At 40.3% G+C, this 144,179-nt stretch overlaps 2 protein-coding genes and 1 long non-coding RNA gene across 8 annotated transcripts; all 3 read right to left on the bottom strand.

The window, feature by feature from the left end:
- Positions 1-4,480: 4,480 nt before the first annotated feature.
- Positions 4,481-48,374, bottom strand: LOC137109125 (uncharacterized). 2 transcript variants are annotated; one of them, XR_010912272.1, is made up of 4 exons: positions 47,808-48,374; positions 19,122-19,182; positions 5,573-5,608; positions 4,481-5,064 (listed from the first exon to the last, which is right to left on the bottom strand). It is a non-coding gene; the product is annotated as an uncharacterized lncRNA (long non-coding RNA). The 2 variants fall into 2 exon arrangements; XR_010912271.1 differs by having other exon boundaries at positions 4,481-5,608; positions 47,808-48,369.
- Positions 48,375-64,033: 15,659 nt separating this feature from the next.
- usp25 (ubiquitin specific peptidase 25) lies at positions 64,034-136,871 on the bottom strand. Of its 5 annotated transcripts, none has more exons than XM_067493986.1 (26): positions 136,672-136,871; positions 87,116-87,193; positions 86,303-86,447; positions 85,876-85,999; positions 84,951-85,113; positions 83,655-83,741; positions 81,454-81,591; positions 80,151-80,227; positions 79,928-80,001; positions 79,060-79,211; positions 78,173-78,300; positions 77,967-78,062; positions 77,428-77,592; positions 76,966-77,204; positions 76,796-76,866; positions 76,459-76,687; positions 75,436-75,696; positions 74,549-74,688; positions 72,746-72,919; positions 71,875-71,970; positions 69,333-69,511; positions 68,624-68,702; positions 68,442-68,521; positions 67,993-68,116; positions 65,594-65,786; positions 64,034-64,905 (listed from the first exon to the last, which is right to left on the bottom strand). In XM_067493986.1, exons 7-26 carry the CDS (start codon positions 81,568-81,570, stop codon positions 64,733-64,735), a joined length of 2,847 nt encoding a protein of 948 aa, XP_067350087.1. In that variant the 5' UTR covers positions 81,571-81,591; positions 83,655-83,741; positions 84,951-85,113; positions 85,876-85,999; positions 86,303-86,447; positions 87,116-87,193; positions 136,672-136,871; the 3' UTR covers positions 64,034-64,732. The 5 variants fall into 5 exon arrangements, with proteins under 5 accessions (XP_067350087.1, XP_067350083.1, XP_067350084.1 ...); XM_067493982.1 differs by lacking the exon at positions 136,672-136,871 and adding an exon at positions 91,416-91,642; XM_067493984.1 differs by lacking the exons at positions 64,034-64,905; positions 136,672-136,871 and adding exons at positions 67,111-67,190; positions 91,416-91,643 and having other exon boundaries at positions 65,611-65,786.
- On the bottom strand, positions 101,711-114,243 carry nrip1b (nuclear receptor interacting protein 1b). Its single transcript, XM_067493981.1, has 2 exons — positions 112,256-114,243; positions 101,711-108,071 (listed from the first exon to the last, which is right to left on the bottom strand). The coding sequence occupies exon 2, from the start codon at positions 107,613-107,615 to the stop codon at positions 103,995-103,997; it is 3,621 nt and encodes a 1,206-aa protein (XP_067350082.1). The 5' UTR covers positions 107,616-108,071; positions 112,256-114,243; the 3' UTR covers positions 101,711-103,994.
- Positions 136,872-144,179: the final 7,308 nt, after the last annotated feature.

Raw genomic sequence — 144,179 nt, 5'->3', positions numbered from 1 at the left:
TGGCTGCACTCAGTCTTCTGCTGTCCTGGCATCAGCATGCCAACAGGGATACAGTGGTAATACTAACATGCTGATGCTGAGCATGCATAGTGCTGACCATGTTCATTAATGTCTTTAAAAATATTAGCATGCAAACATTGGCAAACTAGTACTAAATGCAAGGTACAGCTGATACTGACAGGAATGTACAGTTAGAGTGATCCAGAAATTATAATTTTTCCTGAAGGGACGTGGATGTCTGAGCAACAATCCACCCAGTAGTTGTTAAGATATTTAACTAAAAACCAGTGTGTCAAACCTTATGATGGCACTAGATGAACCCCGACAGTCATTAGGGTCCATTCTATGGACATCATAAATGTTTGGACACCATTTCATGACATTGTCTCCTCTGTGTTTGTTGAAATTTTTCATTCTGGACCACAGTGATGGATTAATCTTCTGTCAACATATTGCAAGTATAGAGCCATAGCATGTATTACTTTATCACTAACATGTGTTGTAGCCTCCCAAAAACTTTTGTTTTTGATGTTTAGCTTTTTTTTTTGTATTAGTTCCACATAAAGACTGTGATCTATACAGTAATTGTTTTTCTTAAAAAACTTGATGAAAAGAAGATGTAGATTTCTAGTATTAGAATTTGTGATGGGGATCATTTTGGTGTGAAGTCATAATAATAAAAGTATTAATTAAAAAATTAGGAATTGTTATAAAAATGACATTGAAATGATTTGGAACACACTACATTGTGATAGTTTATGATAAATCATTTTTATTTTGGATGTGGACCCTAAAATGGATAAAAAGTGCAAAGTGCACTGCTGAAACAACACGGCTACATTAATTTGTGTGCTGAAAATGACACACATGTGCACATGCACATACACACACTTTTAGCCATACTCTGTGGTGGCTGAATTTGTGTTTTCAAGCCCCATTTGCAACATTTGAGAAGCTTGTTTTTTTTTTTCTCTCTTCCTCCACAGTGTGAGTTTCCCGCAGGCCACTTACACAGTCAGCAAATTCTGATAACATGTACAAGCATGATGTGTATTTTACTCATCACAAATCAAAATGGTCTTTGTGCTGAGCAAGGGTTGGACTCCCAGGCTTCAGAGAGGTTTCTCTGAGCTCACCGTAGCGTTTCCAAGCTGAGGCTGAATCACACTCACAGGGATTTCGAAACAGCTGGAAAGCTCCATCCCAGAGCCTCACACACAGTGCTGCAGTGAGACACATGCAGGTCTGGGGAGGTAAACTGCAGTGACTGCAGTTGTATATTAAGTAAAAAAGAGCACATACAAAGAACTATATTTATCGTTTTCTCTGTTTCTTTTATTTACACACTGATACAAAAAAAATTGTAAATAAATGTTTGCGTGTGGGAGTAATTGAGGAAAAAACTTCTCGAGACAAAGAAGTGGAAGTGTTCGTATTTGATGCACTTTGAAGCAGTAATGACACACTGATTGCAGCAGCCTGTAGAGTTTAGTTTCTCCACATAAGCTTTTTCACATGTGCACTTGGTTATGGAGTTCATGTTTTTGGCGAGCCAAACATAGAAATGCAAACCACAAATGATTAATGCGGCAAGTTGTATGCTCGTGTGGTATTTTTACATGTTAGGGGAAAAAAAAGGAAGAGTCGGGTCATGCAGTTCTTCTAGTTTACTTAAAGGTGAATTCTGTTAGTCTTCCCTTGCTAGTGACACCAGGAATGAGGAAGTAAATCAATGTGCATCACTGAATCTGATTTGTCAATCCAAAAATGATCAGCTGACTGATATTTTCTACAACTATAAGAAGCTTTTATTTACTATCTAACCAATATGACATGAATGCAGCTTCCCTGCAATTTCTAATCTACTTGTCTTTTAGCCAATGACCCTCTTAAAAGCAACATGGCAACAAAATGTAATTTTACTTCAATCCCTTATTTAGCATTTGTAGACAACATATTAGCAAATAAGTAACTGTTTAGAAATAACTGATTTATTTGTAAGAATAATGTATTTGTTGAGCTTGAATGTCCAGTTTGAACTCCAAAGACGCTTACTTGGTTTCTTCTTATGCTTACAGCAGCATGTGGTAGTTTTTATCAGCAGTTTGCCAAGATGTCACGAATAAGTCTGTTTTAGAAACCATCTATTAACCTGGTAAATAAATGAAATATTATCAATTATTACTTGAAATAACTAAATATATGTTATATTAGATTTAATAATAATTCAGTTATAAATCTGTATATAAGTATGCTGAAGTGTGTAATTCCTCGATGTAAGATCCATTACCTGCCACCCAAAATGTCGATTTATTGCTCAGTGCTGAGTGTGTTTGATCCAGCCACTGTGTCCTACTGATTTCTTAACAATGATCAAAGATCTGAAGCAGGCCCAGTCTACGCAGCTTTGATCATAAATTCATGGGTTTTAAAGCCCTGGCAGCAATTGTTCCCCTATCAGCCCCAATCTGGGACAAAATTAAACTCCCATTGTAAAGACTGTCTGAATAAAAAGTGCTGATCTGTGTCACTTTACTATCACACTGTTACAATATACAATGTAGCCCTACCAAGATTCATCACTTCAAGGAGATTTGCATTCCACAAAACATAAATTGACATGTATGTTAGTTCTATTACATAGTAATTCATAATTTAATTAATTCAATCTTTGGCTTGGTATTTGTGCATAATTCTATTTCTATCAGCTCAATGTGCAAATGTGGGAAATTGATATGTAAAACTTTACATTGGTTAAAGTTAAATAATTCGTTTCTTTAAATGATCAGTAGATATTTGTCAAGTATTATTTAAAGATTGGATTTTTAAAAACTAGTAAAAGTAGATTATAGTTTCAATATTTCAATGTGAAACTTTGTTTTTATTTTCACAACAATAAAATCAATCAAATATGTATAGGCTTAGACGGTTGGTTGGACAAAAAGAAGCATTGACACTGTCACAGGAACATTTATAAAATATAGATATTGCAAAAACCAAATAGTTTATTGTATAAACTATTTGAGAACATAATCAGCACATAAAAATATTAGTTAAAATGCAGTTTTAACATCTGTAATAAAAAATGATCTTTTTTGTACTTTGACAAGTTACCAGCTCATATTCAGTTTTAAATATTTATTCTATATTTACATGTGCAATTATATATTATGCATCTTTTAATTATAGAATTTCTCTTTTATGCCTTATTTAATATAAAAATCTTCTCACAAAACTATGAGACTTGCAAAAAATTAAAATAAAATAAAAACTTGATCCCAAACCTTTGTGAATTCTTGTGGATTTAATAATTTTTTTTTAATGATTTTTAATTTTCCTAGTACAAAACTCAGATAACAACAAATGGTACTAATTTAATGCTGCCGATGTTTATGTGACGCCTGGGACCAGAGATGAGAAACGGACACACTGGCAGAAATGCATGGGAGATCAAAAGTGCCTGTGCATACAACAAAAGCTATAGAATGTGTGACAACAGCTTTATAACACAATTAGCCGTGGCTAACCAGACAGCATGTAATCCACTTATAACAGCTACTGCCAGAAGGTGTTTTATTTCTATAAAAAAAGACACTTCACAAATGAAATCACCGCAGTTTCATCGAGTATCAGTCAGTAAGATGACCTCCTAATTAGATCAAATTTAACAAAGGCTCTTTTGTGGTGTTTCCTATGTGTTCAGCTTTCCCACTGCAGTCCACGAGGTGCTATGCATGTTTTATAAAGTGGAGTTGATGCAAAGCGTTGCTCCTCAGAGTCACGGCTGGTGGATGACGGGAGCTGATATGACTTGCAACCAGTGGTGGCCTGAGCTGAGCTCCGTGCTTTGTTCCCGGATCGTGGGGTTAATGGTTTGCCGTACTGGGTGGTGAGGGAGGAGCGGTGCAGGTTTTTCGAGCATTCTGTGTCAGAAAATTAGGATGCAGCCGCTGTTGTCAGAGCTGGCGAGCTGTCTGCCACTTTCCCAGCAGCCCTTGGGCCAGTGACAGGGAGATGGATGATATCTGCAGCCTGGCCGCACTGCTCCCCCAAAGCACACAAACTTAAACACACACACACACACACAAATACAGTCTGTCTTTAGTTCTATTTCTTTCTCTCTCTCTCTCTCACACACACACACATCCACAGTAAACAAAAACACACCTACACACTTATTCTTCCTGTTCTCTTCTCCTCATATTCTCTTTTACTCTGACACACACACAGGCATACACAAACACACACACACAAACACACACACACACTCTGTCTCTAAAAGACAGTATGGGTATTTGTCTAATAACAGTCTCTCTTTGTTGCCTTTGGCAACAAAACCAATATCCTACACATCAAGGGGAATGAAAACCTCACAAATGAAAACAATGAAAACTTTGCAGGGAAACTGCAGGATTCCTTCACTGTTTGCTCACATGGAATAAAACACTATATTTCTGAATAACCAAACATACCCAAAATATTCAACAGTGGCATTTATTGAAATCATCATTTACAATATGAAAAGTGTAAGATCTACAGTTATTACATTTTCCATTAGGACATACACAACAGGAACGAATATTTCTGGATTACGTAATGCATTTGGTAAAGTACACTATGTAAAATTCAGAAAACTGCACAAAGATAGATATTTTTCGCTACAGTTAATCAAGTAGCACATCTCAGGGTGCAGTGATTAAATAAAACACATACTTTGGATGGAGGCTGAACCTTAACCTGAAAATATGTGTAAATGCTTAGCAACAGTGTAAAGTGTACAGGCTTTGTATGTATAGTGGGTGTTTAGTCCTTAAAGAAGTCTGTCATCTGGCCTCCCGCCTCCATTTCTCTCCTTCTTCGCCTCCTGTTCTTATTGTCCTTACCTGCTATTCCCCTCTCTGCCACACTGCTGATCCTCCTGCAGTCGGGACCAAGTCCAGCAGCCATGTATACCTCCCCTCTGCACAGTGATGGCAGGAAACCCCTCCCCCTCTTTACCTCAACATCCCTGACCCCACCCCAGCCCACCACACCCACCCAGGTTTCTTCTTCCTCCTCCTCGCTCTGTAAGAAAAGACCGAATGTAAGGTTGAAAAAAATGAGGAGGGACAAATAAGGTGAGAGTGGTGTTAGAGCAATGCAGAGAGGAGGAAAAGGGGGAAAATGGTAAGATTAAAGGGAGGGAGGGTGATGAGCAAAGGAGAACGAATGCTGGTGGGGAGCAGGGTGTTGAGGGAAGCATCCATCACTGTTTTAAGTGACTGCAGTGGGACAGAGCTGAGTAAAAGGTCGTCTGCTCTCTCTCTGTGCACAGTGGGTACCTGGGCCGAGCTGAGCGGCTTCCAAATGACTCCAGGGTAATTATCTCGCACAGGCCGTCTGTTACGGCAGTCTGACACTTTTACTGACTCACTCATCTATTGCAAGGGTGCAAGCAAAACAAGGGCTGTCATACACCCAAGCACTATCCTCCACGCGACTGTTGACAAAATGGATCCCACAGAAAAAGACCAGAAAGTAAGGTTTTGGATTCTGTAGTTGTGTTGCAAATGCAATTGGGGATTCGTCTTACCTGAGAGCTTGGAGAAAGAGACAATTGCCAGGGCTCCTAAACAAAAAAAAGATAATGATAGCAATTTAGCATAAGTGTGGGAAAATAGAAAATACAGAAGGGCTGACCGTTTTCTTGGTCTTCACAATGATGAGAAAACCCTCACAAAAACCTGAAACCAAATGTAGCAGAATTTATCTCTGGAACATTGGCTCTTTTGTGGTGGAATATCAAAGGTGATCTCTGTAAAAGCAGCGTAAACACTGTGATTATCCAAGTGTCCACCTGCCCAGTGGCTGAGCAGATACACTCGAGGACACACTAGGAATCTGTGCTCATGAAGCGTTTCAGCAGGGACATAAAGCAAACCACTAGTATGTGACTAGGCTAGCTGACCGTGATTGTGTGCGTAGGTGCATGGATGTGTGATGTGAGAAATTTAACCACAAGTAAACTCATTTCGATTTCTAGTTAAAAGTGTAAAGCACTGCAACATCAGCGGATGAAAATGCATCACTGCTGAAGTCACAAAGGTCCAACAGTCCGGTAGTAGAGGGGTAAAAGGTTTCGCTTGTGGCAACAATGGCAGGCCAGCTATAGGTCACAGTCAAGTCCCAGCCACTGGACAGCCAACCCGCAAGACAGAGCATAATTATCTGAGCTAGTTACAGTTCAATAACTCCCATCAAGCTGCTAGCCAGATACCAGGTTTCCCTGGCAACGCCTCCGAAGTGAATCACAGATCAGAAAGGAGAGGGGAGATAACATGGGACCTGAGGAGGGAAGCGGGGCCAGGAGGACTGAGTGGGGATACACCCTGAAATGCTATGGACATACACTCACTCACACACACACACACGTACACACCAAGGCACACAACAGTCAACTGTGCTGAGATCCCAGGCCTGCCCAGGCCATCAGTCTGCTCCCTTTGAGAGTTGATGTTTGGTTTTCAATCATCAGCCCCACTTTTCTGGACTCTTGCTCTGTGCCCACCAGCATGCTGTAAAAATCCTCAAGTCTCAGGGCAACTCCACTGTCCTTTCAACAGCCCCCCCCCAGCACTTACTGTAATCTGAAAAAGGTAATGAAGTTTATCTCTCATTCCTGTCGTCCCGAGAATAATAAAGAAACTTTTTGTGCTTTCGATGCACAGGGACAATTACATTAGGATTTTTTTGATTGAATTAAAAAAAAATTGAATTAGCTTTAGTGCAGGCTTTAAGGGGTATTTATAAAATCTGTGTCTGCATGTTTTTGCACAGGTGCATGTCTGTGGTGTCATCGCCACACTTTATCGTGTGCGTGCTCAGGTGACTGTCTGGCCTCCTGCCGCAGTGTCTGGAAACTCAGACGAACCCCCACCCCCCATTCCACTCTGCTCCACTATCAGACATACCTGATGCCCACCCCCACCCCCACCCCCCACCTGCACTGCTTTCCCCACCACGCTGCAATAAGAACACTGAAGACTAAGCTGCTTCACTAGACAACACTACCTGACAATCAATGGCAAAAAACAAGCCCTCTAATTCTCTAAATCCAGTCCAAATCCAAATGTTGTGGGTAAAATTTAATCTGTCCTTATTACTTGTATCGCAGAGCATTGTGACAGCGCAGTGTGTTACATGACCACCTCTGAACAATGGAGCGTAATCTCTTACACACACACTTGGGTGCATCGGCGGAAGTCTTTGGTTTATCTACACCTATTCAAGGTCTGAATTAATCTAAATCTGAAGACTAGCTGACCATAAAAAGCACATTGTGAACACTGTTAATTTAGAACAAGTAATGTTGAAAGTGAATGACACCACATTTGTATTCTGCATTGTTCTGAGACACCACTTTCAGCGCTTGTGCACAAAATGAGGCAAAAGCTGACTTTCTGCTTTTGTATCAGTTTCCTGAATTCAGCTGTGAGCCAGTGATTTCTTCATTTTGTCTAAATAATCCCGGATTTATCAATTTTATTTCAGCAAAATAGAATGGCCAAAACAGTCAAGAGACGCTTTTCATAAAAGAAAAAATCGCTTATATTGCACCCTGTTTTTGTGTAAATTAATCTCAACAACCATTTTCAAAGTTACTATGACTACATGTTATTATATTGGAATTTAATTTTAAAATAAGCATTTTCACAAACAAAAATAATTATAAGTGTGTCCCCTAAATAAAGTTAAAATTTATATTTCATATGCTTCAGTGATTGCTAGCCGACTGACATTAACAAAATAACTTCTGCATTAATATTTCTAAAATATTAATTATGAATGTAGTAGGAAAGCAAAGAAAAACCCTAACATCAACATGTTTCATAAACATTATACTCAAAAAGTCAGAAATGAAACATGAACTCATTTGCCCTTTTCCCAGTTAATATGTGTTTTTACCGAAAAAGAGAGTTTCTCTTTTCCCCTGCTCTGCCAGATGCAGGCTAACATTCAAATGGCACAGCAGAGATCAACTTAGCAGTTACGCATTGAGAACTTGTTTGACTTTGAACAAAGTTTGTATTCCCCATTCAGTGGAGTTACAAACTAGCTGGGAGCAGATTTTTACGGGGTGATATTTATTGGATCCTTGGCGGATTGCTCTGAGCATGCTGCTTTGTTACTGTTGGGGGAGCAGTGAGGATTTCATCAGTGAGCTCGGGTGCTGCCAGACTTTGCTGCGTGTCAGACAGACCCTAATAAAACTGTCTGGCTGTTTTGTGGGCACCAGCTCTGCTCTGGCTGTGCTGCGTCTGACTGCTCAGCACTTGTCGCACTGTGCCTGGCTGTTTGGTATTCATGGGGCATGGCACGCCTTCATCTGTTGCTGGGGGCTCTGTGGCACAGGCACAGACTGATTAGTTGGCATCGGCATTGTTCACTATGAAACCAAATGGGGAGAGGGGAAGAAGAAAAAAAAAACATAATTAGGGAGAGAGAGACTGGAGACTAGGAAGAAGATGGAGAGGAGGGTATTATAGAGAAAATCAATTGTTTTGAACTGCATTCCTAATATGGGTAATTTAGCAGAAATTAGGTTTTCAGAAAAGCAAGCTGCCTTGGGAAAACTGAAAGTTTAAAAACCAGGTCAAGCTGTAACACTGAATGAATTCATACCTTTCAATAGCATAAAAGAAATTAACACATTTGAGCAGGCCTAATTTATTGATATTGCACTTCTTTAGTCATGTTCTTAAGAGACCAGTCCAGTGTTTTCCTTCTCTAGTCAATGTCTTCTTACACTGTAGAGTAAAACCCTTTCATTATTGATTTAGACCATTAAAGAATTTGGTTCTGACATCTCGTGTGGCAAAATTTGACTTATTAAACATGTGTTCACTGATTTTTGGTACTGTAACTCTCTCTGTTTATCTGATTTGTCAGTCACAGTGAGCAACTTTATGGATTGGATATTTCACTTTCTGTCAAGATCCTTGTCTTGACATAATGCATCTGAAAGTATAAGGTCCTTTAAAAAGGAATATATAAAGGTATATATTTAACAGTAATTGCAGTTAACTGAAAAACAAAGTATTTGGCATATGTATCTGGGGGTATGCACATTTTCTATAAATTAAAGAGTAAAAACTTTTAAACTTGTTTAATTCAAAATTAGGAAACTATATTCCGAAGTTGTACATAAGTTGTACAATTGAAATTGCAAATCAGGAATGTCTGTATAAAAGAAATTAGTTAGCTGTTAATATGGGATTTAGTTGGCGGTTTGCTCAAACTAAAACTATCAAACGGGTGTATTGGAAGCAGAAAGCACTGGGAGATGTGACATTATTATCAGACTGTGTCTTAATGAAGCTGGATTGATCAAATTCAGAGCGACTGTCTTGGTAATGGAGGATCAAATACATTTGCTGGGACTCTCCGATACTGTCCTGCAGTGGTGACAGGGGTTAATCAACACAAGTCTGGGGTGTGGTGGCGTAGAGTGGTTGGTGTTCTGTCACTATTAATCAGATTGTGTATTACTCAAATGGTATTCAAACAAAGATGTTGACACAAAGACAGATTAAAATGTTGGATAGCACAACGCGGCTTTGATGGGGATTTCGGGTTTTACTGCAACGAGTTTGCTACTAATACGAAAAACGCTATTAATTCATTTTGAAAACATTTTTTGCAGTATCAAATATACACATTGCTGCATACATAGTCCCACGCTGTAGTCCCAAATTAGTAGTTTGGTTACCACTTGAATAAAGAGACGGAGGGAACAACACTCCTACAGACATTTGCTCTTTATTGCACCCAGCTACTTTTTTTAATGTGTAAATCGCATTTCGTTTCTCTCTGTTGTCCCTACCATGTACACATTTTTAAAAGAAAATTAGTTGCTGTTTCATTCCGACTCCACCCATGGAACATTCGGTAGAAAGTCGATTGTGCCCTCCGCCCGCGTCCCAAGAGCCTAACCCGTGATTTTTTTATCAAGAGAGCTCACAAGTTAGGGTCTCAGGGAGCAGGTGAAGTACGACAGAGTCTACTGAGGAGCCGCAGTCAGCTGCAGGGCACCGAGTGGCACTGACACACACACACACACACACACACACACGGTATTCCTCAACCACTGTTAAAAGTGCACCTGCAGTAACAAAGTGTCTACCTTTTGTAAGGCATGAGCTGCAATTAAAAAACAACACAGCTCTGTGCCCAGACACAGAAAAAGGCGCCAATGGTCATCCTTTTCTCCACTGCAGACAACTTATTTTGTTTAGCTCATTCTGCTAAGCAGGATTCCTGTGCAAAAAAAAACATGCAAAGGCAGAAATAATTTTAGAATTTTTTTTGCATGCACTAAATACCATGAGGCACCAGATAAAATCACCTACAGCAAAAGAGAAAAGAAATGACAAAAGACAAAGCAGTAAATTTATCGGCGACTAAAATTATTTTCATTGCATCGATCAGACAGAAGCACGAGCAGAGGCTCAGACAAATAGACAAGCTTGCACTGCCTTCTCTCTGCTAACTAGCCTTTGTGCTGAAAAAGGAAAAGCCCCTCAGCCAAGCAGTCAGGCTCACTTCTTTGTCCTAAAGTGCGTCGGCTGCTCATCAGTCTACATGTCTCTCTTTCAGGATGGCATGATCCAGACCTGTCTGTAACACCATCCATCCTGACTGACAGAGGCAGAGAGCCACCTAGCAGCACCAGTCTTTGGTTTTCTTCCATGGGACAAGCAAAGATACCATTCAGTCAGAGAAAAAAGAGAGCAGAGCCAAGGCTCTGCTCTGCTTCCGCCACTACTGACAATGTAGGCAAAATTCTACTTTTTACAAAAGCAGCATCAGAATAGAGCTGGCTTGTCTCCAGCACAGGGACACATTTGCAAGCTGCCCCCAACTCCTAACCCCCCCCAACTTTCCAAAAACGACTGCAACAGACCTTACCACCCACCCGCCAAACTCTGCCATGGCGGCAAGCCTGGCAAGCAATGAGTTGTCAATGTCAAAGGCAACAAGCTTCAGTCAGACATAAAACAGCTTCTGTTAAACTGAGAAAAAGCTTCAGTCACAGATGGAGCCAAAGAATCCAGACGTGATTTGCCATAAAATGCCAAACTGCAGCAAATATTAACTAAGTAATACTGAAAACATTCCCATGTAATTTTTGCCTGTCATGTACCCAAACTCACCACTGACTGCCCCCACCACCCCCATGTGCCCCCATCCCGACACCCACCGCACAACTCCTCCCCCTCAGACTACAAAAAAAAAAAAAAAAAAAAAAAAGAAAGAAAGAAATACAAAAAATAAAAAGATAGATGTCTCTGGCTGTCTCCTCTCTGGGGAATGCCAGGCAAAGTGGAGGCTTCCGGAAATGAATGCTCCGCACCACCCAACGCGTTGCCTCGCACGCTCAGTCCTCTGTCTGCCACCGACTATGCCTTTTGTTATCCGCCTCTGAGCTGAGGATGAGGAAGAACAGAGAGAAAAAAGGGGGTGAAAGGAAGAAAGAGATAGATGGGGGGTGGGGGGTGGGGTTGTAGTGGTGTTGAAGCTGAAGTGTCCACGGGAAGCTGCACCCAGACGCAGGTCAGTGAGGTGGGACGCCTCTTCTACCCCCCTCCCCCTTCCTCACCCCTCAACACAGAGTGCTGCTCCATCCCAGCGCTTGCATTGTCAGCTCCATCTCAGCATCTTAACCCCCCCACACACACATGCGCGCACACACACCACACCGTCGGCACTCTTCCTCCTTCTACCCCCACCTACAGACACTGGAACATCATCCATGTCGTCACACTGTCATCTATACCCGTTACTTTTATTTTTCCACCTCTCCCTCTTTCCTCTGTCGTCACAGGTCCAACACAATGGGCTGCAATCCCCGAAAAAAAAAAAGAAAAAAAGGCAAAAACATTTGCTTCCTCCAGTTGCTACTACCACTGCAACTCGCTACCTTGCACTCAGCCACCCCCCATTTGACCCATCCATCCCCCAAGCCCTGCCTCTCAAGCATTTACTGCCCTCTACCTCCACACACCCAATCTCCGCCCGCCCACCCCTCCCATGACGCCAGGTCTGTACCTGTCTGCATGTCCCGCTTGTCTGTTACTCCCTGTCTGCAGATGCTTGCCCAAAGTGAGATACTGCAGCAGGAGTCTGCAGCGACAGCCCTTGCTCTTTCTCTCCCTTTCTCTCTCTCTCTCTCTCTCTCACACACCCTCCATCCAGCCTTTGCTGGTGAACACGTTCCTCCCTGTGCTGATCAATTTCTTCTTTTTTCGAGCAGCACACAGACAGACACACACACACTGCAGTGAACTGGTTGGCCACGGAGGAAGATGTACTGAAGCAATCCCAATGTTTTGGACTGCAAAATGATTGCAGCTTGCAGTCTCAGATTCTAACACAAACAAAAAAAAAATAACATTAATCAACAGATTTAGCTGCTGATACAAAACTGAATGCATTTTACACAGACAACACACAAACAGGGACCTATCAGAGACCAAAATGGCAGCACATGCACAGGCAACAGCAAACAAACTAACAAACTAACCCATAAAAAAAGACCCAATGCTAATGGCAAGACAAGACGCAGGACACAGAGTGACACTACAGAGGTTCTGCTCAGCTAACACGCTCAAACTGTCACATAAACAGCGATGTGGTCAGTGCAAGCATGAACACAAACAGTCTCTGTCACAACATTGTGACCGAGACTTGAAAGCAGCACGCTGAGGCAATAGGCAAGCAGCTGCCCGAAAATCCCTTAATCATTAGAAGCTTGGCTTGAATTATTATTTGTATGCCATCTTACCCTGTCTTCATACTGCTGCTGTAGATAACTACCTACATATAAACTAATACCTTTGCCATATGTTTATCTCACAGCTTGGAACCCCAGAAACACACAGAGGGCACCATATTGTTGACTGCAAACTGAATAAAGATTTTTTTGGTCAGAAAGAAAAGTTAAATATCATTATCACATTTTGATTGTCATTTTTTTCAGTCAAAAATGTTTGAGATGAACATCCTCAGCAGGAAAATCATTATAGGATTTTAACATTTAACAAATGCTTTGCTAAGAGAAAACAACAAATAGCCATTATTTTCACATATATATTTTATATAAGGAATGCTGTAAGGGGGCAAAGTGATAGAAAAAAGGATAAAAAAAAAGGCTTTTTTTGCCCTTGACAGCTTGTTCTAATCTCAGAGTTTAATCACCTTCAACACCCTGGATAGATTAGGGTTATGACCCTGTATGACATAGAGGGGGCAGGGAGAGAGATCTGCAAATGTTATCAATGATTGATTATGCCCTTTAATTCAAATGGAAAACAAGAGCTTTTTAAATCTGCTGCGACGCAGAAAAAGGCTGAGCTGCAAAATGCCACTTCGTCAAAGATGGGCGATCGTGGCACTACCTTTCTATCCTACATAAACATACAGATGTACAGAGAGCCAAGAACAGAAGAAGAGTCAAAGTAATTTCTGCAGCCAATGTCAAAACCGTGGCCAGGTTGAAGTCTATGGGGGATGGTTGGTCTGCTCGATTGGCTTGGTGATGGCGGTGGTGACGCAGAGACGGGGGGTTGGGAGCGTGATGTATGCTAAAGCCAGCGAGGCTAGCAGGCGGCCATAAAGGTGATCAATCAGCTCGATTACAGCCGTGTCAGTGGAGAGTCTGCTGTCGCCGTATCCCACCCATCACCCCTCTACACACAAACACACACACACGACTAATAATACTGGAAATGGAAGCTATTGGTTTGATAAAACTAGTTCACAAGTGAAAACTGCATACAATGGTCAATGCACTAGTCTAGTTAGTGTTACTGTATGTAGCAATGATACATTTTTAGAGAAGCTATGCGCACAATATCTTATTAGGGTGGATTTGCCACTGATCAGAGAATACAGAACCTAGTTGTTTGACAGTGTTGAAACTGATACTAATTCGCTCCTTTTGAACTGTATAAAGACAGAGCTTTTCAAAGCACCCAAAAATAGGACCGGCTCCATTGTAAGTGGTAAATAGAATGAGACATTACCACTTGTTTTTTCTACAATAAGCTCAAAATATCCCCACACAGCCTTGAGATGCATATTTGTGGCATAGATGCCAGGCAAGCATCAGACAGGTATCCAAACAATGGACTTATCAGTGCAAGCAGCACAGACTGGTAACATGAAGCAGAAAAAGCGGGGGGGTGGGGGGTTGGGGGGTTAAGGAGGGAAGTCGAGCGGAGGGGGCGGACAAGGAGGAGAGAAGGAGGCAGGAAATATGTGAGGCACAGCGCCTTGCCAACCAGCCAGCCAGCGGGACATTAATGACGATCATGTCTTGTCACACTAGCTGCCAGGCCAGTCAGCAGATCCTGCCCCTGTCCCTGCCCTTCTCCAATCAATGGCATTGATCGGTCCCCGGGGTCAAGGGGCAAGAGCGTATCAATAGGAGGAGAGTAGCTGATGCAGCAGGCGGAGAGGGGCTGACTCCAGACAGATCAATGACACCCCTGTCTGCCATTGGTGTGTTATGATTATTCATTTGCCATTAACCCAACCACATTAAAGCAATATGTTTCCATGGGAGAAAATAGAAAGAGGCTGCTCGCTTTTATAGGGAAGTTAGTTTTTATGAGTTAGGGAGCTAAAGTACTGGTGTGCTCAGAACTGACAGTATTCTTGTCTCAGACGATTTGTTACTAAGGTCTACGCCCGTCTGTGACGTCAAGAGCAAGAAACCAATCACTGTTCTCACAGCAGTTACAGACACAAGCAGCAATTGGCTGATTCTTACCATTATTCAGTTCCTGAATGTCACTCCTTGTGATAGATTAGGGTGACTCTCGAAAACTTGAGGAAATGAAAGTAACAAAGTATATTGCCCCAGTACGCTGGGTCGATTGCAGTGTATACACCGTTTCCCAAAGTATAATGTGATCACAATGTATACAATGGATGCACTCCAGCAAGAATGTAATAAATTCACTTTAGTGACTGTGTGGTTTTGCTTTTCTAATTCAGTGGGACTGATCTTTATCAAATAAAATAAAGAGCTCTAACACTCACAAACTTTGTCTATCTTTCCTTAGTTTAGCTGTACCCATGACAGGAGCCAGTCAACTTTTATGACTCATTTTGTAAAAGACGCCAGTCAATAAAGTTCAAGGCAGAGTAATGCATATTGAACTGGCCAAAGACGAAAAATTTTAAATGATTGATTCAGGGCTTTTTTGTTATTAAGAAGAGTTTTTTAAAAGGTGGCAAATGTGAAATAGGGAAGATACAGTATGACAACTCTGTCCTATAGATGCTAACATTACTTCTTCTCCAAAATAGCTATATGACGTTTTGATTTCTTATTAGGTGTAAAGGTGACACTGAGTCATTCTTGAGCTACACGAACTGCCAGCCTACTGCAGATAATTGGAACTGCAGTGTACCAAATTGAATAAGAAGAATGTTCATTTTATTAATTTTAAAGTCAGCAGAAGAACCTTGAGGCTCCTGGCCAACTGACTTCTAAAAGGGGCTGTTGAAGCATTTGGGACTGGGAAAAAAAATTCAGTGGCCTGAACTGCCCATATCTAATCCCATAATTTATTTGTTCAACCAACCCATAAATGAAGGCCCAGCTGGAACCAATGACTTTTAGCTGGGCTGCTGGGGCAGCTGGACATGGGAGTGCTGAGGCAGCACAATTCTCAACAGAGATGCTTTCCTCTACACATCTGGTGGAATGATTGGGTTTCAGAGGTGAGGAAAGATGAAAAAAATATCAGTTCTTAAAATAAACTCAAGCGAGGCAAATCTTGACTTTCTGTGCTCTGTTAAATTTGTGAAGGCTAAAGAAGAGGAAAGATTTTTCTTTAACTAAACTGTAAAACAAAGTATGTGTTTCTGATAAAATAAATCATGTAGATTTCATCCTCCTACAATAATTCTCAATTTCAAGCCAACTAGCATGATATCCCCTCTGCACAATGTCCACTTTTCAGCAGATATTCTGATTATTTTTCCAGTAGTGGGTCAGAGCAGCAGTGATGTGAACCCTGTTAATGTCTGGTAGAGTGAGGAGGCGTGATCTTCCTGACAGCTGGGTTGCAAAGTAGGAGATTAAAGGAGTTCTTGGGTTTCCAGGGATTTACCAGGATCATATTCTCTTACAGAAATTTGTTTGATGACAATCACTCTGTAGGTGATGCAAAGCTGAACAGGATCTTTAGGTTTCAATGGAGATGTTAGTATCACTAACTCTAGTATCACTAGATTTAAATACTGAAGATCTAAAAATGGCATTTTCCAATTAACCCCATTCAATAGAGAGAAACAGGGCCTGGTGCAGATGGCAGCGGGTTCAAATCCCAACGCGCCAGGTTTGGCTCCACCCAGCCACCAAGGGTGGCCACCTTGGTGCCGGTCCCGAGCCCAAATAAAATGGTAAGGGAATCCGGTGTAAAAAAACACATGCCAAATCAACATGCGGATCACGTTCCGCTGTGGTGACCCCTGAAGGGACAAGCCGAAGGCCGTTGACTGTCTACACAGAGAGAGAAAAAGTAAGGGTTTTCCTGGGTTGTCTACATATTTGACTGCTCTGTTTATTAAGATAGCCCCTTTGTACAACTTTGGGACTGTGGTTAAAATGAACAATTTCAGCTAAATGAAAAAGCTCATTTGGTTATATACAATCCTTCAACTGAAGGGAATATAAAGAGCAAATACAACCTTTAGAGATGACTGAAAATGACTACAAGTTGGAAATTTCAAAGTATAACCACACATCTGGATTATTATGAGGCCAGTTCTGTGGAAACTCTGAGCATCAAACAGCATGACAAAAGATGCAATCTCAACCACTTGAAACTAAAAAGCTAATTGGATAAATTACAAAGGTTGCAGAAAGGTGGTCCACTCAAGCCTGGCCTTAAACACAGCAAAAGCAGTGTCATCCTTCAAACAGAAAAAACACTGTCATAATGATAAAGAACTACAGCAGAAATTACACTCCCTCCTCAAGCTGCATTTCAAATCAAGTGGTCTTAGAGAGTAACAAACTGTGGTAAATCTTGCGCTGATCTGCCAGGCCATTTTTCTCCCGTGTGGTGCTTTGGAGTCATTTTACAAGCTGTGGCTTAGTGCCAGACAGAGATGAAGTCAGATGCATTTAGCTTGGTGGACAAGCCTACAGTAAACAGGGACTTTAGTGTCACCGAGGCAAGCTTCAACCTGAAACTAGAGCTCATATCACAAATGCTCATTGTATGGAACCTGAACGATATATCACAAAGTGCTGAAAGAACATATAAACATTAAGCTTTTACCACACTGGGGAAGCTGGAATAATAGTGAGGTCTGCTGAGGCAGCTTGGGGCAAACAGCTTTAAATAGTGGTAGGTGTGATAATCAAACATCTAAATCCCTGAGAAATATTAGCTGCAGAGAAAGATTAAAATCTAATTTGCAAAAGGAAGTGCTGTAAAACCACAGGACACCACCATTGAGAATCTGTTAGAAAGAGTCAGAATTATTATGATTACTATATTTCATATGTTGTGTTTATATCAAACCATCTGTGCATCATAATGTTTGGCACACAGCTCATATGAAACTGACTCAAAAGCCCCACACTGACTAAACAGACTAAGGTGTAATACTGGGCCACAAAGATGGATCAACAGTTTTAAAAGTGAAGCCATCACAGTGTGAAATAGGTTCTATTGCACAATGACACCTACTACACCTAATTGCAAATAATAAAATAAATAAAGCATAACAACATTTTAACAACATATTTACAATTATGGCACAACAATGTTTTTTTTCTCAAATTGCAGAGTTGGCGTGACAATTTAAGATGTCATTTGGTGAAGGTAGTAGCATAAAACTACACTTATTCTTAGGATTTATCATGAACAGGAACTGAAATAGCAGAACTTAGAGACAGAGGAGACAGTGGACTGTTCATTTGTTTGTTCTGTGTATTTGGCAGTTAAAAGGTACAATATTGCAAACGAAGCAATGTGGTTACCTTGACTAACCACAATGCATTATGTCTAAAAATACAGCATACGTCCAGCTAACACTAATTGAAGGTTTTGAGCCGCAGCAGGCAGGCTGACCATAGCTAAAGGTCAGCTGTGAAATGAGAACCTCAGGTGGGCAAAAATTACATTAATATGAAACCCATTAACACTATGTAGAGGCATTATAAAATGGAAAGCCACAGTAAAAATTCCATCATGTGGGTTGCCCTACAAGCAAAGCAGTTTTCTGCACAAACTGATGTCATACGTGTACTCCAAGGAAAGCTAGAAGGTTGTACAGTTAACTCCCAGGGTGTAATTCTAAACCATACAACCTACTACCTCAACCCGGATGCACACATTTTCAATTAGTGGGTCCTTGTCTCTGTTTATTAAATACATTCTATCATCCTCAAGCCCAAATGAATCATTGTCCTTTTTTGTTAACACAGATTATCATCACCATCATCACATTTGAGGTTTCAGCTAAATTAAGGTTTTGCAACACACAGAGAAGTTGTGAACTGTGAGTTTTTTCTATGTGACTATTACCTACAGATGTCATCTATATACCTGTAGACATTAAACAAACAAATAAAAAAGTAAAAATGCGACGTTCACACCATAATGACAAAGACCCACAGAAGCGAGCTTGTGCAGTCAGATTTGCCACAAGATCGGATCTACGGGTTTGTGCCAAATGGTTATAGCCAAAGTAGCAAAATAACTGAATAAAGTACTGAAATACTGCATAAAACCCGAGTGCTGTCATGCCACAAAGAACTGCACAAGTGTGTGGGATATGTCCGAGGGAAGCCACTTATAGTGAGATGTCAATCGAAAAGCTGTACTTGGCCTTAAAATCTTTCTTGCTTTGTGTAGTGAACCTTAGTTTACAGTGTCTTCAGTGTTCATATAGAGCATGACAGTGACAGAAAACTGAACGTCTGGAGCACTACGCGAGTGCAGTTGAGCTGGAATTTAGAGAAACTGCAGGCGAACTGCAGAGCCTTTGTTAGGATTCACCTCTAAAATGAAAGTTCATCAAACAGATGGTGAGAGGATTGTGATTTAACTTACTCTTTATGGATGTGTTTTCTCAGTGGAGTTGCTGCCCAGGGTCAGTTTTTAGTTTGCCTCTCTGAAAACAGGAAGAAGAGAGATGTTATTAAATACCACAGAATAATATGGAAGAATCTTTTTAAAGGCCAGTTACTGCATATTTACTCTACTAACACGAGATTAACAATTACAGTGCTTTATGAAACACTAGCAAAACGAAACTGTATTAGAAGCCAAAAAGTGGTGTAAGGATAAAAAATGGAGAGAAAAAAGTAATAGATGCCAGTAGCTGTTCTGACATCATTAGATCAACATGGGGAAAAAAAATAAAAAATTACAAAATAAATTACTTCACATTCTCATGTTGCTGTGCCTTGGTTTGGGAGCATCCCTTGCCTCAGCAGTTCCCAGATATGAAATTAAGTGCACAATAAGAGTCAAAACTCTGTTGTGGATTGCTGTCCCAAACTAGTCTTCAAAATTGCCAAAGCAGTCTTGTTCCTGGCCAGCAGCAATGTGGCTGTGGTGAGAGGTTAGCTCAACTTAGCCAAGACCGCAGATAGCAGAAAGCAGAGCCGGAGAGGGATGCCAGAGTAATCAAGCATGCCATGGTCAGCTACCATTAATTGTGCCACTGCCAGAGAGCCACAAACAACAGAATATTCCTTCAGCTGCAGTGCGACAAAGGAAAGTCTGAAGTGAGAAGAGAATGAAATGCCACTTACCCAGTGCTGCCCTGTCTGATTCATCATCTCTATCCTTTTATATCCACAATTTCTACCTGGGTGTAAGCAATAACCAGTGAGTTTCAATCTTTTTTTTTTTTGGTAATGAGAAATGATAAAAACACAGAAGGACATTTCTAAACTGAGCCCACTGACAAGCTACGGGTTCAGTTCAGCGATGCGCTGTCCGCCATTTTCTCCGAAACAAACAAGAACAAGAGAGGAAAGAACACGACAAAAACGATTTGCTGGCATCATTATTTAAAGTTTCCCCCTTTTTCTCCCTCTGTGTTGTCTTTCTCTCTTGCTCTCGCTTGGCACCATTACAAAATCTTGGCTGGAAAGATCACATGATTTCCTACCAGAAAGCCACAGCATTCCCAGTAAGTATTCTGCTGACATTGTGAAGACATCTTTTGTCTAAATCAAAACGTTAGCCTGGCCGGCCCCCCTCCCAAAATCTGGCACCTTCTAGGGGGGCAGGCAATGCAAAGGGTGGTGTTAGGAGTCATGGCAACCTCTACCTGGCAGGCTGCCCAGCACCCTGAGGTGGGGAGAAGTAGGGTCTAATGTGGTGTCGAGCAGGAATGCTCAGTGCCTTCCAAAGTCAACTATATGGGCGTGCTGGTTGCTTAAGATTTCAGCTCAGATGCCAGAATTTTTCTGACAGAGTAAATACAAAAGAATAGATGCACAACCAACTTGTACTTTGTCTAGTGTTTCAAATATGACTGAAACAATGTTCTTTGTGAGAAATGGTGTACGAAGAATAGAATTGTATCGGCTGTTATTGTAATTCCCCTTTTCCATAAAGTGCATTTAAATTTCTATTTGTGACAGAGAGGTTTTCAAGTGGACAACCTAAGACTTTAAACTAAACACAAAAAAAAAAAAAAAAAAAACGAAACCTGAATTTGAGCATGAGCCTTACACGTATCACCAACAGATAGTTGTTGTGTTTTCCTATCTTTTTGCAGTTTAGCCAGAACAGTAGCCAAACCCATTCATCGGTTCATTGCAATAACACAAGCATATGTCATGTACAGTACCATTGACTAACTTAAGAGCAGAGTATCCACCAGAGATTAAAGCTCTGCCCCAAAAGCCACTCTTACTATATGTTACGCTTTCACCCATTTACCTCCAAACTGAGCACCAGCCACATTTGCTAGGCTCTGTTCATAATGAAAGAAAAAGCTCAGTTTGGGGGTGAAGCAGGGAAACCAGGGAGATGGCTGTTCAATAGTTGTGTTACTTTTGTGTTTTTCTTTTCAGTGTGTTTTATTAACTCTGAATATTTGTGTTGAAATGTTGCTAGGTACTTTCACCATGTATGACCAAATTACAAGTGCTGAATATAGCAATATAGCAAACAAACAAAAAGAAAAAACAACAAAACAGAGAAATGTATTATTCTGATTAGACTATAAAATATCACCAATCAAGAGCAAAAACTATAGCATATGCATCCATAACCAACTGTGCCCAATACATTGTATGGCTGATGCTGTTGACCACAGATTGGTGGTCACATATTACAAACAGCAGACACATTTAGATTGGCAGTAAAGATACAAGCATAATGGGATTACTATTCCACCAAAACAATCCAGACCGGTCTCAAGATTAATAGCTGATTCTTACAGTTATCTGACACTAGCGACTGATTTAAACAAAACGTTCACCTTCAGTTGATTAAATTCAGCTGTAAGCAGAAGGGCAGACTCATTTCACACCCATGCCCTCTAAATCATAACTTTTATACCAAATCACAATGCATTCACACTAAAGAATCCAGTGCAGGTACAATGAAAAAATCATACGATCAGCACCTTGCTGCTACAAAGTAACATCTATGCTATGCTACACAACAAACTGGTCAGTTATGACCTGTACTCTTACTTACTGCCAATCAGCGGGTGAAGTACACTGCCCCTCGGCACCTAACCGACAACAAAATTATCTTAACTTAGAGAAACAACTCTGTATTCTGACCATTTGTTTATTAAACATAAGTTGAGGGCTATGAATATCGGAGAAGATGATGATATATTGCCACACCCTCTTTATATGCCATGTCACACAACCCTTTTGCATGTAGCAGACTATACAAATGAAAATAAAGTACAATTGCATGCGTCCCCATTGTGTACGCATACAGTATGATTAAGTACTTTGTGCTAGTGTGTGAAATTGCAGAGAAAATTAGAGCCCTTAGACCTCTTAACAAAATGGCCATGCAGCCATCTGAGCTCCTCATCTGCTCGAGCCTACATTAAACAGAGTCAGCTAAAACAGTTCCAAAACATTCCCCCACTGAGAGGGTCATTTCATATCCTGAAAGGCAGGAGGCCAGGGTCAAAGTTCAAATGAGAATGGGTGAGGCAGGGGGAGACTTCCCTTGGGGATGGGATATACCATTGTGAGCCAGACAGGGTGTTAAAATCAGACAGACCTCTAAACCTGATAATATATATGATGTGATAAATGTATAGTATATAGATATATAGAATGATAAAGGTGTGTAAACAAAAATAACCTAGGCTTGCACAAAAAGCCCTGTTAATAGACTCAGAAAATAAAATGCATCTGAGTAGAAATACATTAATAATGATAAACTGATGAGATAAGAAAAATAAAATAAAATTATTCTTATGGCATATAACTGCATCCTTATATCCTTATAAAATGAAATGTATTATGCACAGTTTTAGGCACTGATTTACTATATTAATCAGGAGTTGTTAATTTTTAACAGTCCAACACATTTCAATTATCTTTATGAAACCCTATATACTGGCAGCAAAAACTCTGAAGAAAGATCATCTGTGCTATTTTTTTCCTCCACTGGAACACCAGAGACAGGGTGTTATTTTTGGCTCAAAGCTCCTATATCCATTAATTTAGTGTTGCCTCAAGCCATGACAGAAAAACAGTCAACAGGTTAATGCAGACAGAAGTTTATACAGTTCAATCTAATGACCTACTCATCCAGCCATTCTGCAGAGTGTGCGCATGTGACTTGACTTGGCAGAGATATAATAACACTATAAAAAAATCCTACATGTTGAAATATGACATTCTGCAGAGAATTTTCTGAATACCTCTATTTCCTGAGTTATTGTGCATATACTGGAAAGAAACTGTAGGCTATGATTGGCAGTGCAAGAGCATTGAGGTTGCACACAGGATTTAGTCTGTTTCCCCTGTAGAGAGGCCTGTGCACTAGTCTGGCCCTTTTTCCTCAGTGATCAGCCACTTCACAAAGGAAAACATTTTACGTTCGAACTTGTTGACACGAAATGTTTTTCGTACAAACTAGAAAGAAGAAACGAGATGATTTGAAATATTAATTGAGATACATTCTGTGGTTGTAAATTGACATTTTCATTCATTTCTAAAATCTGCTTGTGAGTTGTGTGCCGCCCACAAAGTAGTGTGACAGTCATACAAGGTTCTATGTATAACCAGTACAGTAAAATACAGTTTAATCTGGTAATAATCACAGCAATGCCAACGTATTTTTGTTGGAGCGTTTGACAGTAATACTTCTCAGTATTCTGAATATAGGAGACAGTTGCAAATATTACTTGCAAATATTGACGATAAAGTAAATGACATAAATAATATTTTGTGACTGCTAAACCAGGCTTTATTGTTGTTTTAAAGGCTAAAAGAGCGTTGCTGTGCAGCAAGCTAGGGCGACGACTTTGCCTGACGCACCTGTCTGTTGATCCTGCTGCCTAGCACCAGACTAAACACTGAGATTTTCAGCCAGACTTATTGGCTGCAGCTTAAAAATGGACATCCAATCACCGCAGAGGGAGGGATGGACGGAGGGCAAGAGTGTGACTATGAGAGTGGAAGGAAGAAGAGGAGGCTGTGTAGAGACAACCAAACCTCATACGAACTCCGGAGAGGAAAGGACACCAAGACAAGAACTGCAAATACCCAACACGATGAGTTCTGTCAATTCAAACAATTTATTTTTGAGTAAACAGAAAATCTTAATTCAAAGTCATTGGCGATAGAGACATAAGCATTTTTTGCTGGGATATCAAATGTTGATGAATAACAATAACAGAGTAAAAGGGCATCTGTTTCTGAATGGCACTGAATTGATTAACTGGCTTCAGACAAGCCTGCTATCAGACTTTGCTTTTACCGTGGCTAAAAGAGATCAATACCTAATGAATTCCAAACGGCGGAGTTTCAGGAACATAAACGTATCCTACACATGAGTGCATAAAGTAACCTCTGCGGATCAATGAATATGACATTACACACAGCTAGAGGCATGCATCTTCTTAATTGACCTGAGCATTTTCAATTAATTAAAACAACAATTAAAATGGATTGGACTGTGTGGCACCTACGTCCAGGAATCTCGGAGCGCTTTTTATTATGTGCGTTCTGCTCACCTTCTGACCTGGCCTTGTTTTTTAATTACCTCTCTCTTCTATCAGGCAGCTTTGGATATACAACAATACAGATGGAGAAATGGAAAGCTTAGCTTAGCATTTACACGATGATAGAAATAGCACTAAACAGAGATAAGGTTAGCATTGTCATCAAATTAAATGTAATTAAAAAGTAAACAGCAGCTTCACACAGCACACAAACCAGTAATAAATCTTGATCAAACATTTTGTGTCATCTATTACAGATGTTTATGTGTTGTTTTATAATGGCTGAAAATAAAAGATTTAAAAAAATATAAATAACAGTTAAATAAAAATAGCATAAAACATTTGTGCAGGTGAGCTGAAATTTAAGGGGCTCACTCAAAACAAGAAGACACAATAGGTTATGCCATTATTCAGTATAGAATTCATATTCATTTCATCTTTACTAGAAGTTGAAACTATTATTTAGACAAGCTTGTGCTACAAAAATGCAGACGACAAAAAAAAAATGTTCAAGAGATTCTTCAGTTTGAATCTGGTTTTTGAAGGAAATCAGTCCACATTCAATACTATGCTGTCTAGTTCTACCCAACTGAAGTAATGGTGTCAAACTAAAAGACAGTTTTCTGCTTCTTTCCTCAATAAGATCTAGGTGAAAGGTGTGTAAATTTCGAAGAAACTCAACATTATACGGCACAAATAATTTTCCAGAGGCCATCTCCAGAGAAGCGGGCCATAATCGACTACATTAAGGATGGCTTCTCATTTAGGAGGCAGAGAACGCAGTTATCATAATGATACCTTTTCTCTGCGTGTCCTTACCAAATGCTTTCCCAAAGATTATGCCTCTGCACAACCACTCATTATCAAAGCAATCGCCTGACAATGGAAAGAGGAACAGTGGAAATTATGTGAATTAGTGTAAGACTATGGAAAAATGACTGCCGATTCAAGACTTTAATTAGGCTCTTGCAAAACAATCAGACACAATTAGGAGGTACCAGTCAATAAGCTAAAACTTAATATTTGATGGTCTTTAAATGACTATTTCAGCTCACAAGCCGTTTGCTCGCAGTTGGGTTCCAGATACTGGAAAGTCTGCACAGCTTTTATTGTGGCTAATAAAGCAGGTCACTTGCAGGTAAATCAGCAGGTGAATCAGCACTACCTTCCAATGAAGCGGCCATTACACTGTAATTGACTTCCTAAGCACCATCTGAGTGGGTATAAAAACATATTCTGAATCTTTAACACGTCCATAGTACATAATATTAGTGCGGTCAAACAACAACTTTCAGCAAAAAACATCTAACAGAACTTCTAACCAAACACAGTAATCTATCTGAACATCCATTCACTTTTGAGTTGGATAATTCCAAAATGAGACACCATTACAAGCTGAATTGTTTGATAATGAGGATTAATATTTAAACACTTTTACGGTTTTAACTACACATGTGCACAAGAAAAGCAACCAATAAGTAAACTATTTCCTGCCTTTCTCAAAGCAGCTCTAAATTTTATGTTCCTATCTTTGTACATTCAGAAATGGTGATGATCCATAACCACATATATACATTGTAGAACTGGAAAATGAAAAACTTAAATCTGGCAGTGCAAATCTCACAGACAACCTTGAAGCACTGTTGATACATTTAGTTCAATTACAAACAAAGTATGCATGGTATATGCATGAAGTCTATAGTAAAATGGTATTTAGAAAGATATTATGCCCATTTTTGGATGTAACAACTGCACTGCACTCAGAAAGAACCACATAGTTCCATTCAAAAAGGGGATAAGTGTGGAACTAGAAGATAAATAACTAGAATTTATCTTAAGTCTTAAAACATCTGTTTGTGGTAATGTTAGGATGGCCTTCCTACAATTATCAGTAACTTATATTTTATGTGCTGAGTTTTCAAAAAATGTTTTTAAATTAAAGGAATCATTTGAGGAAATAAGAAAAAGCTTGCTTCAATATTACAAATACGACGTCAGATTTACATAACAAAGAAAGTAATACAAAGTAAAGCCGGATTGTGACTGGCCAACTACACCACAGACTAAAGCTGTGCTGTAAACATCAAAGGAACTGACAACTGTGCTACTCAACTGTGTGTAGTGGATTTATTCTGTGAGGCCTTCATGATATCCAATGTATTCCCCATTCCATGATACATGTAGACCTGTATGATACAGTTAAATGTGTTAAATGTGAGATATGTACTTTTAGGTATGAAATCAGGTACAGCTGGACAACACAGTTAGCTAAAGTAAAGTGTTTGTGTCCATGCATGTGACATTCAATCATTTTTTTAGCGAGCTTGTAAAAAAGCCTTAAATTATCTTGCATGGTCTGGAGGTGTATTTGTGTGTGCGTGTGTGTGTATGAGCTCCTAGATGCAATTCTGCAGAGATGCGCTCCAGTTTGAAACATGTGGTTCTTCTCACCCCACAGCCATGTAGCCTCGCAGGGCACATGTCAGTCAGCCGTGATTGCAGGCAGAGCAATCGGAATAGGACAGAGCAGGGATTATAAGGCAGCCTGGTGCTTCCACTGGGGTCTCCCCTGCTGGGCTACATGGTCCCAGCTCCCTTTGTCTGTTGTTAACCCGTTAAATCCCACGGAAGAGCCCATTCAGAATTATGTCACACAACCTGGGGGTGCATTTTGTGGGGAATAATCATCTTAAAGAGGTTACACAGCATCGCCACTTGGTGATTCCTACTCCCCCACTCGTCACACCGACTTGCATACACATTCATTCGTTTCCTGGGGTGTTTGCTGTTTCAGTTATTGTCAGGTCTTAAGTTCTTGCAATCTCAAACAACACTCTTGAAGAAAGATGTCCCAGCGTAGTCAATCAACATGTTGGTACAACTCTTTCAGTTATTTTTTACACAAAACTCTTTGCATTTTATAAGAACATTAGGGCTCTCTGAATACACACTGGACTGTAGAATTTGACCAATATAGGAAAGGCACTTCTGTTGTCTCCTGTGCAGAGGATACTTTGCAGCTGAGTAAATCCCTGTGTGTGTATTTATGTTATAGAGAGAGATAGAGACTGCACATGCGGGAAATGTTGCGGGTTCACTGCGAGAAAGTGTAATTATACTGCAGTAATGCCCTCCATGATTAATGATGTGGGCCTCTGAAACCAAACCATCGGGCCAATGGCAAATTACCGCTATAAAAATAAACCATGATGTGAACAGGTCAGTGAGCCCAGAGCACAAAATGTCTCTTAGTGTGTATTTATACACGGTGTATGAGTGATTGGGGAACTAGCTCTAGTAACCCAATTAGTGTTTGTCCACTGTCCAGTACCAGCTCCATCTACTTCAATGTTACAAAGATCTGCAACCATACAAAAAACATCAAACTTAGAACATTAAAATCAAACAAAAAGCCTGTTGACAATATAACACCACTGCTCATGTTGGGAATGTGCAGCAAATGAATTTTAAATGTGCAGTAATAGCCGTATCAATTTTATCTAACTTTGGCTAAATCTGAAAAGCACAATGAACCTACAACTAACCTGTTTCCTGAACAGTCTCTTAAACACTGCAAAGTCAAGTTCACATTTCTTGTCCAACACTGACTACACTGCTCTTCGCGTAACCACATTTGATTAGTTCTCCACAGCCCCTCATCCAAACAACACACACACACACCCTGGAGAGCACTTGACTCATACCCAAATTGAACTCTTATGCACTCTACTTGTATGAAAGATAATGTCTTTTTGTAGCCAAACTGCAATGGAGTATTTTATGGAGAGCACAGGACCCAAAGAAGCAGCAATCAGGGATTCTTGTGGGTATGAATCAACATTTGGAAACGCCTGGGCTGCTGTCATAAACATTACAACTATGCAATTATTTGCCACTACACACATTTATTTGGCAAATTGTTGTTTTCTATATTTTATACCAAATCTCTGCCAGAGCTAGACCAGAAAGAGTAAACTCACACAATGGTAACAATGGCAAAAGTATTTTTTTCCTTGAATATGTAATAGATCATAAAGTGAGTCCAAATGAACGGTGTAATTGCATCAGTAACTAATCTTAAGCATGCACCCAACACATGAACTGTTAAAAGTGAGCCTGCTGAAATGATGGAACTTACAGCCTTGAAATAAAATGCAAATTAATGCAGAATATGAACTGAGACAGTGGAGTTAATGGTGTTTAAATGTACATATGAACATTTTTATAATGCTGAAATCTGAAATCATATCACAGAAGGATATCCTGATTTATGAATGAAGAACTACCTGTCTGGCTTTTGCTTTTGATAGTTAATTTGTATGGTTTAAAATGGGTTTTCACACTTGTCAGGGCAGCTTTAAGTGGTATCTTTATACATTCCCACAACTAACGGCTATGAGCAAAACACGTTTCAGAACAAATAATAGATCTTAGATTTAGAAGTTTATTGCTCATTCAAACTGATAATTAATGACCCATTAAATGCACAGCCCATGGTTTCTTATGAGTATGAATTTAAAGTGTGCATGCATTTTCACATCAATCAGAATGGGGCTGATAAACAGCCCCATTCTTTTTTAATAACAATAAGTCAAAGCATGCATGGGGCCGTCTCTCTGAGACAGGGATAATCAAAAGCAGAGAGTAAGATGGCCAAACATCATGTCTAATGTCCTAGCAAACTGTGGATAAACTGTTTCCAATTAGGATTACAAAGACACAAAAATAGAATGAACCCATCCACCCCATCTCCTTTTACACGCAAAGCAAAAAAAAAAAAAAAAACACAAAAAACAAAACATATTTTATAAATGTTTGCTGTTTAAAAAAAGTCTTAACTAAAATAGTCTAGTCTTTTTATAGGTCTCTCTTTTTCCCATTTTTCTCCCTTAAGCAAGATATGACAATATGCCTGCCCTTGACTTGACTTGTGCACCGGAGTCCATGTTAGTTTTCATTTCTCACTTCTTTCATTGCTGTTTAATCCAGTCACATCAGCTCCCTGAGCAGGTGAAGTCAGCCAAAGAGTTTCCCACGGTCTGAGAGCACATCCAACGCCCCAAGCCCTTCCTGAGGGCCGGCCATCTGTCCATTCTGTTTGGAGTGTGTTAGGGGGTAAAGCGTCAGCTGCATGACCAAATTCAACGTTCCAACACACCCCTCCTTGATGAAGAAAAGCCCAAAGCATCCATTCATCTCGACACACACACCCACACACATACACACACACAGCTTGTGCCCAAACACAAACAAATCAACAAACAAACAGACAGATGTCACTCCTCACATTCGACAAATCTGCCTTGCATACCCCTCACGCACACCCCTGTTTATTGTAACAATTATGCACAGTTTCCTACAAATCACCTATTAAACCTGCCTAGGAATACTTACATTTTTAGTGGGCTACAGTTTTCTGTTTATTAAACAGTTAACTGTTAAAAAATATTTCCAGCAAGAAGAAAAAATGTGGTCAATGCATAGTTACCATTCCTTCCTCGCTTCCTTCCTCCTTTTATTCTTCAAATATAAAAGTTGCAGGTTGGATAGAATCCTCATTAAGACGATATCTCTGCCTCTCAACAAAGGAGTTCAGCACATAAACCTTGACCTTTGCTCCCTCCGAGAATAAATCATCTGAGCCACTGACTTCCACAAAATATAATTTCACCACAAAAGAAACAAAAAATTTAGTCCCAGTAAATTTCAGAACATCATTGCAGCTCAGAGAAAAATATCTTACTTTGTATTAGGATTTGGCATGATCATGTGATGCATTTCTTTCTTTCTCAAGCACATGCTGCCACCCCCATCCCAAAGCGCTCCCCCCTACCTTTTTCTTCCTTAAACTGACATGCTATCATTTTATTTCCCCTCTCAATAAGCCTCTCTGCCGCTGGTGGATATGGTCCTCGCCCCGGCCTGACGCATTTTTAAAATGCGTGACATTGCCTCTGTGGGAGCATGAGAACGGAGCTTCCTCAATAGTAGGGTCCCCATACCCGGCCCGTAACCATGGAAGCAGATGCCTGCCCTCCCGGCCCTCCTTACCTCCTGTCGATCGCGGGCTGTGAGCTGCTTCGGCAGTGAAAAGAGGCTATGCCTGCCTTTCTCCTTGCTCTGACCGAACTTGCCCCACTCCTCAAAAGGAGCCATTGAACAGGTCACTGGTCTAGACTTGTTTGCACGGTCCAGGGAGCAGCCTTGATGTAACCCTTGCTCTCCTCTCTCTCTCTTTCTCTCTCTGCCTGCCACACCAGCCGCCCAGCGACTGCAGACTGTGAAGGGGTGGCGGGGGGGACATTGGAGACGTGGATTTGAAAAGGGGCCCGTCCGATTTTGCCATTGTGCCTTTTCATTCATCGATCGAATGAATATCGAACCTTCTGTCCCTGCGTGTGTGAAACGGATAGCTTAGCAAGCATTTTTTTCTCTCACTTCTCAGGTCTGTGTTGTGGGCCCAAAGCTGTGTTTTTTTTTTTTCACTACTTGTAAGAATGAGATTTTTATTTTGAAGATCTTTAGAAATTGTTGCTCAAATTACTTTTTATGAGCTGATAATTTTAGGTTTACATTTGTAAAGCATTGTTACTAACTAACTTGTACCTGTGTGCAGAAAAAGTGAAAAAATGTTCAGTTCATTCAAATATGTAAAGTAATTCCAAATTTAATGCATCTGCTACACTTCTAAAATAAATCTAAATCCTTTATATTAACTACTGAATTCATGTTAATGAGACAGTAATGGATATTAGATAAAAACGTTTTTTTAACGAATTTTAAAAACTGCTGTTTATGGTAGAAAATTATTATTTATAAAGAGAATTAAAATGCATTCTCAGTCATTATCTGATGTAAATTATCACTTTTCAATTATACAATATCACACTTAAATAGCCATAACTATCATATCAAGTCAAAATAAACTTCATCTGTCAACTCATGGCAAATAAAGTTAAATGCAATCATTATTTCACAACAGCTTAAGTGATATTGGTTTATATTAACACAACGTATGTGTGTTCACATATCAACCTCACGCAATAAAATGGTTAAGGGTGAGTATACTGTACTGTAGGTCCATTTAACAAGGCGATAGAGAAAGAAGGCAGGCGAGAGCCTCAGTAAAAAGGTGAGATGATCAATGTCAACATATCAATATTGTCCGAACAGGGATGAGGCCATGCACAAGGTGACTGTGTTTAATCTATTTCATAAAGCATTTATGATTTATCATTAGTGGTTAATTGTCACTTGATTTTGTTACTCATCACCTACTTCATTTTAAACATCTCTTTAAAGAAATTAGAAAAATGTATTACTAGTATGTTTTAAATTTCTTTAAATTTAGCCATTTATTGTCTATTTAATCATAAAATTTTGTAAATAGACCGAAATTACTGATAGGCGAACCTGTCAATAATTTTAAATATTTTAGTTAAAATTAAAACATTATAAATATCCAGTTCATTAAAACAACCAGGCGTAAATAATTATATTTTAATTTTCCTTGATGTATAATGAGAACAACAAAAAGTGACAAAAAATAATAAAAGATGTAATCAAATAAGAAATTCTATAGTTTCCATCAAATTTAAAAAGCAAAGATAGCAAAGAGAAATTATAGCACCCATGCTCCGTATGATAAGTTGCCAGGCAGGGGCCGATCAAAGGGGGCAGAAAGGGGGACAAAACAGGGCAGAAAAAGAGCAAATTCAAAGGCAGAGGAAGGAAAGCAAAGGAACCAGTGAAGTAAGAAGGCAAAAGCATTGTGTTTGCTTAACAATCAAGGCTGCTCCCACAGTGAGTACCAGGCCTGCCTCCGAAAATACTGCTATGACCACAACCCACATCCAAGAAGCACAAACCCAAAGGCCTGCGGCAGGAGGTCTGCCGCTGGTTCAAGAAAAAGTGGCTTTATGTGCAAATAAATGATGTAACTAAACAAACAGAAAAACAATGTTGACACAAAACAACAAAAGCCCTGTAGCAAACACTCATCATTAGGATTTATGTAATTTATAAGTTTATTCTAAAAGGTTATAACATGAGAAACTGCTTCATGAAGATTTATAAGAAATGTTATTCCACATAATTGCTGCAAATTATTATTATTATTATAGTAATATACCCTAAAACCACCATATCTGTGAAATTGTTAGAACAATAAATAAATTAAAACTATTTAGATGATGATAAAAATATTAAAGAAAAGAAAACATGATGTGTAATTGTTTAATATACATTTTATTATTAAATGGAAATATCAAAATATGAAGAGTATAAAAAAAAGTTTAAAATAAAGCAGAATACAAAGCAGTTTTGACAGAGCTGACTGATTTCAATAAGGACAAAAGCAAAATTGGAAGGGTGGGAGGGGGCTTTTGACTGAACCTTTATACAACACATTCACAGGGACAAGTCGGCCAAATGTACCACAAAGACACACTCAACCTTCCTGTCTCATATAAAAACTGGAATGAGCAAATATTTTACAAATATACAATATAAAAAATACAATTAGAAAATGCTTTGCTCTGTGCACGACAAGGTATAAAATCTAATAGAGAAGAATTTTCTGAAAAATAATTTCTCTGTGAACCAATTCCAAATTCTTCTTATCTCTTCAATGTGTCTCAAAATACCACATGGTAAAATAAATACAGAATAAAATCTTGAATTTACTTTGATGCACTATGATTTTTTTTTTATAAGCCTAAAATATCTCCGTGTACTGCAGTGGAGTGGAACACAGTGTACGCAACATTTACTGATCTGGTATCGTTCTCACTGGCAAACCACGTTTTGATTAAAACTAAATGAGGAGTACAGCAGAAATCTATTAAAAGACAACAAAGAAGAGTGCTGAATATCTTTTCACCACTCACTGTCTCTGCAGCTCTCTCGTGCACACACACACACACACCTAAACAACAGCCTTGGCAGAAGTTCCCTGGAATATACAAGTAAGCCAGTGTCCCATCATCACCATCATCCTTCCTGGAAGCAGTGGCAGCAGAATGCCAAGTGTAGCTCCAATATGTCTACTCTCACCGCCGCAAAGACTCGACCCAGTGTGAGCAGCACACAAACACACACACACACACACACATCATTACAAGCAGCGAAGCTAACCAAATACAAGGGAGAGTTTGCAAGGGATGAGAAGCTTCAGCTCCCACTCTCTGATTTTAGATTTTTTTCCCCCCTCATCTCTGAACTGATCCTGTCCTGGTTTCCTGAATGCAGACTGAGCAGCCAGCAATCCGTGTGAGTACAGCTTACATGCGACATGTCTGAACAGCTACCATTCATGTTAATGTTAGCTGTGCATAGGAAAAGAAACAGTCAATTCTGCTGTAACTAGTGTTACTAGTAAGAGTAAAATAATTTAGTTAGTTACACAAAAGCCCAATAATAATCATAATAATAATTGTATATCATATTATATATAAACACACACACACACAAACATTTAGGTTGTCCTCATAATGTTATAAATTTAGTAATGTTCAAGGTTGGCTTTAAAAACCCTAAAAGCATCATGCCACACTAAAGATTCCCTAAAATCCAAACTAATGAAATTCTTTTAGGGTTGCCAGGGTGATGGCCAATCCACATTTAAAGTCCTTGGAGACATTGCACCTTTAAATAAAGAATAAATTTGCAGACTTCACAAATAAAGAAAATAATAACATTTGAGAAAGAAAATCAAATGTCACTGGAGCTTTTACAAATTGTTTCGATGTAGCCATGATCAAACAGGAAAGCCTAAATTAAATGTTAATAAAAGAAAACTACCATCCCAGTCTATTCCCACACGGACAGATCGGTCTAACACTAACCTCGATGAAAAACACAAGAATCTGAATTGATAAAACTAAGAGACCATAACTCACGATCTGTTGTCCCATCTCAGGGCCACAAAGGCATGTGTCTCCCTCCCACAGGTCAAGCCCATAGGCTGCAGCACAAAGCACAAGGGGCATCATAATCTCCTAAACCCCCTGGAGTTATCCCTGCTCAAAATTCTCAATACTAAGACGATCCAAAACATCTTTACTATATTATCTACATTTCGATAATGTGTTAAAAGTCCTGACGAATTATTAAAATGAAGTTTTGGAATATGAAAACATAATTAAATAGGTCTTTTTTAATAATGACTAAAGGATTATCTTAAGAAACCCTCAACCTCAACGAGATGAAATACAACATTGCCCCTGCAGATCACAAACAGTGTGAAGAGCTATGATCAGTGTATATGAAAGCTTGGTACAGGCGTGCACCATCCCTGTCACCAAAGTCAAACATTAAGCTTTGGAAGGTGCTTTAGAAGGTGAATTGGAACAAAGGGCCCCTCACCATAACCACTACTCAAAGCACAGTTTAATTAGGTGTAGAGCAACAAATCCTCCCTATTCAGTAGCTGGACACTTGTGGTGTTTGAGTGGAGTGTATCGTCGGTGAAAGACTCCCGTCATAACACTAGAGGAGTGTCCCCTCCCTCACAAAGACACACACTGATTCACTAATGCCTGTGTGTTAACAAGCCCATCGTCTGCTTCTCTAACTCATTGTCTCTTGAATGGCCACTAATGGAGAGACAAAACAGCACACACACACACACACACACACACACACTGAGGCCCTCCTGCAATGCGCTGCTCTTTTTATAGACGAAGACTGGACACTTTTGTTTGTAAGATAAAGGATGACATAACATGCTTTTAGTTTGTTGTGTAATATACTGTGACTGAATTGTATGTATGAATTTAAAAAATGCATTGAAAGAATCATCAGAAAAATGGCAAACATAAACCTTCAAATAAAATAAAAAAAATAAATAAATTCTAAACAAATTCTACAAAGGCAATTTGTCAAAAAAAATACTGTTATATTTTAACATGCTTCAATATATTTAATAGTTTATATTATTATTATTTAGTAGTTAAATTTTGAAAAATTGTCACGTATAACAAGTACTGCAATCTTTGTGAAATAAAAATATTAAAGTTGAAATGCTGTATGCTTTGAACAATATTGTGGCATTGTATTAAATTGAGTGAGAAATTCATTTTTTGGACTTTTTAATCTACTAACAATTTATTTGAGTTGTGTATCTTGATTTTGTTAAATGTTTCAATCATTAGAAAAAACTAAATGAAGAGATAATTATGAAAAGCCTAAGAAGAAATCCAAACCAAAAAAGGTCTATTTTACAAAAGTTAAACTTCACAGGCTCACTGTTGGAAACTAGATGTATAAAAGAAAAAGTAACAGAGACTAGGGCTAAATATGCGTGGTGGGCTATAATCCTGAAGGACAAAACCAGCATATCCACCGAGACAAATCTTGTTTGATGGATCCCTGCTGCTAGATCCAACCGCAGCAGTCCGGTCTGGGAGGGCCATTGTATCAGATGCTCAAGAAGGAAACACTTTCAAAATTTATTAGAAACGGGACTCCTCAAATACAATAATAATTCACAGACAGCATAGAAAAAGCTAATTATCTTAATCCTACCAAGGCCAGTGCATTCACAAGGTGGGAATCCAGCATTTTAATATTTTTATTAAAGTATTTATCTGCTCACACAAAACCAAAAAAAAGGTAAATTTTTTTTGAATATTATTTAGTTTATTTTGTTTTTCTCACAAGTTTAAACTTTCCAGTTTTACACTAAAATGCATATCTCTGCAATTATTCTAGTTATAAATGATAAAGATTCCAAAACTGCTTTCTTTTCTTTCCAAATTCAGATAAATACACACTTAAATAATTAAATATAAGTTCATTGTTAAATGTAATGAAATAATGTAACAAATAAAAGCCTACCATGGAGTGCTCTTTAGATTTTATAGACTTTATTATTTGACAAAAAAGCATAAATTCAACCTAAGAGTCAAACTTCCGTTTTTCTTTAAAAGCACAGCACCATCATTTGGTTGTGACAGTATTAACAGGCAAAAGAGGGAAGTGAGAGGTTGAGAAAAGAAAAGATTTAAGAAAATAGAGAGTATTCTGGCAACATTGGCCTCTCCCTGGGATTTATCAAGGCTGGCTGTTTTTATACATGTGATAGTGACAGAGAATCAGACAGTGCTTGATGTGCATCAAGTGTATCAACAGTGTATAATTGTGTGAGCACAATTATGAGCATCTGCTTTTTAACTTTAGTATAGGTATGTATATCAGGGCATATACATGGGTGTCTTGTAGCTTAAAATGTGCTTGACTCCCAGCTCTGTCGTCTGAAGGCAGAGGCTCGGCAGTGCCTTCAAGCCAGCTCTGGGTCAGTCCAAACACTGGCAGCTATTCATGAACAGATCAACTTGATGTGAGATTCTCTCCCTCCTCTGCCCCCTATTTCCATATGAATGTGGAATATGCTAAAGAAAAAACAAAACAAAACAAAAAACAAGCAAGATCCTTGTCCCAGGAAGGAATCACAGGGTGAAAAAAATACATATTGCAAAGACAACTTTAAATCCTCTCCAATTGGCAAATAACAGAAATTTTGTCACCATAAAAAAAAATTAAATGTAATAATAAATAATTGAAAAACACAATTCTTTCTATCTTCTGTCGAGAGTCAATCAAATTCAGTCAAGGTCAATGTTACTACCAGCTCATAAATTAAAACAACTGCATACATATATGCAGAGAAACCTTAATCATAAATGGACAAATATATTATAACAGATCCCCATCCCAGCGAGAGACAGCTAGACAAAGGGTTTGTTCTGAAAGGGAAACAGCAGGAAGCTTAGAAACTGCAATGAATGTGATGCACGAACATACACATCAAATACCCCTAAAAACATGAAGCCAGGAGAAACAGCAGTAGACTGAAAAGAAATGAGAGGAAAAATGAACAAACAGCACAGGGCTGCATACCCTGGTTGTCCTGCATTGTCTCTCTGCTACCTGGCAGGCTGATCACACCATCACGTGTTTATACATGTGTTTCAAACAGTCAGACAGACAGTGTCACATGCTACTATTGTTCCATTCACGTTGTTTGGCCAGAGACAAACCCCAGTCCTGTCTAGCGGTTTAAAGGTGGGTTCAAACCCAGATCAATGAGGCCATCTATTACCGCAAGACATGAAGGGCGAGGAGACAGAGACCCCTTAAATGGGGGGGAGCACAGGCAGCTAGGTTTGTTAATACTGGTGAGAACCAGGACCCCAAAGCCTGCCTTTGCATTCTGCCACAGAGTTGCTTACCTGAACCACTAGGAGCAACTTGAGGTTCAGTGTCTTGCCTAAGGACACTTTGACATGCAGCCAGGAGGAACCAGCAACCAACCCGACACTATAGTTGTTGGATGACTGCTCTATCAACAGACTTACAGCCACCCCATTTTGCATTAAACTAATTAATTAATAAAGTTTAGGACTTCCGCTATGATACCAGATTAACACTAGTAAAACAAAGAAAGAGAGTGTTAAAACCAATTCAGTTGAAGTTAACTGAATTGAACATGTAGCAAAGTGCTAGTGGGGATGCCAACATGGAGTGAGCAAGTTAAATTAGAAACCTTTTCAGAGATGAACCAGTTTAATTTAGATATCTCAGCCAGATTTGTTCGAATTCTAGCCACCATTAAGGAAACAAGGATTTGGGTGACTGCACCGAAAGAATGAGCCAGGTGTGGCTATCAACAGAGGAATAGAAACAAACCAGGTTAGGGGCAACAGTTTGGACCATGTGTCAGATAATGTTTAAGCACCATTTACTGCTTGTGTAATGTGTGAACATCTTAGCTCTAAGTCAGTGTACGAAGATAATCAAAACATTTTAAATTCAGTCATGTTTTTGTAAGAACGTCTTATAGTCACACTTGTGTCTAAATTGAATTTGCGTTCCTTCATTGTGTTCTAGTGTTTGCTGTGATTGACAAGGCATTTGATCCCTGCATACCTGTACTGTATGTGTGCATAAAACAAAAACAATTAACACAGCGATTTGTGTTTCCACTATTGGTTTCCCTGGATATCAAATTTATTTGGTTGTCCAGTTAAAAATAAAGAAAAACTGAAAGGGAATTTAATACACTCAAAGCATGTGTGTATATTTTGATAAAAAAAAATGTGAATGCAATCATGCACCATTTAAGGGAATTACAGTGATGCTAATAAAACAGTTGCAAAACAAAAAACACAAAAGGGACCACTCTCATGTGAAGAGCAGTTCTCACTGTTCATGTGTATCACCAGTAATCTGTATATCAAATTACAATTACCAAAACAAAAAGCAAACAAAAAGTAGTCAATAGCAGTCATGAACAAGGCCCAAACAAAGTCAAATTCAACCTCTACAATGCAGAGCCTGCTTTTTTGACTATTTTGATTATAGTGAGTGAGTGAGTCCAAAGTCCTTGGCAATGATTCTGACTCCAGCTTTGCCTCATTAGGCTTTTGTTTTCCTTTTTCCTGATTTTGTCCCCTTTTGGGGACTAAAACTGGGGTCCGCTAAACTAATTTTGAGGTCTCAAGCACAGTCAATCATGCTACTCATAAATATCTGTCACTGCTAATCACTGTGATACAACCAGATGTGCATGTATGTTTTTATTTAACAAGAAGCAACAAGAGAGCAGAGCCTTTGGTTCCCCTGGTAAATTGTTAGACACAGGTGATACTTGTACCAGTTACTGTGAGAGCTTTGATTTACAGTGTACACAACCTGAAGAACCTGATTCAACAAAGTTTGACTATACCGCTATATTGGCGTTTGGCACATAGTTTTGTGCTGTGATAACTACTGTGAAAAACATGTATGTTTCATTGACCCTGACATAGTTGAAAAAAAATACACTTATACCTTCTTCCATATTACAGAAGTGATTTATTTCCATTTGCAGACATCAGTCTAGCCTGGTTACCATCAGCCCAGAGACAACCTGTGCACAGACCCTCCTGTAGTTATGATGTGGTAATCACAAAGGGGGATCTCAACCAGATTGCTTATGTCTTATCTACAAAGAGCGCTTACTCCAATCCGGATCAAAAAGTTACAAGAGCCTCTAACAGATTACAAAGATGCAATGCTAGTACAAGATTTTAAATCATCATGTCAAAACACAATCATAGACCAAACAAAAACCTCTCTGACACACACACACACACACAAACAGAGACTTTGGATTTTTGTGGCAACAGGGTTAAAAAAAGAGACTCTGTTTTATCCCAGTTTTTGGGCACTGTCCCACTGGGCTGTTCTCGTCCTGACTGAGTCATAGTGTGCAACCCTCTCCAGCAGCGTTCTGGCCGCTGCCAGCTACACAAGCAGTGAGAGAAAACATGACATCACCCCTCTATCATCCACTAGATACACTCGAAGCTCACAGTTCAGCAGGTTCAAATGCTTGATGCAGATGGAGGCTAATATTAACTCACTGAAGCAAGAGATCCTTCGTATTACAGGCACCTTTTGAAAACTCTCCCCAAAGCGCTGGCCTGCTTAACAGACGCTGGAAGTCATTACAAGGGGATTGTGTTACGTTTTGGTCTGAAGCAGGTTTTTTTTTCCTCTTTTTGTCTCTACACTCCCCTTAAAAGAAACTGAACTGGTGACAGAGGGAGACAGACCACAGTTTGACCATGCTGGATGCTGATATAAAGACTATACAGCCTCTTCAGGCAGTATGCCTCTGCAGGCATGTGGAGGATGTTCCCTCCTGACTTTACCCACTGTAATAAGTACGACCAACCTCAGCAGGAGTAAACAGAGACACAAATCTCTCTTCCCTCTGGGCGGTCCAGGCAGGAGACATCAATTCCCGCTTACAATCACCACGTCTACATACAAACAGATTTCATTACACCCTTGCGACATCACACCCTTCAACAGCTAACATGCGGAAATGATTTGGATTTTGTCTCCATTTATTAAACAGACCCCAGCAAGGATTCTAGATTTGACAGTTGGCAAAGGGCAAAAAAGGGTTTTGTTTTTTTAATGGGTTAGTCTCAAAATGGGGTGTCATTATCACTACATAAAACTGTCATGACCCTGCAGTGCATTTTTCAATTTACCTATAACATGAAATGCAGACATTTCTGGCAGGTAAAATACTATCTTGTCCAACTAAAGAAGAGTTAAGCCCACTGGAAGAAGTATAAGGAAAAAAAAAAAAACTGTAGTTCACCATGTGTCTCGCAATCTATTCATTGCTCCTGTTTAATTTCTTTTGGGTGCATAATCCTTTCAGTTTCAATAGCAAATTTAACAGTCCCCAAAGGCCTAAGCACCAGACTGGTCAATACAAAACCAGACAACTAATTACTGAGTGCACCACACTCTCTTCTATCCCCTCCTCCCTTCTTCTTCCCTTTTTCTCCCCCTCGTTCCTCTCTTCCCCTATCTCTCTCTCTCGCTCTCTCTCTCTCTCTCTCTCTCTCTCTCGAGCAGCTGTGGGGTTCATGTACACAAGAGCAGCAGTCAGGCAGTATTAGGTTTCCACTTCCCAGATCTCCCTTAAAAGCCTGTCCCATAATGGCCCTTCAGTCACACAAACACGCATAGGGTTTCAAAAAAAATTGCACACACAGTTGGGCAACCATATGTGAATATATAGACATATGTTTGCACTATTTTAAAGATTCCTAAAATAGAGTTTTGCTCGTCTTCCTGCCTACCTTTGGTCTCTAGTTTTTCTCATTACCGGTTTGTTAAGTCTTTATCCTTTTCTGATGCTGAATGGTTAATTATTTTGTGGACACTCTTTCTTAGTGACTACACAACCCGAAAGTAAATTGTATGTTTACTAAGGGCCAACAACATAAATGTCCATAATGTCTGGCAGTTAAGCAGTATCTTTAAGAGGGTGTAATTACCATGTAATTGACACCTTGTTTTCAAATAATAAATTAGAGGACAACTCGACAGGCCGTTTAACTAATAGAAATGCTAAAAGCTGACCCGCATCTGGGCGCTACAGTGGATTATTGAGCTAAAATGATAAGTCAATTAAACGATTAGTCGTTTGACAGAAATTTATTAAGATGCTTTAAATTGATTAATCTTCAAGGCCAGTTTCCAGGAAAAAATGTCAAACACTCTGTTTCCTTTTTCTCCAATATCAAGATTGCTTTTCTCTGTTTTATATTAAGGAAGGCGTAAACTGAAAATTAAAGTTTTTTTGGACTACTGACCATGCAGCAAAACAAGCAATTTAAAAAAACATCATGAAGATAATTTTTTTCTGACATGTTATTGTAAAGTGCCTTGCTATATATATATATATATATATATATATATACACACACACACACACACACACACACACATGTATATATGAATGTGTGTATAGAATAAAAGAATAAAATCCATTATTTTATGATAATAAATGAAATCACAATTACAGACAAATCTATGGTCATATTTTACAAGGTCGCTGAAATGTAAAGGGTAATTCTTTACAATCATTGCATAAAATTGTGGTGCAAGAAAAGTACAGAGCTACTGAGATGCTGTGTATTTTTTTTTTAATTTAAAACAGACATGAATATACATTGTGTAGGACGCCTCAGTTGACCCTATGACATATGGGGGTTTGAGTTTTAATGTAGATGAGAAAGAACTGATCTGCTGCTTCTCATAAGTCAAATACCCTCGCTGTGACAATGATAACGTGGTCATGATAGTATGCTCAGTGCCCCAGCCCCATGTTGTATTGTGTTTTGATTTGCTGTCCTATGCTTTACAGCCTTTCTCTATAAAAAGACACAATGTCAAGGCTTTGATCATGACCCAATGCACAACAGCAACTCAGCATAGCACTAATTTGCTGATAGGTTTAAAAAGTCCCTCAGTTAAGATCACTTCCCTCAGATAATAGGAAGAGTTGCCCCCCCTGTGACCTGAGTGGAGTGTCCTTTGTCTCACTCCTAATGTTTGCCTTAGCCCATTGTGTCTGCATTATCCCCCTCCACCCCTCCTCGCATCGCAGCTTTGCCGCTACAACCCTGCTGCACCACACCAGACTGCCCTCAAAGAGGAAATACTAAATATATGGGAGCCATTTCCCAGTGTGCCCCTGGGTTCTGCATAGTCTCCCCTCCCCCATGCCCCCAACCCCTCCCCCCACATCTGTGTGACCACCAAGGACCTAAGATGGTTAAAGAGGCCGACCTGTTTAAAATGGTGTATAGAGTCATGTGGCTGGTAACACTGGGACCAACACACACGCCTGCATAGCTGATTCCACAAAGACGCCCTGCATCCTCTTCACTTGCTCCTGTCAGCTCAAAGACAAGCAGACAAATTGTTTATGATCTCCTGACCTGAGACACAGGCGACTGTTCAAAATAAATTGCTCTAATATTGATGAAACCTAAAATAAGATAATGACTTATATGCAATAACAGGAAAATGGGATGCAAAAAACACAAAACAAAATCAGCAGTTTTTGAAATAAAATGTTTAAGCAACCAAAACTCAGCAGCAAGTTTGGACTTATCACTTTGAACTAATTACAAGAACAGTTAATGGAAAATATAAACTTGCCTTGGTATAAGAAAGAATGTATAAAAAAAATAAAAATAAATATCCAATTCCACTGATTTTGTTTCTTTTTTACTTCCTTTTGTTCGTTCTTTCTTTCACTCCGCTTTGTATCAATGGGGACAGCTGGATAAGAAATGGATCACTGGCAGAGGGACACAAAGTCTCAATCACAGACATGACATCACCCCCTTTATAACCAACCCATTGGGGGCCATTTGTGCTCAAATTCAATGCTGTGTGGTGAGTGTTTGTGTCTATGTGTGCGTGAGCATGCATGCAAGCTACAACTCAGCTGCCTAGTTTCAATATCTTTCTTTTTTTATATTGCTTTAAGGTTAAAGAACCACATGTTGTTCTTATTCATAAGGTAATAAAAGCTTAAATTTAAAATGTAGCCATGGGTATTAGTTTGTTACAGCAAACAATGAACACTAAACATCTGTGTTATTTATCAATAGCACAGCCCAAGCCTCAGCTCAAGTCATTAATAATTCAATTCAACTTATGATGCATATCATCTGTCATCATTATCTTACTGTTCAATGACATCTTGCATCCATCTGCCCTTGGTACTATTCATCAAGTCTTCTTAATAGTCCATAAAGTCAGGACTTTATTTCATTATATTAATAAAGTTTCAGCTGTTTCAAATACTTGTAGAGAATACATTAAAACACTCATGGTGTTGGTCATCCTCATGTCTCTGGTGTAAAGCTCCACGCACTATAGCACCTCGGTGAATTGAGCCTCAGCACTGCTAAGATGTGGGTAGCTATGGCTCAAATCAGTAGGAACAAATTTCAGTTTCATTTTTTATCAGCATAGCACACAAAAACAAGGAATGATCCAAGAGTATGCATACAATTTGAAAATCAGCATAGCTTTTAGGGGTCGCAAGTTGAACAAACCTCATCTCATCCTCACGATTTCACTTAGTTGAGTTGCTTATTGCATCAGGAAAATCATTTCAACCAGTTTACTTAATTACCATAGATTACATACATAGTTCATGCTTCATGCTTTGCACACCTTGTCAGGTGGCAAACCCTCTCATGATGTAATCTTTAATTAGGTCATATATTTGTGAACAACCTAATCCAGAGAACACAATTCAAGGAAAATAAACCCAGGTTGAAATGGCACATTATGCTGATAAGGCCCGACACTACTGGTTCCATGCACAGCAGAACAGCTTCTCCCATCTCATGACAGGCAAAGTTGTACATTCATTTTGGGGTTGGACCATCCAAATGTGACCTCGGCTTCCATCTTGAGGCTACATGCACTCTCAGCTTAGTGTAGCATATTACCACTATAATGAAGCAGTCACCATCTAAGCTTACTCCTACCTTCAGTCTAAAATGAAAAGAGAGAGGAGTACTGAGATAAGATGTAGTCAATCAGGCTACTGTTTTCTTTGCCTCTAGGGTTAAGAGCTCTTTAGTGTCGATGAAAAGATGCATTGTTGGAGAAGTTCTTCTCCAAACTACTCACATCATATTTCTTCCTGGAATAGCACAAATACACATTAACAGTGTGTGTTCACACAAGTCAGCAAAACTCTATGAGAGACTCTGCAGATAGGCCAGTCTCACGAGTGCAACACATGTTTGTGATTTGCCTACAGTAACCAAAGAACTGAGGTGTGTCGTTAAGAGTACCTCATATTTTCTTCACCTTCATATGAGAAAGGGCCTCTCGTAGAATTCATGATCAACTTGAAGGTCAGAGGTTTGTTCTTCAAAACATTTGTTGTTTAAATGAAGTTGAGACTTTAACTGGCATGCTTGTCAATCATTGTGTTTACATGCACTCTGGTAAAATGATCAGAAACTGACTACAGCAATACTCAGATTTTTGTACGTGTCACACAAAGATCTTAACAAAGCTATCTTACTTGCATTAAGGTTGTGATTGGACAATGTTTACAAAGTTGGCTTTCTCTTCTCATTGAATATTCACATGACTCGACATGTATAAAGCATAACCTGTTTTTTTTTGCCCTTTAAATTTTGCACAAGTGCCACAGAATAAATCAGGACAAATGTAATATGCTTAAGGCATAGGCAAGTAGACAAACAGGTATGAAAACACAAAATGTTCTTTTGGGGGCAGAAGCTAACAACTGAGATTCCAATTTCATGTAACCCAAAACTGCCTTAATTGTACCTCTACAATCCTATGTGTAGTTTCACTGTGGGTCAATATCTATATTAGAATAAACTATTACACAAATTATGTGGAGTATGGACTGCTACAGATATATTCCTATATGTTTCTATAATGCATCATATTGCATTACTTTTATTGTAGCACTTTTAAATGTTAGTTCTTTAAACCACAAAAAAATCCTTGGACTAAATGCTAAAGGTAAGGTAAACTATGCATTTTTCCTGAACCGGTCAGATCCTGCTTGCTTTCAGAGTTTCTGTTTTCATCATGAGTGGCACTTCTGCCATTCACATGGCAGCAGCAGGCTAACAACTAATAAATCACTGCTACTAAGTGAGCTTTTCCTTTCACTGCGTGGAAACAACAACTGGGCTAATTTATAACCGGGGAAGGAATGAGGGAGAGGCTAAAATTGGCTGTGGAGGTCAGGCAGGTTATCTGACAACATGTCTTCACCTGGCATAAAGTACAACAAACAACTTAGATCATCTGTAGACCAAAAGACCAAATAATCCCGAGCTCATGATGACACAATAACCTGTATCATATCATGTGCTTTGACCCACAAAATACCTGTACTACTACTAGTTTAGAAATTTTGAAATTTTCTTGTTTTTATTATATACCAAGAACGCCTTATTTCACGATTAACAATGCCTTACTGCATATAGTGTAGAGGATAAATAGGACTGCATCGGGAATATATTTGTCGATACACACAAATACATATTCTGGGGCTCAAGGTGTCACAGAAAAGTCTTATGATGACTCTGAGATAAAAGGAAACAGAGCACAGAGGTCTTGATCAAAAAGAGTAATCCCCAAATTCATCTACTTATTTCAAAGTACTGCGCAGGCAATTTCTATTGCTATGCATTTAGACTTTACAATGCTGAAGTTGAAAGAAAAACCTCCTCTACTAAGGACACAACTTTTTGACAGTAACTTCACAAGTCCTCATTAGGAAGGTGTGCAATTCTGCTTCTTCACTAGACTGTGACCCACATTCTCAAAATAGAGAACTAGATTCTGCAGTAGACACAGTGTATTTATAAAAGAGCTGTAGTAGTGACTAAAATCCAACAAAGCTTCCTCCGCATACTATCAGTTAAAGAACCTATGCTGCACAGAAATCAAACCAAAAATAAATTTAGAGAGGCACAACAAATTTTTATCATCCCTTAAAAAATTAGCTTTAAAGCCAATTGTCACAGGATGAACAAGTCCATTAATGCTGGTCAAGACACTTTATTGGCATGTTACTGAGGTGTCTAATGAATGAAGAGAGCGAGGGAGGCTCAGAAAGAGTTAGTCGGAGACATGGCTTCTGATTTTCCTCAAACAGGTCAAAACCTCAGACTGCCAATGAACCATCAAGGTGAGACACATCAATCTCAGCTCTGAAGTTCTACAACTCCATAAAAGGAGATATACTTGCTTTTTTACCTCAGCCTATTTCCCAGACTTTACCGTTAAATTTGGGTGCAAATATGTTTTATTTGGCAGTAAAAAGACCATTCATAGTATGGTCATCATACATGGTGAGTCAATAGCACAAACATAAAACACTTGTTAAGTGATAGGAGCATTTAAATGAAAGAAAAGTTTACATAAAGTTTGCTAGGGGGGCATTGCTTTCTATTGTTCATGTTTAATTAGAGAGATGTTCAATTAGTATGCAATAATCTGTATGCAATAATTATGTCTTTGCACACTAGTCAATGACATAAATATTACCAAAATATGAACTAATATCAATTATTAATTTTTTGTTAGAATAAAAATTTCTTGAAACAATTCTTCATCACTAACTTTACTGTATCATTTACCGTGTTCTATACCAATACAGCTAGCAGGGAAGATTTGACATCTATATGTAAGGCCAGTTCCCAAGAGCTGTCTTTTATCAAATGTTGGAGTTGTTCAGTTAAGAGTGCAATAATTCATTAGTTATCATTAGCAGCAACATCCACCAAAATCTTTTTCAAAACTCTAAAGACATGAACCAATTACTCAAAATTTGCAAAATCTAATAGCACTATCCACAAATTCACAATTCATAAAGCTCACTATCCTGCACTTATTAAATCTTGATCAAATCCTAGTCCTCAGAATGTTAGAGTATGTGCACTTGGAGTCTGAAAGTTTTGTCAGATTGTTCTCATCAAAACTTAAGTATTTAACACATTTCATACCTTTGATATTTTATGTAACTTTGCTGTTGTTTTTGTAAAGAGCGATATATATCAGAACAGTAAGAAAACTGTTTTTTAGGTGGCGAGGGTGATGATAAGCAAAACTTCGATGCTCAGCGTCTCAAAGCTGCACTCCACCCACATTAAAAAATTCCCAGCTCATAAAAGTGTAACCACTGAATAACTGATCAATTGTATGAGCCAAATAAAAGCCTTCACAGCAAGTCAGCTGAAACATGCAGCAGTTACAAAAATGTTTCCCAGTGACAATGTTATACTAAAAAGTTTTCAAGAGTCATTGTACTTGTCTTATGCCAAGTGCTATTCTCTTTGACCCATCAAAAATACCCTTCCCCCAGGCAGCCTCCCCTCCACCTCTCTTATTGCTCCACCTTGACCATCAAAACTTACAAATTCAGAAACAAAAACACCCTCATTATACCACAACTCATAAATGAATACTAAATATTAAATATGAACTTAAACAAATAAGAAAACAGTAGAAAAATTAGGATTCATTTTTATGCTCTGAATCAAACAATAAAAACTCCAAAGACGTAACAGTTGAGAACATGTTTCAAAAGAAGAATCAAACACACTGCTGGTAATCCAGGCATATGGGGCTTCTTTTGGGAGCACGAAACTTCCAAAAAAGTGCTGTGAGAGAAAGAGAGAAACACTTACCACCGAGTTCCCGAAATTCAAGCTCAAGAATGAAAGATTCCTCTCTTGTTTCTCTCCGATCCACTTCCATTTTTCGGTGCTCCCATATGGCACCCCCACCCCTCCAAGAGGCAGAAGCAGAGAGTGCGACAGAGGAAGAGTCAAACACACAGGGGGCGAGGGAGAGAGAGGGGGGCCATTAGTCCTGGTGTTGAGATGGAGGGGACTATTGCAGCTGTGCACCCCCGTCAGTATCTCCTTAAATCCAATCCTCTACTCAATGTGTGTCTGCAGCACCGCGGAAAAAGGCAACGGAAACAAAGTGATCCTCTTACACACAGCCCAGAGAAAAAGAGAGAGAGAGACAAGCAGGGGAAGGGTGGGAGAGAGATAAAGAGACAGAGAGTGAGAGCAAGAGAAACATGCACAAGGAACGGCAAGGAAAGAGAACAACTGAGCTAGTTAGAGGGCCGAGGCAGCTGGAGAATAGCAGGTTCAAGTTTTCAGCATTTCCTTTACTTGGTTGTAGAACTCTGCTGGCTGAATGGGAGGGAACAAGCACGAGCTTCTAGGAAGGCAAGGAAATAGTGCATAATACCTTCCAGCTTCATTCTACCCCCACCACTCCCCCTTTACCCTTTCTTTTTTTCGCTCACTATATCACTCCTTCTCTCTGTCTCTCGCTCTCTCTCTCTGGTAATAACCCTGACTACAACAACCCCCTCCTTTTTGGCATTGGAATGCAAGGCAAGGGTTTCAAGAGGCCCAGTTAGACAACCCTGAGAGTCACTGCACCTTGACCCCTAGGTCAGACACTGTGTGTGTGTGTGTGTGTGTGTGTGTGTGTGCAGGAGAGCCGGGGGGAGCTTACTTGTGTCTGTGTATACTTAAATATGTGGGGCCAGCTTGGCCCCACGAGATCACATAACCATACCCGGGCAGCCACTTGACAGAGATAATACTATGGGACATTTACACCACTGTAAAAAGTCATAATCAGTGTAACACTCACTGCTGTTAATACACACAATGGCTGCCCTCACAAAATAATTCTATTACACTGCTCTGGGAATAGAATATTAAGTTAAATGACCCATATTATTCGCTTTTTATATTCTTTAATAATTCTTTAATTCTTTTTAGTGGAGGTATTTTGTTCATTTGTGGTGGCGTGCTAAATCAGATATTTTACTGAATTAATTTGAACAAGTTGTGGTATGGAAATGTGCCACAATACTGGAGACTCAAAGGTAGTTTGCACTTACATTATAGAATCATGCCCTTAATGTTCCGTACATTTACCATGCTGACTTGTTGAGCCTTATAGTGAACTTCCTTTACATCTATTTCATTATTTATGTATTCTTTTTAGAAAATTAGCCCCCATGACTTTTCCCCCATGACATTATGACCTGCATTAATACAGATCAATATAAAGACGGTCCTGCTAGCATCACCTAACAACATTTGTGCAAAAAAGCAGGCAACTAGCTCAAGTTGCCCGGCATTCAAACATTTCATTTATTTTTTTTCTTTACACCATGGTTTCATATTTGTGGCAGTTAGCCCAATACAACTGGACTTGGTTTTGTTTGGATGCCCTGCCAAAAGGAGTATTTAAATCCCACCAATCAGGCAAGTTTGCGTCATTTGAATCATACAAGCTGGCACTGTCTGCCAGTCAGAGCCCAGTATTGTGGCTGTTCTGCATGTAAAAACCTATTCTTCAAATTCATTCAAGTGTCTCAGCTAGTACAGGTCTCTCCTGCCCTCTCTCACTGTCTGTCTCTCTCCTTCTCACACACAAAATCCCCCTCAGTTCATAACCGTCAGCGGACTACATGTTTACTTACAGACATTCTGGAATTTGAATCTTACCTTTTACCTATGCTTAAAATGTGGCTTCAACGGACAATTATATTTAGAGATAATTACATATTAGGCAATTTTAGAAATCTTTTATTTAATATATTTTATATATTATTTCATATATTTTATTTGTTAGAAAGGGCATAAACAAACAGTTGCACCCTCTCAAATACACTTCAACAATCTAATGATATGACAGCAAAAAGTAAGCCAACAGATCAGATCACCTACCAGCTGGAAATTCATATTTCCGCTTCAGGCAGTCTCCAGCCAGTAGGGGAGTTCTTACAGGAAATCTCTGTAAGGAGAAAATATACCGTGCATCATGCATCCATCTATCCTTATATTATGAAGTGAGGTAGGCAACAGAAAGGGAGGGACATTACCCAACTGGGTATTCAGTTGCTTACGTTAACACCTGGGTTCCATACGTTCCCATACAACACAGTAACTAAGAATATGGCAAATTACAGTTTAAACATGCATTTAAGTGTTTAAAAATACATGACTGAATTGGATCAATATGTTATATGTAAATTTATTTAATGTTTCTTTACTCCATTCAAGACAACTTCAAAATATATTTATTTATTAACCATACAGGCAAGAGGGCTTAATAAAAGAGAAGAATACCACTGAATGTATATAACAGAACATGAATTGACCTTTATTTGTTAGGAGTACTTTCACTGATAAGCAACCCTGTCATTTGCAGGTCACATTCATGTCTGAAAGATGTCCATCACAGCCACCGTGGGACCTGCTGTAACCTGGAACAACTAGAGTAAAGGCCTCAAGGTGCTACTGAGGAAGGGGCCAGCACCAGCTTTTTCAATTGTCTCATACAGATTTAATCCTAGCAGTTGGGGGATTGAACCACTGGCTTCTCTTCATCACTGGTCACAAGGACACTGCTGCACCCTAATACTTTCTTTATATTTTGAATCATGTGTCCGATTTGGTTATTTTCCCTGATCAGCTTTTAAATTTTCATTTAGAAAACCACAGTTGTCACAAGTGAAAGGACAAAATGCTTTAGGGTTCTGTCCTGGGCCTCATTTTATCCTGACTTTAGCTGCCTTCTCTAGGTTATTTTGTTCACAGAAAGAATGTGTTATTCCAGTATTGTTCTGCTGACAGCCACTTCTATTCACCTATAAACTAAAGTGACAGCCATGAACCATGTAGACTGAATGAAATGGTTAGATTCTCATACCTATATTATAAATAGGAACAAAGCCCTCTATTCTTTTCTGGTAAACGGTTTTGGAATGCACCATGTTTGCTACAGGTGGAAACTTTTAGGAAATATGGTTGCTTAGAAAAAATATACAATGGCATTGTTAATAAAACCTATAGCTCCCTAAATGGGAAAGACCAACAGGTTTAGGTTTGTTAATCAAAGCCATCTCGACACTTGCATTACTTTAGTTCCTATTACCTATTACTTTAGTTCCTATTCAGCACATAAACACTGAAAACTTGCAGTCTGTATGTGCCAATCCTGAGCCTGGCTTCAAAAACAAACACACAGTGCCTACTGAGCATGATAGTATAGATCATGCAATGTCAATTATTAACACAACTTTCACATATACACATATTGGACATTATCAAGTATATTTCATTGTCACTGTTACAGCATTTCTAGGAAACACCACAGCTCCAAATAAACTAAAGGTCTCTTTTACAGCTAAAATGTAATTCCATAGTGGGAAAGCATAGGTGTGATTATTAACATTATTAACAGCTGAATTTAATTATCAGTTACTCATTTCTTTAGCTTTCTTTAGCTTTCTCCTGGCCCTGTGATACCTTGTATGAATAATGGGCAAAGATTCTTGTAAACCCTTACAATAAACAAAACATCTGGTCTGCCTTTGTTTCTCAATTAAAAGATCAGAAATTCAAGGTTATGCATAATACAAAGTACTTCACCATGATTATGATCCAAACTCTGCATATTTTAACAAAACATATGAGAAAATATTTCCATAGAAACTTTGTCTCCTCTTATTCATATCGTTTCTTACTGACTGATGCTACTCAAAATGACTTTATATTTATGTAACTCATTAATTTTGATTAGGACATTTATATAACAGCCTAATGATAAAATCTCAGCCAAAAACTGTGAAACTTGACTGGTTAGGGCTAACCTGAGGTGTAAGAGATGTACGATGAGGTTTTCAGCTTTGGTCCAAGTATACAGGTCGGTGTTTTCGCTCTCCTACGGTATTCTTATTCTCCATTTACTACTACAGGCAGCCTAGATGCATCCCAAGCGTGCTGCTGCCCTCCACAGGTATTACACAGACATGTCTAATTAGTTACTGTAAGTCAAACTGACAGCTTCAGTACGGTTTCGATGCATCTCAGTATTTATGCCGTGGGAAGAAGTTGTGTTGATAATGAGACAGAAAGCATGTGATTTTATGTTTATTATCTTTTTTCCATTGAACCCATTTCTTAAAATAAAATGACCAGGAACGTTTGCTTTGGAATTCGTGTGGCCATTGTTGTTAGATTTCGCAGCAGATTATCAGGCTATATCTTTGGAAAAATGACATATTTTAATACTAAATGCACAGTGTGCAGACACTAAGAGGGGGAATATTATGAGGGGCTAATTTTAGCCTGCAACCTGGGATATAGACCAATAAGAAGAAAGAGGAGAAATTAAAACAATGTCATCAGATATGATGATGTCATGTTATTCACATCTTACAGTATGCCACAGTATACAAACAACTTAAAACAAATAAATAAAAAATGTATATATCACTCCTTAACATGTTAAATTTAACTTAAGTAATAAAAAAATGGCCATGGGTGTAATAAAAAGTAAATTAGATTTTATTGATCCATTCTTATTTAATAACTTGGTTGATATGGTGCCCGGAGAAAGCAACTTCAAGGGTCAAATAAAGCAGTGAAAACAAGAAAAAGAAAAGTAAATCCTGTCGTGATAAAAAGTAAATGAAGGGCCACCTGACTGGACTCACTCTAAAGGTTTCCCTTATTGTTTTAGAAGGAGGAGAGCTCCAAATTCAGCACTGAATAGATCCAAAATTGATTTGATTTATTGGCAGAATGTAACCTTATGTTTCAATCCAGCAGCGCTAAACAATGTGTCAGCCTGACTGTTTACCGTTAGGCGTTGCCCAGAACTTGTCACAGGGTTTAAAGTAACATTATTTTGACTTAATGTACAAAATAAAATGAATAAATAGAACTTTTCACACGATTTAAATAAATTCCATGTTACTGGTTTAGGATTTTAACTAAAAGATAAGAGAGACCAGAGAACAGTGCCTGTTTAAATTCGATGCCTCACTTGTTAGTACTTACATTAACTAGCTAACTTAGCTGCAGTAGCCAACTACGGTTATTCATTTATCGCTAAGCCCATTAAGCCAACTAGGTTTTTTTTTAAGTTAGAACAAAGTGAGGCGATTAAAAAAAAGGTGTATGAATGAGAGTCAGTTACAATCCAAATTTCTATAAGAAATATGTTGCAGAACTTTTCTTAATGTGAAGAGAAGACAGGCAGTGTTGCTCAGTAAGGTTAAGGTTGACCGAATACCTTCTAGACTTTATGAACAAAGCTCTCAACCGCATTTCCAACAATTGTTCATTAGTACGTTCTGCAGCATTCTCATTTGTTTTAATTTGATAAATAATACCTGAAGGACGGTGCCAAGCGTGGCGGGCAGCGGAAAGTAGAAGACCGCAGCAGCGCAAAGCGAGGGAGGGATCGGCAGAACAGACTGGACTGATTCCCGGGCCCTTGGGGGTGCTAGCTTAGGCTGCGTGTTCCAACTTTCAGTTAATAACCTGTAACTAAATCAAACCTATGATACATTGAGTACTGACTGAAAATAAAAGCAGGCTATGTAAAAAAGCAGCGCCCCCCGACACACACACACCTTTTTGACATTGAATAACAGGTACTTCGCATCAGTGGGCAGAGCTAGCTTAGCTTTAGCATAATGACCATGAATGCATTACAGCAGGTAAACGCAGGGGCTTATGGGAGAGCTCGTGTGGAAATGATCAAATCACACCTGACTGTAAACAGTAGTTGTCAAGCAGAGCAAATCAACATCAACTATATTTTTCCTAAGTGATACAAACCTCTGGCCAGACAGGTGTTATTACACTGTGCACTATGAGAGTGGGATGTTTTTGGTTTGCATACAATTTGGGGCAAATTCTGTTCTCATTTCAGGCTTGGTTCCAATACTTGCTGCTGATAGATCTACCCATTTTAAGAATATGTATTTTTTAATTATGTAACATAATAAGGAAATTGTAATCAGTATAGGTTTGGTGTTGTAGGTAATTGCCAAACATTGTATCTTTCAGGGAAATAAGTCTGTTTAAAAGCTACTTAAATTAATACATGGTGGCTTGGCAGCATCACAACCAGCATCAGTCATAAAGACAACTTCTTCATAGCTTCTGCCAGCATCAAGTTTACTGTCACATGCATTAGTCAAACTGTTGACATAAAGAAAGGTTCTTTAAGGACAAGCTCATAAATACCTTTAACACCACTTACTCCCTCCTCCTGCCAAACAGCCAGAGGGTTCTAAATAAAACTAGATATGCCAAGTGAGCTGGCAGGAGGAACAATGCTCTTAGTGAGTTCCTCAGTCATCTGGGCTACGGGGTAGGGGAGGGAGGGCAAATTAAAGAAGAAAACAGTGGACTGAAAAGGCTTAAGGTAATGATTTATGGCGCTGGGTTTCAGTGAATGTTTCTTCATATATTAAATGCATCGGGCCTCTTCTTCATTGACTGGAAGCCAAGACACTCTTTTGCTGATTGTGACTTTCCCTAAATGGCAGCCTGAATGCTGAATGTCTGGAGTGCTCTCCATGGGAGTGCTTACTGCTCCCGCTTCATTTCCTTTGCTCCGTGTTCATGACTTCATTTCTTATTGGCTGCTTCTGTAAGGAATGCATTCAATAGCACTTAAGAGTTACCTCATCAAGACTGTAATTAAGAACTTGTTACAAAGGATTAACAAGAAGCAACCATACATTTTATTGCAAATACAAAACCCAACTGAAAAGTTTAGATGATGAAAATATGCAAAAGCTACCTCTATTCGGAGTTGTTTTAAAAGATACGTTTCCATAAAAAAGTTCTAGGGAATATAAAGTGCAGTCACAATTTTCAGTCGCTATTTTGGCAAATATTTAATCTTAGCCTTTAGTGTTGGTTTAAGCAGTATACCATGAGTGACTCTGCTGCTCTCATCAGACACCTCATTTGCAGGTCTATTTTTAAAAAGGCCTCTTGTGGCTGCTGGGCAAAGTGTCGGTGCTGTGTCAGCATCAACACTGTCTTTCTGTTCTTAGGTCTGTTTGTATTTGTCCTGACAGTGTTGCTGTATTTCAATACTACACTTGACAGTAATAATGTATGGATTACCTCAAAACATCACAATATATTCATCACTGTTCAACAGAAGAGACCATGATTTACATTCTACTACAATCCCATAATCCCCTGTGACCAACTTGTGATGTCAGTGCTTCATCCTGTTGTAGTCTTATCAGGGCAAACACATGTTGGGTCCTTTCCACATGCACTGATTGATTACAGATCATGAACACAGTGCCATGCTGTGTGTTTGGAAAGCAGACTGGTGGCAGTTTATAGTTTTTTCCATCCAACCCTCTGAGAGGGTCTTGGTTCTGTGATTAGAGAGGACAGATAACAAACAAGAGGCCTTGAGAGGGATGGTCAATTATGAGGTAACCTCGTCCTTAAACTTTACAAAAAGGAGTGATGCAAACAGCTCTGTGCTGACACACTCATGACAGTCAACAATGCAAGGAAATGTGTTTCAACTCCAACAAAAGCAAGTGATGGAATGCATGTCCAGTTTTGAAGCTGGTGTTAACTCAAATATTAAAAAGAGATTGAAGGAGAACACTGCAGCCTGCTGCCGCATCCATGCCTGCTGCCTACAGTGAGATACTTATTTCCTAGGCAACTGAGCCAACAGCAACAACACAGCCAGTCCCCCTGAGAAAAGATTTATGCTCAACATCACTCATTACCAAAAGATGTTGATTAGCTTTGCCCTCACTAACATCCCAAAGAAGCACATCTCAGCAGTTTGGTGGCCGCTGCTGGGCTTCCACTAATGAGGCAGTCAGACGGCCACTTCACCTTTTGTTTGTCCACTGATGGAAGTCTTGTTTGACCCAGCTGCGTCTCCATGGAAGTGGCACCTTAAGAGGCTCCCCCTCCTCACCTCAATCGCCCATTCCCACAAAGTTTCTCAACACATCCCGGTGTGAGGCAGTGGCTGCTGTGAAACACCAGCCCCTGGCTCAGAGCCCAGATGGCATTTTTCTCCCTACACAACTTTTATCTGACCATAAAATGCAGCCCAACAAGGGCAGGAGCCTCAGAAAGCACCATTAAGTGCTAAGCGAATGGGCAGCTATTTGAAATCCCTTTTTTACCGTCTGCTATTCTCAAACCTGACTATAAAGAGGTGCTTGTTAATTGATATTCAGTTCAAGGGGGGATTAAAGACCAACATGAACAATGATGTTAAATGTGTTCAGAATGGTTATGTGAAGAATGCCTTCCAGTGCACTCTATTCATGCGGCGGCTGCAAATTGCCAGTGCATGAATGTGGAAGACTCTTTTGACTCAATTGGCCATTGCAGCTGCAGAAGGCTGAGCTTCCACCACAAATTTATTTATTTGGACATTTCTAAAGTACAAATTCTTTGACAAATGCAAAACGCTGACTCGACTGAAAAATTGAGAGGGGAGGAACAGTTTGTGTGAAATTTATTAGCTGCAAAGTTGAAGCCAACGTACAGTCTCTTCTGACGTCTATCAGGTTCGTTCTGAATTCCAGTAAAGTAAAAAACGAACTGCTGTTTTAAACCTTCAGTATCCACAAAGACTCCTCTGTCCACGTGGATCAATGAAAATCCACCTGTAGCATAATTTAACGTTTGCTAAGTAGTAGCTTTATTTCCTAACTCAAATATATAATTTTGTCCATTTTTATGAGAAGAATTAATTGTTATTATCATATATACTTATTTATGTTCATCTTGTTGGATTTAATATGTGAAACAACACAATGTGCTTGAGGGAGAAGCACTGAATGTGATCACAGTTTGTTATTTATGAGAGGCCCCAGTTATTGCGGTGTCAGACACTGGCAGTGTGGTGGGCCATAAAACATGATGGCTCTGACTGTAGGAGCCGTGGCTGTACTGAAGCTATGGGTATGATTGTGACTGTGACCATTCTACACCTCCTCTGGTGATGTGTTGGCCAAAAATGAACACACAAATCTGTTTCACTGATACTTTGGCAAGTTTGATACATCTCACAGGTCTGCATTGCTATGAATTGCTTCCCTGAAATAACCCTGCCCTCACACCTATTCGGTTACCAACGTATCTGCCAGCCCTATAAATGGTGAAGGTTCTGCACTTATATAGCGCTTTTCTACCTTTTGCTACTCATAGCGCTTTAAACACTGCTTCTTATTCACTCATTCACACTCACAATCACACACACACACACACACACACCGATGGGGGAACTGCTGTAAAGCAGGCCAACACTCACGGGGATCATCTAAGTTGGGGTTCAGTGTCCAGAGGAGCCGGGGATCGAACTAACAACCGTGGGATTTGTTCTACCCCCCGCGCCATGCTGTACAATTGACAAAAAACTTGAAAGCGTAAGCTTTAATCAGTGCAGGTGGTGAGTGACTGACTGATTCCCCTTGAGCTCACCATAGCTGACTGTTAAGTACTACAAACTTGTACAAACCCGTATACTTGACTCAACTCAGTCTGCTGACACAAGTTCCTGTACAGACTCGCTTTCCTTGACATTAGCTGTGCGTCCAACAACAGCCTGTCAAGAATGCCAGAAAGACAGCTGATACAGTCAAGTAAAACACACAAGTTATCGACATGTGACCCTATAATGAAACATATTGTCATGACCTGAACAGGGCACAAGAAGTAGTTTTGAAAAACTAAAATTACTCAATAATTCTACAGGCCTGGAGTTGTTGACCCAAATGAACAACACGAGGTAGGTGAAATGGCAGTTCAACTTTTACTTGCGAAACAGTTCAGACAAGGAGTCAGGAGACAGCAAACAAATCCAGAGGAGCAGAAGGAGATCTGAATATAAAACAGGCTGAGGTCAAACAGATGGATATTAGAAGGCAGGAATGCAATGATGTCCACTTGAAGACTATCAGGCAACTGGTGTCTAGTGAAGGCTGGTATACAGTACGCCCTGAAGGGCTGATGAGGCTAGTGAGAAAAAGACAAGGAGTGAGTGAGTAGGTGGGACAAAGAGAAGTAGTGGTGGGAATGGAAGGAAAAGCACTAATAGGAAGAGAATTAGGCAAAAAGCAAAAAATTAAATTTTCTAAAACCAATTTTTATGTTAATCTCATATTCTCAGAGCGATCTGGTGTTGTTTTCCACCCCCATGCTTCCCCATGCTTGCTCACACATGTTGCTGATGATTAAGATTTGGAAGATTTTGCCATCTGCTTACAGTAGTTCATGCATGGCTAATAGGCTGACATAAACCTGCACACTCACTGCAGCTTTCATAAAATACAGTAAGTGAGAACCACTATCGCCATGTGTCGACATGCTTTACAGCAGTTGCAACACTTCCATTGTGAATCAGAGTTCGAGGTGTGTGAATGGCCAAGTTATGCTGTTGAGTCACACGGTGTCATAAAATGAAATTGATTATCTGAGGACACTGATGTGGAAGATGAAAGGAGCAAAATGGGGCCACACATCCTGATGCAACACAATTTAGTTAAATGCACTTGTTAGCATTTGTAACCATGTCTGGTGATTTGCAAAAAAACACGTCAATGCACCTTCATACTGAGCAGCCTGATGATTTCAATTGCGAAAGGATAATGTTTTACCATCTACAGAATGTTTGTATTGCTTGTATGCATTTCATTTATTTATTGTAATAGAACATACTTGTTATTTAAATGATCTCAATCATCAGCAACATGTGTGGGCCAATTTTGAGCTAAGACCTACATTACATAAATAAAGCCAAACTGGCTTTATTAAGAGCTAATGTACATGCAATAACAATCCGAATGCACAAATAAACATGAATGCATCTATTTTTCAGTTTATAGAAAGAAGTATCAAGCTTCATGTAGCCCTGGTAGACACTCTCAACCATTCACGTTAGTGGAAGACAAGAGATTCAAGCAGTTTACTCACAAGTTGGACCCCAGTGTGCATCCTCAAAGCCAGGGATTCCCAGCCCTGGTCCTCAAGGACCCCTGCCCTGCTTATCCCTGCACCCACCCACATCATCCAGCCTTACCTGGATTAAGTGTGTTCTGTCAATCAGATTCTGGAAGAAGCCATCTTACATTAGGGTGGGGTGAGGGAAGTAAAGGCAAATTGGTACCTACCAACTTTTGATTGACTGAACATACCTGATCCAGGTAAACAGCAGTGGGTAGGTCACTAGTTAGCTATGGATAGTTGGCAAACAAGCAAGGCAGGGGTCTTGATTGACCAGGGATGGGAACCACTGCTTTAGGGCATGCTCTGAATTGAATCAATAGGAAAGGAAATGTGAGCACCACTCATGTGCTGAAAGGAAGCATAAAGTATATTGATGGAACTCGCCATTATATAAATGATGATGACTCAATATGTCCAGTGCTATGCTTTGAAACTTTCCTGAAACACACGCAGCAGAGCATGTTATAGAGGCCAGTACTACTTCGTTGCAGTCGTGGGGAATAATGCATAGGGTCACATGTTTGATTACAGACTGTGCTTCAAACATGACTCACTGCACAAATCTTCTTTAAAGCTGATATATGATATTCCTTGCCATGAATCTGGTAGCATAAAAGCCCCTTTCTCCAAGCAAGGAGTTGGATGAGATTAGAGGCAGGACACAGTGAACTTGTCTCATTTTCCAGTCAACACCACTGAGAAGCTGTCCACTGTCAAGCAACTGATCAAAGCCAAAATAAAACTCGTTCAAGAAGTCAAATGAAGATGGAAAAGCATTTTGTTCTGGGCTAAAACTGTTGTGTGAGCAGCACAAAGCTGTTAAAGCTGCTCTGACCTCAATGAACACTGGCAGAACGGTCCAGACTAGAGCCCAGAAGCCATCATCCAGTGCCTCCAAGTTCCAGTTAATCACTCCAATGTTGCAAAGTCAACAGGAAAAGTTGTCACAGCCTCAAAAATCATAAACATAATCAAGATGATTTTCCATGAGCTACTCTATATGAGGAGAAACTCCAAGTTTCATATCTCTAGCAGTAACCACAACAGTGTGGAAGACAATTGATTAACACAACAAGCCCAGGTTTAAGTTCATAGCTTTTGCTACTGTATCACCTTGAATGCTGACAAAGGAGTCAGAGAACTGATAGAACAGATGATCAGATCTGTTCGGGATCAACTATCTGAACCCCATGAACCAACTATATGAGTGGTTGAGTATGAAGCATTTTATGATGTTGTGAATGGAACCATAGATATTCAGATGAAACGTTTTGGTCATTTGGTCGACAAAAATGTCAATTCTTCTTTCCCTCATCTGTAGCTGCAGTAATAATAACAATTATTATTATCATTGTTATTATTAATTGGTGTCAGGCAGGAAATGCATTAAAAAAAGATTTACCTTTAAACCCACATACCAGGTTGAGTTTTAACACAACAGTGGTGCCTCTTATCTTCCTCTTTGGACCTGACTTGAGTGGTGCTCAGCAGCAGCAACAACTTTTGGCTGGAGGCTGTACTGAAGCAGACTTTTTATTGAGAAAAATATACAATTTTTAATCTTAATGACAGAGAAGGGTCGCATGCATCTAATACAGAACACAGGCTGCATGTGCATTTACTGTAGGTTAGACATAGATACATGGATGAACTATTTATGACTTTTATTACTAGGGCTAATCATACCTTAGAAAACGATAATATAGAGCTAAAAATATTTTGGCACCGCAATAATTATGTGTGAAGACAGCTGCAAACAACACCAACAAGGAAAATAAGAGATAGGCCATTGATACATTGATAGGCCACAAGATTAAAGCCGTCAGGTGGCAGTAATGTTTTGATCAATGTAAACTTGACATAAAATATAATATGTTTAATAAGCCCCCCCCTGTCCCCCCCCCCCTCAAAATTGCAAGTCATAAAATTGGTCTGCGAGGTTTAAATTTGCATGATATTAGAAAATGAGCTTAGACCACCAATTAAGACTGCGCATCAGTATCATGAACTGTATAGAGTCCCACTGTTTCCACTCTATAATCATCACAGAACTTGGCTTCATGCCTCACTTCAAGTCAATAGAAATAATGAGCAAAATTAGGGGATGTTGTTGCCAATAATGATAATGAATGTCCCATAAACATTTGAAACTCAACAACGTCTACTTAGATAGGTCTATCAAAAGGCCAACTCAAGGGTGATTACACAAAAACCACACACAGCAAAAATGATCATAACTCCTGCCCGACAAGGGGCAGACAAGGGTAAACAAGGACAGTTCAATATCCAGTTGATCTCCAGGTCATATTACCAGTTGGGTCTTAGTTAAATACTCATACACATAGAGGGGGCTTATTGATCTTCAGGTAGATAGTGACGGGACAGGGGATCAGGTGTCCCACAATCTAGATGCTTAGACAATGAGGGATCTGTATGGAGACAAGAGGACTCTTGTTTGGCTGAGCGGGTTAACACATTCTCTCTGGCATTTGAAAACCACCCCATCTCAGGGAAACCCCTACAAAAGGATTAAAGGACAATAGTTTATTTGTCAGCGTGACTTAGATTTAAATAACTTTGAATTTTGTTTTGTTAAGGCATTATTACCATGCTAAATAGAGGAAAGACCAACCACCTGCTGTCCCTGTTATAAAAAGATGGGCTGAAGTGAAAGTTTCCTTATTTGGATTTGCTTGTGAAATCTGCCTCAGACTTATATGCCGAGGGGATGGATACAAGCTTTGAGGCTCTGAGGCTTTAAATCAGACTTTGGTCACACAGCTAGTCACCAAATAATGAAGGACCTTTAGAGAAATAGTTTTAGTTGCTTCTGAGTTTTTTATGTTGAAGGAAAATCATGTCACAGTATTAGTAAGACCTGCTTTGTGGTTGCTGTAGTGTTTCAGTTTTAGATTTGTTTATGTGTGTACTATACTTGTATTTATTGTTTAGTGTAGTTTTTAATTTGAGGTAACAGTATGAATCTCCTGGAAGAAATATTTTATATCTTGAGCTTTGAGGTGGTGGAATGTTACCAAGTACATTTTACTGACCCTACAGTAAGTCCAGTCTATTACAGCACAGAATTATGGTTAATTATTATTATTATTTTTGAGTATTTCAAAATAACACACCCAAATCAGCAGCCAATTGGTTTCAAAAATGAGCAAGTTTATGGCAATAAGAAAAAAGGTCATTAAATGTTGTTTTTGTTAGAAAGTGGGGAAGTCTTATTAGACTAGATTCTGTGAGCGTTGAAGACCCCAGGAACTCTCTGGTCATCCCTTTTTGAGGACAGCCTGCTCTAGGTGGCATTATCTGGACCATATTTATTCCATTTCCTACTGATGGATTAAATTGTACTCTGAGTGACATGGAAATATTCTTGTATCCATCCAGGGACTTCTGCTTTTCAATTACCATCTTACAGAGTTGCTTAGTATTCGTTTGTCTTCATGGTGTAGATAAATGGTTCACCGGTAACTGACATTTCAGCTACAAGCATATTTATACTACAATCTATTTAACACAGCAGCTGTCCTCAAGAGATCTCCATTTAACTCAAATTGTTTAGGTTTTGAAACCATTTGGGTGCACGAGTGTGTTGTGTTACGCAAATATTTTCTGTTTATTTGTATTAGAGCTTTTTTGTTAAAAAGAAAAACAAATTACAGCATCCTCGGGGTGAAATATGGACAAGATGATGGTGTAGAAAAAACACACTGCTCTGTCATGTTGCCTACGATACTACAGTGGCCCAAAACATACATTCAATAATCTCCAGGAATAGTAGAGAATAAAAAAATTAGGAGCGTTCTAAAATGGCTGTTGCGTTCAGATCTACATCACATTACAGTGAGAGTCTGAGAGGAGGGGAGCTACAAAAGGGTGAAGCTTTCATGCCAATTTCATGTATTTTATTATGTAAAAAACACAACACTTCTGCCTTTCGAGGAAGGAACAGAAAATGGAAGATTTCAAATGATTCTGGCAGCTTTACTTGTTTCAGACATTTTTAAGTGGAACGTACCAACACTTTTAGCCAAGTGTGTATTTAGTGTCTCACTGTCCTTGCAAAGTCGGATTATATTAAAAATTTGCCTTAAATAGTAGCCAAGTTGTTCGTTTTTTGTTTTTTTGGTGCTCTCAAAAGTTGGTAAATCTTCAGCTCTATTCAGAAATCTTGATGATCCTGTTTTTCTGCGGTTTTTCAAATTATTGAAAGAAAATATATTAGGTTTGATCAGTGAACATCACATGTCTGAACTGATTTGTTATTGTTGGCTCTTGCAGAAAATTTTCCAAACGTAGCCCTGCAACTTTTTGCAATATTACAAACAATTGTGAGATAACTTTTTTCTTATGTCCACAATGCTGGTGGTAATATTGTCACAAAGGCTTGTCAGTGTTTATTGCCTTCATTAAAAGGGTTTATTGTACCCGTCGGAATTCCCGGAAATTAATGTCACTCCAGGAAATTAGTCAAAAATTTTAATCATTAAAAACCTAATTTCAAAGCAGCTAGAAACTGAATCGGCCATAGTTTTATTTTGGCTGTGTTGTCGTGTTCTGTTTTATGTGTTGTATTCTCTGGGGTTTGGCATCTCCAAGTTGATGAAAGTCAGATTTTTTAATAAGCTGCATAATATCAGAAACCGAGAAAATAATGTCAGAATGACTTTAGGCTGGACGCTGAGCCATGGATGGATTACTGAACTAGCCTCCCGGGCACTGGACCAAGAGCCTGAGATGTCATGGGGGCCCCTTGGTTTGTGTCTTTGAAGTGATTGCTAGTAATTTTAGTTTGAAAGTCACAGGTTGCAGTAAAAATACACAAAATAAGCAGAGGCGAAAAATGACTGTAAGACACTAAATAATTTCAAAGAGATAAAAAAAAACACCCAGGGGGTCATTTTCTTATAATCCATCCATGCACTGAGCCTCTACTTACCGTGCTAGCTGATAGTCACTCTGTCCTTGACTGTAATGTCTCAAATGAAAGACCTTTATTTTTATTATAAAAGCCATTATTGTAAAATAAAACATCACCAAGCAAAGGATTTGTTTACCTGGCCTAAAAGGGCCATAAATAAAATTTTATTCTCTCATTTTATTAACAAGCCACAGGAAGTCCATGGCTGTCTACCACTTCTGGCACAGTCCACAAAGACATGAGACCCATTTGAGATATCCAGAGCCGCTAATAAATCGGAAGGCTCTCTTTCTTACTTTCTTAGAAAAATAAAACAAAACATGGTAATACTGTAGCAAACTGGAGGCAGAGCAGTGGGATGATCCTTATCACGCAGAGAAGGGTGCTCTGGGAACGGCTATGAGCGTGGTTGGGGAAGCTTGAATCAAACAGCAACAACAACAACAACAACAACAACAACAACAAACTATGAAAAACCCTCAAACTCGTTTTACTTGCTAAGCTGAAGTAGAATGTGCTTGGCTTCCAGCCCCCCGAGGGACCGCCACTTTTTTTCTGCCCCATCAACATTTTTGCCTCTCACAATCCTGTATTCTCTCCCAACAGTCTGTCCTCTCCTCCTCCATTGTGTTTTTGCTTAAAATAAAAGTGAAGTAATATTTATAATGATAAAACCTATAGCAGCAAAAAGAGTAACAGAGGAATAACAGCTAGAAGCGAGTGACCCCTGGATTTATAAGGAAGGCATGGGTTAAGAGAGGTCCATGGATTTCTGCCCTGGGTTGGGCCTGTGAAGAGGGAGAGGTGTCTGTCCCTCCCTCTGAGCTCATCTCCCCTCAGTGGGCACCCTGCCGAGGGCGGACATGATGCGACCGAATCGTTCACACAGCTCTAGGGTGGAGTAGGTGGGCAGCTTCGGAGGGTCATGGAAGCTTTTGATCTCAGTTGAGCAGTCCAGTAATTTGGGGAGGAAATCTGTCAGTTTTTCCTGCAGGTTAGCTGCCATCAGGAGGAGGACAGACAAAGAGATAAAAGAGATAGTAAACGATTAACTGTGTGGATTAATTGTATCACAATATATTGAAAAATCTGATCCCTAAACACAGAAATCACAGAGTAAATGTTTTCAATTTGATATCACAAGTAGTTGAAAGCATGTTCCACAACAGATACCGATTGTAAAACTCCAGTGAGCTGGGGTCTGGGTGATAATACTCAGCTTTTCCTGAACACAGTCCAAGAACTCAAGAGAACAAACTCTCTGTGAACTGATATTGAAATGTACCGATGCAGACTGGATCTTCTCCCGTTGTAATTTTCCACCAAAAAGTGTACTATGAGGGCTTATCTTGTGTGTGCTGCAACTAACCTTATTGCTAATTAAGCTACAGATTCTTTTTGATTAATTCATTATATTGTTAACAAAATGTCCATCGGAATTTTACAGGCTCAAGATTTGTGAAAATGTCTCAGACTTTTTATAACTTTCACTCCAGACATAACTTTTGCAACAAAGTTTTTATTTTTCCTGGTTCAGTTAAAATGCAGCACAACCTGAACCCTTTTTTAAATATGTGAACCGAGCAGTAGCCAGATTCTAATGACTTTTGTCAGGAGTCCAGAAAAATCTACCATTAACCCAACTCTTTAACTCTGTAGAAACATTCCGGTTTCCTTAGGGACTCACATTCCATCTCTTGGCCCAGGTAGGAGCACCAGCGGTTCCTCATGTCCTCCACTGCTAGCAGGTCCCGCTCAGTGTCATTGACCAGCAACAGAGAGATGCAGGGCACTACTAGATCATTCATGATGCCTAGGCCTGTGGTCACTTCTGGTTCTTCGCCCAATTCAAACATGGCGGCTGCTTGCTCATTTAGTTTCTGTGGAAAAGAAGATGCTCATGAGTTTAAAATACACTTTTAAAAATAAAAAAATAAAAATTTATTTTAAAAATAAATTTAAAATAGTAACATTAATGTATTTATAAAGGCCTAATATATTTTTCTTTGTCAATTTAAGGGATAATCATGGTCCAGGCTTTGCAATTACAGTTTCCGTAATGTGAGTACTTTAAAGCATGTGAACTCTGTAGCTTAGTCAGTCGTCCATGGACCACAGGGTCAGCGGGTCGATCCCCGGTCCCGGCTATGTGCCGAAGTGTCCTTGGGCAAGACACTTAATCCCAAGTTAGGCCAGATGAGCACCTTGCATGGCAGCCATCGGTGAGTGTGTGTGAATGGGTGAATGAGAAGCGACACTGTAAATTTAAGCTGCCATGTACCATGTAAACAGTTAGTTAGCTGTAGGTTCCAACTTCAGCCCTGTTTTTGTTTAAGGTTTATATTTGTTTACAATTTAGCAAAGTACCACATTTAAAACTATGTGAAATTAGCTATCAGCAGCTCTGAGAGGATGGAATTTTGGATGCTAAGAGTTTTATATAGTACCTTGACTGCCTCCACAGCCACTGCTGTTGAATCAACTCCTGACTGTGTTGATAAGCAGGGCAAATTTCCTGTTGTGTTTAAACCACTGGCATGCACCTGTCCCTTCCATATCTCGCAGCAGCTCTGTCTAATGTCTCTTCCTCCATCCGCCCCCTGGGGAGGCATGCCTTTGAAAAACCTCAGCTCTAGACCTAAGCCAAGGTCAAGCTGTCCTCAAAGCCTTTAGAATAACAAATAATGTGAGTAAAGGAATTAACTACTACTACTACTCCCTTTTCTTTAAATTTTTAGCTTTAGCCCAAAACACACTACAATTTAGCAAAGTGCGACATTTAAAAACTATGTGAAATTAGCTATCAGCAGCTCTGAGAGAATGGCATTTTGGATGCTAAGAGTTTTATATAGTACCTTGGCTGCCTCCACAGCCACTGCTGTTGAATCAACTCCTGACTGTGTTGATAGCTTTAGCCCAAAACACACTAAAATTTAGCAAAGTACCACATTTAAAACGATGTGAAATTAGCTATCAGCACACTTTGCTTATTTCTTTGTTATCCTAGTATTATACCAAAATTTCAGTTTTACATCATTATCTAATTTGTTCATTTTAGTTAAGTTTTCCATTTGCTCAGATAAATTCTAGGCAGAATAAACACTAACAGTAATCCTACAGACATTATTAGTATCACAGAGGGCCCTGACATTCTTGCATGGATGTGGATACAAGCTTTTCTTCTTGTTCTTGGCCAAAACCCACCTTGCTGTCACAGAGAAACTCTCTGACCTCCTCTCACCGAGGAAACAACCCGTTCTTGGGAGCCAGTTTAGAATCGGGGACTGTGAGGCAACATTTGCAAAACATCCAAGTACATTAAACTGTGTCAATGTTAGCAGTGTTTTCAATTAAAACAAGAGCTGAAGGTAAACAGCTGAACGGACGGAGCCAGAGGTTCTGGCCAGAGATCTGAGATGACCGATCAGACTGTGCAGAGCTGAGGTTTGAGGTTAGCTGAGGACACACTTGTGTCTCATGGTAATGTGTTTACACTCACTGGCCCTCCTGCTTCCTATTCCCACTCCAGTGATTACATTAGGAGCACAATGCTGGTGTAGGGTTACTGAGTGCAGCAGCAAAAGAGCTAAAGACCAGTATGAGGCTGATCTGACCAAAATACCCTCAGCCCTAACCAATAATACCAGAGCCTAAAGCTTGGTGAGAGTGAAATGAAAAGGGGCTCACATCACAACGCTGAAAGGATTTTCATCTGTCAGTATCAGATGAAAAATCTTCAGTGGAATTTTTAGAGGGCTGCAAGCAATCCAAAGCAATATCTCAGCAAAAGCAATTTGATTATAGTACCGCAGCTCAGTATTAAAGGGGAAATGTCTGGCCATGTAAGTTTTGCTGAGTCACTTTAGCAGAGGAAGTTTGATACAGAGGAAAGCGAGAGACAAAGATGAAACGGGGACCACAGGGAAAGACGACTGGATGCAAGGGCTTCCGTTCCAAAACACGTCCCACACATAAAGTGAAGGTAAATTGAAGGAATATGACACAGAAGTATAAACATGTCCACTCATTTCAATACAGATTTGACAAGTTACTGAAAACTACTTTGTGGTGCATGAATGAACTCACCAGCAAACACTCTCGACGGTAATGACCTAGAAGCTCCTCATCATGCCCTCTGTACAGCCCTTTGGACAAAAGCTCCTTGTTGTATTGATACGAGTAAATCAGATACATCAGAGCCTCCATGTAACTGGAAAGGAAGTGATGTTGAGGAGCAGATCTTGCATTTGTATAAAATAGGATGCATTGAATATCAAAGTTGCACTTAGATCTTTTTACAGAAGAAATGAACTCAATGAACCCACTGCACAACTACAAAGCTGAGTAACGCAGACAGTTAACTGCTGCCCCCTGCAGGAGACAACATTAACAGGCAGCTACAGATGGTAAAAGCAATGTACAGCAATTAACTTACAAGGTAAAGATGCAAGATAATGATTAGATAGAGGCTTAAATTAATATCTTTTCTAAGTTAAGATGATATCAGAAGAAGCATTGGAAAGGTGTCATCATACCTTGCCTTCTGAAAGAGCTCCAAGCCAGTCATCATAAAGATGGTTGTTTCGCGGAAATTCCTGTAGTCCTGATGCCACATCTGAATCAGATAAAAAGAAGTTACCAAAGACAAAGTCTTAGGACTCTAAAGACACCAACTTGCATTTAGATAAACATAACCCCAAAAGACACAACTGCTGACCTCATATTCGTCCATGTTGACCTCCTCTGGCTTAATTAAGTCCAGTTTAGCGCGTGCCACATTCATAATGCTCTTACATCTGTGGGGGTGGTGGGATGGGGGAGCAGAAGGAAGAGACAGTGTTAGCATGTTAGCAATGGCTTGGAGAGTCATTGTAAGGTACCCCAGTAGATAAATGCTCCACCCTGCCCCTAGGCCTTAACATGGCCTAATGAATCACTCTTTAGCACTGAAAGGAGAAGTGAAACACTCCTCGGGAGGCTCCTATTGAGGCCACATGCGCGCATAATTCTAATTATCTTGCTTAAAATAGAGGAGAAGGGAGAAATCAATTTTTCACTCATGAATATGGATTGAGGCCAACAAGCATGGCTGAAAAGTTTTAGGAGATAGAGGGGTATTCTACACCATAATGACATGAGCATCACAATGTTAATAGAGAGGGATCTTGATATTTGCCAGTAGAATTTTAAAAAGTAATTAATGGAAATGTTTTTTAACAAAAAGGCAGCGGGAATATTAGTCAGCATGAATTTGAAAATGAGACACAAGAGCTGATATGTCAGAGTTAAGATCTTTGCTACCCTCTGCTGGTCATTCGGAGAAGTTAGTTTTATTACCTTTTTGGTGAAATACATAAAAGACAACTAGAGAAACACAACAGAATACACAAAAGCACATATTTAAACAAGGTTTTGGCAGATTTTACCTCTCATCAAAGGCCAGGTTCCTGTCTGCAAACTGTGTGAGCAGGGTCCTTTCCAGGATCTTTTTGGGTGCCTGGTTTTGGATGAAGTAGACAATGATGTGCTGAAGTCGGTAGTCATTTTCAGGTGGCGTGTCCTCCTGGGCAAATCTTAGAAGACGAGCATACTCCAGCTTTATGGCCTGACCAGAGAGAAAGAAGCAGGAACAAGTTGTGGTTAAATCGCTGACTGACGCTGAGGTAGTATGGACACTAACACCATCTTGCATGTGTGCTTCAGCAGCTCATATTTCCTCAACAAAATTTGCTTTGATGTTGGACTACACTTTGATTCAACAACCTTTGCAGTATCATAATATCAGATTCCCAATCTTTAAATTAGGTTCCATTAGACATTTGCTGAAATCTTTTAGAAAATTACGTCCGGTAGGGTCAGATGGAGGTCACGCCTTAGAATATCAAGTCCGTCAATGCAAAGGTCCCCATTACTGCACACAGTACTGTTTAGGTTTAGGTACTTTAGATGTTTAGATTTAGCTTAGATAACTAATTATACCAATCACCCACAACATTAAAACCAACCCCTCATGGTGCCAAACAAGCTCTAACCCATCAAGGCATCTTTGAGCAGTCTGTGGCTACTCAAACAGCTGTCAATCATGGCTAGTATATTTGCCCAACCTGTGCTACAGCAGCTCTTCTCTGGGATCAGACCAGATGTGTATCAGTGAGCCGGTCGCTGGTTTACTGATTGGCCTACCATAGACCACTTTTGGAGTGTACTGAACCCCTATACTGGGAACACTCCACAAAACAATTTAACCATCATGATTTTGGACCTGTCAAAGTCGCTAAGATCCTTAAGCTTGACCATTTGTTCTGCTTTCAAAACATTAACTTCAAGAACTGACCTTTATCCTACCATTAACATCGCCATCGTGATAAGAAAATCAGAACTCTTGTTGCACTCGACTCTCGTGAAACAGAAACACTTCTTTCTCATAGCATTTTGCTTTGACGTTTTCTGTTTGACTTAAGATTTTTGCTTGCCTTGTACTTGTAACAAGCTTTGCTCATTTTGACAGTAAAAGAGAAGGTTAACACTATCTGTTAATTTATTCTAAAAATAATATAACAGCAGACATCAGTCTTTTTATTTTAGAATGTTGCATTAAACATCCCATCTAAAGCCCTAACCCTGTGTGTAACCCACATTTAGATCTGTAAAACCATCTAAAAACAAAATAAATAAAATAAAAAAAATAAAATACAACAACAATAATTAAAAAAAGGCACTAAAACTTGTTGAATAATGACTAGGATAAAAATAGAGCAGACAAGGTTTAAAACAGCTTTCTTCAGATTTTTACAAATCTATTTGTGACTTTTTTAAACTTTTGACCTGGGCTGTGGTTGTCAGAACGAAGAGAATGAAAAGGCTTTCACAAGAATCACCTTCCACAACGAGTACTATATGTTGAACAAAAATTGATTGATAGATCAAGATTGTCATTAGTCATTTAGTTCAAACCCAGATAGAAGTTCAGCACCTAAAATATTTTAGTTGGGCCCTGAAAATCCGTCACATATAAAATTTTAACAAATGTTTAAAATAGGTTTTTCACAATATGTAAAGACTGCATGATATACAAAAAGAAATTGCATTGCAGAGCTTAAGTCTGCAATCTCTCTCTCTCAGTGTGTCTCTATAGATATAGCATTTTAGAAAATACAGAAATTATACCAGATGATTTAATAGCTCTTTTTGGAAAGAATTCATAATTCTAAGTGCATCGGCAGAGAAACAAACATATGTTTCTTTAGTTTTTGTGTTGTTCTGTCTTATTTTTTCGCTTTACTCGAAAATGTAAAATGCATTTGTTCTAATAATCTGACAGTGCATCAAGTAGTACTCAAATGTGCAGTGGATTTTCGATTTAGATGTTTTTTTTCTCACTCACTTTTGAAACGATTCTGTAGTGTTTACACGCTGCAATATGACTATTGTGCATGCACACATCATAATAATGATGCTGAAAGGACATATTATGCAGCCCTATATACTATTAGGCAAGATTACAAGTTGTACATTTACTTCTTGACTTTCCACTATTTCTGCTTTACATTGACCCTACTGGTATGTGGTTTATAGAAATGGATTTTTTCACAGCATTTACTTTGTGATTTGAGAGGTACAGGCTAGGATGGGCTACTGGCATTTGAAGAATGTATTTCCATAAAGTTCAGAATAACATAATTTCAGAAACATCAGATGTATTTGACTGGATGTGGCCAATTTTACAAAGTTGAGAATTGAGCATGAAAGATAGGGATAAAACTTAAGGATTTCAGTTGATTCAGTATAGTTGATTAATAATCAACTATAAGCACAGGATCAGACTGGTAGGAATAATAATTTAATAGTATTTTTGATACTGTAATACTACTGTGGTTTGTGTTCTTTTTACCCATCACAATATACGAATACAAGAGAAGACCAACAAATGGACAGACATAAACGGGAAGGGGGGTGGAGGTGGAGTACCTTAAAAAAGGCTGCTTCAGGGCCATTCTTTTCATATACGCTGCTGGATTTGCCAATGGCCATTATTATACCCTGCATGTTGGGGGTCATCATAGCCTGCCCAGGAAGCAGGAACCAGGAACCATGTTAAACAAAACAGTAGGTCCTTGTGACAAACCAAGCATGGTCAAACAATACGTTACGTGCTTTGAGGCACTACAAAAAAAGCATCCCAGTCAGGGCATGCCAGGCATCACTGAACAGCCCATGCATTGGTTAGAGTGACAACAGTGAGGGACGCAGCCAGTCAGACCAATAGCACACTGTGCAATCCTCGCAAGGATAATTTGTGAGAACTCTAGCAGTCATATGACAGCTGCGCGTGATAGACAGCCAAAAGTGCAGGGAAGTGAGGGAACAGGCTGACTAACAACAGCAATTCTGCAACCAACGCACACTGATCTACCACTACTGTTGATATGAAGCCAACCCCCAGAAAGAAAATACTAATTCATGACAACTGCAGAAAATATATACCTCACCACTATGGGTGCATTATGGACATTACTTTTTTCACCTAACAGTGTCTTGTGGTGAAGCAGACGACCCCAAGCTTTATGAAAAATGCCAACCTTTGTGCCAAGACATGGACTGGCTCAAGAAATGACTTTTCACACTAGAGTAGTGCAGAAAGGCCAACAAAGAGGATAGTCTTACATAGTGGCATTTTCAGCCTCAAGCCTGACATTAGTCTGACAAAACTAAGATTTTCTCAGGTGTGAAAACTCTTACTTAGAGCCATGTGAGCCAATTAAGCTCTCACTCTATATGTCAAACAGGTACAGATTTCTCAGCACAAAAAGGAAGAGAAAATTGTCTGATCAAGCACTACCTCATCATCATACCCCCCCTCTTCCGTCTCAATGACAAAGGTCCCCACATTGGGAATGGCCACCTCTACCGTACGCTGGCCAGGGGACGCATCCTCCATGACCAGGTCAGGAGGAGGCGTGGAGGGGGTGCTCACCTGGACCTCAGGTTGAGGGGATGTAGGAGGGGAAGTAGACTGTAGAGAGAACGGGACAGATGAAAACAGGAAGGATACTGATGGGAAGGCAAGGAACACACAGATTAGGAAAAAAAAACTAACAAAAAGGTACTTTCGGATTCTAGGAACATTTACTTAGTTCTTGAAACTATAACTTTTTCATGTTTCCGCAGGACCTTAGAAAGCTGTTGTAAGAAACGTTTAGGTCAGTGCAGAGTGACTACTTTCCCATCTGCACAGAACTGAAACACTGAGGCAATGCAGATTGGAGAGGAGGCTCAAAGCTGCAATTGTTGTCCTAGGACTGCAAGTTTTGATATGTCTGTTTATAAATATGATCAGACATTTTAAACACCATGAGACTTGTGATAACCTCAGCAGCCGGTAGTTTAGCTTTTGAGAGCACCTCCGAGTCTGTAACTGTAACTGTCTGCAATGTTTGTCCTAGCAGTGTTATCTGTTAGTGATCAGATTATCTAGATTTTTAAATTTGATAGTGATTTAATGACATTGATCTCAGAACGGAGTGATCTCAGCAGGCTGAAGCCCAGGCCTTCTTAGAGCGAGCAACTTTCCTCGGGAAGCCACCGGCATGTGTTTATAGCATTTCCATTTTTTGGGACGATAAAACCTAGGGTTAAGAGTTGTAATAGGATGTGTTACTGCCATTTGGCTGAAAGGAAAGTCCATAGTAATTCTGCAGGCTGACCACAAATCAACATAAGAATGCATCACTACAGTTCCTACTGGCAGTGCAAATTCAAACAGAGAAAAGAAAAACTGAACACCCAAATTAGCTAACCTATAAGATTTGACATGGTTTTTCTCAAAGACTGAGAAGATATCTGGTAACACTGCTGGTTCAAATCTAGTCTAACCCTAACCTATTATTCACACAGAGCACTGAGAATCTATGGCTATGGGAACATTGTATAAAAGAAAATCGCTGTTCTTTTAGTTTCTTTAAAGTTAGACATTTGTTGGCTCTTTTTTTTGGTTCTCAGTAGACTAAATTCGCACTGTACCTGAAAATAAATACAGTATTTGAATATACAGTAAAGTCTGACAGGGACAGGTTACTGGTTTTGATGACTATATTACTGTGCTTGACTGGCCAGCCAACTCAACTGACCCATAACGAAAGAAGAGGAAGATGAGAAACACCCAACCCAACAACATAGATGAGTTGAAGGCTGTTTAAACAACAACAACAAACATTGCTAATAATATAAGGTTAGATTTAAGACATCCATGAAATTTACAACTATGTGACTGACTACACATAAAGAAATGCCTTCTGGTAATTTACACTGACTGCAATTCTTCAGCGCTGTTGTTCAGATGTAATGGAGCTAAAAGCTCTGTCAGAGCTAATACAGGCACACTGTTGTATGAGACCTTCAAACATATAGAGGGGTGCATTGTCAAATGCTTGGGTAACCGCAGAATTTATACTGCTCAAAGCGTAACCAGATTTGTGTATTTTAAAGTGTTAAATTGTACAGACATACTTTAATATCTTAATACATAGCTGATACACAAGATGAGTACAGGTTGGCAGTTTGTTAGTTTGTTGATTATGTATGATGGGTGAAAGTGATTAGGTGCGAGTGTGGTGTTTAGTAGGTCTTTGGATATTTTACATACAGTGCCTAATAGTGCTTCCGGGCTTCTGTCTTCCTGTTCAGCAGCAGCCCTGGAGATGGCCCTCTTTGTGTCCTCCTGCAGGTGCTTGGAATCACTTGTGGGTAATGGCTGTTCCATGTACTCTGGGTCCTGCTGGGGTACTGCGGGAGGATGACACCGCCAAAAGAGAAATACGGGAATGTGCAGTTGTCACAATTTATTTTCACACATGCATTTTCAAACGAGTTAATGTTTTTCTCAGTGACACAACTACCGTATGTGCCAGGTAAAATGCTCTGAATTTGTGTGAGCATGACTGTAGAGATTGCATTTATAAACAACCGGTAAAACTGGTCATGTGTGCATACACTGAAAATATCCACAAGATAAAGACAAAAAGCTTGTACTACTACAACCCACTGACCTCTTTCACACATGCGTTATTTTTAAAGATGCGCAGCTGTGATGTGCTGTAAATAAAACACAGCTTCCTTTCACATTCTTTTATCGTGAGTCTCTTGTAAGTTCTGACCCCTTGTTAAAATAAATCTTTATGACTCGGAAAGAGTCCTCAAATTCAAAATGAGCTAATATTTTCCATGAAAAGGTAAAATATCTTAGTTTCAACATCGGATGTTGTTTATGTTCCTTTATGAATACAATATGGGTTGATGAGATCTGCAAATCAATGTATTCTGTTTTTATACATTGTCCCTAGTTTTATGGAGACTGTACAAACCTGCAGCGTTTGGTTTGCCTCAGAATACAACAAAGAAACAGAATCCTTTTCTCATCCTTTTATAAATTTATAAGGGCCAATGTTATTGTATCACAGTATTTATCAGAAAAACAAGAAGTGACACTAAGGTAAGCATTCTCTTCATCCTTGTGGTTGTCATGACCCTGACCTGCATTGTCTGGAGGGCTGGATTCAATGCTCATGGGCTGAGGGGAAGAGGAAGAAGTGGATGTGCTGGATGCTGCAGAGGCAGCAGCAGCTGCTGTGGCCAGAGCCAGCTTCTCCTGCTGCGCTTTGCGAGCCTGCAGGATGTCCCACTCCTCAATCTCCTTGTCAAAGAGCTCGTTGTCCTCCTTCACATAGTGCTTCAGGTCTGCAGGCAATTTGTCCATACCACTCAGTATCTGTCCCGTTTCTTTATCAAATTCTTCTGCAAAGATAGCAGAAAAGGACAAAAATGTATTAGTTCTGCAATGAACATGAAAGCTTATTAAAATTAGTTTAATAGTATTACTGTTTTGATGGACAAAATGACTATATTTCTCTGTTACAGTACTTAAAAGACTCACTTTTACCCTGTCTTAAAAGACGAGATATTACTATCATAAGAAGTTATTTTACTTTTCAAGGGCAGGTCTAAATTCTCTAAATCACCACAAAGAGATTCATTTTAGATCCCGTCTATTTGAGCCTCCCCCCCAAGTTCACTCTGTTCTGATTTGTCAGCTTGCAGAAACCTGCCAGTGGGCTCAAAAGAGCAGTTAACAATGGATGCAGATGAGGGTGACTTTGGAAGTTCATTTGTGGCCTGACAACATTTGTGAAGGTTTTGGGTGGGCCCAGGGAAAGTCTCTGGGAAGCTTCCGGAAAAGTCTCCGGAGGGGATGAAGCAGACAGAGACACCTTTTTGTGCACACTGCTTCTTATTCACCCATACAGTGTCTCGCTCAAGGACACTTCAACATGTGACCGGAGGAGCTGGGGATTGAACCAACAACTGCAAGATCGGTGGACGACTGCTCTACCATCCTGCGCCACAGTCGCCTCGATCTACTACAATCAAACTTTTTAATGTACAGCACTTTCTGTATATGTGTGTAAAGAAAAAAACACACATACAAAAAAGGAAAATAAAGATAAATAAATAAAATCAGGTTAAATATAAAATCAAAAAATATATAACCATGTTTACCTTCTATGAGAAAGGGCTTCTTGTCATTGATATACATAAGACAGTAAGCACTGGCGTTGCGATAGCCTCCAAAGGAGTCCCTGACCAGCTCCTCCCAGGACGACTTGGTGACCGAGATGTCATTGTACTTCATCCAGCAACGTTGATGTGGGTCATAGATGTAAGCCCAGTAGTGGCCTGCATTGGCCTGGCCTTCATGGACCAGCACTGCATGAAGCCGGTATGGAACCTGGAACATCATAAAGTACATGTTACCTGCTGATTAACTAATTCTAACGGTTGATCGGTTTTATATTTCTATTGCAAATAAGACTGATTCTAAACATGTGCTGCTCACCTGCATCATAGATTTGTCAGAGTACATTAGATCAATGGTTCGGTGGATTCTGGTTATACTGCCTTGCAGATCTGGTTGGATGAATATGGGATAAAATAAATTAGTGTGAAATTAATGTTTATTTTTTAATTTTGTACAGAAACAAACAACGTGGATGCAGGCAGACCTACCACGAGTGTCATTTTCCACTTCACTCCTCCAGCGATGCAAGCAGCCCTCAAGTACCCTCAACTCCTCTTCAGTGATGTGGCGTGGGGCAGGGTGCATAGGAAGGTCGGGTGGAAGCCGGGACTGGGTAAAGGGCTTATGAATGGGTACTCTCTGCTGCTGGGCTGCAGTGGGAGCTGTGGTGGGAACTGACATTGGGCCTGAGCTCTCTAGGGGAGGCAAGGACTCCTGCTCAGCTGTGCTGCAAAGTGAGAGACACCATATACTAATTAAAATCAAAATACAGTCAAAAAACTGATCTACTCCAATCTTCTAATAAAACCCACACTGAAACTTTAAATTGAGTTAGAAATATCTATCCAGTAATCATGGTTGAGGGTCAAAGCAAAACACCCCAACTGGAAAAGAGCCCCACTCCTGAAACAGAAACAGAGTGCTTCAGATTTGTCTATGATAAAACTTGCCATGGTTGGGGAAGCTGTTGTCCTGTTGTGCCACCGGGGGGCGCTGATGAGTCAATGTCCTCCACTGGGGAGGTACACACAGGCTTACTGGAGGCAAACTCCATAGCATACTGGAGGACATCTGCCAGAGGGAACCTCTTGGGGCCTGAACCATAACTCAGATATCTGACAGCAAACATAAAGAGTGAGTGTCACAGAGATGAAGGGAAGACAAGGCAAGAGAGAGGAGGGGAAAAAAAGAGGAGAAAAAGTGGGATCACAGTCAGACAGTACGTTTACTTGGAAGTAACCAGGTAAGAGTCGCCTTTGATTTCTTAACTGTCATTTAATAAGGAGGAGAAATCGGGTTAGTCTGCTGCATGTATAGGCAGATTTCCAGTTACCAGGTTTCTTAAGTGCATGTACCAACACGCTGTTCCCAGATTACCTGAGAAAGGTGATTTGTCAGAGTACCATGGTTGCCTAATTCAAAGTGAGACGTTCTCTATGCCCATCATGAAGAATGACTAAATAAACAGCTACTGTTGGAAAAGTAATACCTCTCCAGTCGCTGCTGAAGCAATGTCAGATGCTCTTTCAGCCTCCTGATCTCCTCCCTCTTGATTCTGGTTACTTCCCTATTCCTGTCCATGTACCTAACAAGCAAAGATCACAGATTTTATAAAGATTTGGCATGCACTGTTAAAGCCATCACAGCAGAGAAGCAGATTCTGTTATGTATTAATAGTTTCAATATTTCTATCACCTGTCCATGTAGAGCACAGAGGGGAACTCAAGCTTGTTATGGATCTTCTCAGGTCGTCCTAGTGCTTGGTTGAACTCAAATCTTAACAATTCAAAGGTCAACACAGGTGGGAGCTCTGTGAACCAGTGCTGAAAGAAAATTGGAAGTGGACATTGTGATTAATTCTCTATGTTAAAAGAGACAATATGATAAAGACATTTTAACAACACTAGATTCTCAAACATTTCACCGCCAAATTATCAGAAAACAACATTTGTTTAGCAAGATGTCATTTACAGAACATTTCTTCTGACTGCTGACTTTGACTGCTTGTCTGCATGGAGTATAACCACTTTCCTGTGTTAGTAGGTGTCTCCCTGACGGCTGGTGCCTTTTCAGGGACAGGGTTCCATAGCTAACTGAGTAATGCCCTGGTAATTAGCTGCTCCCAGGTGCCGTGGGACAGCAGAGGCAAGGCTACAGCTAACCAGAGGTCGTGCTGAGAATAGCACAGGTGTCACATAAGGGCAAAGGGGTCAATTCTCTGGAGAGGATCCATCACGTAACTTCAAATGATTTAACCTGACTGTCTTTTATCAAGTCCTTTCTTAATCTCAAATCATACGTATTATATACTTAAATTATGTAATAATAATAGTGGATGTTGAAAGAATAACTGCATATGTACTAAATTAGGACAAATTGTAGCTAGATTGATATGCATGTGTCTAATCATATTAATTAATATCAATGTTTGCAGGAAAATGTTTGTTTTTTAAATGCAAAAATCTTCCCTGCAGTCTGATTAACTGTAACCAGTTGATGGTCAACTCCATGATTCTCAAAATCTCCAATAAAATTCCCTCTAGAAATTATGGAAACAACTGCCCTTCTCCTTAAGCACTGACCTCTTGTCCGGACCTGGCAGAGTTGTCTGCTGAGTGCAGGGACTCAATTTCACCCTCAATCATTGCTGCCTCAAGACACTCATGGAGATCCTTGAAGCCATTCACCTGCAACGGGTACTGCCCAAACATCTCTGTGTTTTCAAATTTTTTGCCTGTGAATTTATACACATACAATGTAGATGAGTACTTAAAGCCATTAGTAATGACTCAAATGAATGAACACTTCAGAGCAAGAACAGGGGAAAGACGTAGTTGTCTGCCTTTTTGTAATCAAGTATTTAGAGCAGTATTTCTACAATACAAAAAGGAAACATTTGAGTGCATTATATAAATCATATTGTCTACATTGAACCAAATGTGTGTGTCAGATAATAAGAGTTGGAAAGGAGAAGAGCTTTAGGGAAAAAAGGAAGTAGGAGGAGCTGGTTTATACTTCGCATCCAAGGTGGTTTTCACTTTATCAGCAGTCACTCAATCCACTACTCAAACAACTGCACAAAGCTCCTTGCACCAATAATAAATGGAAGGAGAGGAGCTGCTAGTGGACATGCAGATTAGACATTAAGGTCATTCTATGAGCAGCAGAGACCACTGGCCTAGCTTTTGGTGGCTCTGGGCCAGTATTGTCATGCATAATAAACGCAGTGCCAGTCAGCCGTCAAGGTCTTCCACAATCAATGCAACAGCTCCCCTCGTTTAAATGAATCACATCTCATTAGGACAAGGTCACCTTTCATTACTGGGGGCAAGGACTTCTATGTTTTCTGGCTGCTGTATTCAGACCATCCCAATGCTTAATGTTTCAGTGATCCTCCAGCTACCCTTCACATTTTATCTTTATTGGTTTTAATTTAACACCTCATCTCACCTTCCAGGACACCCACAGCAAGGAAGCGACCATAAAAAAGCTCAACCATGGGGTTCTTTGGCTTCTCGCCCTCCCTAAAAGCAAAGAAAATGGTACTTGGAATCACAGCACACAGTTGTTTATAGAAAGCGTTAGCATAAAATTCAGCTCAGCATAAAATAACACATGGGTCTCTTTCCTACTGCATGAACACTCTTGATCTATTGTAAATAAAAGTTGTTACCAGTCTTCTTCAGCCTTTATCTGGAAGGCATCCTCCAGCCAATCCAGCAGCTTGTGTGTGAATTCACTCACATCTTGCTGTTGAGCAATGAAAGAGTACAGGCAAAATTAACAATTCAATGTAGGACATGGAGGTTTCACAGTCAAACTACAGGGCTTACCTGCACCTACAAGCAAGAAAGGCCAACCAGCCAAATCAATGCCAATAACATTTACATTGGAAATTAAAAGACTGATCTTAGTAGAGTATCATCTTAGTATTTTCTGTTTAAATGTGTGTGTGAAGTTAGGTGAAGAGGCGTTTGCAAGCAGGTTGGAACGGGTGGAGAAAAGTGTTAAGTGTGTTGTGTGATAAAAGAGTATCAGCAAGAATGAAAGGAAAGGTGTTCAAGATGGTGGTGAGACCAGTGATGTTTTTTGGCTTAGAGACAGTGGCACTGAAGAAAAGACAGGAGGCAGAGCTGGAGGTAGCAAGCTTAAGATGTTGAGGTTCTCTTTGGGAGTGACGAGGATGGACAGGATCAGGAATGAGGACATCAGAGGGACAGCTCATGTTAGATGTGTTGGAGATAAAGTCAGAGGCCAGATTGAGGTGGTTTGGACATGTTCTGGGGAGAAACTGTGAATATATTGGTAGAAGGATGCTGAGGTTGGAGCTGCCAGTCTAGAGGAAGACCAAAGAGGAGATTTATGGATGTAGTGAGAGAGGACATGAAGTTAGTTGGTGTGAGAGAAGAGGATGCAGAGGACAGGGAACAGGGAACAGCCGAAAGGAAAAGAAGAAGTTTGTGTGAAGTTTTAAATGCACATAGCCGCAGGTGATGACATTGTGGTGTGCAAAGTACAGAGACAGAAATATCTGTAAAAATATGTTGATTCTTCTTTTTAGCTTTTTTGTTTTATCTAGATCATATCTAGATCTGTTTTGATCTTAAAGCCTAAACAGGGACAGTGGCTACAAATTAGCTTTTTCTATACGCCCTATATACAAGCCATCAGTTGCTTAGTTGCTGCAATGTGTAGTAAAAAAAAGGAGGATTGCAACAGTCGGCCCAATATATAATTTTTTTTTGTGCCATACATATAATACATTTTGATGCCCATACAGGTGTTTTTCCCAACAAATTCATATTGTGTGTAAAAAGGACTTTGCACACCCCTACGATAGCTAGAGGCAAAATGTCACCTTGATTTTAGCAATAGGAGGTGAGAGAACATAGTCATTTATTTGCTTGTTATAATTTGCTCATTCAACAGAGTCTATAGTTATTATTACAGCAGGGTATATAAACAAAGAAGCATACCTGCTGCGACTCACTGGACTTAAAGGCATCTTTGAGGATTTCCACAGCTCGCGAGGGATCCACATATTTCCTCTTGGACCCAACCATGAGGGCAAAGAGGTTCCTTAGCTCCTGCATGAAAGGCAGGTTTCTGTGCTCCTAGGCAAGGTAACACAATAAACAATTTAATGAACCAGACTTCAGTAGAAGCTGTGTTGTTAGTCTCAAAGGGGAAAATGCAAGTATATGCAATATTCACTTAACATAGATCACACACACAAAATTAGTGGTGTACTTGACTGATCAGTCGGCCAATTAATCAGGCTGATCCTTGATATTTTTAATTAATCGCAGATGTGCGTGATAAAAAAAAAAAAAAGAGCAGCCTACACGCACCATTATATTCGTATGTGACTGAAACAAACTATTTGAGCACATCAGTGTCAGTAATGTAACTGGATGCATTTTATTAGCAGCTGAAAAGATCAGTGAGTGAGATTAGGGGACCTGAAAATATAGTTCATGCTGCAGTCTCTGTGAACTCTCTGTGAACCAGGGCAGAGCTGAGCTACTTCACATGCACAAACCAGAGAGGAAGAACAGAGGGTACCCAGGTGAGGTGAGACTTCACTAGCTTAATTTACAACTGCATGTCGCTATAAGCAAAATAGAAGTGAGAAAAAAATAAATATAAATAAATAAGGGTCCATCACTCGAGTTCAACGACAGTCATGCGTCGAAATGGTGCAATCAGGGATCAAAATCAACAGTTTCCCGTTGTCCAGGGGACAGAAAGATTGGGGATATGGGACAATTTGGGGAAAATAAAACATAATTAAAGGTTAATTAGAGCACAAAAATATAAACATTTGTGATCCCAAATCACAGAACATGAATTCCTCAAGACCCCACAGAGATTAGCACATAAGAAAATAAATTATGGAGCAGCTTCTGTTCTCTGTGCATGAGTGAGGGCAGAGCTCAGTCAAGTGCCCCTGTTTGTAGTAGAGAGGAGCAGAGAGCTCAGGTAAAGTCAAAGTTACTTCTTAAGTTGCCCGGACAACATCCGTTCTTGTTCAGGTACGGGGGGAAAAAAACGCTCCGCAAATTAGCGATCTATAAGAGGAAATTATCAAAACACTCATTAAAGGTTCAGAAAAGCAATTATTTCAGCTGTGCTCGCATTTCCCAATTTACATTAAAAAAAAAAAAAAAAAGTGTCATAACATGCAGTTGGCTAAATATTCATTCCTAGTATTAGATTCTAGTCCAGCAAGTATAATCATTTAACTGGTCCAATGTAAAAATCGAGCCAAATAGACTAAAGAAATTATGACTACAAGGTGATCTGCTGATAATATGAATTTAAAACTAATATTTTAGTATTTAAACTAAAGTAAACTAAACCTTTTATGACCGTTTGTCCATGAGAGGGCGGCCTACAGTGCATACTTTGTCATGTTTGTATAAACAGATAGTTGAATAAAATGTTGACATCAATTATTGATTAAATTAATTTGTTATTTTGAGTAAATTAATTGTTGAAAAAATAAAAATGTAGGCTTAATTGGACAAAAATCTCTTAATCAATCAAAAAAATAATTGATATATGCAGCCCTATTTTATTCAATTAGTTTCAGCTATGTTTACCAGGGGCGGCTGTAGCTCAGTTAGTAAAGGCAGTCGTCCTATGTTTACCCAACTGTGTGTATTAGATGATTTAAAAAAGAAAGTCTAATTCAGTTCTCGTTCAGGTACCATAACAGACTTTTAGCTTTGTCAGGGATGTTAATGTAAAGACTAGAATGTAAGCTTCAGCATTTTCCTACTGTTAAAATCAAACAGTCAGTGATTTCCACACTTCTATAGCGGAGGCTTAATCTAGATTAGAGACCAACTACTAAGCCTATGGTAGGGACTCTATAGTGATAATATGCACAAACAGAACCATGCTGACAACTATTCTGCCACTGTCTCTGGACCAATGTTTGCACCTCAAATTAGGAAAAACTCCAGGTTCAAAACATGCTCTCTCTGGAGGTTAATTTCAGTTCTGGTGGAAAACGAGCTACAACAGCCATTTTACAGCAGTTGACATTTCTCGTAGCTCACAAGCGGCGAGTTCCACACACAAAGGAAACCGAACGAAAACACAATCTTTCTCGCTGAAACAGAGGTTTCTTCTGTTTAAGACTCAGGAGGTGAGGTGGAAGATGTCTCACCTTCTGGTTACGAGGCAGATCGTTGACTCTAGCTGGGGGAGAGTAGTTGAGCACTAGCCTCTGGAATTCCAGCAGGTTGAAGAGAGACTTGAGGAAGCAGAGTGATAGAGACATGTTAGTAACGTTCTCTCCCAACATTTATCATTTTATGCCATGGAACAACTATAGTTAACTAAGCTAAGAAGGGAACCTACACTAACTGCCATATATTTTATAATTTTATTATTCTTGCTACAAACTGTATGTGCAATTTACTGTTCAGTCACTGTCTTTTTCTTAACTTTTCCCCAATTAAAATTTTAATTTACAATCAAAACCTTATGTTCTCTATATAATTTCAAATTCCCTTACGCAGTAACAACCCAGTCAGGTCAATCTGTAACATATTTCTGCAAGTTCTAAATCATAAAACAGAAATTAAAGTTATACAGCAAAGTGACATGACCTTGGCCCTTTTCTTTATTAGTTAAAACAATAATTAGACAGTGCTGGCTGGGGGTACACTGGCAGCATGTGATAATAGTGAACAACCTGAGTTTATATAAGAAAGTAGGAAAATATGCAAAAACTCTTAAATACTTTAGTTAGTCATATAAACATTTTGTAATGTAACATTTAATTGCGGACTCTGCTTCGTGTGATTGTGTGACACACAACAAGAACTACACACACACAAACACACACACACACACGTTCAACAGTGACATTAACAACAATTTAAGCTCACTACTGCTCAGGGTCATTTAGTTTAACTTATGTTTTGTACGTCAAAGTAAAATGAGAAATTTTCAAGATTTGGAAATAATGATTCAAAGAAGAGAAAGTTGTTTACTCCAGTTCTTGTAGCAGCAGGGTTAGGTTTAAGCAATGTCATCTACTCAAGGTTGGGAGGGGGGTTACATTTCACACAGGAGCTAGGCACCATGTGATGGTGTATCCAGTGTTCATTTGGCATATTTCAGCAAGGTCACATTAGACCACTGACTCCAACACCATACAAGTTGTCTTTGTGACAGCTGCACTATAATTTACCAGCATATCCAGTATTTCCCAGCAAATGAACATTTAAATGACCCTCCTGTCCACTTCTACCAAAGATTACCCTACGCAAAGCACGGACATGCCACCAAACAGGATAGAAAATGTCAATGCCCATGTGACCCTGAGTTTTTTATTTAAAAAAGTATGCGTGAGAATAAAGTACTATAACAAAACAGGGGAATTTTAAACAATGCCTTTCATTTAGTTTTTGACTGTTATGCGCATGGGATTATGTGTACATGTATGTGTGTTTACCTGTATGACAGCACTGAACCAGCATGTATTGCCAACATTTTTCAGGCCCACAGGGCAGTTGTCTATCCTCTTTCTGTCGTGTGGATTGGGTGAGTCGCTCCATACTTCTGTGTGGGTACGCTTCAGACTAGCCTTGTTTTCTGCTATGCTGGCCTCCAAAACTCTTAAGACAAAATTCATGAACAATTCAACTTATTGCATATTTCTGTTTCACAGAATTGGGTGCCATTTTCAAGCTTTACTTTTGATGCTTTATCTTGTGCCAACAAACCAAATCATCCCCCCATCTGATTACTTTTCACTTAAATAAAATAAACTCAGTACAAAAGAATTTCTTATAGGTGACATGTATCTTTACAAATGTCAATTATGGTAAATATTTGAAGGGCATATTCAAAAGTAAGATCAGTTACCCAAAAATATTTATTTGCCTTGTTTGACAGAAATTATGCTGACAAATCATTGTCCGCATGTAGATTTGGCTTTTTATACGTCAGATGCCCTTCCTGACGCAAACCTCCCCAATTTCTACTGGCATCTCTTGGACCGGCACTACACAGCTGGGGATGGGAAAGGGCTGTTGGGGGTTCAGTGTCTTGCCCAGAGACACTTTTGACATATATAACCGGGACTGGGGATCGAACCACTGACCCTGTGGTCAGTGGTGGACGACGACCTTCACCACCTCAGCTACAGCCACAGCCACCCCCCTTTAGGACAGTTATGTTATTAACTAGATTTATTTAACTGAGCTTTTCCCCCCCACTACAGGTCAACTATGAAAAGTGTATGCGAGTGTAAGTGTCCTCACAGCCTGAGTACAAATGAAGACAATGTAGATGGTAAGTGTGGATATTCAGGCTTTTACTGTTTTTTTAACAGGTTAACAGATCCTGTCTAATAGATTCATTAATGCTGAGCACACCTGCTTATGGCCTGCTCCTCATCAGTGATGCCCGTCTCCCTGAATGCGCGGTTGGACTCTTCCAGGCTGAGGGCAATAGCTCTCTGCAGATCATCTTTATCATCTCCAGTTAGATCGATGACATCTGCATGAACACACACACTTAACTGTCACGTTTTATAATCAGAAGGTTGGGCAAGTATTCTAGGTCCTTCACCTTTTTTAAATTTTCTAAAAATACGAGTGTTAATTAGATATGATGTTTTGAGTATTTCGTTATTGAGTAAACAGTGATGTAAAAGATAAAACATTGTACTTAATTGTGTACAAAAGTAATTACAGACATACAAACTAATATTTTATGAAACTCTAAAATCATCTTGTTAATTATTTCTTTTAATCCGTCCAAAAATCTGAGCCTAATCTAAAAAAAAAAAAAGCTGCTCACTTGTGTCTGCCTGGCTGCCCACGCTAATATATCTGTCACTGGCCACCTGGGACGTTTGGTAGTAGGTTGTCTCATCTTGTTGTGGAACCTTAGCATTCTTCTCTGTCAAAAAGGCCACAGCCTCAGCCAGGTCTCCATTGCTCACCTGCAACAACAATGTATTTTGTCAGATTCATTCAAGAAAGTGTTTTATTAGACTTTTATAGAACCTAAAACTTTCTATGGTGATAATAAGACTGGTTGTTGTGCAATAACATTAATAAAGAAAACTTCTGATTTATCAAAATAAAGACAAAACAAAATAATAATAATAAAAAAAACTAAATTAAGTGTAGATGCAATTCAATAATGTGTAACTGTACAATTGAGTTTATGTAGAGCCACCAACAGAAGTTAACTTGTGGCTTAAGTCTTACATGAGTTTGGGACATATAAGCCTAACACCTGTGTCTTACATGAATTGTGTTCCACAGGGAATAAAAGCAGTTTGTAAGGTAGCAGAGCTGCACTTCTGTGTAAGTGCATTTAGATGAAATATAGTGTTTGTAACAGTATTTTTTTCCATTTTTGTTGCATTTATCCTTCTGTAAATTCTGACTCCCAGTCTCAGCCCCTGAAGCACAAGGGTGTTTAATCTTGGCATGCAGTGTCAATTGCCGGATGTTACATACAGATATTTAATTCTATATCCAATTAATTCAATATGCCACAGGTGGACTCAAATCGAGTTCTAGACACAAGTTCTAGGCAGTTTTATCTATTTCATAATAACAATGATATTAGAATTTGTAATGCATGCATTTCGTGATGTACCTGCAGGGCCTGCTGAAGCAGCTGAATGTCTGTGGTACCTGTTACCTCCCTCAACTGGTTTAGTAGAGTTTGCTGATGCTATTGAAAAGAGAAGAAGAAAGTTAAGCATAAGGCAGGTCAAGCACTGTAAGCATGTTCACTGCTTTTATTTTAATGTCACTTCACTGCATTTTGCTCTGTGTGCAAGTCTACATTTGATTAACATCCTGTTATTCTGTTGCCCCACTCTTTGACTTTTATTGTTTCTTAATGTTATTATTTTTTTTACAGTTCTTAAATGTACATATATTCCCATAATTAAACCATAACTACCATTGTTTAAAATTGGTCTTCTTAGTGGACTACTTTGTCTTTTGTACTTTAAGTAGACTGTAGATTGCTTATTACTTTTATTTGAGTAAAAATTTGAGGTGATACTTGTATCTTGATACTTTATTTTTCAGGCAAATTCTTGCACTTTCACTTAAGCACTGTAAGTAAGTACTGAGTACTTGTGTATTTCTACTACCTCAGCACACAGTGTACCACATTTTGCTCCAGATGGGGATGTGAAGCCACAGACTGCTTAGTGTGGCCATGCAAACCCTTTTTCTCTCTTATGTAAAAGGAGCTTTTAAGAAATTCAGTAAAAATACCCTAATGATAAAATCACAAATACAGAAATTGCTACATATATATCTAACTTGTAGTTAAGGGACTGATATCTGATTAGAAGTTCCTGACAAATCCAATCCCTATTAATGAGTTTACTAGTCTGATGATCTATGGATGTAAAACCCCAATGTACTGCACAGCTTTCCCATATATACCATAAATTATTTACAGCACACCTATGGAAACTATATCATAGCCATCATCATCAGCTGTACATTTAGAGAAGAAGTTTCAGCTATTAGACAAAGCACAAGAAACAGTCATATCTAGGAACATGACATGTCCAAAGGCTGCTATTACCTTCTTTTTATACATTCCTTGAGCAGTTTTGTTATTTCTAATGATAGAGGAAATACATTTGTACTAGCTGAATGCACATTAAATATTAGTTAGAAGAAAAAACAGTATTCAACAGTATTATTTGAAAATGCTAGATCAGAAGGACTAATACTAACCCGACTTGTGAGGGTAAATTTAAAGAGAGAAAAAAATCTTTGAGAATCATTATAATAGTAATATCACTACAAGCTTAATATAGATCAAATTTTATAGACAGGTAAGCACTGACAGATAAGTCGAAGAAATCAGAATGACATAAAATTTCCAGCATCCCAATGTAAACATCTCAGGTCTTTTAGCCCTAGGGAAGGTGTTCTGTGCCTGGTCTAGGACTTGGCTGCAACCGTGCCATTAGCTACATAATTTTTTTAATGAGCCCTTGAAAGTGGAAGCATTTTCTTTAACCCCTGGGGCAAATTTTTTTACAAAGTCACTGAGTGCGTTTACAGGGACTTTAATGACCTTGATAATCATCTTTCCCTGGTAATTGGGGAATGGCGTTTACATGCACTTGGTTACCTGTTTACTGGAAATTCACATATACAAGCACCAGAAGAGTAATCTGATTTCTCCTATACCTCTGACTTATTTTGGAAGACTGGCACACAGATTTTAACTGTATTGTGACAGTAAAATGCCGCCTTCTGAAATTTTTCGGAAAAGAAAGGGAAACAGGGGAGACACGCAGCTGACAAAAACAGAAAGTGTAAGAATTTTTCAAAAGTGACTTATTTAGACTTCCACAGGCACTTTTTGTTATTTACATTTACTGTTGGACTTTGTTTTTTAAAAAAAATGAGGCAGTATTGCCTTGTTTTTGAATTAACTGGGTTACTCAAGTAACCAATTAACCTGGTTACCATTTAAACACACTGACTGAAGAGAGAAAATTCAACTTGTAAAATCAACTTGTTAAATATTTCTGCAAAAACCTGACAATTAAAAAGCAGGAGTCTAAAACCAAGAGTGTAACTCTCTGAATAGGGCTTAATGATGTAGGGCTGATCATTTGATATTGCAATTTAAGAGAACACAATTTTCAAATCCCAAAAACTACTACTTACATTTTTTTTGAAAGACCCAAACAAGTTTACTTGCAGTGCTGTTAAATTAAGTGAAAAAGTCTTAAGTCTTGGCAGAAGCAAAGCCAAATGTGGACAAGCAGGAGACAACACCATTGTTAACGTGAAACAGTAAAGACACATTGGCTGTTTGGATTTATCCTTTTTTAAATGATAAGATGCATAGGCAGGGACAGGTGGTTTGCTGAAACATAGTTGCCTTCATTTGACAAATAATGGTTAAAAACACTTGTATTTTAAGTAGCACATTATCACTGCCAATAATGCAGATTTTCTCCTAAAGACAACTGTTACAGCAGGCATAGGTGCCGTATCAGTGCTGTCCGTGTCAGTAGTGCACCGAGCTGAAAGACCTCCATTATTAAGTAATGAAAGCATTACAGCTGATGCACCTGCTGTGTTTTTAATGCTAGAGCTAAGTAAGCAAAAAAATGAAAGTGTGTTTTGGTCAGTGTCAGAGACTGATGGCTGCAGGTTTGTTGGCACAGAGGATGGCAGGGTCAGTTAAGTGTGAGGGAAATTACACCTGTGACAGATCTAGGCCAAGTCAAGCCCAGGAGCAGTTACTCAGACATGCACATATACACTTCTCATTTCCATGTGACATAGCTGGCAGAGCTGTTTATCACACTGGTCATCAGCCATTTAATGGCAGCTTGCGAATAACACCACTGAATACTAAGCATGGCACAGGGGGCATCATTGGGGCTTCACACCAAGTAAGAGACAAGGGCATTTCTCGTAAATCTACTCTCAGGATCTTACAGCTGTTTTCTATGTTCATGTAAGTACCGGCAAGACTAGAAGGCCTTAATCATGACCTTGTCTTACTGTCTGGAGATCACTACATGAAATTCATGCACCACACCCTGCGCTTGTGACACAATCTAATGATGTAGTACAGCTGCAATAATTCTACACATGCTTTGTCAAAACAAATCTGACCTAAACAACTTTGCATGCTAAACACTAAAAAAAAAAAAAATTAAGGAAGTGTTATTTACATTTTGCACGTTTATCTGCTATAGGCCATCTTTACTGTAGTTTTTACACCTCAAAAGTCAGACTGCATAATAAGGTGTGTGTTAAAATGCTACTTTTAAGTTAGAATTATTAACGGAAACCCAAGTTTTGATTTCTGCCTAAGCTTCAGAATTCTAGCTTTTATTTGACCATCAAATATTCACCTTACATTTCTAGTTATGTTTTAGGTAAGATAGCTATGTCATATTTAAGTTTAACAAAGTAGCCCTACGTCTCTTAACCGAAGTAGTAAATTGGATGCTATATGATAAATTATGCTCCTAAGCTCTTTTTTCCTGCTTTTCATTGGGACTCGGGCACTGGCCAACGTTTGACCTGTGTTTTAGAAACATTCGTTAATTGTTAACGTTATTTAGCTAAACCAGACGTTTTGCAGTGACTGCGATCACAGGAAGTCCCATAAATCAAATCTCTAAGACGTCAATTCACTTGAGTAAACTGGCAGTTCTATTCTCTGTTATGAGCCATGACACAACTGGCTTGATACATTGCTAACGTTATTCAATCCCCGCCAAGCGTCACGGCTTGGCTATGTTTCTACCGTCCCAGCTAGCTTTACTTTGTAAACAAAGATATCAGATATGGGATGATGAGTACCCTAGGAAACATCTGAACACCGAAAAACGGATACCCCTTCCTCTTAAGCAACCAAAACTGTTGGCAAAAACAGAGTTACATTTCCGCGCCGTCATATTGCAAGATTTAACGTAATTTAACAGTTCTCAATACAACGAAATAGACGACCCTGACATTACATTTTTCAGTTGGCTTTATTTGTCGTTTCAATTTCAATTGACGCGAAAGCAGGTCCACTTCGTTAACGCTACGAAGTGCACTCTCGTCCTCTACAGATACGCATACATTGCTGACTGCCGTTACGTACACAACTTAAATAACCGAGGCTAACGGCACCCCGCATCGTTAGCCGACGGCTAGCAAAATACTGGGCAACGCGTTACGCCTGTATAAGGTTGGGCCTAACAATTTCACTTGAGATTTAGAAAATAGATTAATTTTCAACAGATCTTTTATAATCCGAGTAAAACAACAATCCAAGGGCGACCTAACTAACTACGAAGCCGAATAACCGACTCTGTAAGTGCTTTAGCTCAAGAACTACGTAGCTGTCCATTAGTTAGCCTAAAGTTAGCTAGCCACAAAGTTAGCCTCGGCAAGCTTACCTTTTGAGAATGCTGCTGGTGGACATTCTGCTCCACCGTCATGGCCGGTTCAAATAGAAATGTAGGTAAACTTAGACCAGGAGTAGTAAAAAGCACAGGATATCTTCCTCTAAAGCGTATTAAAACACGTTACTATGATGTCCCCTCCTTGGGCGGCGCCATGGCAGATTGACTAGCACAGGTCTACAGCAGCAGGCATGAAAACATTGCTCTTCCCTGCCTGAGATCTGGGATTGATTACTCACGTCTGTCAGAACCTTAACTACGTCGATTATCAAACAGACTTTCGGAATTCAGTAATTTATGTCATAATGCATAATAATGACATGTATTAATCTGAACTTACATGCAGATTTACAAAACGATTAAGCTTATATTTAAATATTAAGATTTTGTGAAATTTACAACTTCTCCCGTAACGTTTAAATGCAACTGTGTTATTCTCAAAAAAATAACATTTTAAATTGCAATATATCCAAGGGCAAAATCATACCAATTTCTATATGTCAGTATTTGTAAAATAAAAGCTTTTTCGAAGTCACTCCCCCTTTGGTCACTTTGTTGTTTAAATTAAAAAATACATTAAATCTCTCAAAGGATAAGCCATGGCTTCAATTAGCTTCAAGGGTTATTTACAAAAAATCTTTTTACAACAGTTTATCTTATCTTTATAGTTATAACTTTAAATTAAGTTGAATTCAATATGTTTAATTTATTTAATTCACTGAACATCCAACAGCCCATCCCCATCCCCAGCCGTGCAGTGCCAGTTGAAACCTGGTAGAAATTGGGAAGGGTTTCGTCAGGAAGGGTGAAAAAACTGTGCCAAATCAACATGCAAATCACATATCATCCGCTGGGGTGACCCTGAACTCACAGGATAAGTCGAAAGGCCCAAAAACAAAGTTAAATATTGAATGCACACTTTAAATCCTATGCTGGCATATACGTGAGTGAAAGATAAACATAATCAAAGATTTATTTATTTTTTTGTCTAAGACACATTGATTTGTTTGTTAGATGAGTTTAAATCTCTGACAAGCAGGGGCGTGGTGTTTAAGTGGTACAGCATCGGGTTGGGATGCAGAAAGCCTCGAATCCCACCCAAGGGTCACCCTGATGCTGATCCCGAGTTAGTTTAAAATAAGAGGGTTGCGTCAGGAAGGGCATCCTGCGTAAAAACTCATGCCATATCAACACGATCTCTGAAGAGACAAGAAGAAAGCTGATGACCTTTAGCATAAATCTATCACAATTCCTCGTACAAGTAATGATGGGAGAATCGAGGCCTTCTGAAGCTTTGAACCAGTTGAAGCAATTGATTCAGAAAGTGGCTCAGTCTTTTTGAAACATTTGAATCACCACTTTGGCGACATCTGCTGGAAAAATGTTTGTACGGAAAGATGGTGATTCAATTTGGAGAACATTCTTTTCTTTAAAGAATTGTTACATTTTATAATTCTGCAAAAAGAAAATATTTGGTGCCCAATGCCTGTGCGACTTAGGTGGGAAAGAGTGCTGTCACTCTTTCAGCCCTTTTAAGAAAAACATTGTGTAAATAAACTGAACATATCCGAATCCTGTATACATTATTTATATTTGATTACATTGTTATTCATATGAACGTGCTATACTTTGATTTGGGAATGAACTAAATATTTGAGTGGAAAAAAATATATAAAATAGCTTTACACTGTGGAATGAGAGTGCTTGTGTGACTGGGGATTTATAGATCAATGAGCGAAAAATTCTCAGGAGTTTTTATTGACAAAAATTATTTTCAAGTGTTTTTGGAATTTAATCGGTTTCTTCTTTTGCTTAAGCATTGATGATGTAACAAAAAGCCAGATTATGCATTTTACTAAGTTGGGTTGCACCAAATCAAAGTGCTCCCACACAAGGGCCCTCGTTTTCTTTCGTGCTCCGTCCATTTTCCAAATAAATCTCTCCAAATATTCTCTCTTTCTCTCTGTTTATACCTTCTTCTCATCAACCCACAAACTCAGCTCGAAATCGTTTGAATTTTCAAGTAGTGCAAGTGTGAACGGACTCAGCATCAGATACTGATGTAACTGATTTATGTTCCGTGAAAGAGTCACCCTGGGGTCGGGTCGGCCCCTAGTGGTGAGCCGCTCAAATTTGAAACTTTTCCTCGATCGATTAAAGAGACAACCACGTGACATGGTCGCATTGACGCAGTGTTTCGTTTTCGCCCATTACTGGATACAAGGAAGTTATCTGCGGTGTTTTGTTTATTATTAGTCTTTCTTTAGCCTACACCATTTACTATGTTGTTTAGGCTGTGCATTTATTGCTTACTTTGTAGTTTGTGTTATTTTTAATATTCCAATTAATTGACATTGGATACGATTTTTTTAATCTATAGCTACTTTAGTTACAAAAGCCAACCTTTGGCCAGCAGGTGATGCTACAACAGCAGATACTGGTGGAACTGCTCCACCACTGGTATTAAAAAGACTTAACGTTTAAATATTGAAATATGCCAGTCATAGAAAGTTGAATGTATGTCTAAAATGAAGCAGGATTTGCATAGAAAATAAATTAATTATGTACATTAGATTTCTTTTTCTGTTTCAAAAAATATTGTACTTTCATGTTCTCCACATTTATGTGATTTACAGATGACAATTTTACATTAATTTTGCCAAAAGGTTCATAGTTATTATTCTGATAGCAGAGGTATTGTCGAAAAATGCAAAAATCTGACAATGTATTAATCCATTAACTGTAAGTCATTATCCTATGTGGGTCCCAGGGGGGCTGAAGCCTAACCCAGCCGTCTTCAGTCAAGAGGCGGCGTACACCCTGGACAGATTGCCAGGCTATCACAGGGCCACAGGGAGACATACACAGACAGAAAACTAATTACACTCACAGCAATGGGCAATTTTAGATTCCCCAATTAACCAAACATGGTAAATGTTCTGCACTTATATAGCTCTTTTCTTCCTATTGGTACTCAAAGTACTTTACACTGCTTCTCATTCACCCATTTGCACTCACTATCACACACACACCAGTGGGGGAGCTGCTACACAGTTGGCCAACGCTCACCGGGAGCAACTAAGTTGGGGTTCAGTGTCTGGCTCGAGGACACTTCGACATGTGACCGGAGGAGCCGGGGACTGAACCAACAACAACTGTGAGATTGGTGGACACACCATGACATGAATGAGTTTGGACTGTAAGAGGAGACCAGAGTACCAGGAGGACACCCACACAAGCACGGGGAGAACATGCAAACTCCGCACAGAAATGTCAAGGCCGGCCGGGGCACCAACCTACAACCTTCTAGCTGTGAGGCAGCAGCGCTAACCACCCCGCCACCTTGCTGCCCTGCTGCCTGTGCTCCACCAGCAAATCTGATGGTTTTCATTTTATTTGAGTTCCTGAATCGTCAGTGCATCCAGAGACACTGATGGCATTTTAATGTAAGCACATGTCATGAACAGCATGGCTTTTGTCAACTGTGGAAAAACAAAGCACATTAAATCCAGCTCTCCAATTTCTGGCCTAATTATTAAGGCATGTAAATTACACCAACGTGCAACACTGGGGATTCAAATCTGTCAGCTGGTTTTGCTGTTTTTGCTTTTGCTGTAATTCAGTGGATAACATGGAAGAGAACAGTCCTCACACAGAACTGGGTCATCCTTTAGATGTTCAGGAATAGGATTGTTGTAATAGTTACTGAAGCAGTCAGCATGCTTTGTTAACATCAACTGTCTCATCTAAATAGTACACATAAATATTTATGGGAAAAGTCGGAACTTTGTTGTGGTACTGGGGCAAGGATTTAGCAGCAACAATATATAAGGTAGGATTATAAAACAGAAATATTGGTATATATCAGTATAGATGTATATGAATCATAAGTGTGTCATTTTTTAACACACAGAGACACACATATATATATAACTTTTATAACACACACACACACATATATAGCTCATATCTATTAATTTGTTTGTCATAGCCTCAAAGCTCGATTCTGTGCAGGTGTTTCCTCTTTAGTGTTGCATTCAGCTTTATTCCCAGCAGATGGCAACATCCTCCTTTGGAGCTTCAGCCTCCATGATGATAGATGTACACAATAGCAGCAGGAATGTGGAAAAGGAAATGAATCATGAAAATCATTCCACTTGGTAAATCAAGTAGCATTATAAATCACAAAGTGTGTTTCCAATTTTCTGCACTGCACCTAAATTTATATATGTGCAGCATGCTAAAACATTGATTGACCACCAGAGTGTGTGAAGCCTTAACACCTCGAATCTCTCTTATAGCAGTCCCTTTTGTCTCAGCAGACACTTCACACAGTGTGACCTCAAGGCAGGAGGTAGAGCTATCAGTCAGAGAATGTTGGAAGCTGTCAGGAAACTAATCAAAAATAAGTTGATGAATCAATTGGCAAAGTCAAACAGTAGCTGCTGCAGTCTGAATAGATCCTTGGATGACAAGCTGATATATAAAGAGCTCCGACTTGTTTGTCGAAGATCAAAATGGATCCTGAAAGTGAGCCTGAGGGCTGTATAATAATAGCTTCATTCACACCAGGACATTTAAAATCCCTCTGCTCTCTGTCTGATTCACTAATCCACCACAAGTTGTGTGTAGCACAAATGTGCTTCAATATAAATTCAAAAAATCAATGCCAAAAAATAAATAAAATAAACCATAGTTGTCACAGGTGCCATGCATCATGCAAATCCTTAAACAAGATACAGATACTGATTTATTTCTGACATACTTCATACATATCTAACATACAGATGTTGTATGGTGGGTCCTGCTGAGGCTTATACTCAGCAGGACCCAGAGGCATATTGTGATTCAGATTTATTGCTATTGTTTTATCTGCAGCGCATGTGTAGATTTGGGGGTTTTTGGTGAGCAGATATCCCAGAAAACCTGCCATGTCTTTAGCCTTTAGCCAGTATATAGGCTGTAACATAGGAGGAGGATACTTTATGTGTTTTATTATTGGTTTAACGATTAGCTCTGGTTTTGAAATTACTTCAGCTCAGCTAAAAACATGCTTTGCATTGATCAGAGAAGAATAACGTATTAAAAATACATAAGTTAGCAAAGGTGTCCTTTTCATTTTCATTTTTTGGCAAATGTCACAGACCTAGTCTGACACTAAAATAAGACCTTCTGCAAACAGAGCAGGTTGTACCGACTGCATGGAGACATTCTGTATACACATTATATTGCAACAAATTTTTGGAAATGAAATCATAACATTGCATCCTCGGTCATCTCCTCTGAGCTGCCCTCTTAAGTCTGTCTATGCATTTGGCAGGTTTTACTTACTGTGCATGTTTTACTCAAGGGGTTTAAAGACAGGCCAGGCTCCAAGGCTGCAGATGGACACTGTAGAGTTATTGTGAATAAAACCTCTTTTAAAATGATTATAATCTAAAGGCTTGCAGCAATTACATGGCTCACATTCTGGCTGACAAAGCATCATCCTTAATTATCAACATTCTCTAGAACAGAGCATTGTGTTGGTCACTATACTATATGAGTTTAGCCTATTACAAAATGGCTTTAAGTTCCAATGAGCTGGCACAGTCACTGTGATACTGACACTTGTTATATTTCACTATTGTTAAAGACTCTCTAATAACAGGTTTGTCTGCACATACAAAAAGAAACATATGTATTTACACATGGATTGCATATTGCATTATTTCCAAGAGATAGTAAGTAGTCGATCAATATGTCAATATATCGATCAAAATCAGTCTTTTTCTAGCATTAAACTCAATAGTCTTAGCAATGCTGACTTATAATTTCCAAGCAGAATATTTACAGTATCTCTCAAAACATGCATCTACAGAAACTGACGTGTGATCTAAAAGCAGCTTGCCTCATACCAAAGCAAGGAGCCATGCGGTCCTCGTCTTCATTAAACACGATAAGCCACAGTGTGTCCAGGGGAAATAACTGTGTCCCAGAGATGTTGGTCCTCATATTTAATATCACATACAGCCACAAACACTTTTCATAGATGGTAATATATGATACAGAAAATGTGAAAACTTACCCCAAGTTGCATAGTTTATTTCATTCTAAGCAAGGCAAACTGGGTCCCTTACCTACCGTTTTCTTTGAGGGCAGTATGAGCATTGATTTTATGACAATGTGAAGAAGAAGCAGTTCAATCCTGTCGTGTCTGGATGCAGGGAATCCTGACAAGCTCTTTCTGAGGGTTTCAGCAATTTTCTATGTGTCTAATTCCTATAAGTGTAGACTTCACTTGTGCTATTTGATTCATGCTATTTGGTTCATGTCAATAATAAACTGCATTGATTGACTGATTTTTTTAAAAGCCAACTTGATGCCCCAAACCACACATTTGTTCACCTAGTATTTTACAAGATCGTTGAAGAGAAAAGAGAAGATGGTTCTAAATTGAAATGTGTGATGGCCTAAGCCAGATCTGGGTTCAGTCTTTGTCAATGTGCGGTTGGCTGTGTTTTTTTCAGGAAGCCAGTGGGTGGAGCTGAGATTTAGACACACCATACACCTGGATCAATTGAGTTGAGGTTCCTATAAAGGAGGCCTTAAAGATCGGCTCAGTCTCTTCCCCTCGGCCTGTTTGCTGAGTTCTCTTTTTGTTTTGTCTACGTGTCTTTTACATTTTCTATCCAACATTGCACAGAACACTGATTTGCTCACAAATCATAATTTATGCACTTAATTAAAAAATGTTGTGTTATTTGAGAAACTTGTGTGGCCTCCCTTCTTAGTCGTACACCAATGAGCCAGGTTGTGACAAAAGTTTGCAGGTGGAAGGTGCATTATCATTTTATATGATGTTTTTCATGTATGCACCAGTGTGTAAATAAAGAAGCTTTTTTTCATTTAGTGTCATTTTTAGATCAGCTACATATTTGATAGATGCTCTTTTAGGCTCAGCCCAATGCATACCAACATGCAAAGCTGATGCTTAGTGGGTGTAATATGTTACAAATTCACCACCATGGCACAGTGACATTTTTTAGTACAACTGAGGCTACTTCGAATGTCAATTTTGCAGGTATTTGATTTTCAGCAAACAAAACTTTGACTTGCCAGCAGGCAGTGCTACATAAAAATCAGGAAATCAACTCACTGGCATAAATTCTCTGCTGTCAACAAATATCTGTACATAATTTTGTACCAATTCACTTAAGAGATTAGATATTTCATTCCACAGGGCCGGACTTTGCTATCCAGAAGGCCGTGCTGCTAACCCAACTAAAAGCTCAATAAATAAAACATGAGTGATTCCAGCAGTTAGATGGCAATAAATGAAAGCTGCATTTTGAGCTTTTGTATGTTAAGATACATAGACACATATATGTCTTTTCTTTATTGAACCTTTAAATACTGTTAACTTTCAAATACTATTCACACTGATTTTAAAATGAAACTAAACCTCCTGTGGCTGCCAGATGCAGCTCGATCTTTTTTTTTTTTTTTCTGTATGACTTCACACCAAGTAGAACATCAGATCACAAGCTCAATAAAGTTAAATCTGATGTGCTCTGTCCTAAATGGCCCTTAGTGTCTGCAGCACAAAGTTGCAGACTGTCTGCTCTGCCCTTTCTCATTCAGCTGGGGATTTTGAGGAATGTTTACTTGTAAAGTTCATGACCTTGCAAAGCAACCACAGTGTCCTTTCTGATGAAACGTAGAGGAAATGAGTGGTAAATCCATTTCCTGATGATGAGACTTTTCACATGAAAGAGTAACAAAAGTGGTGGTAAGCTGTTAATTGTTTGCTCTCTGTTTAGGTTTAAACTGAGAATCGGTTAAGGTCAGTGAAAGGTTAAGAGTGAAATGAATGACGCCTGAAAATATCATTCACCACACAGAGGGGATTTGCCCCAATCCTCATCAATTCAGATTTATGAGCAAGAGTTTGCGTTAAAAGTCTTACAAGTGAATACTTCCACTGCTGAGAAGATCTGCATTGGCAGACAGGAGATTGACATTGCTAGCTCTCCCCAGCCAGTTTGTAAAACATTTACCCTTGTGCCTATCTGCCATGGTGAGTATCATCCATGTTCTTTCAGTGTCAGCCAAGTTCCCTCAAACTGACAGAGGGAGTCCACTCTGTGGACTGCAGGGACACTTACTCATCATAAATATTACATTGCCACTGTTTACATGCTTGCATGTGACCATCAGTGCATATGCATTACATAATAGCAACTGTGAAAGAAAAGTAAATTCTTAGACTTTAATCTTGTACTTTACACACAATGAATCACCATTAAAGTAAGTTTTCTTGAGCGTTTGGCTCTTTGCTTCTAGTCTCACTGCAGACGCTCCGCACACCAAGCTTATTAGTCATTTATGACTAATTACTTCTCTTTGTATTTGGCCAAGAAGGTCATGAGAGGCAGCAAGGGTCAAGAGCCTATCAGGCACGTAAGAAAATAAAGGATGTAAGACGTGCTGACACTTGTCATATTTACATGAACATAATGCTGGGGAGGGGGAGTGGAGAGGAAGGTGGGTGTTACTGCTGTTATATTCTGTGGTTTGTGTGTGAACCGGGGGGGGTGGGGGGAGCATCACAGCTGCAGGCCAACAGTTGATCCTGTCCCGGAAAACAGAATCAGCCAGGTTGGGGCAAGAAGGGGGACAAAAGGTCATAACCCCGGGGGGTTAAGGAGCAGACTTCACAAAGAGGTACATCTTAAAAGAGAAGGACCCACTGGGGGAAACTGGTATATGGTTGTGAAAATAAACCAATCTGACCTCCTTTCTCAAAGCAGGAGTTTCCCCAGGTGTTTGCTTCAACCTCTTTATTGTTGTCTGACTTGAGGCGCTGCTCTTCTGTTTTTTACACTCACTGCAGTAGGAAGTCTAGCATTTTGTTCAGATATTCTTTATTACCCTCCAAATGGGCTCCCATAAAATGCTAATTACATTATGTGTGTGTGTTTACAGAACATATGAGGTCAGACCATGTGCTCAAAGTTAAAACACTTGCACTGGGACAGGGTGACTGAACATCTGTGAGCACACTTATCAATCCAATCGCCATGACAACTACCGACAAGCGTTAACTTGTCATGGCCTCCATGTGAATAAACAAATCCAACAACAGGATTTGTGCCCAAAAGTTGTGTGAAAGTCTTAGAGCAGGTTAAATGTGGTCATTAAGTGGTTAGAGAAAAAGCATCTGTAGTGCCAGGAAATAGTTTTTAGAGGCCTCATAGCTATAAAATGTCTGTTGTGCGACTCACAAGTCCTTGGCCCGTAGTTGAGTCACTGGTGGCCTGGTGTGCAATGCTCACATCCTTTTGGCCTCACACTGAGGTCAGGAAATCAAAGAGAGAAGCCACAGACAAACAGCCGATTGTCAAGTTTTACACCTTGACCTAAGCTTAAACCTGTGACTGCCTTACCAATCAGAGGATATCAAGAGGTTACTGGTGGTTCAGCCTTGATAACAATCTCGAAATGGAGAAGTTCACCGAGGGGAAAGGTTACAGAGAGTTTGCAGCTCTGTTTTGCACAAGAGCGTGCAGTCAGTCATGGGGAGGATTAAATAAAAGGGAAGTCAGGGCTGATGAGATGTGCTGCGATTTTAAAAGTGCACTGCAGACAAAAGCTGTCTGTTTGCTCACCGGACTCCATGTTCGAACGCAGTGCATAAGTAGTTTATCTTGAACTTGTCTTCACCTTAACGATGTCTCAGACTACATGCTGTTGTTCTCGAGTCAAGAAATGATCACAAAATGAACAATTTTCTACACTGGACACAAGAATTAAGGCTTATTTGGGCTTTGAATAGAAGTGCCTCATTTTGGAAGGCACATCCCTGGGCATTCAGTGTACATCTGGTGACCTCTGCTTGTCCTCCCGCCTTTCAGTGTCTTTCCTGCCTTTGTTAAGACTCAGTACTGTACTGAACAGCAGCCAACTTAGAAGCAGACGTTTTGGGGCAAATACAGGACATCCTTTCACTTTAACAGACCGGAGTCTTTTATAACACAAAGTGGAGTTTGGCTTTGATGTTCTTTTTAAATAATATTCTATTGTGAGGTCCAAGTCTGATATGAGGGTGTGTGGTGTGATTGCTTCATTGCGTGTTTATGTTAAAATGTTCAGCAAAAGCAGCAACTCACCTGCAGAAAGTTGAACAGGTTCTTGTTTAAAAGGCTTTGGAGTTATACATATTTATTTTAACAGACATATAATGTGTTTTAATATCTGATATTCTGAATGGCAAACTAGAAAAAGAGGAACACATTAATACTAGGTCATGCATTTTAGTACTTTATTTTTGAGATATCAGTGCAAATGAACACCAAAAAATGAAAACATAAAAAAAATGAAATAATGTTTCAGGTCTTCACATGAAAAAATGAAACATTTTTTTATATTTGCTGCTACAAATATATTTCTTAGATGCACAATGCAGATCTATGATTGTACTTCAGTCCCCCACTATAGCCCCGAGCTCTTTCACAGAGCTTTGTTAACCAGTAACAGAAAAGAAAAAAAAAAGAAAGAAAAAAATAAAATCACAAAAATATTCAATGCACATTTATTTTTCACACATTTTTAACAACTTGCTCAACAGTCTGTGGTTATTTAGGGACTGTCCATATTCTAAACGAACCTCTCTCTGTGATACAAAAAAAAAAAAAACTATTTTAAGACTTGACATTTTCCCTCCATCACCAGTAGGGATACACAGGTAGTTCCCATGCGTCTGCATGCAACAGGCAGCAGTGAGGAGAGTCGGACATTATTACACAACACAGCGCAGGATAGATTATCATTTACCACATATAGACACATGCAAAGAACAAACCAACCAAAAAAAAGATGGGCATAGCATCCTCTGCCTTTGTATGTACACTTGAACGCATATAATTCATATTTACAGATCAGGGCATTAAAAACTAGGGTAATATCTTTTCTTAAACATTACAAAATAGTCATCTTTCATACTGAAAGTACTATTTACACAAATATATTTAACCATTGTGAAAATGTATTAATATTTGAAGAAACGTACTTTATAGGTATATGTATTAAAAAGATCACAAGACTAAATGGATAAAGCGGTGTGTGATAAGAACCAAAAAGAATACAGTACAATCAAAAGAAGGAGCTAGATAGCGGATATCCCTCAAGACACCAAAATGTCTTGGTGATTAATGGGGGGCAGGTACACATATCCAGCTGCTTTGAAAACAAAGATGTACCTGTGGTCTTCTCTTTATTATCATGCAATTCTTTTAACATTTTATGAGTTAAGAGACTGCCACAAAAATCAAAAGGTGTCCATCATAAACCACAACAGTTAGAAAATTATGAAAAAAAAAAATCACAAACTGTCAAATTTTCAACAGATAACAATACTGACATTTTTTTTTTATAAATTACATGCCATTAAATTAATCTAAAAAGGACACAGAGGACCCCCCTTCGATAGTGCATACTCTGGGTGCTCCTTTAAATGAAATGCAAAGAAAAAGCAATGTGCTTCTCCCTCACTAAATGTTTTTGTGTGCATGAAGTGTGGGTTTATCCAGGTTGGTAAGATAAGTCTCTTCAACACTGTAGCCTTTAAACTGTTGCTCTAGAAACCTGTTTGCACATAGTTGCTCAACTGTAAGCACCACACACGCTCTGTTGACCCATCTGCACCAAACTGCACAGTCTGCAAAGTTACCCTGAATTTGCACTGTCGAGTGTTGGCCTTAAAAATTTCATTGCAAATAAAAGGTAAATATAATGAGAAGTTGTTGACCATTCAAACTTCTGTTGATATATTCTCAATCCATTATTAATTATACCACACCATGAATGTTGAGAAAAAGCAAGACAATGCATTGGTCATGGCAGGATTCTCACTGAATATTTTGCAGAGTGGATATCGTTTTCAAGGTCCTCTTTCGAATAATTGTATCATTTAAATTGTTATAATAAACTGCTTTGACTAATCTTGAATGCCTGTATTTGGTAACATATATAAAATTGATGGGACTCTGTATGAAAATGTTCTGATAGAAAAAAATAAATAGATGTCCACTGAACTGAGTGCTAACATTTTTAGCGTCATCAATAATAAATGTGACTTGAAATGTTCTTTCTAAATGTTTGATTGCAGGCAACAAAGAGGACATGGAATAGCGATATGTGTGCACCTTAGATACAAATAAGGATAAAAGAAGAGCAAAATGTAAAGTAGGGCTTTATAATTGACACATGTAATATACAGTGAATGATGGAAAAGTTTACATGTGTGACAGTTGTGTAGTTTGGTTGTATCAGTCAAACATTTTGTTTTGTACCATTCCATGACCTCACCATTTAAAAAAAAAAAAAAAAAAAAAAAAAAAACTAAATCGAGAAAGTGATGCAAGTATGCATTTGAATTTGAACTTCCACGATAACAAAAGAATAATTTTTGCATTCTTTGTTATTTGTCTTATCAAACCAATTTGGCAAGTCATTAAAAAAAGGGGGGGCGGGGGGTGTAAGAGTCAATGAATTAGATTTTCACTTTGTATTTTTCTGTAGTTGATACAACTTCTACTCCGATGATTGGCTCAGCCCCAGGCTCTCATGGCTGTGCTTGTCATTGTGGGTTGGCGATTGCGGGGTGGAGCTCAGACTGTGTTCATAGACATGCATGTCACTTATTGGCTCTTCTTTTACTCTGACCACAGATTGCGTTCCCTCTGCCTGATCCCTCACCTCCTTCCTCAGCTGAATGCTGCCCTTTTGCAACATGTAATACAGGATGGGGTTGGAACGCGAAAGCCTGGGAGAGTCCGGGTTTGAGTCACAACCCTCCTCCTCATCCTCATTCTCCTGACTGCTCCATCGCACAGGGCTCTCAGGCTCCTGTTTGACCAAAGTGGGAGGGTCCCGTTTTTGAGTGATGGGCCATGGCGCTGGAAGGCGACTCCAGGGAGCGCGGTCACCTGCAGGGGGGGTGGGCACTGGCCTGAGATTATTCTGAAGCCCTGAGTTGAGGGAACCATGGGGGTGCCAGCCAGGCAAGTGGAGAAAGCTGTGATTATGGGCAGGCTGATTGAGATTGCTGCCGTTGGCCTTGCCATTGGCGTGCAGGATGGAAGGACTCGGTGAACCCCGGGGCTGCTGGGACAGCTCCTTCAGGCAGTTGTCTGAGAGCAGCAGCTGTTTAAGCACATTGAAGCCTCGACTTTCTCGGGTGAGGGGTTCAGTTGGCGGGCTTGTTGGTGGACCCTCTTCTTCCTTCAGACTCCTCTGCTGGTCAGGTTCTTCCTGAACAGCAGCTGAGGCAAAAATGTTTATGTTTCCACTGTCCAATGCTCTCATAGAGCTGGTATTATTCAAACTATCAGGACAGAGGCGTCTCTTCTTAGGACTGGGGCTGGGATACTCCCTCTGTTCCTGTTTAACATGCCTGGGCTGTGACTCAGTCTGCAGAGCAGCACTGGTATAGTAGGTAGCAGTCTGTTGTTTAAGCAGCTGGCTGAGGAGGCCATATTTTGCTATGACCTCTGCAGGCCGTGGTTCACTTTTTAGGTCATTCTGAGGATCTGAGAGAAGGCTATTCTTCTCATAGCCACTAGGTCTCTTTCTGCCACTTAAGTCCTCAGACATGGCAGAGGATGGTCCCACTCCCTCAGTCAGCTCTGTTTTGACCTTTGTGTCCAATGGGGGCCCATTTGAGCTGTCACAGATGATGGCGGCACCAGAGCTATTCTCATAGCACCCCCCTGCAACCTCCACACTCCTCCTGCCACTCCCACTGGGGCGATCTTTACGGCTGACTGTAGCACTAGCCGAGCCTGTTCCTAGAAGAAGCTGGAGCACAGTGCGCCTCTCTAGAAGGTTCTCAATCTGTGATGAAGGAGCAGAAGCTTCTTTTCGAGTTAAAGGTGTGCCACTACCTGAGGGCCCATCGGAGAGCGGAGTGGTGGTGGTCCTGTGGATTGGAGCATTAAGCCTTTCTAATAGGGCAAGGGGCCTGCTGGTATCAAGCTCCGGGCCCAGGCCTTTCCGGGGGGGATTGGGTGGGGAGGAAGAAGCTGTGCCACACTGAGCCAGATTCTGTAATAGTTTACTGGCACTGAAGGCAGGTTCTGATGCCTTCTCAGCAGGAAAAGTCTTAGACTTACACAAATCTAATGGGCTGGACTGAACATGAGGGGAGGGGTAGGAATATGGAGATCGTGCACCACTGGGCTCACAACTAAGGGAGGAGAGGGGCTGAGCTGGGGCTGCAGGCCTGTCTGTGGGGCTTTTTGTCCGGGTCTCTTCCCAGGCAACCAGACCCTTTGGTTGGCTTCGAGACATGGTGGCCATACTTACATCTAGTGGCAAATCTTTGTTACCTATGCTTTTATTAACCATCTCATTATTTCTACGCTCAAGAAGAAGCTGCATAAGTGTGACCTTAGGGTGGGATTTTAAGTCTGAGCTCAATTCAGGCTCCTTGTTCTTAGACAATTTAGATCCTGATGGCTCTGGCTTCCACTTGTTTATTAAAGATTCTGTTAGTTTATCAAGGGAGGAGGTAGAGATACAAGAGGAGGAAGATGAAGAAAGAGCACTGGAACTGGAAGAAACAATTGTAGAAGATGGTGAAAAGGTTGTGGTGGAGGCCTGAGCAGAAGCCTGAGGTGAAAATGTCTCTCTGATGGAGGAAAACACTGTGGTGGAAGAAGAGAGGGTAGAGGTGGAAGAAGAGAGGGAGGAAGAGGAAAGGGTGGTAGTTTTGGGCCCTGTGTCTTGCGTATTGGCTCTGTTTCTCATGGAGAGGTCAATGGGAGAGCAGCTTGAGTAGGAACTCTCTGCATCACTACTGTCCTTGGTGAGGCTTCTCTCCTGTGTGGAGCATTCACTGTCTGATGTGACCGAGGAAGAGCCGCTTGGAGGCAGAATGCCACAGCTATCCTCGAGGTGTCCATTCTTGGTCAGCTGCTTCTGGTTGTTGTGGTTGTTGAGTAGCAGCAGAAGCAAGCTGCTGCATGTCTGGGGAGGGCGAGTTGGTCGGGAGTCAAAGCCTCGCTTCTCCCTAGGTGTTTGGCTGTGAGTGTGGCTTGGAGCATGTATGGGAGTGGCCGGAGAGCTTTGGCTGTGGCCACACAGCAAAGAAGGGCTCTGTGGGCTTGACAGAGCAGATCGAGAGAGTGTTGTTGTTATTGTGGTGGTGGTTGTCATTCCATTTTGGGTTGTTAAGGAGCTTAGCATGTCTGGGGCCCCAGGCAAATTCCCTCCCCCGCTAGGTGGCCTTTTGTCCTGGCCATGTTGCTGGTTTGCCATGGCAGCCAGTCTCTCACTGGCAGATCTTCCTGAGAGCTGGGCTTTGAGTGCATGCTCTCTCGAATACTGCTGCAAATGGGCTTCACTGGACAGAAGCAGGGCCAACTGACTGCAGGCCACACTAGGCTTGGGGGAAGGTGCAGGACTTGAACGGATTTTCACCAGGTTGGCCACTGCCTTCAGTCGCTCCGCACAGGACACTGATTCAGAAGCCGTAGGAGCAGAGGGGGGTGTGGCACTGTGTGCTGACCGAGGCGACTCTGGGGGTCTGTCCTGATGGTGTCCCCTGCGACTGTAAGGTGTGTTACTGTGATTTTGAAGTTTGCTTTTCCTCATTAGGCCTTTCAAGCGGCTTGAGGCTGTCCCATAGAGAGGGAGTGGCTCTTTGTCTGCAGGTGCCTTGGACGGAGAGGAACACTCGCTGGGAGGCTTATTAGAGTGCTGAGACATTGCCACACTCTGAAGCCGTGAGCTGAATGACTGAAGCAAGGAAGCCAACAGGGTGCTCTCCCCAGCATGAGGCGACCCCTCTATTGCTCCATTCTGCAGGCCTCCCCCTTGGCCATTCACCTCCATGGGGGGTGTAGTCAGCCGCTGGTTCGATGAATCATTCCAGGCACCAGAACGTAGTAGGCGGGCCTTCTTCAAATGCTGGGAAGTACCTAGTGTGGGCCCATTGGTTCCAGCCTTGGGAGGTGTGGGGCCATGGTTGGGCAGTTGGTACGGCCTGCCCACCTTGTCACCCTGATCCTGGTTGTTATGAGTAGCCTCAGACCTCACACTTGCTGTGGCCCCAGGCCCGGCCACTACTGGATGCATTAGTAAACCTTCCAGATAAGTTAGAACAGCTGAATCCTTGTGTGTCTCAGGGCCAGGCTCCTCCCCATGAGTCATGTTCAATACTAGGATCCCCTTGTGTGGTTCAGTACTGCTACTGGGAAACTAATGTCCACCAGGTCATCTGATTGACAGTGACATTTACTTCCAAACACCAAAAAGTAGGAAGGCAATTCCACAGAGCAAGTCTGCAGAAGAGTGAAGGATGCAGTAGCCAGATGTGATCCCTCTTTACAATGGACACAGTCAGCAATGTGGTCTAAAAGCAACCATCTTTGAGGGCAATGTGGGGCAGGTGGGCCTCCTAGGCATTGTTGAATGCCTTTAAACACTGTAGGATCCCAGAAGGCCCAGCTCCAGGCTTATGTGAGTAACAAGCGAGGACTAAGCGGGATTTCACCACAAAGATGTTGACACATTCCGTGGCTGTGGATGTTTCGGATTTCTGTCCTAAGGCCTGGCTGTAGTTCTGTCAGTGGCGCCTTTCAGCTTTGCAGATCTCACATGGGGGACCTATGGGAGTAAATGGAGGCACAAAAGAAGGACGGGGAAAAAGAGATGATTGGGTGAAGAAAAAGAAGAGAAAAAAAGCAGAAACTGTGTGAGAAGCAGGGATTTGCACAGCACTATATCACATTCATTTCACCACCTTGTCTGCCATCTCTGTTACTTAGCAACATTTCAGATTGACTGCACTCGGCTCCTTCTCTTCTCTGCACTCTCCCCTCGCAGTCACCAAACGGACGACAAATGTAGATTAGGCCTGATTGGATCCAAAATGAAAATTTAAGCCCACTACCTTGAAAATATTAAGGTCTTGAGCTGTATCCTCTCATAGCGATGTCTTTTGACATGAAGGGGCTTGTGAGAGCTGCGAACAATTTCTTATGCAGCTTGTCATTTCAGTGGATTATCCCCCCACCACCTCCTGCTCCTTATGCACTTGAGCAGCATCTCACACTACGCAACCCTCGGTCTACATAAAGCAAGAGCCACCCACCCACTCACCCACATGGATACAATAAAGTACTTAAGCCTTCATGCCTAGACACAAGCACGAGGATGTGCATGAAGTTGTCGAATGATCTACATGTACATACATACTCTCACACTTAAAAAAGTGAAAACAACATGTGGCTACTCGGTTTCACCACTGAATATTCTTTATCAACACCCGAACAACTGCGAAGCCTTCTATCACCTCCTAGACTGTTTTTAAATCTAGGGACAAGAGCATAACCTGAACTCTCTCGATGTGTTTACAGGTACAGTACAAAGGCAGCAGAGAATCACAGCAACGTATAGCTAACAGACAAGCTGTTCTTGACTCTGAAGTGTGCAGGTTTTTTATTTTTTTTTTGTTCTTGTGGGTGTATTGAGGGGTATGGGTAGATTAAGGATCAGGTGCACCTGTCACAGCACACCACTGTCAGGAGGGCAGAGCCAGTGACACTAGGGTGAGCATTGTGCCAGTTACCATGACAGTGTCAGTGGCGCTGCCCTGGGAGACCTCTGCTCTGAACCCTGTCAGCGTGGTTTCCGTGGATACAGGACACCTCCGACAGTCCTGGCCACATCCCATAAAGGTTAATTAATACAGAGTTTCCATCTCGCCTCAGCTGCTGTCCGTGTCCTTTCCCAATTCCGTCCTAACCTTTAGTGTCCGCTGAGTGGACCAACATAGCAGGTCACACAACAGGACAGCAGCCCTTGATTATGACGAAAGGCCACGGAGACCCACACAGCCACCAGCCTAAATACTTCACAGAGAGCAGTAGCAAGGGGCAAAAACAACAAGGCAGCAGGCTTCTAATCAGCCTGAAATCCATCCTCGTGGTAAAGGTCCACAAGCTGTCATGACAGTAAGGGCAAAAAGGTGGCACTTTTAATGCCACCTTGAAAATGAGCTGGGATTAGGAGCTGGATTTAAGTTGATCAGTGTGCAATTAAGTGTGAGTAAGATTTGGAAAACAATCAGGTAGGCAATTTAAAGACCTCTTAAAAGGCTTGACGAGACTCCTTAGACTGTGCAGCAAACACAGGCTAGAAAAATGTAACTGAGATGGGCCCATCAGCATCATTTATAGTTCAAGGCCATCTATAAGCTGTTGACCTAAATCTGACAACAACAAAAGCCAACCTGGTCACACTGGGCCATCTGACGTCTGCTGTCATGCTAATCTTAGATGCTCAGGATTAGGGTTATTTTCCCGCCAGCGAGCTTAATGCAGTTATAATAGAATGCCCCGTAACACCACGTTTGATCCGCGCAGTAAACAAGTACACGTTTACCTTTATCTTTAGCATGGCAACATATCCAGTATGCTAGGGTACAGCCCACCACTTAGAGGGAGACAAAATTGAAATGGAAAACACTGACACAGTTTTAACATAGGGAATTCTGTTAATCTCTGCGCTGCTGGCAGTGAACCTTTAGAATTACTGTTGACCTTGTCTGTGTTTTTGCCCAAAGAAATTTCAATACAGAGCATGCAAGGCAGCACAGGGGCACAATGACACTGCACAATACTAGTTTACATATAAGAGTTAGAGCATTCACTGTCTCACAGAAAGTATGAATTGCTGTTTAAACAAAGTGGAGACCTTCAAGCTCTTGAGAGGCATGTAATGACAGAGGCAGTGTCAAAGAGCCCTGCACAGCAAAGGCAAGGAAAAAAGATGTTCTGCTCACTGACAGAGTGCTGTTAACAAAAAAATGACCTTAATATAAGGAAAGCTGTCCTCTATACCAAGCCCCTAAAGCATATAGCTCTCCTCCTTCGCCTCCTGGAATGTGTGATGTGTGCATTAGTATTACATTATCTCCTCTGGTGTATACATTGAAAATGACCTTACACATCTGTTAACATGTCATCTCATTGGTGGTGGCACCCAAAAAGCCTGACCTCCACCCCACCTTCCCCACCATGGGACATCACAGCACCAATGAGCTGCTCTACGGTTTCTGTGGTGATTATCCATTATCCTTGACAATGTCAGCCAATGACAGAGCAGCCCCCATTCTAAAGTGATTTTTACCCCTACAGTCGGCCACGTAAGTGCAAGAGGGAGGGCAAACAATCGGGAGGGGTGAAAGCTTCATCATCCTCTGGCTGCTTCATCTATTTCGCTTTCTGCTTCTTTCCTATTGTACTTAAAACACACCAGGAACAGGAAAGGTCACTGCACTCCCAGCTGTTTCCTAAGATATGGAATTAGGTTTGATATAAAAATGTGTCATTGCAGATGCCACAGATTAGATCTCAAAATGTGACCTTAAATTCCTCTACTGACCTGTAGATTACAAGACCTCTTCCACCTCCCACTGACACCCACTTGCTGGTAACACAGGCTATTTTATCTTTAAAAAGTAAGTTTCTAAATGACCTTCATTGTCAGGAATGGTAATCCATTTAAGCCATTTAAAATGTATGAGACTAAACAAAAGAATTAAAAAGGGAAGGAGTCAAAGGAGCGGCAGTTAAAGTCAAGGTCATTTGTGCCGCCAAGGCTTTTGCACTTGATGCAACAGCTGGTGTCCATGCAAAGCTCTAGGCGTTAATAAAAAGTGACAATGCTGCCCGAGCGGTGTGTATTACTAATGTCTGACACCAGACTGGCAGATGTGTTCTCCCTGCATTTAAGGGGAGTCAAGGTTAAAGGAATTTAAAAGGAGAGGCGATGCCTAAACACTATTATATCATGTAATCTGCAGCCCAGCCCTGCTGCACACACTCAACGGGGTAGCTCACTTACACATGCAGCGTGACCGCTATTTGTAAATTCAATATGCCCTGACATGATTAAATAAGACAAAACATAAGCTACCTGACCAAATGCAGTTGTTGCAAGTGAACTGGTGCACCAGAGGAAAGTTGAATTAAAAGCTCTTGTTCACCTTGAGGCAGGTAAACAAGAGAATAACATCCTATATCAAACAGCAGGAGAGCTACAGCAAGAAAATGTCAATCAGGACAAAATAGGACTGAAATACAATGCACAGACACATGCATGCCCACACAATGAGAACTAGGGCACTCTGACCCACTTCTTAGGATGCATTGACCAAACAAGTCATACATAGCACACACGCCCCCATGTCCACACAGAAACCAACGGATGCACCCCACATAAAGGAAATGTGATACACGACTGCTAAAAGGTCCGACCTGTTGTGCGAAGTAGCACAGGAGCTCCATTGGGAAAAATCTTCCTACTTAGAGAATCTGAATGGGAGGAACAGCGTATGATGAGTGAAGGCAAACATCTCCAGCTCAGACTAACAGGACTAGAGAGCCTAAATTCCTGGCCTGCATCTGGCCTCAGTTGAGAGGTGTGTGGAGGAGTACAAGGAGTTCTTGGGGTTCAGAGAGTTTGGAGAGGAACTTGTGAACACTTGTGAGTCATTTTAACAATTTAAAGCCCATTTGACTGACAGAAGACCCAGCCAAGGTAGCCAGCGCAATGATGATCTCACTGCACTGTACAACAGACCTGGGCAGTCTTTCCCCTCATGTTACATGCCCAGTCTGGCATGGATGTGCTTACAATAATGTTTGTGTCCATAGTAAATATTTGTGTGCCATTTAAAAGACCCACCCAAGGGCCATTTCCTGAGTGGCTGAGAATAAGTGCATCAATTAAACACACACACACACATTCCTTCTTAATGAGCCGTGGCTGCCATCAATCTATACCTGATTCATTTCTACAGGGCTCCGAGGTAATCTTCTGCTTACATCGGCTGTCCAAAATGGTGCTCATTTCCCTGCCGAAACAAGACACATTTTCCATTTGTAAACACTGGTGCTGGAAATAGGAACAGCTGATTGCCCCATGGCCAGCACGCCACAAGGCAGAGTGAGGCTCTTGAAACAGACTGCGGTGATGATGTCTGAGGGAAATGGGCCACTTTGCAATTGAGATCAAATGTCCCACAGTCAGGCTGCCCTGAAAGCTGGATAAAACCAGCTAAAAAACTTTGGCCTTTAATGAATTATTCCCATAATATCCTTGGCATCAGCTTTAAGAAGGCTATTGCCATGAGTCAGCAAGACATCTGCCTTTATTGGGTTAAAAGAGTTTTTGCATATTTTCTTTTTACTGTGTGTAATTTGGAGTGGTTTGCACGAACGTGGTGCACAACAGTGGTCTAAGTGACAGGAAAAGAAGAGGACATGTCTTTGCTATCATTTTGCATTTCATAATGTCCCCATTGACCTACTTTCTACTTTTTAAATCATTCTAGTGGTTGCTCTACGTGAGGCTGGAGGAGGATCTTACGGTCTGCAATGGACTGTAAAGGGACATTCCATCAAAACCATCAAAAACATAAACTTTATTAAAATTTGGTTCTACACCAGGCCCTGAACAATAGCTGGTGCAATGAGCAAAAACAAACAAGCAAGCGAACTCATAAATACATTCATAGGCACATGTTGTCATGTCCCTCATATAATATATGGTTTCTGCAAGATGGACATGGCACAATGACTGAGACCAAGATATAGAAATAATGGAAACTAATAACTCTTAACTCCAAATGTGGGAAGATGAAGTATATGTTACATTAATAGCAAAACTGCCACTAAAACTAAATGAAAATGTTCTGCTAACTAAAACCCCTAAGGGTTTTAGACAGCACTGACTAAACAAACAACAATATGCTTTCCATCTCGCCACTCTAAAGGACCTTGTACCACCATGCACCCTGTTGTTGCACAACCTAGCGAGGACCAAAGTGTAAGCTTTGGTCGAGCAAATCCAACTGAATGAATGTTTCAGTGTCATACAATTCCTTTATAAGCAGGACACTGTACAAGACAAAGTCATTAAGCTCAAACACTCTGGTCATTTAAACTGGTGATTAAAAAAAGAGTCCCAAGAGCTTTATTTATTCTTTTTTTTTTCTTCTTTTTTTTAACAAATCTTATTACGGGTTACCAGTTAAATTTTAGATTCATTAGTTTTGTTTTCATGCACTGTAATGTGAATAGAAATAAAAAACAAGCAGAATACTGAGATACTACTTTCTATCTTCTGCTCAAAATATGAACCAACACTTAAGACGATGAAAGCAGTTTGTGAGCTCAGCTGAACATCACACAGTGTTGTCGGCTGCAGAAAAGGGGCAAGAACTTTACATTATTGGACCTAGTACAAACACAGTATAGCATTTTCAATATAATTGGTTTAAAATGATCGACTGCATACCAATCAGAACAGTTACAAAATTACTGCATATCCTAGAAAACCCTGTATGCGAAAATTATCATCTAAAAAGCCTCTTAGTGAAACAATTCTCCAAAATGCTTGTAATGTAATAATATGATGATGTCCCTGACTTATGTCTTGTTTGTAGTACAGTGATCTGTACTACTAGCAGTGACACACTACAGTAGACACGAAGCAAGGCTTGTTTTCAGCTGCACTTTGTCTGTCCAGCATTTCTGTATAAGCCGCCTTATTTACGTATCTACATAATATGTCCTGATGAATTTGTCAGGTTTATTAAGCACCCGTATAAAACCACTCGTCTAAACAGCCCAAACAAGCCAATGCGAAATTTGCATATTTGTAATAGAGAAAAAAAGAAAGAAATGTAATTAACTACTTTTTATCAGCGTCATTGACCTAATAGTTTAGAGAACCTGTAAATAAAACTGAATCCACACACTTAATTCCGTCACCAAGGAGAAAAGCAGATAAACAGAAGTATTACATATAGGTCAGGGAGTCTCACTTCTGGTTGGCATAACTCAAACTACTGCTGGTGTTCTAACTAAGCAGAGGTTAATTGCAATTAATTGCTGTCACCTGGCAGCCCAGGTGTAATCAGTCTATGTCTGAGCAGCTCGAATGAAAACCAGCAGGGCTCTGAAGCCTGAAGACCAGAACTGAACCCATCAATTTAAATAAATAGTGTTGATGAAAATTATGAACCAGCAAATAAAAAATTAATTGAATTTCACAGTTTGGTTTTTTTTTTTGTTTTGGCTTTGAAATTGATCAGGTTCCATTTACTGTTACCAAGATAATCTTGCTAATTGTCAGGCTAGATGCAGACAAGCACAAGGCCAAGGCTTGCAGGAAATGAGTCTGTCTTCCCTCAGTCAGCCATTGACTATTAAATCAGACATAGACAACGACAGACAAGGCCAGCACCCAACTGCCACTGGGCTATTATTTCTCTGTAATGAAGAAGATGGAGAGGAGAGAGAAAACTATCCAGTGGTAAACATAGTCAAAAGTGCTCAACAGAGTAACAAAAAATCCACACTAAGCCAAATTTCAACACACCCTTTCTGCTGTGGTTGGGAGGTGAATGCAGACACACATCACGCTCCCATACCTTGTCATCCTTAGCTGTGGAGGCTGATACAGGTAAAGTGCAGTAATCAATTTGCTCCACTGGAAGGAGTGCTCCTTTAGAATACTAATCAGGCTTCTGCACACCCCTCTCCGCTCCATCCCTCTCCTGCCACAACCTCCTATCCCTTTCTCCTTCCTTGTTCACCTTTCTCATGACTTGACACCCCCCCCAAGTGCCCCAGACCTGACCAAATGCTAAAGGAGGGCGTGCTGTCTTCTGCACAGATAACTGCTGCCACTAATCAAGCCTACGTGCACCGGGGCGTGGGATTAAAAGCTTGCACAGCTTGACACAGGCACTGAATGTTGTGTGAAGTGTGAGCGCGCGCGCACAACCACACACACACACACACACGAGGTCAAAATAAAAACCTATAGGGAAGTCATCAGTGGCTCATCCTAGAAACGCATGCATACACACAAGCCTCAGACAAGCAAATAACACAACAAGGTCAACTTAAAAGCTGAACATTCTCGGGCTATAAAAGAACACACACAAGAAGATTAGATCTAAATTTACTCCGCCAGTCAAAACGGGACTCGGTGGTGAGCCACCCATCTCTATCTCTCAGAACACATGTCACGCAGGGAGCTGCAGTGTTGTGCGCATCTAAAGTGAAAAAAAGAGGAACAAACTCGACTGTGAATGGACGGGGCCTTAATTCCTGATCCTTTTTCATTTGGTGAGACAACTTACAAGGGGGGGTCTCTACACCATATCAAACACATGCTGGAGTTGCCTGGAGGCTGTAAAAAAGTGTCCCCAGTGTTACACTGCGCACACACATGCACACACACATACAGGCTATAGGATTGAGAGTGTGTGTGGACCAGAGGCAGAGCGAGAGACAACGCCACCCTATGCATCAGCAGGGATATTTCATTATGTACATAACGAGTGCCATTAATCGCTCTTAACAAGAGGACACAACCTCACCTTGGCAGTCTCACACGCACAGCAGGAAGGTGGGGGGTTGGGGGTGGGGGCATAGAAATATCAATAGTGCACGCAGAAATTTAAATTCACCACACTAAAGGATCTGCTGCCTCCTTTTGACAGACCACATCGCGGCCCAGGGGTGGGTGGAAGCAAGCCAGCAGCCATGTAGAAGCTGCTAGTCTGATAGACACATAAAAACATAAAAAAGTTTAAATAAAAAGAGAGGAGGAAAAGGAAAGGAGGGGAAATGAGGAAATACATATATAAGTTAAAGTTGGGGGGGGAATGCCGCAGTGGCTGATGCCAGAGGGGGCTTGTGCCCTTGACATAGTGACATGAGTTGATGGGATGGAGGGGCTTGTATGTGTATGCATGTGTGTGCTTGGGGGAGGGGTGTCATGTGACACTCATGTCATTCGTCTGATCACCCGCATGCTTTCCCGGCCACCTGGCAACTCCCCCTAGCCCACTGCAATATCTCACCCACCTTCATGCGACCTCATCCTCTGCTGACCTGATGCCACTTGCCCCCCCAACCCTCCACCTATACCACCCCCCACCCCCGCTCCACCCCGCTGCAGTCCTAGCACCCTGTCCGCCCCACCCCGCCCCTCTTCCTCCCCCGTGGCTGTGCAGCAAGGTCAGGCGGGTCACCGTGTCCTCATCTGTAATCCGCTGCCATTCGTCAGCAGCCCCGGCCCAGGCTGGAGGAGAGAGAGGAGAGAGAGGAGAGGCAGGCGCTCCGACGAGGGGAGAATGCCCAATTAGGCAGCTGTCACACACACACACACACACACACACACAGAGCTCAGCACAGCAGAGCAGGAGAGAGAAAGAGATGAAGGGAGGGAGGCTGCAGTATCAGCCTACTGTCCACAGACTGGGGTGGGGAGGGGGAGGGGATTGGAGGGCTGTATATGAATCCTTTCAGCTGTGAGTGTCTGTGTATTGTTTTGGTGTGTGTGTGTGTGTCTGTGTGTGTGTGTGTGTGATGGAGGGGCAGTTGGTGGGGGTCACATACAGTTTAGACGTGTATGACTACTATCTGAGGCACGTCAACAGGAGGGGCAGCAAGCTGTGCGGACTTTTGAGGATACAGTAGTTAAATGAAATTTTATGACAAGGCAACTATTCTTATCTTACAACGAAACGAGTGCTGACTATTCTGTTAAGTACCTTTCTTATCTGTACGCACAAGATTGATGAGATGATCCAAGAGAAGTGGCTCGGGGCTACTGGGGACAGAAACACACCACGGGGCAAGCTCCGTCTAATGGCCAGTCGACCATTTAAACAAATCCAAAGGCTGGGTCAACACATACCCATCAGAGTGGACTGTGCACTGGAGGGGTAGCGTCACACAGAAATTATTTACAGTCTCAGACTAGCAGCAGATATCAAATGGGTGACAAATATCCCATAATTGGATCATTCATCACCAGCGAACACATCTGTTTTGAGTAATGGGAAAACTAATCAGCAAAAATGATACAGGGACGACTCCACGCCAGGCACCAGGAAGATTTATGCTCGAGCGATTCAGGACTCAAGCCTGTACCTATTGATTGTTTAGTCTAAATGCTTTTACATTTAATCAAAAGAAAGTCAAAATGGTACTATGCCAACTGGGTGATGAACAGGTGTGATCAAACCCCCTGTGGGACTGGGGCACAGTGGGTTTTTAACCGGTAAGAGGAACAGCTCTCTATACCCCCCCCCCCCCCCCCCCTCCTTTTAGTTCCACCTTGAATGTCAAAGTTCATCAGGGTTCAGTAGAGCTTCAAATCCAGCTTTGAGTGGTTAGTGTTCAAAAGGATTGCGTCACAAGTGTGAGGAATACTTATCCGGTAAATCCTGTCTGAGTCGAAAGTATAGTTCATAGGGTCTTAGTCTAGATCTCATACAGGCTGCAGACACGAAGTCCTCTACTGTAGGTGTGTGGGGTAAACCCATCTTCCCTACTAGACAGTCAGCGTACACACATACAAAATGGAAGGGGGTGGGGGGGATAACCTGCAGGAGAGGAGAAATGTCCTGTTACATTAATATACTTGGAGCTTGTTGAGGGGATATACACTGAACTCCCCTGTGCAACAGTCCACAGTGAGGACTGTCTCTGTTGCATTTTAAATGTCAATTTATTATTCATTACTGGAAATGACTTTTTCTTTATTGTTTACTAGAAGCAATAGGCTGGAACATATTCATTAATAGCAAGAAAGACTTATCTGATAACTTTTTACAATTACAAACATGTAATTGACATGTAATTGTTTTACTGTTACCCTTCCCAATAACACACTGTTACTTTGAATTTTCTTTCTTTTTTTTTTTTGCTTAAATTGTTTACCGCCTGCCAGGAATTAGACGGTGGCTTAATAACAATTTGTTCTCTCTGCGGTCAGCTTTCACAGACTACTGTGTCAAAGACTATAGATTTAAACTATAACGAGTGAAAAGAAATGTACATTCCTACCTGGCTTTTGTAATGTAAATTATAAATTCATGAGTCTCGTAATTTTGTATAGTATAAATGCAGTTTTGGAGAGTCTGGAATTGTTTAAAGGCTTCTTTAACAGAGATGGGATAAGTAATAAAAGCAAAGTGCATCTAAGTAATAAATTAAGTTATGTAATTACTTTTTCAATTAATTATGTGTTAGACATAATTAATTAAAGTTTGCAAGTGTAGCATGTGCATTAATGTAACAGATTTAAATTTCACTAGGAATCCACCAGTTTTTTTTTAACCATGTTGTTTTATTTTTATACGAATTTCTCTCTGTGCATAATGTATAATTTTAGAGGGAGAATTTTTTTATTTTCTATACGTGACCTTTGACCACTCAGTGATGTCATTGCCTGCCGATTTGCACTGCTTTCCTCAGTCTGCCAGTGGTCCTGCTAAAGAGAGGGGAGTCAGTGCACATCCTCCTGTTTTATAATGCTAAAAGATGGTTTAAAAGGAAAGAAAAACCAAATGATGTTTGAAACTCCTCAATGTTTATCTGTTCATATTTGTGTCTTCTTACAATTTAATTCCATTTATTAAATTGTGCAACTTTGTATTCACTGTTGAAATTTCATTTTGCCTTATGTAAAATTACAAAACGGCCACTGGTAGGTGAAAATTAGTTACTAAATGCAAATTGTTGACTAAATGAGTCTATAATTATATAATGAGGTTTTATGATCACGCTGTGGTTAATTTCGTTTTATTTTCGTTTTATCCCAGAACGAGCGGTAATACTAGTCAATACTAGTGAGTACCGCTAAAAGTACTAAACTGTTTTGCACCTAGTATCAGTTGCTGGACAGTGAAGCAAATCCATTGAGAACAGAAATGTTCATGCGTTGTTCTGCAATACACATAAGTCGTTAACCAGTGTTTGATAAACGAAGTAACTTTGGCTAAAAGAATAAAAAGAAGAGGAAAAAAAGATGAACAAAGCACAGATTTAGACTGCAATCCTGGGTGGAGAAGCAGAGACAACATGGACTTTAGTATCTACACAGTCATCATCAATTATCTTTACACAACTCTAAACCACAGACATTTCTCTACCTATGCCTACCTGCAGATGTTAACATGGCACCAGGCTCATTATTGAACAAGTTTTACAACTAAGACTACAAGTACGCAAAGGCAGGATTGGGCCCAAAGGCCAATACTAGTATCCCTGATGGACATTAGTTAGTTCTTTTCATCTTGAATTTCAGAAAAATGCAGCCCGTTTTGGGAAAAACAAAAATGTTACAAACCTAAAACTTCCATTGCAAAACACATCCTTTATTTTGTAGTCCAGAATGCTCCTTTTAACAAAACAAACCACACACTGACTTTGGTCGTTTTGAGCTTTGACATCCTGGATCAGTGCAAACTGCATTCAAATGAAGGTTAATTAAAAAAAAAAACTTCAGAACAATGCAATAGGGAAAGGACTATTGTACGAGACATGGGATACTATATAAGTTCGTTAAAGTCCCACAGACACACACTACAAAGTCCTCATGGAAATGCTTTTGTAATTTCTGTCAGGCTGTATCACCCCACGACTCCACCCATGCCTGTGATTGTTATTATAATGAGTCAGTGTTTTGTCGGCCAGTTCTTGCTCCATTCTTCCAGCACTGAAAGTACCTAAAGTGCTCCCAAAGTCTAAAGATTGTAATCTGTGATGTCATATTGATGCATAGCCTGAAGCAGCTCCATTAGTGGCCTGGGAGACAGACTTAGAGGACTCATACAATGTCTGCCTGTACTTTTACATCTACAAGGAAATTTAGAAGATAGCAGGGCTATTAGTTCTGTTCCAGAAAACATATCCTTATCTCCGTACAAAAATCATCCTCCATTACATTCACCTTGTATGTCTTTTCCAATTCATTGTATATTGATGTAAAAATCATAGATGGAATAGGACGCATTTCTCATTTATGGCTATGGATTATAAAACTAAACTAGTGCAGGGATAACACACTGTCGAGGCAAAATCCCGCTATAAAATACTAATTGGACTCTCATAATAATTGAATTTATACTCTTTAATTGATACTTTATTGAAAGAAATCCTTCTTGTTTTCCCTACACCAAGGCTCAGCAACAGAACAGAGACTCTGGTTTGAAGCTGGCAGTGATTTAGTTCAGTGTAGCATACAGTTGTGTTGCCGTATGCTATGGAGAACAGGGGTCATCGGCGCAAAGGACGCTTTCCTACACACTTCCCGTCTGCGTGCGTTACACACTGCATGACTCTTGTGCAACGCTGATTTGTACGTGTGCGTGTAGTTGTAGGACAAGACAATGTTCACATAGTGCAGGGATAGTGTCGCATGTACTGCAAGCTGACACCTGAATGACAAGTAAACACATGACGACAATGTAAACAAAAGTAGATGAGCAGGTCAGCCCATGGATACTATGTACTACACTGTATTACTGTAGCTGTACTATCAGTATACCTGGGTCATAGGAATACAGCATGTGAGATGCTTCTGAGACTGCAAACTTTACACTCCTAATGGTTTTACATACCTATTTGACTTTGTACATCTGCCTAAGCAACACGTTTAAATAAATCCCTGTGGCTAAATAAGGCGTAACAGCAATGGTTAGTGATATGCACCTTTACCGATAAACAATAAATAGCAAATACATAAACTTGAATCACCCCCACATGCTTGCTTACGTATGCCAAGTCAAATTGCACCCATATTTAATGAAGACTTTAAAGGAATTTCATTCAACATATTATGTGTATTATTTGGGATTTGTCTTTTTCAGTGAGAAACATGTTGTCTTCACTTACACAATACTTTTAGAAATGGTAAATGGTAAATGTTCTGCACTTATATAGCACTTTTCTACCTATTGGCACTCAAAGCGCTTTACACTGCTTCTTATTCACCCATTCACACTCACAATCACACACACACTCACACACTGATGGGGGAGCTGCTATGTAGCTGGCCAACGCTCACCAGGAGAAACTAAGTTAGGGTGATGTCACATAATGAGATGACAATTGGCCACAGCTCAATATCAGCAAAACCAACGAGCTTGTGTCGGACCACTAGAAGAAGGGGAGACCCCTGTCCTGGTTCTCAGAAATGGAGGGGAAATTAAGAAGATGGAGTCCTATAGGTACTTTGGGGTCCCAGTCAAAATACACTGGACTAGACCCGCAACACTGAAGCCTTCTTTAGGAGGGGACAGAGTAGACCGTCTGTAGAGTTCTCTGTTTGTATGTGCTTGGTGGTAAGATCAAGGTTTGGTGTCCATGAGTCCAAGTGGACATTTGTGCCAAATTAGAATTACCCTCCAGGTATTGTGGAAATATTACACTGACAATAACAAATAGGCGTGAAGTCAAATTGACCTTTGACTCCTAAAATCTAATAATTTTTATCCTTGAGACTAAGAGGATGTTTGTGCTAAAACTGAAGACATTCCCCCAGGCTTTCCTGAGATATCACGTTTAAGACAACAGGACAGACGGACGGACAACCTGAAAATATTATTACGCCTCTGGCTACAGCTGTCACCGGCACAGAGGCTTAATAAAAAAAGAAATCATAAAATACAATTGTTATCACTTATTCAATTACCAGAAAATGAGTTAAGAAATGCCCATGTATAGTTTACCAGGTCACTTTAGACTTTCTTTTTCTAATCATCAGTTACAATCCCATCATCTATTAAATGCTTTACACAGGCTATAGTAGCTGCTCTTGCTTATTGCATATTCATGATTTCCTTTAGTCATTGTTTATTCATTATGTGTCATATATGACATTTGGAAAGGCCATAGTAAGAAAAGCCCAGGTGTTCTCCATAACATAACTGAAGCTTCTGTATGTCAGTAAATCATGACACTGTTGAACAAAACGAAACCAAGACTGTGAAGCTGAAGCAGCAGGAATTGAATTATCATCTATTTTATTATTTACATCTGTTCTTGTCTCTGTCACGTGTCGAAATAGTCAAGAAAGCCTGTTGTCTGCATCCACCTGACCTCACCACAAGATTAATGTGCATGTGACCTGAGGGAAGCACTGGTGTTAAAACCAGCACTTCAGGAACCAAGTTTGTGTGTACAAAGATAAGACAGCTCTGTAGACAATAGTACAACGCTGAGTAAATGTACCAACAATGTTTATATTTACACTGTGGCTGCAGTCGGTGACCAGTGTGACTTAATATAAGTAACCACAGACAGTAACAACGTGTCCCGTGACCTGTAGCCACACCTCTGCTTTCTGATTCCATTTAAAACACCAACCCCATAGTTGATGTCAAGTGAAAAAAAAAAAAAAAAAGGGACAATTCATCTAAGTTAAACCTGACTTCAGCCCAAACCCTCAACTAAGCAACGTTCTCCATGGGTTGTATGACCCTTTAAATAACTTTAAGACCCTTTTTTCTTCTTTTCCGCTCTCCCCTGAGGTTTATCACAGTGACTCTTCTCTCTTATATCTTTCTCTCGCTCTCTTTCACACACCCACACCTACAAGCACACACACACACACGCACACACACTGCCTGTGTGTGTAGCTGGCAACTACAAAGCAGTTAGCCAAGCATCTCTTGGCTCTGTGCAGAGAGAATAAGACACTCTCATTACTGCCCTTAAAAAGCTCTTGCCCTCACAAAATCCACTGTAGACCCAGACAGAAGTGCAGAAAGTCACAGGAAAGATACAGAGAGTTAAAGTGCTACTTTTCTTCATTGCAACTCAATACCATGTTTTTGTCCAAGTCTGTGGTTGATGGTTTCTCTACCCACCCACCACCCCCTCCTCATTCCCCTTTCCTGTTCCTTTTTAATGTCACAGGGCTGGCTCATATGACCTTGAGCAGAAACATTGGCATGGCAATAGCGAGAGCTGCCTCGCCTACGGGTGCCCTTGAACTGGATCTGCAAGACAAAAAAAAAAAAAAAAACACTTCATGCGGTCTGATAGACATCTCAGCCCTCCTCCTCCTATCCCCTCCAACCATACTCCCCCTTTCTCCTCAGCTCTTTTATTCAATCTACGCTACTCCTTATCTGTTCCCCCTGGTGGGAAGAGATTTATCAGGATGCTGTATCTTTAACCTCTCTATCAGTCTGAGATAGAAACAGAATTTCAAAATGTCTGACCAGACTGCGTGGATTTATTTTTAAACTACCACCTCGTCTTTGCTCATGCCCTGTGCCATTTCAGAAAAAGGGGATGATTGGGGGGGTTTGCTTTATAGAATACACCTTTGTGATGAGATTCCCAACATCTCCAGAGGTGTTGTCTACATGCATGGAAATTCCAGACTGTTCCTCCCTGCTCTGCTCCGAACCATTGACACACAGGACTTGTAGCTTCAAAACAAATATTCCAGCCTCAGTTCCAAGGATGAGTGTCGGTTTACTAGCCAATCAATTCTGTGACTTACAAAGGGGTTGGTCCCTCAGAGCTAGTGTTTTGACAGGTTGATGATGACCTGCCCTCTGATTTTCCAAAGTAAACACCATGGTCCATAGTCCAAACTCTGGCTCTGCACTGTCAAACTATTCTCTCGCATGAGTGTTGCGCACAGTCTACATTAAAAGCACAAAGAAGGGTTTTATCACCATGCAAATATTCAAAGGCCCTCCCTGTGAATGTGACTAAGGCCACCAAGGTTCAAGTACTACAGTAAATATTTGCATTTCTCTGTTAGAAGCAACGTGTTAAATACTGGGCGTTTGAAAATTCATAAAAGCCTTTTTTCTAGAACACAACGTATACACATGGCACGGTAATGTGTGTGTAGAGAGGACTGCAGTGGGACTGGTATAGCCCTCCTATTGGTTCTCTTCATGCCTGACCTTTCAAAACTGTAATGTTATCACATGTCATACGCGGGCCTGCTGGAAACCATCTGTTAAAGGCACTGTGGTGGCTCCCTATAGCAAAAAAGAAAGGGGGGAAAAAAAACACAACACTGGCAAGTGTGGGCGGGTACTGGTTCTGACTGGTTTACGGCTCAGCATGTCTCACCTTCACACAAACACACACATGTAGAAAAACAAACGGGGACAAGTGTATGCCCCCCTCTTGGGCTGTTGTTGAGCGACATGAGCCATGAGCAGTCTCCTCAATTAGCGTTAAGGGGCTTTCATACAGAGACATGAAGTTCTGGGGCTAAGAATAACATTAGACAGGTCTGCTGCCCAGCAGTGGAAGGGCTCAGGAGCTGTGGCACTGAAGTGAGCTGGGAGTGTACTAACCAGAGTCTTGCTTCTAATCCGATCCCTCCCCATGTTTAGCCCCACCTCGGGATATTATGTTATGTTTGTTAGTGTGACACCTTGGCTAATAAGGCTGATTTTACACAGAGCGAAACGAATATGATTAACAATAGCTGGGACTGATAGGAAAAGTGAAAAGACACAACTTGTAATGAACCTTATGTGAAATTCCTCTTATCAAAAATGTAAAAAAAAAAATATATATATATATATTGTTTTCATATCTGAGCAATGGCTGTGTTGAAACATTAAAAGGCTCCCATATAGAATATATGGGAGCCCCCCCCCCCCCGCTTCACAGGGGAACCAAATAGCAGTCGGTTGTAGAGGCACCACAGTGTCCTGGGAGATTCATTACAGGCAGATTTGTTCCACATAGTGAAATATGAGTGAGCTCTACTGCCTGAAAATTGCATTGCTCCATAAGCAGATCCCAATGCAAGAATAAGCCCCAATTTTCAGTTCTAAAAGGTCTTAGCTCAGTATAACAGAACAGCAATTATTTGTGAAGAGGAGATCAAACCAGGTGTTTTTCCCGCGATGTCTGTCAGACACGGCAGGAAGACGCAAAGGATATGAAACAACAAGCAAAAGCTCAGGCCCGTGTGAAATCAATATCAAAAATATATGGTGATTGGGGATCATTTCTTCCCTGCAGCTTGAGGGCAATTTGCCAAAACTAAAGACGAAAAATCGGCACGAGCAAAATGTAAAGACCACTGACGTACCATCATTCATTACTCTGGTTCAGCCAACACTGCCCTCATATTGGGGTTGAAACATTTACCAGAATTAGTTAAAGACAATAATATCTTACGAAGGCTGTTGTAAGCAAATGATCTATTCACATGTCTGGCGCTTTCACAGATGATATGCAAAGAGGTCATTGCAGCTGAATAAGCATCTGTATTGCTCATTTCTAAACCACAGTTGAACTTGGTACAGTAAATAACCTGACCTGAATAAAGTCGTGCAAATCTGGGAGAAAGCAGGCTATATTTAGAAAACAGCTCCCGTGTGTCAGTGAAAGAGAAATGTGAAAAGATCTTTTACTTAAAAGCTTGTGTGGTTCGGGCTTTGAGCTTGTCAGGTCTGACTGCAGTAATCAAACGCTTTTACTGGAGAATGAGAGGGGAAGAGAGGAACTTATAGGAGGTGGCAGCGCTTCAGAGACTCCTGTGCTACTGTAAGGCTTATATGTGCGTGTGTGTTTTTGAAGTGTGGGGCTGGGGAGTGAGGAGAGACCTCAGTGCTCAGCTTGGGGCGTATAATCTATGGTTCATTTGCAGCTTTTCTCCCCAGTATGACAAGCCGTTTACAAGACGTAGCCTTTGCCGCTGACCCAGTTCTGAGTGGCTGCGTCTCGCGACAAGGCCCTGCCTCCCCATCAGGCCCTGCTCCTCGTCTAACTGACGATAACACCACCACCCTCTGCCTCCATGAACTGTGGGAAAAAAAAAATAGGTCGCCCTGACCCACTTTTCTTTTTCTTTTTTTATTCTCCCCTCCCTGAGATCGTGCAAGGAGTTCTGCAGAGCATGATCGAGGGAGACAGCAAAAGGGAGAGAGATAGGAAAACAAAGGAAGAAAAGAAGTAAAAAAAAAAAAAAAAAAAAAAAAAAGGCAGACTCAGAGACTTCTCTATGATGAGTCCCTACAGTCTGGTGATGCAGTCCTGTGGCCTTTGGAATAGAAGTGACCCTTATCAGCTGGCCTGCTGTATGTTTGGCAAAGAGAAAAAAAAATCCCCCCCTCCCAAAAAATAAAAAATCCCCCGCCTTAATACAACAACTGCTCCTGAGGTTAAACACTATGTACAGACCTCAGTAGCCCACCCCACCTTCCAATTTCAACATGTTCTCCTGTAGGCAGCCATTATCTCATGTCTTACTCAGAATGCTAAATGGGATCCTCTGCCTTATTTAAACACAGACGTACAGTCATTTAACACCCATGAAGGTATGACGTGCCTTCCAGCCAGAAAAAATATGAGCCTTTCTTGGCTAGGGGATATATTACGGGGCAAGCTGAGCAGAGAGGTGCCCCTAATGCCTGGTAGCATGACACTGGCCCCTTTGAATGCCTCTGCGTAAGTTCGAACAGGTCATGATGTATCTCAGATCACGCACAGTGCTGTCATGCAACGCCTTTCCTCATTAAGTGGCACTCCTCCCACCCACCCACACATGCACACACACACACATCAACATACATAAACCATAGCGCCCCTTGACATGTATGATGCTCTCACAACAGCACAGTTTCTTTCATTTATAAAACAGATTCTGCAACGCCCTTTGTATCAGTGTTGGATTCCTGTTGGAACCTATTGTGAAATACTTAATCAACGCACACCTTTGACTGCTAATTTAAATATTAATGTGCCAGCCAAAAATCATCGCTCATCACCTGCTGGTGCCTTGGTGTTGCCCAGCAACCATTGTTTAGCTTCTATTCAAGTGCCATATTTGCAGGAGTGAGAGTGACGTTTAATTATTACTTTTTAAAAACCTTTTACCTTTAGAGAGACTCACTGAACTGAACTTCAGCTACAGTCTGGTAAGTTTTTTTTAAAGCAGTAGTAAGCCACTCATTGTGCATTACAGTGATTAGACACCTCTCAGCCTTTGCGAAAGCCCAGCATGACATGTGGAAGATCATTTTTGAAATTTGGATACACAAAGCTTTCCAATAGCTCTCTGAACAATGGTGTACCTTATGTTAGCACCCCTGTGTCACACACTTTGTCTATGCAAGAACATTGGCTCCACTAGATACTAGGGACTACATGTGTTTGTGTGTTTGCTCATTTGCATCAGCCACAGTTTGACACTCCATTTTAAAAACCAGAGGAGGGTTGACCTGCCACTAAACTCTCACCAGCCCGGTGCTAAGCCCCTGCGTGCTAATGGTGACCTAGTGCACACAGACATATTGGTGCCTGAGAGACAAGTCCTGAAGCCCGCTGCTCCACTTTCCTATGCTGCCAGACAAGCTGCAAAAATGGTGGAGCTTTTATGTGTAAAGTGCAGCAAATATGAGCGGAACAGTGAGAAAGGAGAATAGGGTGTCAGGTCTCTTTATTGAGCAGGGGCTGGTGGAGGTTCTAGTTCCAGTGAAGGTGGTGGATATAGGTCAAGCCCTGCCTCCTCATAAGCACCAAGGTCAATGCTGAGTGGAAGGGAAGGTGGCTTAGAGAGAAAGAGGCCCTGGATAAACCACATTCATCTGGCTCTTGTGCCAGCACCAGTCCCAGACGTGTAAACACGGTTACACAAGCACATAGCTCCTCTGAGCTAACACTAGGTGTGTGTGTGTGTCAGTGTGAATACAAAAAAGATCAAGCATGTTATACAAGCTTTACAGTAGCTTCCATTACCTTCTTTAACCCAAACAAGTGACACTTGGAATGTCCTCCTTTTTTGGCACATAATGCAGTTATACAAGAGAAGTTCCTCTTCTCTTGTATAACTGCAGTAGGTTTTGGTTCTGTTAGTATGCATGCGCGCACGTGTGTGTCTGTGTGTGTCTGTGTGTGTCTGTGTGTGCGCATCCAGGCAGGCAGAAACAAATTTCTGATTGTAAATGTCAGATGATAGCAGGTGATCACCTTTACTTAGGTTCTGTCGAACAAAACAAGTCTGCACATAATCAAGGAGAAAGCCTCATTGTACAAATAAACAAGAACTACATGAAAATGTACATTTTTATACAAGACCCAAAAGTGTGACAATTACAATGAGCTCACTTGGCTCTTTGTGTATGAACACACAGTATGCTCATCCAGATCATTAATCTCCCCTTTAAAAGCCTCAGTTATCCATATATGCATGCCAGCAGCAACTAATGCAGCAGTCTTGTGTGGTGCCTTGCTCCCTCCAGCACAATCACTTAGTTTTATTAAAGTAGAAAAATATGGTATGTCTCCGCCTGTGTTCTAATAATGCTACAGTGAGATGAGAAGCATTTGCGCATTACTGGCACTTGGCTGCACGGAGAGTAAAGGAGGACAACATTTCTGTGAAAACAAGACTGGAAATTAGCCTTTGCTTCTTCATATTGCTGCCTGAGATCCTGTGTGGAGCATGGATGCCTTTCATGTGAGATACAGTATTATGTTCATGTCAGGGGGTAGAACAGCTTAATAAATCACGAGATTAAGTTTCTCATTATCATCTCAAGCTTACAATTTATAGTTGGTGACATTTGTGGGACATTTTTCAGCATTTTTTTTTTTTATTTTGCTGAAATTAATTCAATTTGATTCAATTCACCAAGATTTGGGTTTAACCCTTAGAAGAAGAAGAATAAAGCCACAATGTTTAGGGTATAAGGTTATTTGATTATATGAAATCAATGCATCACAATTCCACTAGTCTGAAAGAACCAGAGGGAAACAGTGCCTCATTTACGTCTCCATATACACTAATGGCACAGCAAAATTGTCTAAAAAAGTGAAACATGATTGACTATGTACAAGTCTGGCGTTTGGCTACGATGTATTAATGCAGCTTTAACAAAGTGGGCCGGGACCCTGATTTACCCAGCCATATGGTAAACATATCCAGGGGGCAGAAATGTTAATGTAATAGCATAAAAATACTCTGAAGCGGAGACAGTAGTATGCTCTAAAGGCAGACAGTGAGCCAGCGTGGTTTTAAACAGCAGGGCAGCTGTAGGGAAAGAGTGAAGGCAACTGCAATAACACAAATCCTAGCAGCCAGCTCACTCTGGGCATGAATCACTCTGGACATGAAGCAACCTTCCCCTGACATATGCTGGTATCAGTGATTGAGAATTGAGAAGATGACTAAACCCACTCGGTTAGTCACCGCAGTCACAAGAGAGAGAAAGCTTGTGGCCCGGCCTTTCCCAAATTCAGATAAGGGCAAGGACCACTGCTGCTGCACGGCCTGGTGTGACACGACCTCAACCCTGTTTGACCTTGGAGTGATTACCCAACTGAACGACAGCCCCTGCAGCTGCACGCAGGGCCTGTGGTGAGTGTCTCCACCCACTCATCCTCGTAGACATACAAGGTCAGGAGAGCGGATAGGGGGTGAGGCCGGGTGAAGTGTGTCACATGATTGGATCTCCTTCTGGAAAGTTACTTTAAAAGCCTCCTCAGCAATCAGGTCAAGGTCGTGCTCCAGTTTAATGCCGGAGAAAAAGGGAGAAGCCTGTGAAACTGTGTATTGGAATGTGAACAACGGCAGACAAGATGGGGGTGACAATGTACTCCTCCCCGTCTTCAGCAGTCCTGGGTCCCTGATAACTTGAAAACACAAGCTATGCTCCTATTAGCTGTATTAATCTTCCTGCTTAGTGGACACTTTTATTCAAAGTCACTTACACGATTATCACTCTTGCACATCTCTTTCCATTTCTGCAGCTGGATATTTACTGAAGGAATCCAGGTTAATTGCCTTTGCTCAAGGGCAGAGGGTGAGCTGAGTATGAGACAGCAATCTTTTGGTCACCAGTCCATTTTCCCTAAGTAATAGGTCATATGGCTGCCTCAAGTCATCAACCCTGTGCTCTCCATCTCCTCTCAAATGGCCTCTCAACTACCGGGAGCCTTCTAACACAGTTCTGTGAGGAAACTGTGTTTCTGAACCACAGTCTTTCGGTCTGTTTACTCTGCTCTAGAGAGGATGCACTGAATAACACCACCTCACTAATGGATTTACAAGTGGGCTGGAGGTTCACAAAAGGACAGCGTGTTTCAGATATTCAAGAGCCCACTTTCAGTGAAAGAGGGGGACCGGGGGTTATGCCAAATGTCCTCGGTCTTTTCTTTGTAATGTGGGAGCGCATTCATTTTGTTAATTTAGAGATGTGCCACTTCTTTAACCACGTTCTGCTCAAAGATATATATCAAAAGTGCAATGAGTCATTCCTGTATTCACTGGCAAATTTAAAATGGAGTGAAGAGAATCTGAAATGTCACAGCCATTACGAGGCTGGTCTTTATGCATCTTAAAAGACACACTAATGAAATATTCTTTTGGATGAACCCTGAGTTATCTACCTTGGAATAACATGCAAAAAAAGAGCTATTTCAGGGAGGATTCAGTGGCTTTCCTCTATTAGAAACCCGGGTAATGCTGCAGATCTATCTGAACTCACAAAGCTCCAGTTCTCTGTGGCCACCCGCACAGGTCCCTTGTTGCCCAGCAACAATTCAGCTCATCACTAGAAGCCAAAAGTTACACAATTACAGTTCAGGCCAAAAGAGGATTTGGGGTGCAGAGCACGTAACAATGTTGAGCAAGTTATATCCAACTTCTATAAGATGTGTGTGTGAATGAATGAGGAACCGGGGGGATCCCCAGCTCTCACATTTTCCACAAAACCAGCAAAGCCAAGCAGTGTGAAAGTATGTGAGTGTTGGAAACGACCAAAATATTGACAGTGGATTGTTGTACTATGAACTCTGAAGTGTTGTTGAGTTGGTGGCATAAAAGAGCATGTCACAGGTACAAAGTTTAATGATGCCTGAATTTACATAAACTTCACCCGTTGTGCAATGAAAATAAAACTCAGGGACACAACCTGAAACCTATGCTGCATATGCATCTACAGCTCCATCTCTTCCTCCCTCCCCTCTCGTCTTGTGCTATATATCCATCATTCATTCATAAATTCTGAAAACTCCTCTTTAGTTAATTGCCTGGGAAAATTTAATTTCAAATGAAAGCTTTTAAAAGAGAAAGATATAATTGAGTTGCAGGGATCTCTCTGCTCCCCTTCTTGCCCTGGGGGGGCCGAGGGGACATGTGCTGTGTGAGCTGTGCAGCTCTGCACTGCACTGCTCCGTGTCAGGGAAGTCATACACCCATGTTTAAAGCAGAGCATTACGTAAAGCCTCCCCCTCTGCACAGGCTTACTGCACCAGACGCTGTGTCCTTGCCTGGGCTGCTCAAGGTTCCCAAAAGGACAGGCTGCTAAGAAGTTGGGAAGGACGGGGCCCTGTGATAACCTGAAAAAAGAGGGAGGGAGGCGGGAAGGGAGGTGGGAGGGGAGGTAGGGAGCGGGGGAGGGAGAGCTGCTGCCTGTGACAGCCTTGGACTTTGAATTCAGCGCCAGACAGGCTCATGCATCAATCCCTCAACTTACAAAGACAAGCCACTAACCTTGACGAGGCCAGGGACTCTTCAGGAATGAGTGGCATTTTCACTTAGCCCCAGCTCCTCCTCTGCACTCCTGCCACATAACCTGGTTAAAATAAGACACAGTTGAATAACAGCCAACCTCAGCTTCTGGACCTCTGTGACACATTGTTCTAGCCTTCAACCCTTAGGCTACTTAGACCACACTAGGGACATATGCAATAATACTTTTAAACAGCACACAAGGTGCAGTAGATATTGTCTACTTCTCTGACGCCTGTCAGAAGCTGGTTCGTTTGACCAAGGCATGAAGCAAACTCATGTGAATCCATGTTTGCTATGAATAACTCCATTATTACACACTTATAAATATGACCTGTTATGCACTAAAAACAAACGTGCACACAGTATCTGTCGGATGCTTTTTATCACGTGAACACACAGGCTGGACATGCCTCCTATCTGCAAGCGTCTGTCCTCACTCCGCTTGCAGCCCCCCACACTGTCACATATGTAACATTGTCCTGCTAGTGGCAAACCTTAGACTTTCCCCTTGTCTGACTGCAGCATCCTGGAAGCACACTCACCACAATGGGAGAGATACCTTCATACTGCACCTCTACAGCCTGGGGGCCAGTAGCTCTGCTACAGGACCAAGTGAGGCAGAGAGAGAGGGAAGGAGCGAAGGAGCGAGTCATCTCCACTTCACTCCTCTGCTGCAACCACACCAGCCCGGCAAGAGAAAGAGTCAACTTCTCTCACATCACCCAGGAGGTCTGCTGCTGCACGCCACATCTCCTCAGTCTTTATCGTATCAGAAGAGAGGGACAGTGGAGTTTGGTTTGATCAAGTAGCTCTGTTATCACAGTACAGAGTAGCTTGATTCAGTTTCCACACTCTGCCTCATTGATTGGCACAGTTAGGATTCCACAGCTGTTGTTTTCGAGCTTCACGTGGGTAACGTGTAATATATTTGACCTGCAGTATCTTTGTCTTTTGGGCTCCTTCCCATTGAGTGAGCAATTTCAGCAGAGGCTAAATAATTCACAGCAATTGCAATCAGCAGCGATCAATTGGTAGAGATAATTGAGGGGCCTGTCATTGCGCCAAGGCCAAGGTGAAGTGTGAAGGCAGAGAGGTGGGCAGTTTGGAGGTGAGGGTGAAGGGGGAGGAGGTGTGGAAAGGGAGTGATTCAACAGATGAGTTCTGGCTAGTATGGCTCTCAGGGGTTGCAGCTGAAGTGTCCATCTTTCTTCCTTGCATTCCGTCATTCCATTCCATGTACAGGAGGGACTGCTGTGAAAAAGCATTTGGCAATTCCTGCCTTATCATCAAAATGAGTCCCATTGACATTGGTTGACAACAAGAGCAAGAGTGACTGTCTCTAAATGAGATAGTGCTGCTATAACTGAGAGCCTGCACAAACACCCTTCTTCTTCTCGGCAGCACAAACTGGGAATACTCTTAGAACTTCCCACACACTGATCCTATTTCAGAAGGGAAAATCAACGTGAATAGTTCTGCACTGTGTGTCCGAGGTGGTTTCATTTAGTGGGGCTTTTAAAAGGCAGCAAATTGTGAGAAAATATACTAATAATACATTCTCATTGGTAAAGGTAAAGGTATCAGTCTGACTAATTCACGATCTGCTTGGATAGTAGAGTTCCATATCTGTACTGCATATTTACCACTTTTTATTCTGCTCTGTTTGATTCAATAGTTTTCAGTCTACCACATCAATACCACATCATTTTTACAGTTAACTCACTGAAGCCTTGACATTTTATCTTTGTCACATCATATCCATTCTAAGACATGTTCCAGTCCAATTTTTTTGTAATCTGGCCCTGGCAGCATTAACAAGTGATACTGTGTGATATGCGTGTGTGTATGTGAAATCCATTAAGAGATAAGAGATGTGGAGGAGGAGGCCGAGAGAGGAGTCAAAAGTGTTAACATCCTCTTAGTGGTAAGATGCTAGAAACTGACACTGACCAGTCGTGCATTGTGTTCTTGTCTTGATACTTTGCGACCCGACTGTAAAATTTACAGCACAGTTGTAGTGGTGTAAATCTTGGCTGTATTACTACTGAGTATTATTAGCAGAAAGTGTCCACACCAAAAGATAAACTATAAAAAGAACAATAAAAAGATTTGGCTTAATACATGTTCCGCAGAAATATTATAGAGCCCAAACAATTAGAGGAATGAGCTTATGGCCAACAGGTCTCTGGTTTGATTCCTCAGCAGCTGACAAAGTATGGGCTTGTAAGTAAATGAGAAATGCACTTCTCTTCCTCAACATCTACTGTCAAAGTGCCCTTGAACAATGTTCAGTGGCCAACAACACAAGTGCTGGGCAGCTCCCAGGTCTATAATAAATCAAAAACTCTGCAGTAAATGCATGACACTTGTTCTTGTAGATTGCACATTAGTTTGTTTTTTCGCCAAGTATCTCGGCAATCAAAAAGCCGGATGCCACCTTCAATTACGTCTGCCCCTGTGTCTCTCGCTGTTGTGACTGACAGATTTACACACAGTGGGCTTTGAGTGGGCACAGTGGTAGTAGTTGGAGAGCCTGTGCCTGGGCATGTACTCCTGTTTCAGTGGCATCATCCTGTATAAAAATACACCGCTAGATCAAATTATTTAAAGGAGAAAGGAGTCACTAAGAAGCAGCAGGCATTCGGATTCTGAAATTACCTTTTTTTTAATTAAAACACTTCCAAAAAAGAAAAAAGAATGCAGATCATACCTGCATGAACACACACTGACACACACTCGCACATCATAAGATGCCACTTCCATACAGCAGTAGCAGCAGCAGCAGCAGCATTGTTTTGATGGCAGATAAGATTTGCTGTCGTGAAAGGCCGCCAGTGGATAAGAGAGAACAGTGCAGAGTCCAGTCTTGTGACTGTTCAGCAACCCTCATTCATCATTTGCATTTGGCCATTTGAATGTCTTCTGTTTCTGTTGCAGACTATTGCACATCACTTTACAGCAGCTCCCTGGACAACATCAGATGGCTCAGTCAAATCCAGATACATGCAACACTGAGAATTCTTTCGAGTTACGGCACGCTGGCTGGGCCACTTAGACAAAAGTACTTTTCAAGTGCAAGGCTGGCTTTAAATGTGGAGGTTTTAGTTATCTGTGGCAACAGAGGACAAGCTGAACTACCTTGAACATCTTGTGTAAGTTCAGGTCAAATAATTAAGCTGCTTAAATGCTCAACAAAAGAAAGGCTAAAAGGCAGACCCCCAGACACAGACAGCATTTAGACGGCTTTAAAAAAGTTTAACTTCACATTCTTTTTTGATTATTAGTCAAAGTTACAGCAGGTTTTTTTTTTTTTGGAAACAAATCCTCATATTACAACATCCAAACAGGTTGCTGCTGGGAGGCTTTGTAAATTGCCCTTTCAGAACCTGAACTCAACATGTACTCTGCCCTCTTTCCTGTAACTTGCAGCAAACTCCAGCCACTGACCTTTTGCCTCCACACTGATCCAAAGTCCAATGAAGCAACAGGACATTTCTGGAAAACAAATGCCTACACTAAGGCTGTTCAAAAAACTTTCCCGGCAGTCTCTGAAAAAGATCCAATGTTTTGATCTACATCAAAACATAGGTATGTGACATGACGACACAGTGATGTGACAGGCTGCAACAGACCAGCTTCACCTGCAGCATGTGGTCTGCAGACTGAACATGAAGGGAGCTTGTGTAGGTAACAAAAGAACATCCATTAATGGAGAATCATGAACTAAGCCATGAATCCACATCATAGCTGTTCAATAAAAAGGACAAATATTACCTCTATACTGATTATGTTGTCGCAACAATGCTTTGTTACATTTATTTAACTACCTTCATCTACACTGTATTTACTGTACATGCTCTGGGGCTAATGCCATTATCACTGCCTTCCCTTGAGTGGCACTGAAATGAGAACTTCAGAAAATAACACTTTTACACATGAATCCAATTTAGAGCAAATTTCTAACAAACACAATAAAATAAAAATGAATTAAGGGTAAAAAGCTCACAGTGAAGTATGTGTCTGAGCACCCACTGAGCTTTCTCATTAAGTAGCCTAATGCATCCAGGACAAAGCTGTATTTTAAACACCTGAAACTCTAGTTCTGACTCGAGCTCAACATACAAGTGCACTTATGTCCTTTTTAAGGTGTTGGGCTTCAGCTCAATCCCTTCTAGATCTTTTAAGGGAGCACTTGCCACTAGCAATTTGCAGAGCAGTGCAACTGTGAAGCGTTTCCCATTGGTGGTGCTAAAACTACTTCAGAATAGGAGGGTGGCCATGGTTTTGACCCTGTGTGGTGAACTACAGTAAATGAATTAATGTTAGATTATAGCTGCTATAGTGGCCCCAAAGTGTGTGCTGTTATTTAAATAGCCTACATGGTGACGATATCCATTCAGAGTTCTGATCATGACAGTGGGCTGAAAGCACCATAGAACACACTGGTTTCATGTGATTGAGCTGCAGCCGATCCGAAAGGAGAAATCGACAATTTCCAAATAACATTTATACAGAGTGATACTTCTGTTCTGGGCCTGATTAACTGGTCACACGGTGGCCAGGTGATACACACGTTCACTGTTATTAGTAAACGACTTTATGGGCTGGATCCGAAGCCTAGAGTAGCGCACACAGCCAGCTTCATTCTCCACTTATTCTTTATGCAGCGTTTTCAGCGCTATGTCCATATGCGCCGCTGCTCGCCTTCCGACACCAGCAGCCTTTTCTTTTCCGCGAGAAAACGCGATTTTATCTGCTGTAATCCTCGACACCGCGTCCCGTGGGCCTCATGTGCCCCCGCGTCTTTTTCCCCCAACAGGGTTAATAATAAATGTCCACATATGACAGTGCGTGTGTGTCGGGCACATAGATCCCCTACCTGCGTTGTCCACCCCACAGTCAGCCGGAGAGGCGCATCGTTGTTATTCGACAGGAGGAGGCAAATCCAATGATAACGGTCGCATCTGTCTTGACACTTTTGGCAGGAGACGGAAATGGCGAGGCAGGCTTTCAAAATCACAATTTTAGTCCAAAAAACGCCTCGTTTTTTATTCTTTACTGTTTTTTTTTTTTCTGAGGAGGGGTGGGGGGGGGCTACCACTGTGAGCGAGCTGAGGTGTGTAGCGTGTAGTCTGTAGGAATTGTTTTTTCTCGGAGTCCCCTCGCTGCGCAGAAGTGAGCGGAGACAGTCACACTGCTCCTCCTCTGCCTGCCGCTGACACCACCCTTAAAGGAACAAGCCTTCACTCTGCTGCCCCCACCCCCACACAACAACAACAACAACAACAACAACAATAATAATAATATATGCAGTGCTTTTTATTTGATAGGCCGTGTTGGGTTATTTGTACATATTCTATCTATGAATTATTCTATGGATGTATACATGGGTTGTACATATTGTGAATCATCGAGTATACATATTTATGTAAATATTTAACATTTTAACACATTTTTAGTTTACTTAAGTACTGTACATTTTTGAGGTCTTTCTAGTTTATGTATTCATTTTCTACCACTTCGACTTAATATGCTTTTATAATACTTTTACTCCACTTCATTTATTTGATAACTATACAATTATTATCTGATTAATAAGACAAAATACTGTGTAATAATTACTTTTTTGTTCCCCGAAGAGAAATTTACAAGATACAAGTTACATTATTTAAATGAAATTATAGTTATTATTATCATATGTCATCTTTATCAAAACAGTGTAAGCGCCATCCTTACCAGCTGCAACATTAAAGTGATGAAGACTCTAATGCATCAATAATAAAAAATTTTATGTTCACTGATGTACATTGAGTCAGTTTGTGTATTTTTTAGCTAATACTCATGACAGTGTAATTCTAAGTTGAGGTACTGATATTTTTACTTACGTAATTTACGTAAAAATTTGCTCTTCTAGTAATTCTTTGTACATATTAGGTGTAATTTATTTCTTTAATGTATTTGTTGTATTGAAACAGTACTTGGCAGCAATGTCAGAAGTAACATATGTGCTCAGTAAAATCAGTAACAGTATCTGTCTATAATCTAATATATTTTAGCACAACAATATCACACGAGTGTATAGAATAAATGAATGAGCTGATTTTCCACATACATTCTTTTTTACTTGTTATAACTCTCAGTTTGTGACAGCGATTGAAGTATGTCTTCTGTAAAAAGTTTATAAAAACATAAATAATAACAAACTCTGATGACATCATCATTGTTACAGTATGTCACAGTACAAACACTATAAGCAGAGACTATAAACAGAAAAGCTCGGAGTGTGGATCCATCATCAAGCATACAAAGTGTAATAAAACACTAGGGGAAATGTAGGACCCAGGGTTTTTGAGGCTTTCTCCAAACTGAGGAGTAAATGTGTTGACATAAGTTGAATATGTTTGGAACTAATGTGTCACTCTAGCAGGTTTTCTAACATTGTGGAGGAGCAAATGACTGGAGTGAACCCTGAATATTAATGTCATAAACATGAATGTAAAGGAGAATAATCTTAAACTCTATTTTCTTTTTATTGCTCAAATAAATATTAATCCCTATAGTTGGACCAACATAAAACCTGATGGTGGCAAATAGACTTTACATTGTTTATTACACCACAGTTAGAACCTTTGTACATCGTCTTCACATGTTTTGCTTTATAATGAACAGTCAAATACCAATTAGTGTGCAGACTGAAGTCAGAATCCCTAATGGAGACTGTACAATAATTCCTCAACCTATCTCCTTAATAACAAAAGCAGGTTAATAAAATGGCCTTTCAGTTAAATGAAGAATTAAGTAAGAAGTGCCCCAACCAACCTTTAGTCAGCATTTCTAAACAAATCATTAGGCCTTTTGTTGGATGAAGTTCAGAATATGACAGTTAAAAGAATATATCTGCCACAGTAGTGGAGCTCTGCTACCTGCCTCAGCACACAGAGGCCGAGAAAGAGAAAATGAACGACCTAAACTCCATCGAGGTGCCCTTGAACTGAGGCAGCTCCCAGCTCCCACCTTTTGTGTGCCAACATGTGTCGCTAAACTGTGAAGGAGGGTGTCATTCACAATCAGCAAACACGCCAGTGGAACCTTTTTAAGTGACTAAATAATTTGCTTCATGTTTTTTCACTTGTCATTATGAAATCATTTTCCATTAGCAGTGTAAATCTGAATGCGTGATTCTACTCTAAAGGCTTCCGCTTAACTTCCCCACCCTTTTCTGACATCTTGTGCTAATCTGTGCTATCAGGTCCACTGGCCTGGAGTTTGTCAACTCAACATGGCCTTGAACAAAACGTCTCTAAGGACCTGGGGAACATCAGTGTTCTCATGAATAAGAACACAACAACATAACCTACTTCTACCCATCCCTGTGTCTGTTTCCTTTTTCAAATCCAGAATTGGGGGTAGTGTGTGTGTGTGTGTGTGTGTGTGTGTGCGTTTGTGCGTGGGAGGGTTGCTCCTCCTCCTCCTCGTCCTCCCTCTGCTCGGCTCTCACATCATGTGGTGTTATTGGCCACTCGTATTCAGCCAGTTGGAGACTGTGCCTTCTAACCTGTGGTAACCTCACTGTGGTGTTTAAACAGTAATTCACTGCATTGCCAGTAGTATAAACAGAGGCGGTCCTCAACATGTCAGTCAGGTAAATTGGATAGTTTTTTTTTTTACAAGGTTGTAATTCACAATAGGTGTTACCTGGGATTTGCATTTTGAGCACAACAGCAGTTAAAAGTCTGATCAAAGTCCTCGGCAAAGTGCTATTCATAAAAAGTGGTTGTTGCTGTGTTTATTGTTGCTGTCTGATTGCACTGCGAGCACGGCTCAGGACATTATTTTTGTGTGCATCCTTTAACGTCAGCCTTTAAGTCCAGATGAGCAGACAGGCCCTGTAATTTGGATGGTATCTCAAACTTGTAACCTCTGAACTGGAGTGACCTTTCATCTTTGAACTTTAACCCTAAATGCCACATAAATGGAGATACAATATCCTCTCTTTCAACCCCCCCTCCTTCTTCATGCTGAACTTTGCCCCTGCAGCTTTTCGCAGAAATGTGGTTCAAGAAACTTTGTCCTTTGACCTAACGTATAGGGACAGATTGTGGCTGACAAAAAAATAACAGTCTGCAAAAGGTTTTTTTTGTCTGATTTGATTTGTGTATGCTATTTGAAGCATTCTCTGAAAGAATTGCAGTGTTTGGCTTAATACAGCTGTGGCCAGTGACAAAAGACGCGAGGAAAATGTGTGGAGCCTTATAAAAGGGAAGGTTAATGAGCGTTTAAACATCATTAGGAAATGGACTTTGATGTTTTACAAGATGGGCTTTTTACAATCTTGTTAACACAGAGTCGTTATGTGTGTTAAAAAAAAAAAGTTGCTGCATCGGAAATTTGTAACTGAATCGATCAACGTGATCAAATCCAACAAATGTGCCGGGACGTCAATGTCTTTATGTGACAACAGGAACAGGTGAAAGCTTTAATATACAGCTTTAAAAAAGATGAAACATTCTCTTTCTTTATCTGTGTCTCACCTTTGGTGTTGGCACGAGTTCACTCAGCGGTTACTGGGACAGGCTCATCGTTCAAAGCTTCGGAGGGGATATGTATATTTGATTTGTTCCTCCATCCAGCAATAAAGCATTCTGTCACAAGCCCTCTTTAAAACCAGTTCTGTGTACTCCCATACTGTACTTTACTGAATAGTTCAAGGTAAAGAAAGAAAAAAGATGTAGGACAGATGAATGCATGGGCAAAGGTCAACTCAGCAGTGGTGATCTTAAAGCCCAGCAGTGCAAACAGAGTAGGAGTTTAGATTCAGACGCCTCATTGTCTCAGAGGGAGGGAGTCAGAGTGTCAGGAGACATTAACCCCCCACCTTTGACCTCAGCTCCCTAATTTCAACCATGATGTCTTCTAAGGTTTGAAATGAAGGAAGGCCCTGCTAGGAAGGAGGCAGGTGCAGTGGGTGGGCCCACTGGAAGTCACACCATACTGTACCCTTTGAACTGGAATGAGTATGGCATGGGTTGTGACATTCCCCACATATACAGCTGCAGGGAATATTCTACTGACAACCAGATGACACAGCAAAACCTGCCCATAAAGGAATAGAGGAGGCATTGAATAAAACCCTACAGAGGCCACAGATTTACCGAGCAATAAGCGAAAAAGGAAGATAAAAATGAGAAAAGGAGAAAAACAATTATGTATTTTAGAAGAAAGGAGAACTAAATGGAAGTAGCCAGGATGTTCAGTGCTGGATAACAAAATTGAAATGTGCGGCAAATAGTGTTTAGACAAATGCTATAGCTGTGTCCAGGAGAAACAGAGCTCAGGTACACAGCTATAGATGGCTTTTATTTTTTGAGTACAAACTACAGCTTACTTACATATATAGCAGATTGACTAAACATAGTCAATTAGAATTTTAATTCTCTAAATTTGAAGAAAAAAGATGCAAATGCAAGGTCCATCTGGCATTTTTAGCATTTTTTAATGCGAATGGTTTCATATATTTGTGTTTTCTTTATTTGTATAGTTCCATAGTTTTGCTTACTTTCCCCTTATGTTGATCTACCAGTTGGAATGGGTCAGCACTCAACTCAAGAAAATGATCTTGTACAGTACCTATAAAAAGGGAGAGTTTTGACATTTGTTTTTAATCGTCTTTTTTCGGACAAGAAATATAAACAAAAGTCGAAAACAAATCTTCATAAAGTAACCTAAACTTAAAAATGTAAAATAAGCGATTGCATAAATGTTCAGCCCCCATTGAATGAAATCATATGAATCATGATCATGTTCCTAATGTCACACAATTAATGCCACACAATTAAACAGAGATCACCTGAGTGTAGTGAAGGTGTTCAAAGGACACCTTGCTGCTACACCCCTGCTTCTTTTGGTTTGGTTTGGGTAGCATGTGTACACGAATGCCATTACCTTTGACCTCCCTACATTAAAATACCTCTTCACTTCTGTCTGAAAAAAATGCCTGCTGATGACATCACTTGAAAGGAACCATCAATTCAGTTCTATGGAGTTTGTAATCATGGTCAACCTGCTTTTTCAGAGCTGCCCAAGATGATACAGAACATCTGAACAGATGATATCATCTTGCACAGCAATATTTTAATATAGGGAACTCAAAGGAACGTTTAAAAGCAAGAATGTACATTTATGTCATAGAAAGCAAGTTAAAATTTGGTGACGTTGCCCTTTAAAGGATTGTAGTATAATTGCACCTGTAAAAACTGCACCATGAAGCAACTTTGTGAAAAAGTTGTTGAAAAGCAGAAATCAGTAGATAAATATAAGACTATTTCCAAGTCGCTGAATATCTCTTGGAGGACTGTACATTCATCATTAAGAAATTGAAGGAACATGTTGCAGGTATAAATCTGGTTAAAGCAGGTGATCCTAAACAGCTGAATGACTGATGGAGAAAGGAGACTAGTGAGGGAGGCCACCGAGACACCTCTGAGCCTTTGTAGCTGTGACACGGGTCTTCACTGATTTAAGTTTTATAGGAGAGTGGCAAAAAGAAAAAAGATCAAATTAAATCAGAGTTAGTAAAGGGAGGTTCTATGGTCTGACGAGACCAAAGCTGATCTTTTTAACCATCGGACTAGATGCTATTACTGCTGTGGATTCTGTTGGTTTAGAAGGATTGAATCCACCTGCTGGCTGCAGCCTTTCTGTGTAGAGTTTCCATGCTCTCCCAACGCTTGCGTGGGTTTCCTCCAGGTACTCCAGTTTCCTCCCACAGTCCGAAGACGTGCATGTTAGGGTAACTGGTGTGAGTGTAAGTGTTAGTGGTTGTGTGTCTGTGTATGTCTCTCTGTGTTGGCCCTGAGATAGACTGGAGAGCTGTCCGGGGTGGACCCCGCTTCTCGCCCTATGACGGATCGGATAGTTTCCAACCCCTTCTGACCCTGAACAGGTTAAGCAGTTATAGATAATGGACGGATAGACGGAAGCTGTCGGTCTAATAATAAAACTGTTTTGTAATCTGCAAGTGTTGCTGGAAGCTCATATTAATATATATTATATATTATAATATAACATATTTTATTTATGTTTTTATAAATAAGAATAGTATTAGAGATTTGTTTCCACTTTGACTTGAAATAATCTTTTTTTTTTTGCAATTTTTGTCAAAAAAGTGAAACTAAACTGACTATGATTCAATGTATTCAAGGTTTGTGAATAGTTTTTATAGTCACTGCAAATCACAGATGTTATTATTTTGTGTTGTACAATAGATCTACATTTACTTCAAGTAATTTTGAAAGGTTCAGTGCGTGAACTTGCTGAACCATGAAAGTGGCATCTTTTTTCTCCAGCATCAACTGGGGCCTTACCATGAGTGGATTATTCATTAATGAGTGAAACTGTCTTTATTGGTGCAACAAACTAAATACAGAGTTCTGTAGTTCCATGACCTCTGCTCAAAATAAACAGACAAGAGTGATTATGACTGGATTATAGCAGACATGTTAAACAGCCATCTCAGTCGCCTCAGTAAATATTTCACTTTTGTCCTTGAAGTGTGTCAGAGAGATGAAACCCTGTCTGATAGACAACATAGATAATTCCAGTGCAACGCAGCAATAGAGGAGATACATGAATGTCAGAGCTGTCTCTGTCAGAAAAGGTGTGCCAAACAACTGACCCCATCTCTCTTTTTTCGCATTATTTCCTTGTCAGACTCACAATAAGTATACACCGGGACTTTTTTCAACATTGCTCTTCCAGAAAAAGGGCTCCAGGTAAGCAACATTATATCTTACTGAGGTCATCATGGGACATTGAGAAATGTCTTTTGGGTTATTGATGCTCAGACAATTGATACTAGGGTCACTGTCCAGGTATGTCAGTGTTATTTAGTGCAGCAGATCAGTGTTGAGTTTCTCCAGAGTGTCAATGATCTGACTGAAAGGATCCACACTCAGTGCAGCCCACTGTTGAAGGGATATCATGATGTTCGCCTCACAATAGGATGGTGTCTGCTTTCTCATTCAGCAGTGTATTCAGTGTGCTAGTGATGCAGAGAAGAATAGGCTTCATAAACACCTATAGTTAAAAAAAAAAAGAAAGAAAGAAGATAAAATCTCCAAGGCCATCCTGCCTGAAGCTGTTTTGTTAAGGTGTGACAATGAAACTGCACTGATATTATTCAAAAGTGTAAACCACCTGAACTCAGACAGCATGTAAAGTTTAAAGGTGAAACAACCGGTTGGCTCCAAAAAGGACATCCTCACATATTTAATTCACCGTTCATTTCATGGTCTTATTTTAATCCAGCAATGCCGACATTGGGCTGGTAAATCAATTGTAGGGCTGCTGACAGCGGTGGGAATGTTTATGTACATCTCCCTTCGCCTG

The sequence above is a fragment of the Channa argus genome, chromosome 24, assembly GCF_033026475.1.
Source record: "Channa argus isolate prfri chromosome 24, Channa argus male v1.0, whole genome shotgun sequence".
In the NCBI taxonomy this organism is placed as follows: Eukaryota; Metazoa; Chordata; class Actinopteri; order Anabantiformes; family Channidae; genus Channa; species Channa argus.
This window is presented reverse-complemented; position numbering and strand designations above follow the sequence as displayed.

What these genes read in the sequence shown, in the direction of transcription:
- usp25 (XM_067493982.1), bottom strand. Translation starts at nt 91,457, where the DNA reads ATGACGGTGGAGCAGAATGTCCACCAGCAGCATTCTCAAAAG. An exon ending in ATCTGCCTCGTAACCAGAAG is followed by an intron (nt 81,592 to 83,654) that starts GTGAGACATCTT and finishes TACCTTGCCTAG; the next exon opens with GAGCACAGAAACCTGCCTTT. An exon ending in CTGCCAGGTCCGGACAAGAG is followed by an intron (nt 78,301 to 79,059) that starts GTCAGTGCTTAA and finishes ATTTTCTTTCAG; the next exon opens with CACTGGTTCACAGAGCTCCC.
- nrip1b (XM_067493981.1), bottom strand. Translation starts at nt 107,615, where the DNA reads ATGACTCATGGGGAGGAGCCTGGCCCTGAGACACACAAGGATTCAGCT.